Consider the following 144179-nt stretch of genomic DNA (forward strand, 5'->3'; position numbering starts at 1 on the left):
TCGAAACATCCATGTGTAATGTAACACTGTCCACATCATGGAAAGTAGCGTAATATGCATTAGACGGTAAAATAATTCAATATCTTAATTTAGGATGATAGTAAAAGAAGCAAAGTTCCTTTTTTTCAAGTATCACACATCTCACTAGTTTGCCCATTTGGACAAAATGCTCGTAAACACAATTTAACCAGGCGCTCTAGACTAGAGCGTCCATGTGCAAATATGCTGTTTGCTTACCATGATATTGAATTAGCTGTGTCCTTTTTTTGTAGGGTCGTTTCACGTTTGCAGCTACAGTAGTTATGTTATTAGTAGGTGCGAAATGCTAGGCAAATTAAAGTTTGGAACCTTTTTGACTAGGCCACGAAATTAATAGCATTCTCCGCATGCTCCGAAACGATGTTTCTTTGTGGATAATCATGTCGGTTGGCATGGCTTGTGATGTATTACCGCCACCACCTGGACTGGAGTTTCTTTTGTTTTGACTAACTGACTTCATGTAGGCTTCATTTGTTTCTTGTTGACATATTAAATCAAAAGGTGCTTAGGTATAGAGCCCAAAATATCTCGACTTCACGGTCCAATATTTACAAGAGAGAGAGATGGCCCAGCAGTGTTGTATACATAACCACACAAAGATGAACCAAAACACACCCCAACATCGCAAACACGTTTCATACAACAAACTTTATTGGAATTCTTGCATAACTACAACTCAACATCTACAGACATTCAGACAGAGCTAGCCATAGAGTTAAAGTGCTCAATCTTTTATTTTATTTTTTAGGAAAGCTGTGATGTGTACAGAGAGAACAGAGATAGACTTACAGCAAGAGGAGTAGGTAGAACAAATTGTCCCTCATCCCGGGTAGCAAATCCTGGTCTTGGACTCAGGGTTGGGGTCAAAACCTGTCAATTCAGGAAGAACACGGAAATTCCAATTCTCTGTCATGATTTTCAATTAGGAGAATTTGGAATTGGAATTTTGTTTACTTTCTGAATTTACTGGAATTGAAAAGGAATTGATTATTTGCATTGGACATGTAGGTTAAATGTAGCCAATCATTGATATTGATCTATTAATCCCTCAACATTCCATGAGGTGACCAGACCAGTAGTCAGATAATTGAGGTGCCTAGTTGGAATTAAATCATGCAATATCTGGACACTCGAGGACCAGGGTTTAGGTTATGATTGTGGGTAAGGGCAACTTCTACCATGACAGTAGGCAGGAGAGCTTTAGAGACTGAAAGGGAATGAGTGAGAGTGAGGAGGCAACTGGGAGAAGCACAGTCAATCACACAAGCGGGCACAGAACAAGGATATTTGGGTGTTTGACATGCAAAAATATGCTACTTTGCTCAGGAACACACTACAGACAGACAGGCAGACACAGAGAGGAACGTGTTGCATCTTGAGGTGCCCAGTGGACACGTCCTTGATGTGTGGTGAAGCATCATGGGTAAAGTATTAGGCATCAGGTGGAAAAACACCAAAGAAGAACTCCAGAGATTGACAGTGTCCTGACACACACACACACACACACACACACACACACACACACACACACACACACACACACACACACACACACACACACACACACACACACACACGAGCAGCAGTGTATTACAAAGACACACAATAGCAGCAGTCTGAGGTGACTGAGGAGTGGCAGGTGTGGTTTAAGGTACCTCTGGACTGATGAGGTAGGCTGGGTTAGAGGCAAGGGAGGGTTTAGTGTACATTGGAGTGCGTGTGTGTATGTAGGTTTGCGTGTGTGTTTGTTCACAGGTAAGGCTGAGGGTAGGGGTGAGCTAGGCTGAGAGATTTTGAGGGGTTGTGAGAAAATCACCTGATGACCATAATGGAAAAGACTACTGCAGTTTTATGTGTGTGAGTGAGAGACGGATACAGAAAGACAGGAGAAACACCAGTAAACACAAGCACAATCTTTCCCATATTATCAATTTTCCTTTTTTCCTCCTCCTCCTCCCCAGTGTATTCCTCCTCCTCCCCAGTGTATTCCTCCTCCTCCCCAGTGTATTCCTCCTCCTCCCCAGTGTATTCCTCCTCCTCCCCAGTGTATTCCTCCTCCTCCCCAGTGTATTCCTCCTCCTCCCCAGTGTATTCCTCCTCCTCCCCAGTATATTCCTCCTCCTCCCCAGTGTATTCCTCCTCCTCCCCAGTATATTCCTCCTCCTCCCCAGTGTATTCCTCCTCCTCCCCAGTATATTCCTCCTCCTCCCCAGTGTATTCCTCCTCCTCCCCAGTGTATTCCTCCTCCTCCCCAGTGTATTCCTCCTCCTCTCCAGTGTAATCCTCCTCCTCCCCAGTGTATTCCTCCTCCTCCCCAGTATATTCCTCCTCTTCCCCAGTATATTCCTCCTCCTCCCCAGTGTATTCCTCCTCCTCCCCAGTGTATTCCTCCTCCTCCCCAGTATATTCCTCCTCCTCCCCAGTGTATTCCTCCTCCTCCCCAGTGTATTCTTCCAGTAGTCCTTTCTTCCAGTGTTAGGGGTACAGATCCTCTGTTGTTTCACACAGCGCTTGTCAATAGCAAAGACTTCGGATACAACCCCCCTCCCATCCCCTTTAAAAAGTCCCCCACATTCCTCTCTGCTTAGCTCTGAAGCAGCAGCAAAATAAGCACTACTCCAACCTCCATCTGTCCTTCCCTATTTTTTCCCTAACTTTCTGAATCCCAAATCGATCCCTAGCAACTATTCTCTACGCACTTCTGAAGCAATCGGCCTCAAATGTTTTTCACCTATCATATCATAAGACAAGTTGAAGAAATGACCTTATTATTGAACCCTATTCATCCTTACTGACCTACAGGAGTGCCTAGGAAGTCGGGCCTAGGCATTGATCTCTCCTAGCTTCTATAGTTTCTCTCCACCAGGTGGGAGTATAGTACTGCACTACAAGTACACGCACGCTCATATTTTCAGCAGTACTCACAGCCAATCTTCACAGTATAAAAAAATATAATAGTCTTGTTTCACAACCACAGCAAAAGAGCACTGTAACACACACACAGAGTAGACCTTATCAGCTCATCTCTGGGTCTCTTGGTGTGTATCAGAGTACACACACAATCCCCCTCATTCATAGTAGGCTGGCTTTCTGGCCATGAAGCCATTCCCTCTATAGAGAGTGCAATCCAAGTCCAACTGACTGATTGAGGGTTAGCATCTCGCTACTTAGCAACCTCTGTGAAAAGCTGTCCAGGAGTGATCCATCTGTCAGTCAAACTGAAGGCCCCACTTCCTCTCTCACACATTCCTCCTGAATGGGATGGACCTGTGTGTATGTCGAAGGTGGGGAGCGGGACAACTGACAACTTCCTGTTCAGCAGTGATGACATAATTTCCTGTTTCCGGTCAGGCGCTGGCTCCATTGTCACCATTATTAGTGACGCGGCCGAAGCTCGTCCCGTGGGTGATAAGGGTGGGTGTGGCCACGGAGAGATCACACTGGCTGCTGTGCTGTGATTGGGCATCCAGACCGTGGAGGCTGCTGTGAGTGGACAGCATGTGGTCGTGGCGGGGAGTGCTGCCGTGGGGGGGTAGACTGCGCTCCTCACCGCCTCGGTAACTACAGGGGGTGTAGCTGGGCGTAGGGGAAAGAGAAGGGGAGGAGACGTTAGTTCAGTAGTTCACAACTTTATGTACAACACACACATCCACACCAACATGTATGCCAGCTGTGCTCTCTAATCTACAGCCAGGTGATTTTATCTCAGGTATAGAACTGTTAATAACAGATAGATTAGCAGCTGTCTACAGAAAAGGATCTCTTGAAGTGCCATAACTACAATAGGCTTTGGAAAGCCTGAATCCAGTTTCATCGTGTATTCATCTTTGATTATAAAAACGGCTCATATATAGTGGCATCCGTAGCCAACCCTCTCTCCCTCCTTTCCACCTTCTCTCTCACTCTCCTACCGTCCGTCTCGGGAGCGATGTAGACTGCCATGGTAACTGGTCTTGCTGTGCACGCTGCCAGCCTTGCTGCGGGTGGAGGAGGTGTGGCCCAGTGAGTGGATTGGTCTGCGGTCATCAGGGGCGTGTCTAGGGTCGTCAGGCTCGTCCAGGATGGCCAGGTGAGTGGAGGAGGCATGGGTGGAGTTGCCCTGGGGGAGGAGGATTAGGAATGAAAAACAATTAGTGATATCATATTATATTACATTATGAATTATGAATTATGGTTAGGGCCATGTTTTATGACAAGGTCATGGTGCCAGTAATACCTGGGTGGAGGTTCCCCGTGATTTCCTGATGATGGGGGTGTGGGGGTCCCTCAGTAGAGACTGGGAAAAGTCTGGCTCCTGGAGCACCTGTCTGCTCTCATTCACCCCACTACTGTGGAGGGAGGAGTGCAGGGAGAGAGGAGGAAGTGGGTGAGAGGGGTAAAGGGGTGAAGGGGGAGGGAGTGAGAGGGGGAGGGATGGAGAGAGAGGGGAAGGGAGAGAGAGGGGGAGGGACGGAGAGGGGCAGGGAGGGGAAGAGAGAGGCATGGGAGGGTAGGAAATTAGTGGAAGGGTGGAGGGAGGGGATGATGAAGTGAGAGGGGGAAGGTGGGAGGGAGGGAGGGGAGGAGAGGGGAGAGGAGAAGGGAGGGCGGGCAGAGGAGAAGGGAGGGCGGGGAGAGGAGAAGGGAGGGAGGAAGGGGAGAGGAGGAGGAGAGAGGGAGGGAGAAGGGCAAGCCGAAAGAAAAGGGATGGTGGAGAGAAGGGAAGAAAGGGAGTGATACACAGAAGAGGGCAGGGAGAGAGGGAAGGTAGAAGGGTGAGAGAATTGCAGAGAGGAGATGGAGATATGGAGGAGTGGGAGGGAGGAGAGATTGATGGGGTGAGTGGAGGAGGAGGGTGTTGTTGAGGGTGGGAGAACAGGCACAGAAAATAGCCTAATCACCATGGAGACCGGGTTATGGGAAGTGTGTGTGTGAGGAGAGAGGGAATGACAAGGCTTTTAATGACATTCCACATTCAAATGTTGGTCAAATTGCTCATTTGAATATTTTCTGCAATTTATCAAGCTAGCGAGTGGTTCTACATTACTACATATTGAAATTACCGGCTTGAAATGAGAAATACACAAACATTAAAATACACGCGCAGACATGAGCACACACTCTCTCGCTTTCTCTCTCCCGGCTTACTCTTTGTTTCTGCGTCTGTGTAGGAAGCTGGCCCATTCGAAGCAGGTCTTCTTGCTGCCCACCCAGAAAACTGAGGGAATCCCCACCACCAGCATCATCAGGTACTTAATGAGGAACAGGGCCAGGTCTGGACGACTGGTCTGCTCAACCTACACAGAGAAAGAGGGGGTTGAGGGAGTGAGTCCAGAATCATCTGCTATTTCATCAGAAACATCTGCTATTTCATCAAAACAACTATTCAACCTAACACACAGCGAAAGAGGCAGGACAGAGAGGAGAGTGAGATGGTGTGTGTCCTCTTCCTCATACTGCACAGCTCACTGCGCACAGACAATCCTCCCTTCTGCTCTACTCCACATGCCAGCGCAGTGACTGTGTGTGTGTGTCTGTGTGTATGTGTGCACACAGAGACAGCGAGAAAGGCTAGCTACCTGTAGTCTAAAACAGGGCTCTCCAACCCTGTTCCTGGAGACTACTGTCCTGTACGTTTCCAGTCCAACCCTAATGTAGCACACCTTGTAATAATTAGCTGGTTGATAAGCTGAACCAGGTTAGTTACAACTGGGGTTGGAGACAAAACCTACACGAGGGTAACTCTCCAGGAACAGGGTTGGAGACCCCTGGTCTAAAACCACAACTTTCTCTTGTGGCCACAAATAACATCACTAAAATGTGCCACTCACACACACACACAAACAACAAACACACACATATCGACCTCCGGGAGAGCGATCAGATAACATGGAGTAAAATGTGAATTCCAGTGTGACTACAGGATGCAGATAGGGTCACTGCACAGGGAGGACACACAAGTCAGAGCACCTGCTCGTACCACATATTCCACATACACACCAACACATTCACACACTCATCACTGCTCATATTACTTTCATTCAATCAACTTTATACTATGAGAGAGAGAAAGAGAGAGACAGATGTAGAGAGAGACAGAGAGAGAGATAGACATGTGTGTACTATTGCAGCTGTAATGTCTACAAGTGGAGGCAGCTGAGGGGAGGATGTTCATAATAATGGCTGGAACAGAGTGAATGGAATGGCATCGGACATATTGAAACCAAGTGTTTGAAATATTTGATACCATTCCAAATATTCCGCTCCAGCCATTACCATGAGCCCATCCTCCCAAATGAAGGTGCCACCAACCTCCTGTGATGTCCATCCTTCTCAACTGTTCTACTAACGTACATTCTCTCTATTGCAGTGGCAGATACACATCCACTTTTAACTGATACATGGCCGGGAAGATGAAAGGCTTTCGCCACCTGGTAATCTGTGTGCGGTGTGTGGTTGGTGTGTGTATAACAGAGACGGTGTAAGCACAGCTGTTATAATTAAGCAATAAGGCCTGAGGGAAAAACCCTTGAATGAGCAGGTGAGCAGGTGTGTCCAAACTTTTGTCTGGTACTGTATATCATTGTTTACCATCAGAAAACTTTAGGGGCCAAATAAAACCACCAGTTGGGCAGCCAGTTGGGCCATTAGTTGGGCAGCCAGTTGGGCCACTAGTTGGGCAGCCAGTTGGGCCGCCAGTTGGGCAGCCAGTTGGGCCGCCAATTGGGCCGCCAGTTGGTCAGCCAGTTGGGCCGCCTGTTGGGCCTGCCAGGTGGGCAGCCAGTTGGGCAGCCAGTTGGGCCGCCAGTTGGGCAGCCAGTTGGGCCGCCAGTTGGGCCGCTAGTTGGGCCGCCAGTTGGGCCACTAGTTGGGCAGCCAGTTGGGCAGCCAGTTGGGCAGCCAGTTGGGCCACTAGTTGGGCAGCCAGTTGGGCCGCCAGTTGGGCCGCCAGTTGGGCCGCCAGTTGGGCCGCCAGTTGGGCAGCCAGTTGGGCCGCCAGTTGGGCCGCCAGTTGGGCAGCCAGTTGGGCAGCCAGTTGGGCCGCTAGTTGGGCAGCCAGTTGGGCCACTAGTTGGGCAGCCAGTTGGGCCACTAGTTGGGCAGCCAGTTGGGCCGCCAGTTGGGCCGCCAGTTGGGCAGCCAGTTGGGCCGCCAGTTGGGCAGCCAGTTGGGCCGCCAGTTGGGCCGCTAGTTGGGGAACCCTGCCAGAACTCTTTGTGCCACTATTTAACAAGGGACCAGCTTCTGCATTCAGAATGACTGGGAGTGAATGGTAGCAGTACAGAAAGTTTGGCATCAAAGTGAAAAGTAAACACAATCGTATTGAATTTCAGCTAACTACTCAGCGAACACATATTGTAACTGTCATTCTGTTCATAAAAAATAGAAGAATCTACAGCCACATTACTACTGGATTTTCTGACCGCTGGTCACGTTTTCAAGGCTAATCCTGTAGAATCCAGCAACAGCGCTGGTCCCATAATTTTTTTTATTTTCTAATGCTTCAGCATGGAATTATTACGTTGTCTTTACCTTCCCATTTTCAACCTAGGAGCAAAGCAGGAAGTCAAATCAGGAAGTATATGCTGTGGTTTGTTGATTCCAATCATTTGAATGAACATTCTACATTACCATGGAAATTATTGCATCACAATACCAGGCAGCCATTGCAAGTGTACCCATGAGTTTACCAGCCAAATTGCCAGGGTTAGAGGTTCCAAACCTGTTCTATTCATTCCTGTTCAATGTGTGCTAGTGCTGCACCTTGCTTTCAGCATTTTATGTGTCCTCGTTTGCTACAACACCTTGCTTCCCACTTGGCAAAACTGGTGGAATCAACGTTGTTTCCACCTCATTTCAACCACCAAAAACATTTAGGTGATGACGTTGAATCGCCGTGAAAAACTGATTGGTTGGATCAAACGAGATGGTAACATTTTTTGTTGATTTTACATTCAATTCATGTTAGTTGAAAAATCTACCAAATGTAAATCAAAACTAGATATTGAACTGACATCTGTGCCCAGTGAGTTGTTTCAGCTAGAAGCAACAAAGTTTCGCCACGTTGAATGCCCGACCGTCCTGTATTCAGTCAGCAGTTCGTGTTTTACATTACCGTGTAATGTTTTACGGTTACACGGTAATTATGCCAGCTCTAACACACACACACACACACACACACACACACACACACACACACACACACACACACACACACACACACACACACACACACACACACACACACACACACACACACACACACACACACACACACACACACACACACACACACACCAGGTGCTTAATAATTAAGAGGGAGCACTACAAAGCCTCCACAGAGTGGAGGAAACTTGATGCCGTGGAGTTGGGTTGGGCAGAGTAACGTTACAATGTGTGGGTTACAGAAAACTAACTAGAGAGGGACTGGTAATAGGATCAGTAAACTAGCAGACAGAGAAAGAGAAAGAGAGAGACAGAGAGAGACAGAAACGGATAGAGAGAGACAAAGAGAGACAGAGACAGATAGAGAAACAGAGAGAGACAGAGAGCGAGAAAGAGAGACAAAGAGACAGAGACAGATAGAGAAACAGAGAGCGAGAGAGAAAAATACCTCTAAACTTACATTGACTTCAGTATGAATTCACACCCATTTCCTTTTTCCACATTTTGTTGTTTTACTGCCTGATTTTAAAATGTATTAAATTGAGATTTTTCATCACTGGCCTATGCACAATACCCCATCATGTCAAAGTAGAATTATGTTTTTAGAAATTGTTAAATATAAATGAAAACGTCAAATGTCTTGAGTCAATACAATGCATTCGGGAAAGAATTCAGACCCCTTGACTTTTTCCACATTTTGTTAAATTGTATTCTAAAATGGATTAAATACATAAAAATCATCATCAATCGACACACAATACCCCATAATGACAAAGCAGGCAAGTATAAACACCATGGGACCACGCAGCCATCATACCGCTCAGGAAGGAGACACGTTCTGTCTCCTGGAGATAAAAGTACTTTGGTGCGAAAAGTGCAAATCAATCCCAGTACAACAGCAAAGGACCTTGTGAAGATGCTGGAGGAAACAGGTACAAAATGATCTATATCCACAGTAAACGAGTCCTATCTCGACATAACCTGAAAGGCCGCTCAGCAAGGAAGAAGCCACTGCTCCAGAACCACCATAAAAAAGCCAGACTACGGTTTGCAACTGCACATGGGGACAACGATTGTACTTTTTGGAAAAATGTCCTCTGGTCTGATGAAACCAAAATATAACTGTTTGGCCATAATGACCATCGTTATGTTTGGAGGAAAAAGGGGGAGGCTTGCAAGCCGAAGAACACCAACCCAACCGTGAAGCACAGGGGTGGCTGCAGCATGTTGTGGGGGTGCTTTGCTGCAGGAGGGACTGGTGCACATCACAAAATAGATGGCGTCATGAGGTGGGAAAATTATGTGGATATATTGAAGCAACATCTCCAAGGCATCAGTCAGGAAGTTAAAGCCTCGTAGCAAATGGGTCTTCCAAATGGACAATGACCCCAAGCATACTTCCAAAGTTGTGGCAAAATGGCTTAAGGACAACAAAGTCAAGGTATTGGAGTGGCCATCACAAAGCCCTGATCTCAATCCCATAGAAAATGTGTGGGCAGAACTGAAAAAGTGTTTGCGAGCAAGGAGGCCTACAAACCTGACTCAGTTACTCCAGCTCTGTCAGGAAGAATGAGCCAAAATTCACCAAACGTATTGTGGGAAGCTTGTGGAAGGCTACCTGAAACGTTTGACCCAAGTTAAACAATTGAAAGGCAATGCAACCAAATACTAATTGAGTGTATGTAAACTTCTGACCCACTGGGAATGTGATGAAAGAAATAAAAGCTTAAATAAATCACTCTCTCTACTATTATTCTGACATTTCACATTCTTAAAATAAAGTGATGATCCTAACGGACCTAAAACAGGGATTTTTTACTAGGATTAAATGTCAGGAATTGTGAAAAACTGAGTTTAAATGTATTTGGCTAAGGTGGATGTAAACTTCCGACTTCAACTGCAAGTATTCAGACCCTTTTCTATGAGACTCGAAATTGAGCTCAGGTGCAACCCGTTTCCGTTGATCATCCTTGAGATGTTTTTACAACTTGATTGGAGTCCACATGTGGTAAATTCAATTGATTGGATATGGTTGGAAAGGCACACACCTGTCTTTATAACGTCCCACAGTTAGAGCAAAAACCAAGCCATGAGGTGATGGAACTGTCCGTAGAGCCCTGAGACAGGATTGTGTCGAGGCACAGATCTGGGGAAAGGTACCAAAACATCTATGCAGCAATGAAGGTCCACACGAACACATTGGCCTCCATCATTGTTAAATGGAATAATTTTGGAACCACCAAGACTCTTCCTAGAGCTGGCTGCCCGGCCAAACTGAGCAATAGTGGGTGAAGGGCCTTGGTCAGGGAGGTGACCAACAACCCAGAGTTCCTCTGTGGAGATGGGAGAAGCTTACAGAAGGACAACCATCTCTGCAGCACTCCACCAATCAGGCCTTTATGGTTGAGTGACCAGACAGAAGCCACTCCTCAGTAAAAGGCACATGACAGCCCGCTTGGAGTTTGCCAAAAGGCACCTAAAGGACTCTCAGACCATGAGAAACAAAATGATCTGGTCTGATTCACTTTTTGGCCTGAATGCCAAGCGTCACATCTGGAGGAAACCAGGCACCGCTCATCACCTGTCACCATACCTACGGTGAAGCATGGTGATGGCAGCATCATGCTGTGAGGATGTTTTTCAGCAGCAGGGACTGGGAGATTAGTCAGGATTGAGGGAAAGATGAATGGATCAAAGTACAGAGAGACCCTTGATGAAAACCTGCTCCAGAGCGCTCAGGACATCAGCCTGGGGGCGAAGGTTCCCCTTCCAACAGGACAACGACCCTAAGCACACAGCCAGTGGTTTTGGGACAAGTCTCTGAATATTCTTGAGTGGCCCATTCAGAGCCCGGACTTGAACCCGATCGGACATCTCTGGAGAGAACTGAAAATAGCTGCGCAGCGACGCTCCCCATCCAACCTGACAGATCTTGAGAGAATCTGCAGAGAAGAATGGGAGAAACTCCCGAAATACAGGTGTGCCAAGCTTATAGTGTCATACCCAAGAAGACTTGAGGTTGTAATCGCTGCCAAAGGTGCTTCAACAAAGTACTGAGTTAAGGGTCTGAATACTTATGTAAATTTGTTAATTTGATAATTAAGTTATGTATATATTTTTTGCTTGGTCATTATGAGGTATTGTGTGTAGATTGATGAGTGGAAAAAACTATTTAATCCATTTTAGAATAAGGCTGTAACATAAACAATTGTGGAAAAGGTGAATGGGTCTGAATACTTTCTGAGCTCCTTTGTTATGACAAGCCTAAATAACTTAAGGAGTAAAAAGGCACATAATAAATTGCATGGACTCACTCTGTGAGCAATAATAGTGTTTAACATGATTTTTGATGACTACCTCATCACTGTACCCCAAGCATACAATTATCTGTAAGGTTCCTCAGTCAAGCAGTGAATTTCAAACACAGACTCAACTACAAAGACCAGGGAGGTTTCCAGTGTCTCGCAAAGAAGGGCAAAGAAGGGCACCTATGTAAAATGTGGCAAGGCAATTCACTTTTTGTCCTGAAGAAAAAGTGTTATGTTTGGGGCAAATCCAATACAACACGTTATGGAAGACCACTCTCCATAGTGTTATGGGTATGCTTGTAATCATTAAGTACTGGGGAGTTTTTCAGGATAAAAAAGAAACCGAATGGAACACCTGACGCTGAAAGATTAATTCACTTTTCAGCAGGACAATAACCTAAAACACAAGGCCAAATCTACACAAATCTACTTCCGGCGCCGACAGAGATGGCCGCCTCGCTTCGCGTTCCTAGGAAACTATGCAGTTTTTTGTTTTTTTACGTGTTATTTCTTACATTAATACCCCAGGTCATCTTAGGTTTCATTACATACAGTCGAGAAGAACTACTGAATATAAGATCAGCGTCAACTCACCATCAGTACGACCAAGAATATGTTTTTTGCGACGCGGATCCTGTGTTCTGCCTTACAAACAGTACAACGGAGCGGATCCTATGCAGCGACCCAAAAAAACTACTCCGAAAGAGAGGGAAACGAGGCGGTCTTCTGGTCAGACGCCGGAGACGGGCACACCGTGCACCACTCCCTAGCATTCTTCTTGCCAATGTCCAGTCTCTTGACAACAAGGTTGATGAAATCCGAGCAAGGGTAGCATTCCAGAGGGACATCAGAGACTGTAATGTTCTTTGCTTCACGGAAACGTGGCTCACCGGAGAGACGCTATCCGAAGTGGTGCAGCCAACGGGTTTCTCCACGCATCGCGCCGACAGAAACAAACATCTTTCTGGTAAGAAGAGGGGTGGGGGCGTATGCCTTATGGCCAACGTGACATGGTGTGATGAAAGAAACATACAGGAACTCAAATACTTCTGTTCACCTGATTTAGAATTCCTCACAATCAAATGTAGACCGCATTATCTGCCAAGAGAATTCTCTTCGATTATAATCACAGCCGTATATATCCCCCCCCAAGCAGACACATCGATGGCTCTGAACGAACTTTATTTAACTCTCTGCAAACTGGAAACAATTTATCCGGAGGCTGCATTCATTGTAGCGGGGGATTTTAACAAGGCTAATCTGAAAACAAGACTCCCTAAATTTTATCAGCATATCGATTGCACAACCAGGGGTGGAAAGACCTTGGATCATTGTTACTCTAACTTCCGCGACGCATATAAGGCCCTGCCCCACCCCCCTTTCGGAAAAGCTGACCACGACTCCATTTTGTTGATCCCTGCCTACAGACAGAAACTAAAACAAGAGGCTCCCACGCTGAGGTCTGTCCAACGCTGGTCCGACCAAGCTGACTCCACACTCCAAGACTGCTTCCATCACGTGGACTGGGAGATGTTTCGTATTGCGTCAGATAACAACATTGACGAATACGCTGATTCGGTGTGCGAGTTCATTAGAACGTGCGTTGAAGATGTCGTTCCCATAGCAACGATTAAAACATTCCCCAACCAGAAACCGTGGATTGATGGCAGCATTCGTGTGAAACTGAAAGCGCGAACCACTGCTTTTAATCAGGGCAAGGTGTCTGGTAACATGACCGAATACAAACAGTGCAGCTATTCCCTCCGCAAGGCTATCAAACAAGCTAAGCGCCAGTACAGAATCTCAATTCAACGGCTCAGACACAAGAGGCATGTGGCAGGGTCTACAGTCAATCACGGACTACAGGAAGAAATCCAGCCCAGTCACGGACCAGGATGTCTTGCTCCCAGGCAGACATCCTGGGATGTCTGCCTGGGAGACATCCCAGCACTCACATCCGTCATCATGAAGTGCTTTGAGAGACTAGTCAAGGACCATATCACCTCCACCCTACCTGACACCCTAGACCCACTCCAATTTGCTTACCGCCCAAATAGGTCCACAGACGATGCAATCTCAACCACACTGCACACTGCCCTAACCCATCTGGACAAGAGGAATACCTATGTGAGAATGCTGTTCATCGACTACAGCTCGGCATTCAACACCATAGTACCCTCCAAGCTCGTCATCAAGCTCGAGACCCTGGGTCTCGACCCCGCCCTGTGCAACTGGGTACTGGACTTCCTGACGGGCCGCCCCCAGGTGGTGAGGGTAGGCAACAACATCTCCACCCCTCTGATCCTCAACACTGGGGCCCCACAAGGGTGCGTTCTGAGCCCTCTCCTGTACTCCCTGTTTACCCACGACTGCGTGGCCACGCACGCCTCCAACTCAATCATCAAGTTTGCGGACGACACAACAGTGGTAGGCTTGATTACCAACAACGACGAAACGGCCTACAGGGAGGAGGTGAGGGCCCTCGGAGTGTGGTGTCAGGAAAATAACCTCACACTCAACGTCAACAAAACTAAGGAGATGATTGTGGACTTCAGGAAACAGCAGAGGGAACACCCCCCTATCCACATCGATGGAACAGTAGTGGAGAGGGTAGCAAGTTTTAAGTTCCTTGGCATACACATCACAGACAAACTGAATTGGTCCACTCACACAGACAGCATCGTGAAGAAGGCGCAGCAGCGCCTCTTCAACCTCAGGAGGCTGAAGAAATTCGGCTTGTCACCAAAAGCACTCACAAACTTCTACAGATGCACAATCGAGAGCATCCTGGCGGGGTGTATCACCGCCTGGTATGGCAACTGCACCGCCCTCAACCGTAAGGCTATCCAGAGGGTAGTGAGGTCTGCACAACGCATCACCGGGGGCAAACTACCTGCCCTCCAGGACACCTACACCACCCGATGCTACAGGAAGGCCATAAAGATCATCAAGGACATCAACCACCCGAGCCACTGCCTGTTCACCCCGCTGTCATCCAGAAGGCGAGGTCAGTACAGGTGCATCAAAGCTGGGACCGAGAGACTGAAAAACAGCTTCTATCTCAAGGCCATCAGACTGTTAAACAGCCACCACTAACATTGAGTGGCTGCTGCCAACACACTGTCAATGACACTGACTCAACTCCAGCCACTTTAATAATGGGAATTGATGGGAAATTATGTAAATATATCACTAGCCACTTTAAACAATGCTACCTTATATAATGTTACTTACCCTACATTATTCATCTCATATGCATATGTATATACTGTACTCTATATCATCGACTGCATCCTTATGTAATACATGTATCACTAGCCACTTTAACTATGCCACTTTGTTTACATACTCATCTCATATGTTATACTGTACTCGATATCATCTACTGTATCTTGCCTATGCTGCTTTGTACCATCACTCATTCATATATCCTTATGTACATATTCCTTATCCCCTTACACTGTGTATAAGACAGTAGTTTTTTTGGAATTGTTAGTTAGATTACTTGTTCGTTATTACTGCATTGTCGGAACTAGAAGCACAAGCATTTCGCTACACTCGCATTAACATCTGCTAACCATGTGTATGTGACAAATAAAATTTGATTTGATTTGATTTGACACTGGATTTACTTACCAAGAAGACAATGAATGTTCCTGAGTGTCCGAGTTACAGTTTTAACTTAAATCTACTTGAAAATATATGGCAAGACCTGAAAAGGGCTGTCTGCACCTGAACAAGGCAGTTAACCCACCGTTCCTTGGGTAGACCGTTAATGTAAATAAGAATTTGTTCTTAACTAACTTGCCTAGTTTATTTTTATTTAACCAGGTAGGCCAGTTGAGAACAAGTTCTCATTTACAACTGCGACCTGGCCAAGATAAAGCAAAGCAGTGCGACAAAAACAACACAGAGTTACATGTGGGATAAACAAAAGTACAATCAATAAAACAATAGAAAAATCTATATACAATGTGTGCAAATTGAGTGAGGAGGTAGGCAATAAATAGGCCATAGTAGCGAAGTAATTACAATTCAGCAAATTAACACTGGAGTGATAGATATGCAGATGAGGATGTGCAAGTAGAAATACTGGTGTGCAAAATAGCAACAAAAAACAGTAAATAAAAACATTATGGGGATGAGGTAGGTAGTTGGATGGGCTATTTACAGATGGGCTGTGTACAGCTGCAGCGATCGGTTAGCTGCTCAGATAGCTGATGCTTAAAGTTAGTGAGGGAGATATAAGTCTCCAACTTTAGCGATTTTTGCAATTCGTTCCAATCATTGGCAGCAGAGAACTGGAAGGAAAGGCGGCCAAATTAGGTGTTGGCTTTGGGGATGACCAGTGAGATATACCTGCGCGAGCTAGCGGTGGGTGTTGTTATGGTGACCAGTGAGCTGAAATAAGGCGGAGCTTTACCGAGCAAAGACTTATAGATGACCTGGAGCCAGTGGGTCTGGAGACAAATATGTAGCGAGGGCCAACCGACGAGAGCATACAGGTCACAGTGGTGGGTAATATATGGGGCTTTGGTGACAAAATGGATGGCACTATGATAGACTGCATCCAGTTTGCTGAGTAGAGTGTTGGAGGCTATTTTTAAATGACATCTCCGAAGTCAAGGATCGGTAGGATAGTCAGTTTTACGAGGGTATGTTTGGCAGCGTGAGTGAAGGAGGCTTTGTTGAAAAATAGGAAGCCGATTCTAGATTTAATTTTGGATTGGAGATGCTTAATATGAGTCTGGAAGGAGAGTTACAGTCTAGCCAGACACCTAGGTATTTGTAGTTGTCCACAGTCAGAACCATCCAGAGTAGTGATGCTAGTCAGCAGGGCAGGTGCGGGCAGCGATCGGTTGAAGAGCATGCATTTAGTTTTTCTAGCGTTTAAGAGCAGTTGGAGGCCACGGAAGGAGTGTTGTATGGCATTGAAGCTCATTTGGAGGTTTGTTAACCTCTTGATCCTACCAATACCGGATCCGGGAGCGTGACTACAGGCTCAGCTCATTACCATAACGCAAAATGCGAAAAAATATTCTTAGAAATATTTAACCTCCACACCTATACAAGTCCAATAGCTCAAATGAAAGATAAACACCTTGTTCATCTACCCAGCAAGTCAGATTTCTAAAATGTTTTACGGCGAAAACACACCACACATTTATATTAGACCACCACCGAAACAAAAGACCTGCGGCGGCCATTTTGTCCCAGAAAATATAAAATTATAAAAGCAGGATTAAAAAATAAATAATTCACTAACCTTTTGAAAATCTTCATCAGATGACAGTAATAGGACATGTTATACAATACATTTTTTTTTTTTTCAATAATATGCTATTTATATCCATAAATCTCTGTTTACAATGACAAGATTTTTGAAAAATGCTACTCAAATGTCCAGAGAAATTATGATAGCTCCGACAGATGACGTCAGATAACAAGCAATACACATGACTAAATATACATGTTCTACATATAGTTACAAAGATACACTTCTTCTTAATGCAACCGCTGTGTTACATTTATTTTTAACGTTACAGAATTCGTTCACTAGGCTACAATATGAGGCGGCGCTCAGATATTAGCTGTATGTCTCCTCTACGTTTGGAGAGCACAGAAACCCAAAATGAACCACATAAATATTCCCTTACCTTTGATGTTCTTCGATCAGAAGACGAGGAAGGAGTTATACTTACCCAATACATCGTTTGGTTTCAAGTTGTGTGTCTCTGTATTAGCATATGCTAACAGCTTCAGCTGAAATGCACCCAAAATGACTTCTGGTCCCGCACTCTTGCGCATCAAAACTTCAAAATTACATATTATATGTCGACTAAACTGGTCAAACTAAGTGCAGAATGGAGCATTAGGATGCTTTAATCGTGTAAAACAAAGATCAGCGCTAACAGATAAACCGAAGTCAATTGGTGCTTCATGGAAAAAGTGTCCGGCGCGCGCAATAGAGTGCCTGTATTTACGCGTGACCCGAATGATTTCGCCCGCCAAAGGACGGGGGGCGCTAGATTCTAACAAAGGACGCGTCATTTGAAAGCAGACATCACGCTGAACACACAGAAACTATCCGTAGCTGGTTGGGAAGGGTAGGAGCGATGACGTCAAAGTTGACCCAACTTTGATGTTGAGAGGAGGGTGTTTGGAAGAAAGGCTGCCCTGGGAGTTCTGCTTTACATACAGACATAATTTAAACGGTTTTAGAAACTTTAGAGTGTTTTCTATTCAATTATTATTATTATATGCATATATTAGCAATTTTGGAAAAAAATATTTTCAGTTTACTATGGGCACGCACTTCCTCCAAAGGGGGCAGTATTCAGCCATAGGATCAAGAGGTTAACACAGTGTCCAAAGAAGGCCCAGATGTATACAGAATGGTGTCGTCTGAGTAGAGGTGGATCAAGGAATCACCCGCAGCAAAAGCGACATCATTGATATATACAGAGAAAAGAGTCGGCCCGAGAATTGAACCCTGTGGTACCCCCATAGAGCCTGCCAGAGGTCCGGACAACAGGCCCTCCGATTTAACACACTAAAGGTAAATAAAAAATATATAATAATCGCTGCCAAAGGTGCAAAGTATTGACTCAAGGATCTGAATACCTATGTAAATTAGATATTTCATTTTCAAAACATTTGCAAACATTTCTAAAAACATGTTTTCACTTTGTCATTGTGGGGTATTGCGTATAGATGGCTGAAAAAAAAATATTTTATCAATTTTGAATTGACACAACAAAATGTGGAATACATCCAGGGGTATGAATACTTTCTGAAGGAACTGTACACCTACCTGGAAGGGACAGGGTATGTGGTAGTCTCTGCAGCGCTCCTGGACCCAGGTGGTCTCCCAGACAGACCTGTAACTGTGTTCATACAGGTAGCAGGAGATGACCGTAAGCAGGGGCACCAGGTAAAGCACAGAGAACACCCCGATACGGATCATAAACTTCACCAGCTTGTCCTGGTTCTCCTTCTCCAGAGGGATCTCCATACGCACACGGTTAAGTGCCACGATCCCCGTCAGAAGCAGAGCCACACCCACCTAGAGGCAGATATATAGGTATTAGACTAGGTTAGAGAACAATCTTCAGATATCGATTATGTATTGATTCAAGGGAAACATATTCAGATATTGATTATGTATTGATTCAAGAGGACCATCTTCAGATATTGATAATGTATTGATTCAAGGGGACCATCTTCAGATATTGATAATGTGTTGATTCAAGGGGCCATCTTCAAATATTGATAATGTATTGATTCAAGGGGCCATCACATGCATGTTAGGGATGCATAGGTCAGACTCTAAAGGCTTCTACACATCTATCCAACAGCCAACCCAACCGTCTATGGACGGTTGTTGAAATAATCTCAGTTGTTCGCCGCAAGACATTCTCCATCGTAGTTGGTCCAGATTTAACACGTAGAATCAGCCACAGACAGTTGGTCTGAGTTGGGGAAAAACTACCCAATGCAAGATGGATAATTAATTTGCTGTAGTTAGACAGAGGTGTAAAAGCCTTTAGAACAACTCTCCTTTCTAGAGCATAAAACACCCACCGCCACGTTGAGGCAGAGTGGCGCCAGCAGGAACCAGCGCAGCGCCGTGACGTCGTAGAGGCCCACGAAGCACACGCCACTCACGCTATCGCCCTCGATCTTGTTGAGGGCCAGCAGGGCCACGGTGAGGCAGCCGGGCAGGCCCCAGGCACAGGTGTGAAAGAGAAGGGCCTTCTTCTCGATGGCCTCGCTGCCCCACTTGGGCACGGCCGCCAGGAACCAGGTAATGGTGAGGATGACCCACCACACGCTTCCCGCCATTGTGAAGAAGTAGAGCACCATGAACAGCAGCGTGCACGCCTGGGAGGGGGAGATTGAAAATATCTCACACTTACATCCTATCATTGCTACCTTCTTTAATATACAGTAGTGGCCCTGAATGTCATAGAGTAAAGCAGCTAATCAATAAATCACTAAGACAACAGACGGGGATGGCTCACCTTGTTGTGGGAGCCCTGTGTGATGGTGGCCGCCCGGTACTGGGTGGGGCTCGCCGCGTTGCAAGCCACCCTGTCCTCCAATAGGAAGCCCAGGAAGAACACAAGCGACACCATCATGTAGCAAGCGGCGTAGAAGATGATTGGCCGCTCCGGGTAACGGAACCTCGTGACGTCGATGAGGAAAGTGAGGAAGCTGAAGAGTGTTGCCGAGAGACAGACGATGGAAACCACGCCGATGAAGTAGCGGGCAAAGGTGAGTTCCGGGCGCTGGAAGTACATGTTGGGGCAGGGGGGCGAGCACTCCCTCACGCCCAGGAATGAGTAGCCCAGGTCGGGTTCCATTTTGAGCTTGCGGGGGCACCAGAAGCCGAAATCCCTCTGGACAGACATGGGAGAGATATCGGTGGGATTTGCACTGGTCTGGAGGTCCACCGCACGGGGGTAGGGCTCGTCACAGTCTGGGAACCTGGGGGCAGGAGCGGGAGCGGGAGAGAGAGAGATTATAAAAATAGTTAAGGTTGAGTTTAGGTTGAAAGAGGGATTGTGATGTTTGAGTTGAGAACCAGTTCAAGGTTCAGGCTCTACATGGAAATCAGATTAGGGTTGTGATGATGGTGATACTGGGCTATGGACAGTTTAAGATTTCTCCAACAATTTAAGAGTACGTTCATGTTAAAGTAATCTCAGGCTAAATTCAGGTTAAAGTAGGCTCAGGCTAAGTTCAGGTAAAGTAGGCTCAGGGTAAGTTCAGGTTAAAGTAGGCTCATGGTAAGTTCAGGTTAAAGTAGGCTCAGGGTAAGTTCAGGTTAAAGTAGGCTCATGGTAAATTCAGGTTAAAGTAGGCTCAGGCGTAAGTTCAGGTTAAAGTAGGCTCAGGGTAAGTTCAGGTTAAAGTAGGCTCAGGGTAAGTTCAGGACACAGTGTTGTGTAAAGCCAACACAGAAACAGTCCCATACATACCTGCTACACTCTGTCTCGTCTGGCCAGGACACCCCAAACATCTCCATGAGTTTGTGGCAGTCTCTCTTGGCGCGGTGGCACAGGGCTCGGCAGGGCATGGACACGCGGCCATACTCCATACAGACTGGAGCGTAGAGGGCACACAGAAACATCCTCAGGTCCTCCGAACACTGCAGGTTCACCATGGGGTGGAAGGGCTGAAGGAGGAAAGGAGAGAGGGAGGGAAACAATGTGGGAAAGGTGGGAGGGACAGAGAAAGAGAAGGAGATATAGAGGGGGATAGAGATAGCGGGAGATAGAGAGAGAGGGAAATAGAGCGGGATAGAGAGAGGGAGAGATAGAGAGTGGGGGGATAGAGAGAGGTAGAGAGGAGGATAGAGAGAGGGATAGAGAGAGGGCGATAGAGAGATGGGGATAGGGAGGTGGATAGGGAGGGGAGAGGGGGATAGGGAGGGGGATATAGAGAGGGGGATAGAGGGGATAGAGGGAGGGGGATATAGAGAGGGGGATAGAGAGAGGGAGAGGGGGGATAGAGAGAAGGGGATAGCAAGGGGGATATAGAGAGGGGAATAGAGAGAGGGGGATAGAGAGGGGAGGGGGGGGATAGGGAGGGGGATATGGAGGGGGATAGAGAGAGGGGGATAGAGAGGGGAGAGGGGGGATAGGGAGGGGGATATGGAGGGGGATAGAGAGAGGGGGATAGAGAGACCGAGAGGGAGATAGGGAGAGGACGGATAGAGAAAAGGGGATAGGGAGGGGGATAGAGAGAAGGAGATAGAGAGAGGGTGAGAGAATGATATAGAGAGGGAGAGAGGGCGATAGAGAGAGGGGGATATAGAGAGGTGGGAGGAGGAGAGTGATAGAGAGAGGTGGGATATAGAGAGGGAGAGGGGATAGAGAGAGGGGGATATAGAGAGGGAGATAGGTGGGATAGAGAGAGGTGGGAGGAGGAGAGTGATAGAGAGAGGTGGGATATAGAGAGGGAGAGGGGATAGAGAGAGGGGGATATAGAGAGAGGGAGAGGGGATAGAGAGAGGGGGATATAGAGAGAGGGAGAGGGGATAGAGAGAGGGGGATATAGAGAGGGAGATAGAGGTGGAATATAGAGAGGTGGGAGGAGGATAGAGAGAGGGAGAGAGGGGGATAGAGAGAGGGGGATATAGAGAGAGGGAGAGGGGATAGAGAGAGGGGGATATAGAGAGGGAGATAGAGGTGGAATATAGAGAGGTGGGAGGAGGATAGAGAGAGGGAGAGAGGGGGATAGAGAGAGGGGTGGGATAGAGAGAGGGGGATATAGAGAGGGAGATAGAGGTGGGATATATAGAGAGGTGGGAGGAGGATAGAGAGAGGGAGAGAGGGGGATAGAGAGAGGGGTGGGATAGAGAGAGGGGGATATAGAGAGGGAGATAGAGGTGGGATATAGAGAGGTGGGAGGAGGATAGAGAGAGGGAGAGAGGGGGATAGAGAGAGGGAGAGAGGGGGATAGAGAGAGGGGGATATAGAGAGGGAGATAGAGGTGGGATATAGAGAGGTGGGAGGAGGATAGAGAGAGGGAGAGAGGGGGATAGAGAGAGGGAGAGAGGGGGGATAGAGAGAGGGGGATAGAGGGAGATAGAGGTGGGATATAGAGAGGTGGGAGGAGGATAGAGAGAGGGAGAGAGGGGGATAGAGAGAGGGGGATAGAGAGAGGGAGAGGGGGGATAGCAAGAGGGGGATAGAGGGAGGAAGAGAGGGGGATAGAGAGAGGGAAAGATGGGGATAGAGAGAGGGGGAGGAAGAGAGTGATAGAGAGAGGTGGGTTATAGAGAGGGAGAGAGGGGGATATAGAGAGGTGGGAGGAGGATAGAGAGAGGGGGATATAGTTGTCGTCAGATGCACCATAAATATTTACTCCAGGCTATAAAATATTCACAGGCAGCCCTCACATCAGAGAACAGTCAGGACACACACAGTGAATATCACGCCTTTGGTCAGCCACAACCAGCCACAGCATCACATCACCCACAGAGAGCAACAAGATAAACATTTATGCTATTGAGCAGGGACGGAAACTCTGGTCCTTTGGGGCCCGAGTGTCTGCTCTACTGGAAAAAACACCTGGTTTCCCAGATCTAAATCAGATGCTGGTTTGAAGAAGAAGAAACAGCAGATTCTTCAGGGTTAGAAAGATGGAGAGAACCCATCCCTGCTCTAGCAGCTGGGTAGCTAGCTGCTGGCTACATCAGTGCTTTTGTCTGAATGCATTTTCTCTACAAGCCCTAGCAATCTGTGTACTGAGCCCTTGTGTCAAAACACACACACTCTGTATGCACACACACACACAATCCCACTTATTTGCCCTGTCTATCACTTTAATGCTGTGAAAAATGATTAGTGCTCTTTCTTAGGCATGTAAGGGCTCACAGAAAACAGAAATCTCTCTCTCTCACACACACACACGATATAATCCCCAGCAGAGAAATATAATCGTGAGAGACAGAGGCAGACAGAGATGGGATTTCCCTGTGTTTGACTAGCAGACAGGCAACCAGTGTAAGGGCTTTACACTGTCTAAATGTCACCTCATATGAACAGCTCATACATCTAACACCAACATAGATACACAGAGGGCCAGTCAAATCAACCTGTGTGTACGTCCATGTGTAATTCGTACAATAGTAGCAGGCGTGTGTATACTGTGGTTGTGTGCTGGCAAGTGTCTTCACTGACATTTTCAACCTCTCCCTAACCCAGTCTATAATACCTACATGATTCAAACAGACCAACATTGTCTCTGTGCCTAAGAACGCCAAGGTAACCTGTCTAAATGACTTTCGCCCCGTAGCACTCACATCTGTAGCCATGAAATGCTTGGAAAGGCTGGTCATGGCTCACATCAACACCATCATCCCAGACACCCTGGACACACTCCAATTCACATACTACCCCAACAGATCCACGCAATCTCTATTGCACTTCACACTGCCCTTTTCCACTTGAACAAAAAGGAACACCTATGTGAGAATGCTATTCATTGACTACAGCTCAGTGTTCAACACCATAGTGCCCACGGAGCTCATCAATAAGCTAAGGACGCTGGGACTGAACACCTCCCTCTGCAAATGGATCCTGGACTCCCTGACGGGTTGCCCCCAGGTGGTAAGGGTAGGTAACAACACATCCGCCGTACTGGTCCTGAACACGGGGACCCCTCAGTGGTGTGTGCTTAGTCCCCTCCTGTACTCCCTGTTCACCCACGACTGAGCACAACTCCAACACCATCATTAAGTTTGCTGACAACACAACAGTGGTAGGCCTGATCACCGACAACGATGAGACAGCCTATAGGGAGGAGGTCAGAGACCTGGCAGTGTCGTTCCAGGACAACAACCAGTCCCTCAACGTTAGCAAGATAAAGTAGCTGATCGTAGACTACAGGAAACGGAGAGCCGAGCACACCCCCATTTGTGCACACCCCTATTCACATCAACGGGACTATAGTGGCGAGGGTATGGACCGTATACCTGGGTATTTGGAAAACTGAACCATTTCTTTGAAGTTTTTAAATACATTTGAATATTCGTAGCTACTTTTAAGTAAATACCTGCAGTCAACTTGTGCAATACGTTAGGATATAATGAACATTGTGTTCTTCATTTCACCTGTCACATTATTATGAACAATGATAGGCACTCACTGTTGTGCAGCATGGGCCAGGTGATTTAATTACAGTATGCAATTTACAACTAAATGTTTGCCAGCTAGATATCTTATAACTGATAAGTTAACTGTATAAAATACTTGAATACTTTAGGTCAGAAACTGTACAAAATCTTTGCAATGTGCTCGTTAGCATTCAATTAATTAGCATTCTCTATGGGATTTTACATGTACTTGTTAGCATTGCTAACCTTTGGATTACAGAGTATCAGTGAGGTTTGAAAACAGCACCCCTTGTGTTCAGTGCCGGTATTACAGAATATACCGGTAAGGCACATGGTCGGTATGAAGATCTGACAATCTGAATACCAACCAAGCCTATCACTAAGGACCTATCATGACCCTCAGATCCTCAAAAGGTTTTACAGCTGCACCATAGAGAGCATCTGGACTGGCCGCATCACCGCTTGGTAGGGCAACTGCTTGGCATCCGACTGTAAGGCGCTACAGAGGGTAGTGTGTACGGCCCAGTCCATCACTGGGGCTGAGCTCCCTGCCATCCAGGACCTCTATACCAGGCGGTATCAGAGGAAAGCCCTAAATATTGTCAAAGACTCCAGCCACCCTAGTCATAGACTGTTCTCTCTGCAACCGCATGGCAAGCGGTACCGGAGCGCAAAGTCTGGAACCAACAGCACCCTGAACACCTTCTACCCCCAACCCATAAGACCTGTAAATAGTTATCCAAATATACTGAACACAAATATAACCGCAACATGCAACAATTTCTAAGATTCTACTGAGTTACAGTTCATATAAGGAAATCAGTCAATTGAAATAAATGATTTAGGCCCTAATCTATGGATTTTACGACTGGGTAGGGGTGCAGCCATGGGTGGACCCGGGAGGGCATAGGCCTACCCACTTGGCAGGCAGCCAGCCCCCCCCCCCCCCCCCCCCCCCCCCCACGGACAAACGATCCCGCAGGTAAAGAAAATGGATGTGGAAGCCCTGGGCTGGCGTGGTTACATGTGGTCTATAGTTGTGACGTCGTTTGGACGAACTGCCAAATTTTCTAAAACGATGTTGGAAGAGGCTTATGGTAGGGAAATGAACATTCAATAATCTGGAAACAGCTCCGGTGGACATTCCTGCAGTCAGCATGTCAATTACATGCTCCTTCAAAACTTGAGACATCTGTGGCATTGTGTTTTGTGCAAAACTGCACATTTTAGAGTGTCCTTTTATTGTTGCCTAAAGGAAGATGGTTATTCAGGCGAGTGAGCGATGAGTAGCGCTCAGACATAATTTGACGGTAATGAATCAAGACAAATGCAGAGGAATAAAAAGCTGCACTTAGAGCACGGCCCACCCCACTCTCTCTCTGTGTGTGTGTTGGCCTACCTGCCTTGTTAGGAATCTGTTTTGATCATTCTCGATTGATGCTTTCCAGATCTGTGCACGAGAAAATAAGTTCTACCCGCAAATGGGTGCAGCAATGCATAAGATCCCATGTTTTTTAGACAGTAATAGCACACCCCCACACACCATCACAACAGCCTCAAATGACTGAGCACACACACACAGTCAATATTAGGCCAACAGCATACCACCCTGCATCCCACTGCTGGCTTGGGTTTGTCCTGGATGGGAGACCAGATGCTGCTGGAAGTGTGTTGGTCAGTGTTTTGGGACATGGCCCTGTGCAGGGGGACGTTAAACCCACCATTGCGACCTGTACGCTCTCGTTGGCTGGCCCTCGCTTCATACACGTCGCCAAACCCACTGGCTCCATGTCATCTACAAGACCCTTCTAGGTAAAGTCCCCCCTTATCTCAGCTCACTGGTCACCATAGCATCACCCACCTGTAGCACGTGCTCCAGCAGGTATATCTCTCTGGTCACCCCCAAAACCAATTATTTCTTTGGCCGCCTCTCCTTCCAGTTCTCTGCTGCCAATGACTGGAACGAACTACAAAACATCTCTGAAACTGGAAACACTTATCTCCCTCACTAGCTTTAAACACCAGCTGTCAGAGCAGCTCACAGATTACTGCACCTGTACATAGCCCATCTATAATTTAGCCCAAACAACTACCTCTCCCTACTGTATTTATTTTATTTATTTATTTTGCTCATTTGCACCCCATTATTTTTATTTCTACTTTGCACATTCTTCTACTGCAAATCTACCATTCCAATGTTTTCCTTGCCATATTGTATTTACTTCGCCACCATGGCTTTTTTCTTTAACTTTACCTCCCTTATCTCACCTCATTTGCTCACATCGTATATAGACTTGTTAATACTGTATCATTGACTGTATGTTTGTTTTACTCCATGTGTAACTCTGTGTTGTTGTATGTGTCGAACTGCTTTGCTTTATCTTGGCCAGGTCGCAATTGTAAATGAGAACTTGTTCTCAACTTGCCTACCTGGTTAAATAAAGGTGAAAAAAAAAAAAAACGCCCTCATACCATCAAGGCCACCTAATCATCCCCAGCTGCCAATTGGCTCATTCATCCTCCTTCCCTTCCCCAGGTCGCTGCTATAAATGAGATTGTGTTCTCAGTCAAGTTACCTGGTAAAATACAATATAATGTAATCTGGTGAGATCTTGGTCATGCATAAAATGAGAAAGAGTGGTAGAGCGTGTGAGCTTGGGTTTACGGGCCAAAGCTCACAGGTGAACATGTTGGCACCACAAATGGACACCTCTAGATAGTGTGTGTATGTGTGTGTGTGAGTAGCAAGAGCATGAGCGTGTGTTTGTGCATGAGTGTGTGTATGACCATTTCTGTCTCAGTGTTCATCTGGTCCTGTCCTGCTCTACCTATCAGAATGGCTGAATGGGAACACCTCACTTTAAATCTACCAATCAGAGGCCTTCTTTTGATATCCCCCACAATGCACGCACACTCCCTCTACATTCCTATTGAGTGCCATGTCCTTACAGAAGCATGGGGAAACCCTTAACACAGCTTGTTTCTGCATGACTGTTACAGGCCAGCCGAATGGAGTGTACTTTCATACCATTTCCTGCTGTGTGACTCTCTCCACCACTGTGTGTGGGTACTGTGCTGGTCTCTCTACCACTGTGTGTGTGTACTGTGCTGGTCTCTCTACCCCTGTGTGTACTGTGCTGGTCTCTCTCTACCACTGTGTGTACTGTGCTGGTCTCTCTACCACTGTGTGTACAGTGCTGGTCTCTCTCTACCACCGTGTGTACTGTACTGGTCTCTCTACCACTGTGTGTACTGTGCTGGTCTCTCTCTACCACTGTGTGTACTGTGCTGGTCTCTCTCTACCACTTTGTGTGTGTACTGTGCTGGTCTCTCTACCACCGTGTGTGTGTACTGTGCTGGTCTCTCTATCACTGTGTGTACTGTGCTGGTCTCTCTCTCTGCCACTGTGTGTGTGTACTGTGCTGGTCTCTCTACCACTGTGTGTGTGTACTGTGCTGGTCTCTCTCTCTACCACTGTGTGTGTGTACTGTGCTGGTCTCTCTCTCTACCACTGTGTGTGTGTACTGTGCTGGTCTCTACCACTGTGTGTGTGCACTGAGAATATCGACATTAAGTGGTTTGATTGTGGTGTCAAAGGAGGGGGATAAGAATGGTGATCAAATCTGTATTCATGACGACCTGGTTTTATTTGGGAGCAAATGTTTTGTTCTGCTGTCGCTGGTCAAAAACAAGACAAAAGCCTTCGCCCCTAAAACAAGCCTTGGGGTGATTGCACAACCCTTTGGCTTAAGGATGGGGAGGAGGCAGGGGTGGTCATCCCCTTGGTTCAGTTTTTCAAAATTGATCTTGATTTCACCTATCGCATAGGATTTCATGCATAAAAATAGAATGAATAGAACAGACAAATCTTTGAATGGAATGGGGACTCCCAATCTATGCATTTTAGTTCTATGTATTTAATCCTATCCGATAGGCGAAATCCAGATAGATAACTTTTGAAAAACTGGTCTCAGGAGAATAGCCATACGATGTGCATGCTTTAGTTTCAGCCCAGCTCTAAATTGAGGATTATGGTGAGTTGAGTATTCTGAACACCTTTAATTAATGGAAGAGTTTTGTATCATACTGTGTGCTACATAGACATGATGTTTCCAGAAGACACAAGTTCATGTTAGATTCTCCATAGGAGAGGAGTGTGTGCTGGCAGCAGCGTTGGGGGTGTTTATGGGGTGCTGAGCAGAAGGCTGTGTGGGTTGTGTGTGTAGGAGGAGATGTATGTGAAACAGGGAGGGTATTTTGGTAGGGGCGAAAAAGACCCCGTCTGTTCCTCCTCTACTTCAATAGCCGGATTAAGTTCCCCTCCTTTCCTCTCTCTCTCCGGTAGAAGCCACAGTTTGTATAAAGAAAGACTGAATGGAAGTTACCTTAGTGAACCCCACGAGAGAGAGTGAGAGAGAGAGAGAGAGAGAGAGAGAGGCAGGCACCAGAGAGGGGTAGTTGTCTGGCGCAGACACCTAGCAGATTCTGCCTGTCCTGGGCTGTCAACTGGGAGTTTGAGGGGGACAGTGATGGATGGGTCTGGAGGATAGTTCCAGACAGGGAAATAAATCTCACTCTCTGTTTCATCTCTTTATCTGTCTCACAGCCTCCCTGTATCGCTATAACCTTTCATTCACCCTCTCTCTCTGTCCCTCCTTCCTCTCATCCCCAGATAGTTGTAAGGTACAGGGTGGGGCTGTTGGTAGCAGACACAGAGAAAAACAAGTTGCACAGTGTGTGCGTGTGTGTGTGTGGTGAAGATTAGGGTGGCGGGAGGAAAGCCAGTTTGCCAACTCTTGAAGAATAATGTCTTCGGCTTAAAGAAGAGAGAGGGAGAGAGAAAAAGGGAAAAGAAGGAGAGAAAGGGAAGAGAAAAAGGGAAAAGAATGGGTTTCCCTGAGGATCAGAGAGTCAATGGGATTGGTGTTTGGAATGTCAGAACCTGCTACCTCTGTCTGACCGAGCCCTGTGGTTACCAAACACACACACACAGCTTTATTTGTGTGAAATTTCAGGACTTTTGAGGGAGTCAAATGTTTTGACCATTTTGACACTACTCCTTAACCTAACCTTAACCCTAACCCAAAAACCCTAAACCTAACCCTTAAACTTAAAATAGAATTTTAACAAATTCAGGACATGAAAAGATTCCTGACTTTTCCAAAAATGTCTTGTTTTCCTTACTTGTCAGGACAGTCAGTGAATTGTTGGGGTCCTAATAAGGTAGGAAAACAAGTACACACACACACACACAACACACACACACACACACACACACACACACACACACACACACACACACACACACACACACACACACACACACACACACACACACACACACACACACACACACACACACACGGCAGCTCACTTCCTAAAGCTGTCATTAGTAGTGAGATTACTATGGCCCAGTGGTCAGGTCAGCTGACTGGTCTCTATAATATGGCCCAGTGGTCAGGTCAGGTGACTGGTCTCTGTAATATGGCCCAGTGGTCAGGTCAGGTGACTGGTCTTACTGTGCCCTAATGCCACTCTGGTGATGGTGACACTTGACACCTCACATACTACTAAACTAGCTGAGCACTAACATGCAGACTGCAATCACATGGTGCTGGGGCTTACACACACTACATATGCTTACACACACACATGCAATTTGGCGCCACACACTCACACTCTCCACATCCGCTGCTGCTACTCTATTTATTATCTCTCCTGATTGCCGAGTCACTTTTACCCCTACCTACATGTACATGCCTCAACAAGCTCAACTACCTCGTAGCCCGGCACAGTGACTTCGTACAGGTAGTACTCCTTCTATATAGCCTCGTTATTTTATTGTCTTACTATTTCCTTTTTTTAGAATTGGCTCATTTTGTATTACTTTTTAACGCTGCATTGTTGGGAAAGGGCTCGTAAGTAAGCATTTCACATTCAAGTTTAAACCTGTTGTATTCAGCGCATTTGACAAATACCATTTTATTTTATTTGACACACGCCTGTAAAACCAAAGAAGAGGTGAAGCCAATCAGGGAAGGGGAAGTCATTGGCATAATTAGAAACCACCTTGTTTTTGTAGTGTGTTGCTTTTGGCTCAACTGTGTTTGTAGTCTATTCTTGTTGCCACCGGGGTCAGAGCACTTAGGGACAGCATCTTAAGACCAGTTCATTCATCTTTTAAAAATAATGCTGACTCATCTCTTCTCTTACTCTATTCAACACCGTCAGCCCTCTCTCCATCACCCATCTTTATCTCCTTTCTCTCTCTCTTTATCGCATAACATCCTTGTATTTCTCTCCATCACCCATCTTTACCTCCTTTCTCTCTTTATCACATAACATCCTTGTATTTCTCTCCATCACCCATCTTTACCTCCTTTCTCTCTCTCTTTATCGCATAACATCCTTGTATTTCTCTTCATCACCCATCTTTACCTCCTTTCTCTCTCTCTTTATCACATAACATCCTTGTATTCCTCTTCATCACCCATAAAGCTGTATCACTCTGTCCAAATCAAATCAAATCATCAAATCAAATTGTATTTGTCACAAACACATGGTTAGCAGATGTTAATGCGAGTGTAGCGAAATGCTTGTGCTTCTAGTTCCGACAATGCAGTAATAACCAACAAGTAATCTAACTAACAATTCCAAAAAAACTACTGTCTTATACACAGTGTAAGGGGATAAAGAATATGTACATAAAGATATATGAATGAGTGATGGTACAGAGCAGCATAGGCAAGATACAGTAGATGGTATCGAGTACAGTATATACATATGAGATGAGTATGTAAACAAAGTGGCATAGTTAAAGTGGCTAGTGATACATGTATTACATAAGGATGCAGTAGATGATATAGAGTACAGTATATACGTATACATATGAGATGAATAATGTAGGGTATGTAAACATTATATTAGGTAGCATTGTTTAAAGTGGCTAGTGATATATTTTACATCATTTCCCATCAATTCCCATTATTAAAGTGGCTGGAGTTGAGTCAGTGTGTTGGCAGCAGCCACTCAATGTTAGTGGTGGCTGTTTAACAGTCTGATGGCCTTGAGATAGAAGCTGTTTTTCAGTCTCTCGGTCCCAGCTTTGATGCACCTGTACTGACCTCGCCTTCTGGATGATAGCGGGGTGAACAGGCAGTGGCTCGGGTGGTTGTTGTCCTTGATGATCTTTATGGCCTTCCTGTAACATCGGGTGGTGTAGGTGTCCTGGAGGGAAGGTAGTTGCCCCCGGTGATGCGTTGTGCAGACCTCACTACCCTCTGGAGAGCCTTACGGTTGTGGGCGGAGCAGTTGCCGTACCAGGCGGTGATACAGCCCGCCAGGATGCTCTCGATTGTGCATCTGTAGAAGTTTGTGAGTGCTTTTGGTGACAAGCCGAATTTCTTCAGCCTCCTGAGGTTGAAGAGGCGCTGCTGCGCCTTCTTCACGATGCTGTCTGTGTGAGTGGACCAATTCAGTTTGTCTGTGATGTGTATGCCGAGGAACTTAAAACTTTACTACCCTCTCCACTACTGTTCCATCGATGTGGATAGGGGGGTGTTCCCTATGCTGTTTCCTGAAGTCCACAATCATCTCCTTAGTTTTGTTGACGTTGAGTGTGAGGTTATTTTCCTGACACCACACTCCGAGGGCCCTCACCTCCTCCCTGTAGGCCGTCTCGTCGTTGTTGGTAATCAAGCCTACCACTGTTGTGTCGTCCGCAAACTTGATGATTGAGTTGGAGGCGTGCGTGGCCACGCAGTCGTGGGTGAACAGGGAGTACAGGAGAGGGCTCAGAACGCACCCTTGTGGGGCCCCAGTGTTGAGGATCAGCGGGGTGGAGATGTTGTTGCCTACCCTCACCACCTGGGGGCGGCCCGTCAGGAAGTCCAGTACCCAGTTGCACAGGGCGGGGTCGAGACCCAGGGTCTCGAGCTTGATGACGAGCTTGGAGGGTACTATGGTGTTGAATGACGAGCTGTAGTCGATGAACAGCATTCTCACATAGGTATTCCTCTTGTCCAGATGGGTTAGGGCAGTGTGCAGTATGGTTGAGATTGCATCATCTGTGGACCTATTTGGGCGGTAAGCAAATTGGAGTGGGTCTAGGGTGTCAGGTAGGGTGGAGGTGATATGGTCCTTGACTAGTCTCTCAAAGCACTTCATGATGACGGATGTGAGTGCTACGGGGCGGTAGTCGTTTAGCTCACTTACCTTAGCTTTCTTTGGAACAGGAACAATGGTGGCCCTCTTGAAGCATGTGGGAACAGCAGACTGGTATAGGGATTGATTGAATATGTCCGTGAACACACCGGCCAGCTGGTCTGCGCATGCTCTGAGGGCGCGGCTGGGGATGCCGTCTGGGCCTGCAGCCTTGCGAGGGTTAACACGTTTAAATGTTTTACTCACCTCGGCTGCAGTGAAGGAGAGTCCGCATGTTTTCGTTGCAGGCCATGTCAGTGGCACTGAATTGTCCTCAAAGCGGGCAAAAAAGTTATTTAGTCTGCCTGGGAGCAAGACATCCTGGTCCGTGATTGGGCTGGTTTTCTTCTTGTAGTCCGTGATTGACTGTAGACCCTGCCACATACCTCTTGTGTCTGAGCCGTTGAATTGAGATTCTACTTTGTCTCTATACTGACGCTTAGCTTGTTTGATAGCCTTGTGGAGGGAATAGCTGCACTGTTTGTATTCGGTCATGTTACCAGTCACCTTGCCCTGATTAAAAGCAGTGGTTCACGCTTTCAGTTTCACGCGAATGCTGCCATCAATCCACGGTTTCTGGTTAGGGAATGTTTTAATCGTTGCTATGGGAACGACATCTTCAACGCACGTTCTAATGAACTCGCACACCGAATCAGCGTATTCGTCAATGTTGTTATCTGACGCAATACGAAACATATCTCAGTCCACGTGATGGAAGCAGTCTTGGAGTGTGGAATCAGCTTCGTCGGACCAGCGTTGGACAGACCTCAGCGTGGGAGCTTCTTGTTTTAGTTTCTGTCTGTAGGCAGGGATCAGCAAAATGGAGTCGTGGTCAGCTTTTCCGAAAGGAGGGCGGGGCAGGGCCTTATATTTATTTTATTTTATTTTACCTTTATTTAACCAGGCAAGTCAGTTAAGAACAAATTCTTATTTTCAATGACGGCCTGGGAACAGTGGGTTAACTGCCTGTTCAGGGGCAGAACGACAGATTTGTACCTTGTCAGCTCAGGGGTTTGAACTCACAACCTTCCGGTTACTAGTCCAACGCTCTAACCACTAGGCTACCCTGCCGCCCCAATATGCATCGCGGAAGTTAGAGTAACAATGATCCAAGGTTTTTTCAGCCCTGGTTGCGCAATCGATATGCTGATACAATTTAGGGAGTCTTGTTTTCAGATTAGCCTTGTTAAAATCCCCAGCTACAATGAATGCAGCCTCAGGATGTATGGATTCCAGTTTGCAAAGAGTCAAATAAAGTTCGTTCAGAGCCATCGATGTGTCTGCTTGGGGGGGAATATATACGGCTGTGATTATAATCGAAGAGAATTCTGTCATTCATAATATCCTTCCTCTATTAGCCACATCCTTGCACAATGTGCAACTACTCTTATTACTACTCTTATTGCATCAACCATTTCCATTTTCCAATCCTTCTCTCTCTTGTTCCGTAACCTTATTGTCCATGCTGGGCTGCCTCTCTCCCTCCTCTCTCAGGTATTCTAGAGAGAGAGGGGGCTGGTCATGATAAGAGCAGGAGGACAAACAGTTTAATCTGCACTCCTCTTCTCTGAAAAGAGAGGGACTAAAAGACAGCCCTCTCCCACACTCTCCAAGTCATTCGTTCATTCATTTTATTTATTAATTCCTCCATCATTCAATCCGGATCAGACAAGAGCTGTTCCTGCATTCCAGCACATGCCCACTTCCCCTCCTCCCTCTCTCAACTCGTTTTGCCATTCCTATATACATCCACTTTCTACCCTTCCTATCCATCCTTGCAATACACCCACCTCCTTAATTTACTCTTCACCTCCCTCCATAACTAGCTCTCTCTCTCTCATCAGGTCTCTCCTGCTCCCCTCCTCTCTTCTCTTCCTGGTATTCATCTTTTTGCATTTCCGCTCTGGGTACCATAGTAACCGGTGATGAGGAGAAACGGACCAATCTGACATTAAGGCTTCTGATGGTCCTCATCCTGCAGGAGGTCAGGGGGTATGTACATGTGTGTGCGCACCCACACACACTAGGAGTATTTATGCACAGACCCCTGTGAAGAGGAAATCAAAACATGTTCCCATGTTTTGTCTATTTGAATGTGTATGCACCACAGCCGTCACAGCATACAATGAGTACCATCCCTACATACAGTCACACCCACTATCACTACCACCCACACAGCTCCTGTCACACAACATTGCCCTCTGGGCTGCATCACACCCCATTCAGTTACATCAGACTCATATCAAATACTCTCCTATGTCACAACGGCACAGATTTAGGACCAGCTTAAAGATCCTGACTTAATCATTGAGGATTTAAAACCAACAACACTCCCTTAATCCTACACCAAAATGCATCATCTACACAAGGGTTCCCAGGTACACTTGCGGCCCTGGTGTAGATGGTGAGCCCGAGTTCCTCTGGCCAGTGTCTATGTTCTTTTGTCCATCTTAATCTTTCATTTTTATTGGCCAGTCTGAGATATGGCTTTTTCTTTGCAACTCTGCCTAGAAGGCCAGCATCCCGGAGTCGCCACTTCACTGTTGACGTTGAGACTGATGTTTTGTGGGTACTATTTAATGAAGCTGCTAGTTGTGGACTTGTGAGGAGTCTGTTTCTCAAACTAGACACTCTAATGTACTTGTCCTCTTGCTCAGTTGTGCACCGGGGCCTCCCACTCCTCTTTCTATTCTGGTTATAGCCAGTTTGAGCTGTTCCGTGAAGGGAGAAGTACACAGCGTTGTACAAGATCTTCAGTTTCTTGGCCATTTCTCCCATGGAATAGCCTTCATTTCTCAGAACAAGAATAGACTGACGAGTTATTTGTTTCTGGCCATTTTGAGCCCGTAATTGGAGTAATCGAGCTCCCAACCTCACCAGACCGTGAGGCTGGCTGAGAGACCGGCCCATTCAACATCACCAGCTGTCATCATAGACAGCTCTATGGTGAGAAACATCTCGGTCCCATCTCGGTCCAAAAACCCTGTGCTACCCAGGAGCACGAGTACAGGACATAACAAGGCTGCTTCAGACTGCTCTACACAGGAGCACGAGTACAGGACATAACAAGGCTGCTTCAGACTGTTCTACACAGGAGCACGAGTACAGGACATAACAAGGCTGCTTCAGACTGCTCTACACAGGAGCACGAGTACAGGACATAACAAGGCTGCTTCAGACTGTTCTACCACAGGAGCACCAGTACAGGACATAACAAGGCTGCTTCAGACTGTTCTACCACAGGAGCACGAGTACAGGACATAACAAGGCTGCTTCAGACTGTTCTACCACAGGAGCACCGGTACAGGACATAACAAGGCTGCTTCAGACTGCTCTACACAGGAGCACGAGTACAGGACATAACAAGGCTGCTTCAGACTGCTCTACACAGGAGCACGAGTACAGGACATAACAAGGCTGCTTCAGACTGTTCTACCACAGGAGCACCAGTACAGGACATAACAAGGCTGCTTCAGACTGCTCTACACAGGAGCACGAGTACAGGACATAACAAGGCTGCTTCAGACTGTTCTACCACAGGAGCACCAGTACAGGACATAACAAGGCTGCTTCAGACTGCTCTACACAGGAGCACGAGTACAGGACATAACAAGGCTGCTTCAGACTGCTCTACACAGGAGCACGAGTACAGGACATAACAAGGCTGCTTCAGACTGCTCTACACAGGAGCACGAGTACAGGACATAACAAGGCTGCTTCAGACTGTTCTACCACAGGAGCACCAGTACAGGACATAACAAGGCTGCTTCAGACTGTTCTACCACAGGAGCACCAGTACAGGACATAACAAGGCTGCTTCAGACTGTTCTATCACAGGAGCACCAGTACAGGACATAACAAGGCTGCTTCAGACTGCTCTACACAGGAGCACGAGTACAGGACATAACAAGGCTGCTTCAGACTGCTCTACACAGGAGCACGAGTACAGGACATAACAAGGCTGCTTCAGACTGCTCTACACAGGAGCACGAGTACAGGACATAACAAGGCTGCTTCAGACTGTTCTACACAGGAGCACGAGTACAGGACATAACAAGGCTGCTTCAGACTGCTCTACACAGGAGCACGAGTACAGGACATAACAAGGCTGCTTCAGACTGTTCTACCACAGGAGCACCAGTACAGGACATAACAAGGCTGCTTCAGACTGCTCTACACAGGAGCACGAGTACAGGACATAACAAGGCTGCTTCAGACTGCTCTACACAGGAGCACGAGTACAGGACATAACAAGGCTGCTTCAGACTGTTCTACCACAGGAGCACCAGTACAGGACATAACAAGGCTGCTTCAGACTGCTCTACACAGGAGCACGAGTACAGGACATAACAAGGCTGCTTCAGACTGTTCTACCACAGGAGCACCAGTACAGGACATAACAAGGCTGCTTCAGACTGCTCTACACAGGAGCACGAGTACAGGACATAACAAGGCTGCTTCAGACTGCTCTACACAGGAGCACGAGTACAGGACATAACAAGGCTGCTTCAGACTGCTCTACACAGGAGCACGAGTACAGGACATAACAAGGCTGCTTCAGACTGCTCTACACAGGAGCACGAGTACAGGACATAACAAGGCTGCTTCAGACTGTTCTACCACAGGAGCACGAGTACAGGACATAACAAGGCTGCTTCAGACTGCTCTACACAGGAGCACGAGTACAGGACATAACAAGGCTGCTTCAGACTGCTCTACACAGGAGCACGAGTACAGGACATAACAAGGCTGCTTCAGACTGTTCTACCACAGGAGCACCAGTACAGGACATAACAAGGCTGCTTCAGACTGCTCTACACAGGAGCACGAGTACAGGACATAACAAGGCTGCTTCAGACTGCTCTACACAGGAGCACGAGTACAGGACATAACAAGGCTGCTTCAGACTGCTCTACACAGGAGCACGAGTACAGGACATAACAAGGCTGCTTCAGACTGTTCTACCACAGGAGCACCAGTACAGGACATAAAAAGGCTGCTTCAGACTGTTCTACCACAGGAGCACCAGTACAGGACATAACAAGGCTGCTTCAGACTGTTCTATCACAGGAGCACCAGTACAGGACATAACAAGGCTGCTTCAGACTGCTCTACACAGGAGCACGAGTACAGGACATAACAAGGCTGCTTCAGACTGCTCTACACAGGAGCACGAGTACAGGACATAACAAGGCTGCTTCAGACTGCTCTACCACAGGAGCACCAGTACAGGACATAACAAGGCTGCTTCAGACTGCTCTACACAGGAGCACGAGTACAGGACATAACAAGGCTGCTTCAGACTGCTCTACACAGGAGCACGAGTACAGGACATAACAAGGCTGCTTCAGACTGTTCTACCACAGGAGCACCAGTACAGGACATAACAAGGCTGCTTCAGACTGCTCTACACAGGAGCACGAGTACAGGACATAACAAGGCTGCTTCAGACTGTTCTACCACAGGAGCACCAGTACAGGACATAACAAGGCTGTACAGGACATAACAAGGCTGCTTCAGACTGTTCTACCACAGGAGCACGAGTACAGGACATAACAAGGCTGTACAGGACATAACAAGGCTGCTTCTGACTGTTCTACCACAGGAGCACGAGTACAGGACATAACAAGGCTGCTTCAGACTGTTCTACCACAGGAGCACGAGTACAGGACATAACAAGGCTGTACAGGACATAACAAGGCTGCTTCTGACTGTTCTACCACAGGAGCACGAGTACAGGACATAACAAGGCTGCTTCAGACTGTTCTACCACAGATGCCGGGAGCTGACACTGTCGTAGTCCATGTGGGGTCAAACGACATCAGGAGGGCTTGCCGGAACATTTGAAAATGGATTTTAAAGAACTGATTTTAGCAGCCAATAATTTCAGGTCCAGTACCATCGTTGGGCCACGGGTATGAAAGATTCAGCAGACTGCTGGCATTACACATCTGGCTAAAAGACTAGTGTTGCTCTGATGGAGTCACTTTTATTGATAACTTTGACACCTTCTGGAAACAGAAGATACTCTACAGGAATGACGGAGTCCATCCAAATCATCTTGGCTCCTGGACTCTGTCCACGCATTTCAAGGCGTTGAAACAATGACTGGTAAATGATCCAAGACCAGCTCAGTTAATCCCTACCATTGTGACAATGATTCGTCATAATGCTGCATCAAATGTACATGATATTAGGGGTATTGGCAAACACAATGTAAGTAATTTAATTGCACCAAATACATCTGTTTATCTTACAGCTATTGTAAGCAGTAATCATGAGCCGATATACCCGAGTTACACTGTTAGCACTGAGGCGGTGTGCAATAGTAGGAAGACCACTTTATGCAGCTCACCCTGCACTATCAGCTCTAATGTAAATAACATGAGTAAGTCTACCTCTGATAAGCTTCCCAGTAAAGCATTAAAAACAATCAAGCAACCCTGAAAAATGCTAAAAAAATAGCCCATATTAACATATGTAGCCTAAGAAACAAGGTCCATGAAGTCAATAACTTGCTTGAAACAGAAGACATTCATATTCTGACTGTCTCTGAAACTCACTTAGATGATACCTTTGATGATACAGTGGTAGCAATACATGGTTACAACATTTACCAAAAATACAGAAATGCCAACGGAGGTGTTGTTGCAGTCTATATTCATAACCACATTCCTGTAAAGCTTAGAGACAATCTAATGTTAAATACTGTTGAAGTAATATGGCTACAGGTTCATCTGTCTCACCTAAAGCCCATTCTTGTGGGAAGCTGCTAACAGTCAGTATCTGGATAATATGTGTGAAATGCTTGATAAAACTTCAAACTGTAACCAGTGGCTGTGATTTAAATATTGTGGAAGGACCACCAGAGGGCAGGCTGGGCTCATGGATAGTAGCCCAACAAGGCATGGGAGACAAGGTAACCAGAGGCAATTAAGCACAGCTGACGGTACTAATGACATACTCTCCTTCCCCTATAAGAGAGAGAATGGAACCAGCAGAGAGGGGGGAAAACTATCTCTGGAAGATGGCCACCGAGAGAGAGGAGCTATCCATGAAGAACCACTAAGACGGTGACAATCCCGTGACTTTTTGTTGTAGTTTAAAGATAATCCTATTGTGTTCCTGTTTCATCTGGAGAAGAAGATGTATGTTTTTTCCTTAGAAGATTTTCATTGATTATGTTGGAGTGTTTGTGTTGACCAAATGCCCTCAATAGAGAACTGTGTTCAATCAAGAAAACCTACTCCTGACTCGTTTATTCCACCTTCCCGCTTTAGAGTGACACCCAATTACTTGGTCCGCTCACATTGGTGGAGGATGCGGGCATTAGGTGGACGAGTGACACAAGGATAAGTGAGTAAATCAAGATTCTTCCAGTAGACCCGGAGGAACCATTCAAGAACGATGGATAACGCCCTACTACAACAGTTGATCACGGCACAGCAGACAACCATAGAACTCCTGCAACAACAGCTGAGCCGACGAGAAGAACCTAGAGTTAAGCCAAGAGCGGCTGCTCACGCCATCTTACCTCGTCTCTCCAAGGAGGATGATATTGAGGCCTTCCTCATGACCTTCGAAAGGACGGCCACCTTGGAAGAGTGGTCGCCCACAGAATGGGCGAGCGCATTAGCCCCTCTTTTGACCGGGGTGGCTCAGGAAGCCTATTTTGAACTGGATTCCCGCGAAGCTGAGGACTATGGGCGACTAAAAACCGAGATCCTGTCCCGGTACCAGCTGACTGCCAGAGATAGGGCTGTAAAGTTCCATCAATGGACCTATACAGCTGATCAACCCGTCCGTGCCCAGATCTTCGCATTAATACGACTGACGAAACAGTGGCTAGAACCTGGAAAGGGAGTAGGACATGTGATAGACTCTCGTAGTGGACAAGATATTGAGAGAATTGCCCAGTGACTTAAAAAGGGTTGTGGGGCAAGCCAACCCGTTGTCAGCCGACGACATAGCCCAGGCGGTGGAAACATGTCGGTCTACAGGGGAGTTGTTAATGTCAATGTCAACGTACAGCCCCACGGCCACACCTGCGTAACCCTTTGATTCCTCTCCCCATCATAGAGACTCCCTTTGAACGCATAGCTATGGACCTCGTAGGACCCCACCCAAAATCCGCCAGAGGACACGAGTACATCCTAGTGGTTATAGATTACGCTACCAAGTTCCCGGAGGCCATACCCCTGCGTAACATGTCGTCAAAGGGAATTGCCAAGGAGCTATTCCTGATGTTCTCTCGTGTGGGCCTCCCCAAGACTATCTTAACCGATCAAGGAACCCCGTTCATGTCCCGGTTGATGAAGGACTTGTGTCGGTTATATCAGGTTCAACAGATACGTACAAGCATATTCCACCCTCAAACAGACGGGTTGTGTGAACGCTTGAACAAAACGATTAAAAGCATGTTGAGAAGAGTGGTGTCCCGAGACGGGAAAAACTGGGACATGCTTCTCCCACACTTAATGTTTGCCCTGCGAGAAGTACCCCAGGCATCCACTGGATTCTCTCCGTTTGAATTGCTCTATGGCAGACCCTGTCGAGGAATCCTCGACTTAGCCAAGGAGACCTGGGAGACCCAACCATGTCCCTTTCGATCCACAATAGAACACGTTACCCTGATGAGAGACCGCCTGTCAGCAGTGTGGCCCATAGTCAAGGAGCATATGGAGAAGGCCCAAAGGACCCAAGGCCAGGCCTATGATAAGTCCGCGACCCCCCGTGAGTTCACCGTGGGAGAGAAAGTGATGGTGCTTGTGCCCACGGCCGAACATCGCTTGCTGGCGCAGTGGAGGGGGCCCTACGAGGTAATGAAAAGGGTCTCACCGGTCAATTACCTCATCAAGCAACCTGACAGGAGGAAGAAGGTCCAACTCTATCACATAAACCTGCTGAAGACGTACCATGGACGAGAGGAGGAGGTGGCTTTGATGGCCCTGGAGGGCAAAGGAAAAGAGGAGACTCTACCACAGGTGCGCCGTGGCCAAACTCTCCTACCGGAGCAGTCAAGACAGCTAGACAAGCTGATTATGAACTTCGGTCGAATATTCTCTCCATTCCCAGGACAAACAGATGTCCTGTTCCACCATATCCACACGGAACCCGGCAAGAAGGTGCATATCCGCCCTTACAGGATTCCTGAGGCTCGCCGAGTCATCGCTAAGAAAGAGGTGAGGGAGATGTTGAGGATGGGCGTGATCGAGCCCTCGACGAGTGAGTGGTCCAGTCCCATAGTCCTGGTCCCAAAGTCCGATGGTAGTATGAGACTCTGCAACGACTTTAGGGGCGTGAATGCCATCTCTACATTCGATGCGTATCCCATGCCCCGTGTGGATGAACTCTTGGACCGCTTAGGAAAGGCCAAGTTCATCACTACCCTGGATTTGACAAAGGGATATTGGCAAGTGCCGGTGGCTCCGGAGGATCGCCCAAAGACTGCCTTCGCCACCCCAGAGGGGCTTTTCCAGTATGTGAGGATGCCCTTCGGACTGCACGGTGCCGCTGCAACTTTCCAACGCCTCATGGATGCCATTCTACGGCCCCATCAAGAGTATGCAGCGGCGTACATAGACGATGTGGTCATCCACAGCGAGGACTGGGATAGTCACCTCCTGCGATTACGGGCGGTGCTCGTGAGTTTGGAAGCCACCGGGTTGACAGCCAATCCAAATAAATGCTGCCTGGGCCTGTCCGAAGCGGAATACCTGGGGTACACCGTGGGGAATGGGAAAATACGCCCACAGGCAGAGAAGACCAGGGCAATTCGTGACTGGCCTCGACCCCGGACCAAGCCAGACGTTCGGGCCTTCTTAGGGATAACAGGATATTATCGCCGTTTTATCCCGGGATATGCAACCATTGCCAACCCCCTCACAAACCTCATCAGGAAAAACCTGCCAAACCAGGTAGAGTGGAAAGACGAGACGGAAGAGGCCTTTCAATTGCTAAAAGATGGCCTGTGTTCTGATCCCGTTCTACAGGCTCCGGACTTCTCACAAGAGTTCATTGTGCAGGTCGACGCCTCGGATACAGGGCTCGGGGCCGTACTAGCTCAGGGTAAAGGTGAAGCAGAGAAGCCGATTCTCTTCATTAGTAGGAAGCTCAGCGATCGGGAACAGAGGTATGCGACCGTAGAGAAAGAGGCCTTAGCCATCAAGTGGGCCCTCGATTATCTCCGGTACTACCTACTGGGTCGGAGGTTTGCATTAGTTACTGACCATGCGCCCCTCACGTGGATGGCTGGTAAGAGAAACAATAACAACAGAATAGCCAGATGGCTTTTGTCTTTACAACCGTTCTCTTTCCATGTCATCCACAGGGCCGGCTCGAGGAACGGGAGTGCAGACGCGCTGTCCCGACGCGACCAAGACGGTGCGTCTGGCGCCCGACCCTCCGGTTCGGTCCTGGGGGGGAAGGTATGTGGAAGGACCACCAGAGGGCAGGCTGGGCTCATGGATAGTAGCCCAACAAGGCATGGGAGACAAGGTAACCAGAGGCAATTAAGCACAGCTGACGGTACTAATGACATACTCTCCTTCCCCTATAAGAGAGAGAATGGAACCAGCAGAGAGGGGGGAAAACTATCTCTGGAAGATGGCCACCAAGAGAGAGGAGCTATCCATGAAGAACCACTAAGACGGTGACAATCGCGTGACTTTTTGTTGTAGTTTAAAGATAATCCTATTGTGTTCCTGTTTCATCTGGAGAAGAAGATGTATGTTTTTTCCTTAGAAGATTTTCATTGATTATGTTGGAGTGTTTGTGTTGACCAAATGCCCTCAATAGAGAACTGTGTTCAATCAAGAAAACCTACTCCTGACTCGTTTATTCCACCTTCCCGCTTTAGACTGACACCCAATTACTTGGTCCGCTCACAATATTTACTGGCTATCATCAAGCTGCCCACTCAGGAAACAACTTTAAACTGTAACCAGTGCCTGTAATCTGGATCAAGTTGACAATCAACCTACCAGGGTAGTTACAAACAGCACAGTAATTTGCTTTGGTAGCAACAAATACAAATGCACAAATTCTGATGCTCCAGATACTCAACTAGTCTAAAGAAGGCCACTTTTATTGCTTCTTTCATCAGCACCAGTTTTCAGCTGTGCTAACATAATTGCAAAAGGGTTTTCTAATGATTAATTAGCCTTTTAAAATGATAAACTTAGCTAACACAACATGCCATTGGAACACAGGAGTGATGATGGCTGTTAATGGGCCTCTGTACACCTTTGTAGATATTCCATTAAAAGATCAGCTACAATATTCATTTACAACATTAACAATGTATACACTGTACTTCTGATCAATTTGATGTTATTTTAATGGACAAAAAATTTGGTTTTCTTTAAAAAACAAGGACATTTCTAAGTGACCCCAAACTTTTGAAAGGTAGTGTGTATATAAATATTTTGGGGGGACTCGCCTGTTTTGCATGTTATTTTGGCATTAATACATGTTACATATCAGTTTGCAAACAATGTAAAATATATATATATCTAATGTGTCAGTATCACCTATGTTTTTTATTTTTATTACCTATGTTGTTTTTAAAGGCAGTAAACGAGGCTGAATGAACCGTTTCACTGTCAGACAAGGTGTAGCGGTGGTAAGGTGTTGCTGCTGTTGGGACAGCCCTATGTAGGCCCTAACAGTGTGTGGGCACCGTTTGTCACCAGTATAGTGCAATTAATGTATTGTTTAGTGTGGTGTTGTGTAGTGGCTTTGCTGACATGCATCCCACATTATATTGTTTTGCCCCATGCTAAAATCGCTGTACAGCTATTTTCAGGTTTCTCCTGAGAGATGTTTGATTGGATTCAAGTCCGGGGTCTGGCTGGGCCACTCAAGGACATTGAGAGATTTGTCCCAAAGCCACTCCTGTTTAGTCTTGGCTGTGTGCTTAGGGTCGTTGTCCTGTTGGAAGGTGAACCTTCGGACCCAGTCTGATGTCCTGAGCGCTCTGGAGCAGGTTTTCATCAAGGATCTCTGTGTACTTTGCTCCGTTCACCTTTCCCTCGATCCTTACTAGACTCCAACCACCATGCTTCACCGTAGGGATGGTGCCAGGTTTCCTACAGATGTGACTCTTGGCATTCAGGCCAGAGTTAAATCTTGGTTTCATGATACCAGAGAATCTTGTATCTCATGGTCTGAGAGTCCTTTAGGTGCCTTTTGGCAAACTCCAAGTGGACTGTCATGTGCATTTTACCGAGGAGTGGCTTCTGTCTGGCCACTCTACCATAAAGGCCTGATTGGTGGAGTACTGCAAAGACGGTTGTCCTTCTGGAAGGTTCTCCCATCTCCACAGAGGAACTCTGGAGCTCTGTCAGAGTGACTATTCGGTTCTTGGTCACCTCCCTGACCAAGGCCCTTCTCCCCCGATTGCTCAGTTTGGCCGGGCGGCCAGGTCTCGGCCAGGTTTCTTCCATTTAAGAATTATGGGGCCACTGTGTTCTTGGGGACCTTCAAAGTTAGTTGCAGATTTTTTTTGTACCCTTCCCCAGATGTGTGCCTCAACACAATCCTATCTTGGAGTTCTATGGCCAATTCCTTCGACCTAGTGGCTTGGTCTTTGCTCTGACATGCACCGTCAACTGTGGGTCCTTATATATCCAATCATGTCCAATCAATTGAATTTACCGCAAGTAGACTACCATCAAAAATAATGTTCATTATTTGTAATACATTAGCAAACATTTCTAAAAAAACTATTTTTGCTTTGTCATTATGGGGTATTCTGTAAATATTGCTCAGGACATTTTTAAATATTTAATCCATTTTAGAATAAGGCTGTAACGTTCCAAAATGTGATATAAGTAAAGGGGTCTGAATACTTTTCAAATTCACTGTATATGTGCTTGTATACCAAATGTAAGCAAGGTTTGAAATGATTATGTTTTAGTCAAATATTATATCTGTTTGTGCTTCTGTCGAAAAACATAATTCCACTTTCACATTATGGGCTATTGTATGTAGACCAGTTAGAAAAAAATCTCAATTTAACTAAATGTTGTGAATACTTTCTGAAGGCACTGTAGGTATGCTTTTCATCACGGGACTGTTCTGCTCTTCTCTGCTGCACCAAGCAGAACTTGGCTCTCTCTCTTGGCTCTCTACGTCATCACCATATAGGATATAGCTACTACTAGCCTACACAGTATAGATCGATGAATGGGTTTGATTTGTCTCACCGAGGTGTAGGCTAACTGGTGTTATCCCAGCCAACTGTCTGTCTCTGGTGAAGGCTATGTGTGGAAATGCATTGACGTTCTGATTGTTTCTGTGTATTTTAACTAAGCTCTATAGAAATGGCAAGATAATTAAGGCTTTTAAGACTAACTACTAAAGACTTCCCTTCATTTCTCTGACAGACTTTGAATGGAGTAATCACCCAATTCAGGGTAGCAGTGTGTGTGTGTGTGTGTGTTTTTTAAGGAAACGGTGGTCAAGTGGTGTTCCCAGGGTTTAGTGTAGTTGATTAGAGCAGTAGAGTATGTGGGCTGCCAGGACCCCATGCTGGGAGAGACAGACAGAGAAGAGAACCACCATGGTGGAGACAGACCTCCCACACACCCTGACTATCCCTCTCTTCCAGTCTGAGACATTTTCTCTTTCTTTCCCACTCACCCACTTTCCCTCACCCTCCCCGTATCAAATTGACACACACCACATACTCTCTCCCTCTTCTATCCAACCTCCTTTACTCTCTCTCTCTCTCTCATGTAGTTGTCCCTTAGCTCAGGTCTATCTGGTCTCTCTCTTGTACAGGGTTATTATTAGAGGGTAGAGGGGATAAATCCAATCAGTTATTATTAATTAAATATCCTTATTATTCTCCTGTCAGACCAGGCCAACTCCAGAGTGATGTTATCATGCCCAATTTCCCCTGGGAACCGTAAGACCCTGGGAACCACCTGGCTGTCACCACGGCGTCAAATCAAATCTCATTTTATTTGTCACATGCGCCCGAAAACAACAGGTGTAGACCTTACCGTCAAATGCTTACTTAGAAGCTCTTAACCAATAATGCAGTTCAATAAATTGGTTTAAGAAAATATTTACTTAATAAACAAAAGTAAAAAATAAAAAAATAACAACGAGGATATATATATATAGGTGTATGTGTTGGGGGGGTTGCTTAGTGGGTGCAACATTGTGACATTGTGATTATCTGTTGTGACTCAAGAGCTCATTTGGCCGTTCACACACACTTTCTCTCTCTTTTAATCTCAACCCTCTCGCCACATCCCTTTCTCCCCCCTCTCCTCCCCCTAGGCTTAATTGACTGCAGTGTCGGGTGAGAGAGAATCGTTCCACGCTGAGAATCAAACCCTCGATTGTGGAGCGTTGGGGCAGATTAGTGGCTTGTTAGCAATGGTGAATAATGTCATCTGGCACCAATAGACCTGCTGTCAATCACTCAGGATACACAGCACAGTACCAAACTGGGCTACAGGCCTCAGACAAACATACAACATTAAACCCAGGGCCCAGCTACACCACCAACCAGGGCTACAGGCCTCAGACAAACATACAACATTAAACCCAGGGCCCAACTACAGCTCAACAGTCAGGGCTACAGGCCTCAGACAAACATACAGCATTAAACCCAGGGCCCAGCTACACCACCAACCAGGGCTACAGGCCTCAGACAAACATACAACATTAAACCCAGGGCCCAACTACACCACCAACCAGGGCTACAGGCCTCAGACAAACATACAGCATTAAACCCAGGGCCCAGCTACACCACCAACCAGGGCTACAGGCCTCAGACAAACATACAGCATTAAACCCAGGGCCCAACTACACCACCAACCAGGGCTACAGGCCTCAGACAAACATACAGCATTAAACCCAGGGCCCAACTACAGCTCAACAGTCAGGGCTACAGGCCTCAGACAAACATACAGCATTAAACCCAGGGCCCAACTACACCACCAACCAGGGCTACAGGCCTCAGACAAACATACAGCATTAAACCCAGGGCCCAACTACACCACCAACCAGGGCTACAGGCCTCAGACAAACATACAGCATTAAACCCAGGGCCCAGCTACAGCTCAACAGTCAGGGCTACAACTCTACTCGATACATGTTTTCTGTTGCTGTAATTGAATGTGGTTCACTAAAGGCAGGGTTTACACAGCGTTCTGGTGAGACAGATGTAAGCCGCGTTCGCGTGCACACACAAAGACACTATGAATCAGAGCGGGTATAGCCAGTGTCCCGTGAGGGATATTATTACATTTCCTCTGCGGGTTCCCACATCCAGAGCCCTCCACTGATGCTGCCAGGGAGACTGGGAGAGACAACTAGAACACTCGCACATTGCAACTCCCATCCTCGGATGGGGCCACAGTGTCTCCTGACCCCTCCTGTCTCAGCCTCCAGTATTTATGCTGCAGTAGTTTATGTGTCGGGGGGCTGGGGTCAGTTTGTTATATCTGGAGTACTTCTCCTGTCCTATTCGGTGTCCTGTGTGAATCTAAGTGTGCGTTCTCTAATTCTCTCCTTCTCTCTTTCTTTCTCTCTCTCGGAGGACCTGAGCCCTAGGACCATGCCCCAGGACTACCTGACATGATGACTCCTTGCTGTCCCCAGTCCACCTGGCCATGCTGCTGTTCCAGTTTCAACTGACCTGAGCCCTAGGACCATGCCCCAGGACTACCTGACATGATGACTCCTTGCTGTCCCCAGTCCACCTGGCCATGCTGCTGCTCCAGTTTCAACTTCCACCTGACTGTGCTGCTGCTCCAGTTTCAACTGTTCTGCCTTATTATTATTCGACCATGCTGGTCATTTATGAACATTTGAACATCTTGGCCATGTTCTGTTATAATCTCCACCCGGCACAGCCAGAAGAGGACTGGCCACCCCACATAGCCTGGTTCCTCTCTAGGTTTCTTCCTAGGTATTGGCCTTTCTAGGGAGTTTTTCCTAGCCACCGTGCTTCTACACCTGCATTGCTTGCTGTTTGGGGTTTTAGGCTGGGTTTCTGTACAGCACTTTGAGATATCAGCTGATGTACGAAGGGCTATATAAATAAATTTGATTTGATTTGAATTTGATTTTGTTGCAACAATTTTGTAAAGCTGACTTCTGGGGCTGCAGGGTAGGGTTTAGGTTAGGCAACTTCTCTACTGGATTAAATCAAGTTCAACAACAGACGTTAGTTTAAAATCTTAACATTAATATATGTTGATACGATTCAACAACAACAAAAAATGCTCAATGATTGAATACACAGAAAATAAATCACCACCTGGTTGGTTTTCCCCATGTGATGTTTTCGGGTGATTCAGACGGGGTCAAGATCATCTGAAAATGAGGAACAGCTGTGCTGGGAATTTCTGGACCAGATTGGATTTTTACACTTCATTCATAATATATTTACATAACTGGTCCACTGCAGCAAAACATAAGTTATGTCATCATCATCATGCTACAACTAGATTTAGACAGAGGAGAGAAAGCGAGGTAAAAGATGAAAGTACAGCCAAATGGTTTTTGGAAGCTATATACACTGAGTGTACATGTGTAGTAAGGTGATGGGTAACAAAACAGATGAGGGCATTTTTAAAGGTTGGAGATAACATTATGCCATCATAGTCATTAATGCCTTTAACTGGAGATGCAGATGACACACACACACAAGTCAGACCTTTCATCATCCAATCAGAAAATACTGTCTGACACGTCGCCTCCAAGCCACAGGCATACGGACAGAGAAAGACATGTATTTACAAGGTTTTACCCCCAGCTCTACCCCTTTACAAGGTTTTACCCCTAACTCTACCCCTTTACAAGGTTTTACCCCTAACTCTACCCCTTTACAAGGTTTTACCCCTAACTCTACCCCTTTACAAGGTTTTACCCCTAACTCTACCCCTTTACAAGGTTTTACCCCTAACTCTACCCCTTTACAAGGTTTTACCCCCAACTCTACCCCTTTACAAGGTTTTACCCCTAACTCTACCCCTTTACAAGGTTTTACCCCTAACTCTACCCCTTTACAAGGTTTTACCCCTAACTCTACCCCTTTACAAGGTTTTACCCAAAACTCTACTACAGAAAAATATGTCAGCCTTGAAATCTGCTGAGAAATAATTGCTAGTAGGCTAAAGCCTACTGACTGTAAAAACCTATCCTTGCCCATTCATTCTGAAGAAGGACAGAACAGCCAGTAACCTGAGTCGGTTGGATTCTATGTCAGCCCAAACGCTCCAATTACAACCTCATATCAGTCTCTATTCATAAACCATTATCCCTTTGGAGCAACAGCAATGCCCATATATACAGACACAGCTATAGTCGGTACCTCCATGGCGAGTGCGGCCGTCTGCTGGTCGTAGTGGTTGAGGAGGTTGGGCATGAAGGTGGCATTGTAAGGCAGGTCCTGGCACATCCGCAGTCCTACTGGCTCACATGTAAACGTACTGTGGCTCTCTGCTGTCTCCGCATGGATGGACAGACAGGTGGAGCAGAGGGATGAGAGGAAGAGAAGCAAGAGGAAGAGTGACCTAGGCATGACCCTCTCTCTGTGTGAGTCTGCTATTGCAGGTGATGTGTAGTCCCACCTCACTCTCATCCTCAATGAGTAGGGGAGGGGGAGAGAGGGATGAAGAGAGGAAAGGAGGGATGAGATAACAGCAGGGCTATTCTTCTTCTTCTACACAATCACACCATGGAGATCTGTGGCACTCACAGGGGAATCCTGCTGCTTCCATCCCCCAGAGGAGTGCACCCTGTCTGGCTATGGGATCCACCTAGTCAGCCTCCTCTGTCTAGGTCTGTTCCCACTGGAGGGCTGTGATCATCAGGCTAGATTTTCCACCGTTTCCCCCAGCACAGCTATGGTCTTCTCTCTCCAATGAAAGAAGAGACTGCCTATTGAAAGCATTCAGTGTTTCTTCACAAAGAACGTCCAATGGCCCAGTAGCACAAGTCAAGCAAGACCTACAAGTTAAAATACAAAAGAATGTTTAGACAAGTGACAAGACAGTCCTATACAATTGTAAATAAGTGACAAGAGACTGGGAGTTGAAAAACAGCAACCCCACCCCTCATTTACACAAGTCCCCATAGATTGTCTTTATTACATTATTATTACAGTCACTGTTATTGTTTTATGTATGTATTGATGCTCAAACAGACAGATAATTGATGAGGGTGAAAACAATTGGTTGTCAGTTCAACTTCACTGGTAAACATAAGCTTACATACAGGCAGCTATATTATAAAAATGCATTTCTATCAGGATTGGCTACTGTCAACATGATACTGTCCTATAGGTCTATGACACACCTATAGGTATACAGGCCTATAGTTGTGTGTCGTCCAATACAGTATGTATCTATGTAGTAGTTACTACGCAGAGCAATTTATAGTCATTTTTGCAGGACAACCTTATTGGGCGTTGTTACTACACAGCTGCGCACACGCCCTTCCAGTCAATTCAATATATTATGCCTAGAAAATCATGCATCGTCTTGCATTTCCACTCTTTTCATTTAAATGTACACCCATGCAATCCGACCAACTAACGTATTCTCCCAATGTTTCGCATGGGTTGATTACCCTGCCACTGACGGTATCTGAAAGAAATGCCATTTAAACGGTGTATAGGAGATACAGCAACCTCTGTACGTGTGTAGTAATGTAGCTATGCCGGTTAATGGTAACTAAATGCAACGCAATAATAGTGTAACATTGTTTTTCTATCTAGCCTCATGTCATTTTAGAATGTCTGAAATCTCTGAACTACAGCTCGCGAAGGAACTTGTCTCTGTTCTAACGCTACCATTCGCGTTGCATTTTTTATAGGAAGCAAAGAAAACAAATCATGTATTGGATTGTTTTAGTCATTTAAAAAATGTATACGATAGCTAACTCGTAAACGTGACATGGTTACATTGCAATTTGTGTCGCAACCTCAAACTGATAAAGTGACTAAATATGCAAGCTATAACAAGAACAAAGTCTAGGAATGAACGTCTTGTGCATAATGCCAAAAAAAATCCATGCCCCCCCGCCCTCCTAAAAACCCCAAAGCAAATCTTCACCTTCAATTGGAATAATCGTCGATCTGCACTGCTCTTTGCCGCTGTTTCTTCCAGTGACAATACACAAGCACGTCGCTAGCTCTCTCCGTCTTCTCTCTCGCTGCTGCACGCAAATCCATGAAATAATCTGTTCCCCGGACGCGCGCTTTGAGCTAGACCACCAGTGTATGCAACATTATCATCGACCAATTCAATTGATTTGTGTGATATATCAGATAAATCCCAATATAATTCACACCGTGTCCAGTTATATATACACTGTGCATTCCTTCATGGTTGCGCAATAGTTTGCCGACTGAGTGAACTTGAAAGTCCCCATCCCACCTTAACACTGATGTAAACAGTCACGTGAAGAGAACACAGAGGATAGTAATGATAAATCAAAGAGTTAACATTTATTTGAAGAAAATGATTCCATATAAAAACGTTGAACACATTGATCGGTGCAGTCCTTAAATATAAAATCAACTAAACACATGCAACTTCATGTAAAAAATACTGCAGGCAACCAAAACACACCATGCATGAAATGTAGATTGAGGTCATGGTCAGGATCAATTCAGGAAGTTCAACTGACTTCCTGAATAAAAAATGTAAGACCCCAACCCTTACACATAAAATGTTATTGGACTACATTCCAGTGACAATCCACCAGGGTTTAAACTCAGTGAAATCCAGCTCATTCTAATGAGTAGCCTACACTAGTTTATCCCTGCAAAGTGGTCGACACTAGTTACCACAAAGTCATACACCCCACCCATTTCTACAATTAAAGTCTTAAAATTTTATTTTAAACCTAACCTTAGCCCTGAACTTAACCACACTGCTAACCTTAAATTAAAACCAAAAAGCTTGTTTTTGTAGCCAATTACAACTTTGTGACTGTGGAATATGACTTTGTGGCTATGGAAGCTAGTGGACACCCACTAAAGTAGTAGTACTACAGTACAACATATGGCAGCCCTGGAGGAACAACATTCAGCTGGCCACGCATAGAAAACAACCTTTGTTGGGACAGGGTCAGTCACCTCCTTATATCAATATTGATTCCCCCCTCAGATCAGGGGATTAGCGTTGTGTGCAAAGATTACGACCCGCTTGATTTAACCCAGCACCAGATGAACCGTTTCAGCACTGAGCTGATAACTTCTGCCTGGTGTCGGGGAATGTGAGCCCATCCCAGCTACACCTGTATGACTTACATACTGGTGTCTACCTGACCACTCATGCACCCCGGCCCCCAGGGGCTGCTCTGCTGCATTGGGTTTCAGTCAAAATTTCAGTGTGCGTCTCAGTACACTAAAGTGGTTCAGCTCTCCCTGTTCCCCTTCTTCTATATGCACCTGCAGGAGAAATAAAATTGGGAGAAAACTGCAATGTGGGAGATTTGTTTCTAGGAATTTGAGATGAACCCTCAGAGCCCCTCTCAGGCATTGTCTTCCCATATCCCCACAGTATACATTCAAGCCAGGAAATAACAGAGTAGTAAACACTATGGAGTGCATCGAGGCCTGGTAGATCAGGCAGGTAGACATAATCAGGTTACAAAAACACACATGACAATAAAACATCTTTGGCTGAGATTGGTAGTTAAATACAAGAGTAGTCATAAAACAAACATCTTTGGCTAAGCTGAGAGTTAGTCGTTAAATTTAACGAGGTATATAACAGTGTGCTGCTGTTAAAAGGAGGAAATAACATGTGCAGAAAATGAAAAAAGCATGAAGCATGATAAATGCCAAATGTGATTAAATGCAATTATTTAAAATACTATAACGAAGATATTGATCCATAAATAATCTCTACACTACAGGCATTTGTAATTTTGCATTTGTGAAATGTTGGCGGATCGAGGGGAGGACAGACATTCTGAGGCAGACACAGAGACAATGTCATCCAGCAGTCTAGCTAGCCTATCACGTTGAGGGAGAGGAGAGTCTTTGGTATGAATGGAGGTAAAGGCACCAGGGAGGTTCTCTGAAGACGAAGAGGCTCAGTCACACCTTCGTCATCAAACACTGTTGACAAGAAAGCACGAGGAGAGATATTACTTCAGCTCAGTTGAAACATATCTTTAGTTGTGTCAGATCTGAAGGAAGCAGATTACATGTAAAACGGTAGCACTTCCGTTTATCATGCAGAAATAACCTCAAATTAAATGGTAATTACACAGACATAACCTATGAAGTACTTGTGTTTTGCAGGTTCACTAAAACAAGCACCATTAGGCACCGTGGTGCCCTTTAGAGCAGTGATGAGTAACTGATGGGGTGTGGGGGCCACAAAAATCTGAACTCATCATGAGGGGCCACAGTGGCTTGTGAGTCTGTGTACCCACATCCATACCCACACATGCAGTCAACATTTCACTGAGGGGCCACCCCACCTTGCAAACAAAACATTTTAGCGACCCCCCTCTTGATAAGTTTTGAAGCTAATTTCCTGAAATTCTACACATTTTGCCTTTGGACATACAGAAATTGTTGCAGTTTTAAATATGATATCTGAGTGAGAGTAACAAACAAAATCAATGAGGGCGTTAATTTGACCACAATTAGTACAAGTTTAGATAGCTGACGAGATTACATTTTTTTAGCTGACATGGGCTAATTGAGTGACTGTCAGTGACTGACATAACTGCTGATGCACAACCACATAATACTATTCTTTTTATCCTGGGGGGATTGATCCAATTCTCAGACAACCCAAAGATTGCTAGATGTCCTTCCAGACTCCCTCCACCTACCCAAGGACGTCAGAGTACAAAAATCAGTTAACCACCTAACTGAGGAACTCAATTTAACCTTGCGCAATACCCTAGACGCAGTCGCACCCCTAAAAACAAAAACATTTGTCCTAAGAAACTAGCTCCCTGGTATACAGAAAATACCAGAGCTCTGAAGCTTCCAGAAAATTGGAACAGAAATGGCACCACACCAAACTGGAAGTCTTTCCCGACTAGCTTGGAAAGACAGTACCGTGCAGTATCGAAGAGCCCTCACTGCTGCTCGATCATCCTTATTTTCCAACTTATTTTACTCAATTAAGAACAATCCTAAATGTTTTTGATACTGTCGCAAAGCTAACTAAAAAGCAGCATTCCCCAAGAGAGCATGGCTTTCACTTCAGCTGTGATAAATTCATTAACTTCTTTGAGGAACAGATCATGATCATTAGAAAGCAAATTACGGACTCCTCTTTAAATCTGTGTATTCCTCCAAAGCTCAGTTGTCCTGAGTCTGCACAACTCTGCCAGGACCTAGGATCAAGGGAGTCACTCAAGTGTTTTAGTACTATATCTCTTGCCAAAATTATGAAAATAATCATGGCCTCTAAACCGTCAAGCTGCATACTGGACCCAATTCCAACTTAACTACTGAAATAGCTGCTTCCTGTACTTGGCCCTCCTATGTTGAACATAATAAATGTCTCTCTATCTATCGGATGTGTACCAAACTCACAAAAAAAGTGGCAGTTTTTCTCTTGAAAAAGCCAAACCTTGACCCAGAAAATATTTTTTTAAACTATCGGCCTATATCGAATGTCCCATTCCTCTCATATTTTTGGGAAAAAGCTGTTGCGAAGCAACTCACTGCCTTCCTGAAGACAAAAAATGTATACGAACCGCTTTAGTCTGGTTTTAGACCCCATCATAGCACTGAGACTGAACTTGTGAAGGTGGTAAATTACCTTTTAATGGCGTCAGACCGAGGCTCTGCATCGGTCCTCGTGCTCCTAGAACTTAGTGCTGCTTTTGATACTATCGATCACCACATTCTTTTGGAGAGATTGGAAACCCAAATTGGTCTACACGGACAAGTTCTGGCCTGGTTTAGATCTTATCTGTCGGAAAGATATCAGTTTGTCCTCTGACAAATCAACTGTAAATTTCGGTGTTCCTCAAGGTTCCGTTTTAGGACCACTATTGTTTTCACTATATATTTTACCTCTTGGTGATGTCATTCGGAAACATAATGTTAACTTTCATTGCTATGAGGATGACACACAGCTGTACATTTCAATGAAACATGGTGAAGCCCCAAAATTGCCCTCGCTGGAAGCCTGTGTTTCATACATAAGGAAGTGGATGGCTGCAAATGATCTACTTTTAAACTCGGACAAAACAGATATGCTTGTTCTTGGTCCCAAGAAACACAGAGATCTTCTGTTGAATCTGACAATTAATCTTGATGGTGGTACAGTCGTTGCAAATTAAATGAAGGACCTCGGCAGTACTCTGGACCCTGATCTCTCTTTTGACGAACATATCAAGACTGTTTCAAGGACAGCTTTTTTCCATCTACACAACATTGCAAAAATCAGAAACTTTCTGTCCAAAAATAATGCAGAAAAGTTCATCCATGCTTTCGTCACTTCTGGGTTAGACTACTGCAATGCTCTACTTTCTGCCTACCCGGATAAAGCACTGAATAAACTTCAGTTAGTGCTAAACACAGCTGCTAGAATCTTGACTAGAACCAAAAGAAGAATTGATCATATTACTCCAGTGCTAGCCTCTCTACACTGGCTTCCTGTTAAGGCAAAGGCTGATTTCAAGGTTTTACTGCTAACCTACAAAGCTTGCTCCTATCTATCCTATCTTTCCGATTTGGTCCTGCCATATATACCTACACGTATGCTACGGTCACAAGACGCAGGCCTCCTAACTCTCCCTAGAAAGCAAACAGCTGGAGGCAGGGCTTTCTCCTATAGAGCTCCATTTTTATGGAATGGTCTGCCTACCCATGTGAGAGACGCAGACTCGGTCTCAACTTTTAAGTATTTACTGAAGACTCATCTGGGTCATATGATTGTGTAGTCTGGCCCTGGAGTGTGAAGGTGAACAGAAAGGCACTGGAGCAACGAACCACCCTTGCTGTCTCTGCCTGGCCGGTTCCCCTCTCTCCACTGGGATTCTATGCCTCGAACCCTATTACCGGGGCTGAGTCACTGGCGCTCTTCCATGCCGTCCCTAGGAGGGGTGCGCCAATTGAGTGGGTTGAGTCACTGACATGATCTTCCAGTCTGGGTTGGTGCCCCCCCTTGGGTTGTGCCGTGGCGGAGATCTTTGTGGGCTATACGCGGCCTTGTCTCAGGATGGTAAGTTGGTGGTTGCTCTCTATTTCCCTTTCTCTCGGAGGACCGGAGCCATAGGACCATGCCTCAGGACTACCTGGCATGATGACTCCTTGCTGTCCCCAGTCCACCTGGCTGTGCTGCTGCTCCAGTTTCAACTGTTCTGCCTGCAGCTATGGAACCCTGACCTGTTCCCTGGACATGTTACCTGTCCCAGACTGCTGTTTTCAACTCTCTAGAGACAGCAGGAGTGGTAGAGATACTCTGAATGATCGGCTATGAAAAGCCAACTGACATTTACTCCTGAGTTGCAACCTCGACAACCACTGTGATTATTATTAGACCGTGCTGGTCATCTATGCACTTTTGAACATCTTGGCCATGTTCTTTTATAATCTCCACCCAGCATGGCCAGAAGAGGACTGGCCACCCCTCATAGCCTGGTTCCTCTCTAGGTTTCTTCCTAGGTTCTGGCCTTTTTAGGGAGTTTTTCCTAGCCACCGTGCTTCTACACCTGCATTGCTTGCTGTTTGGGGTTTTAGTCTGGGTTTATGTACAGCACTTTGAGATATCAGCTGATGTAAGAAGGGCTTTATAAATACATTTAATTTGATCCACAGGCCTACAAATAGTGGCCGTCGTTGCCCATCCCTGGCCTAGAGCAATGGGAAAGGAGAAGGGGCTAGAATCTGTTGGAAGGATCAAGCTCCAGTGGACTGAACCCTTACCTCCCAGTCTGTGGCAGTCCTCTATGCGTAGGCAGAGTGTTGACCAATCAGGCTCCGGACCTGGAGTGAGTACTCTGGATCTGCCCTATTAGTTAGAGCCTCCTCCTCCAGCTGGCACAGAGAACAGAAACAGGAGAGATGGAGAAAGAAGTAAGTGAGTGAGTGAGTGAGTGAGTGAGTGAGTGAGTGAGTATTACCTGTTCTTTGAGGTATGTGTGAGAGCAGGGTCCTAGACCCCTCAGTACCAGTCCCACTACGAAGCACCAGATAGAAAGTCCTGTTTCCAGTCCAGCCAGAAGTACACATGGGAACCACAGAGACAGGGCAGTGTCCTGGAGAGAATGAAAGAGATATATACATACACGCACAGCCATTGGAAAGTATTCAGACTCCTTGACTTTTTCCACATTGTTACATTACAGCCTTATTCTTAAATTGATTCAATTTCCCCCCCCCCTCATCAATCTACACACAATACCCCATAATGACAAAGCAAAAACAGGTTTAGAAATGTTTGCAAATGTATTAATTACAAAAATACCTCATTTACATAAGTATTTGAGACCCTTTGCTATGAGACTCAAAATTGAGCTTAGGTGCATCCTGTTTCCATCAATCATCCTTGAAATGTTTCTACAACTTGATTGGAGTCCATCTGTGGTAAATTCAATTGATGGACATGATTTGGAAAGGCACAAACGTGTCTATATAAAAGGTCCCACAGTTGACAGTGCATGTCAGAGCAAAAAGGTTGAAGGAATTGTCCATAGAGGTCAGACAGGATTGTGTCGAGGCACAGATCTGGGGAAGGGTACCAAAAAATGTTTTCAGCATTGAAGCTCCCCAAGAACACAGTGCCCTCCATCATTCTTAATTGGAAGAAGTTTTCAACCACCAAGACTCTTCCTAGAGCTGGACACCCGGCCAAACTGAGCAATCGGGGGTGAAGGGCCTTGGTCCCTCTGACAGAGGTCTAGAGTTCCTCTGTGGAGATGGGAGAACCTTCCAGAAGGACAACCAACTCTGCAGCACTCCACCAATCAGGCCTTCATGGTAGAGTGGCCAGACGGAAGCCACTCCTCAGTAAAAGGCACATGATAGCCTACCTGGAGCTCACCAAAAGGCACCTGAAGACTCTCAGACTATGAGAAACAAGATTCTCTGGTCTGACAAATCCAAGATTGAATTCTTTGGCCTGAACGCAAAGTGTCACGTCTGGAGGAAACCTGGCACCATCCCTACGGTGAAGCATGGTGGTGGCAGCATCATGCAGCGGATATGTTTTTCAACGGCAAGTACTGGGAGATTAGTCAGGATCGAGGGAAAGATGAATGGAGCAAAGTACAAAGAGATCCTTGATGAAAACCTGCTCCAGAGAACTCAGGACCTCACTGGGGTGAAGGTTTTACCTTCCAACAGGACAACGACCCCTAAGCACACAGCCAAGACAACGCAGGAGTGGCTTCGGAGAGAAGTCTCTGAACGTGCTTGAGTGGCCCAGCCAGGGCCTGAACTTGAACCCTATCGAACATCTCTGGAGAGAACTGAAAATAGCTGTGCAGCAATGCTACACATCCAACCGGACAGAGCTTGAGAGCATATGCAGAGAAGAATGGGAGAAACTTCCCAAATACAGGTGTGCCAAGCTTGTAGCATCATACCCAAGAAGACTCAAGGCTGTAATCACTGCCAATGATTCTTCAACAAAGTACTGAGTAAAGGGTCTGAATACTTATGTAAATGTGATATTTCTGTTTTTTATTAATTAGCACAAATTTCTAAAATCCTGTCATGGGGTATTGTGTGTAGATTGATGAGGAAAAAACTACTTAATTTTAGAATAAGGCTGTAACCTACCAAAATGTGGAAAAAGTCAAGGGGTCTGAATACTTTCCGAAGGCACTGTGTGTGTGGCAATAGTGAGGCTAATAGCCATACAGATTGAGAACGAGAGAGACTTTATACATATGTATATTTTTGTGTTGTCAAAGGAGCATAGAGACAGAGCGAGAGAGAGAGGGATAGAGACTTACATAAATCCGTGTGGTGTCAAAGGGGCAGTCTGCGTTGACTGGCGAGCGGGCGTTGATTGGCAAGTCAGTGAAGTTGCAGCCCAACATGAGGCCCCTCCCCTCGTTGGCAATGGTGAGGCTAATAGCCAATAGGAGCCCGATGCCACAGGCTGCAGAGAGTAGGGCATTCAGGAAGGAACTAATCAGAAGACCTATGTGCTGGAGTTGGGGAACAGAAGGACAGGGAGAAAGAGAAAGCGAGGGAGAAAAGAGGGGTGAAGTCAAGGAGGTGGGGAACATTTTGATGAGAGGAGGTGAAGAGGTGACAGTTGCAGACTTAATGGTGTTCATTGTATCTTACAAATGATATTTTCTTGTTATTGATGGTCTTACCAGCTTCCAAACTGACAGATTTCTTGACACCAATATGGCAATGATTCCTGTTGCAATGCTCTGAAAATGGAAACAGAACATTTCAGTTTCTGTCTATAACATCACGTTATTACTAATTGTTACTATCGTTATCTATAATTCTCTGACTGACCAGCAGTCCGGAGGTGACAGAGATGATGTTGGCGGCGGTGAACTCGGTGGTGATCTGGTCGTTGGGTTTAGAGATGTGGCGCAGGATGCTGCCGTGGATGATGGCTCCCAGAATGAAGTTAATGTGACCCACCAGGATCAGAGTAAACCCCTTCTTCATCAGACGCCCTGGGCCCTTCTCCTTATCTGACAGATCAGCACACGGTCATCATTGTATGGTCATTGTTGTAAAGTAGGCTACCAGGGTTGGGGTCAATACCATTGATTCAGAAAGTAAAACTAATTCCAATTCCACATTGTCCTCATTGAAAAGCACTGAAGATAATTGTTATTTCAGTGTACTACTTGAATGGAACTGGAATGTAAATAAGATTACAGTCGAGTGCACAGAAATCACCATAGAGAATGGCAGTTTAATCTCATTCTAGTTCTGTGAGTTTACCTATATAAAAGTAAGTAAGCCTCTTCAACTTTGGCCTATTAGTTGGTAGAAACATTTATAACACTAAAGGTGTGGATCAAACAAGATAGTACTAGTCATTAGTCGGATTTCGTTGCTAAACGTTTTGCAACTGTCTACTCCAAATGGAAAATGTTTTGGTTTCTATTGCAAATTCAGGTAGGACTCTCCCTGTTTCGTTCTGATTGCTATGTTTGCTTCCGTTTAGTTCTTAAACTGTCACTTGTTTCCGTTGCAAGACTTAATGAATACACCCCAGATTTAAACCCAATATTGATTTGCATTGAATTCGAGTCAGGCAGAAATTAGCATGAATCAGGGAAGTTAACTCTCACGACGTCTTCAAGCCAGAATTTTGAATAAAACTATATTTTAACATACTTTACCGGACCGTGCGGTTGGTAATTTTGGTGGTAGGAATGTGAGAATATATCCACAGGAAAGTATAATTCTATAACTTTTCAAAGCTATGGTAGAGCCGTTCAGATGAAGCCTGTGCAGAACCATGTAAACGTGCACAAGCTCGGTAAATAGGCTATTTCATGCGTGTATTTTTTATGTTGTGAGCATGATAGAAATCTGAACTCACTACCGGCGCTTTGAAAAGTTGATGTAATTACACTCGTGTGGACATAATCGTCTCACATTCCTACCGCCAACAGGACCAACCGGTAAAGTACGTTAAAATGTACTTTTATTCAAAATTCTTGCTTGTAGCGGTGGTGAGAGGAAACTTTCCCGATTCAAACGCTAATTTCTGCCTGACGTAGAATTAAATTCAATGCAACTCAACGTCGAGTTTACAGGCAAACCCCATATAAGCATCTGAAACACTGAATCAACAGTGTCCCTTATTGGACTCCCCAGTCCTCACCAAACGTTTAGCTAATTTACTGTTAAAAGCATCATTGGTGGATCATCGGTTTACTTTCGAAATACGCAAACGAACACCTGTGCAACCTAGACGTAATGGTTGCCTCGCTAAAGTTAACACAATAAGTTGCTTCCACCACTAAAATATAAGCTATTTAAAGTTAACTTACCGAAACCACACATATCGTTGCCGTATATTACGCAAGATTGTTTCTAAGAGTTAAACAAAACGGCAAATTATTTTTGTTTTCATGAAGCAGTTCCTCGCACTTTCCGAGTCGGTGACGTCACGGGCTTCACCTGTCGAGCGGAAGTTGGGCGTTCATTTTTGTTCTTCTTCATTTGGGGTTTTCAATAGTGTGCAACTGCAGCACGTAATTCGGGGCGTTCCTGCATGTGGGCGTTCCTGCGTTTGCGAAGGACAGTGCCTACAAAAAGACGCCATTACTATTGATCTATGTTAAGGGAATTACTGCTGGTGTTGTGTAGTGACCTACATGTTATGCCGAGAGAGAATAGTTATGTTGTCTTTTTGTAGGCTCGTTGGACAAAGCCTATGGGGAAATTAATGGCGTTTTTGTTGGGTTTTCGGATTAACGCAGAAAATAAGGTTTGTGGTAAACACAGGCTTAGAAGATCTCAAATGTTTTGTTCTATGAGATAATCTTAATCAGCCAATGTAATTTTTTGTACATTTTGAAGCATTTATGTCAGAAAAAAACACACAATGCCCATAAAGGGTTCATAATTCATAAAGGTCATGTTAACGAACTGACATTATCTCATAGAATAATAGGTATAAAATCTCCTAAATCTGTGTTAATCTCAGACCTTATTTCCAGTGTTTATCCCAAATCCCTATTCTTTACCCATTCATTTTCTCCATAGGAATGGCTGAACAAACCAGAAGTAACTACTTTCTTTTTTTAGGACTACAAGCTGGCGAGCTCTATTAGCTTGGTGGTAGTTGAACTAAATTCATATCTAGGAAGTGTTTCAGTAGTTAACCTTTTTTGCCATGTACTGGTGCAGTGAACTATTGGAACTACACACAACTTTTTTGCAAAAATTTTACCAAATATGGGTGAAGTAGGCAATCATTTCTTGCTTCAGCACACGGTCATCATTGTAAGGTCATTGTTGTAGAGTAGGCTTCCAGGGTTGGGGTCAATACCATTTCGATTCAGAAAGTAAACCAAATTCCATTTCCAAATGTTTCTCATTGAAAAATGCTGAAGATAATTGGAATAGAGTGCTGAGTACCATCACTCTCTTTCTTGGTCAAATAGCCATTACACAGCCTGGAGGTGTGTTGGGTCATTGTCCTGTTGAAAAACAAAGGATAGTCCCACTAAGCACAAACCAGATGGGATGGTGTATTGCTGCAGAATGCTGTGGTAGCCATGCTGCTGTAACCAATGTGAAATGGCTAGCTAGTTAGCAGTGGTGCGCGCTAATAGTGTTTCAATCGGTGATGTCACTTGCCCTGAGACCTTGAAGTAGTTGTTCCCCTTGCCGTGGCTTTTGTGGAGCGATGGGAAATGATGCTTCGTGGGTGTCAGTTGTTGTTGATGTGTGCAGAGGGTCCCTGGTTCGGGGCGAGGAGAGGGACGGAAGCTATACTGGTTAAGTGTGCCTTGAATTCTAAATAAATCAGTGACAGTTTCACCAGTAAACACCATCACACCTCCTCCTCCATGCTTCACGGTGGAGCCACACATTTAAAAAAAATATTTATTTAATTTAACCGGGCAAGAACAAATTCTTATTTACAAAGACAGCCTTCACCGGCCAAACCCGGACGACGCTGGGCCAATTGTGCGCCGCCCTATGGGACTCCCAATCACGGACGGTTGTGATACAGCCTGGATTCAAACCAGGGTGTCTGTAGAGACGCCTCTAGCACTGAGATGCAGTGCCTTAGACCGTTGTGCCATGTGGAGATCATCCTTTCACCTACTCTGCATCTCACAAAGACATGGCTGTTAGAACCAAAAATTTAACATTTGGACTCATCAGACCAAAGAACAGATTTGCACCGGTCTAATGTCCATTGCTTGTGTTTCTTGGCACAAGCAAGTCTCTTCTTATTATTGGTGTCCTTTAGTAGTGGTTTCCTTGCAGCAAGGCCTGATTCACACAGTCTCCTCTGAACAGTTGATGTTGAGATGTGTCTGTTACTTTTAAAATGTATTTGGGCTGCAATTTCTGAGGCTGGTGACTCTAATGAACTTATCCTCTGCAGCAGAGACTCTGGGTCTTCCTTTCCTGTGGCAGTCCTCATGAGAGCCAGTTTCATCATAGGGCTTGATGGTTTTTGCGACTGCACTTGAAGAAACCTTCAAAGTTCTTGAAATGTTCCGCATTGACTGACCCTCACGTCTCAAAGTAATGATGGACTGTCATTTCTCTATTTGAGCTGTTCTTGCCATAATATGGACTTGGTCTTTTACCAAATTGGGCTTTCTTCTGTATACCACCCCTACCTTGACACAACTCAAATGATTGGCTCAAACACATTAAGAAGGATAGAAATTCCACAAATTAACTTTTAACAAGGCACACCTGTTAATTCAAATGCATTCCAGGTGACTACCTCATATAGCTGGTTGAGAGAATGTCAAGAGTGTGCAAAGCTGTCATCAAGGCAAAGGGTGACTACTTTGAAGAATCTAAAATATAACATATATTTTGATTTGTTGAACACTTTTTTGGTTGCTACATGATTCCATGTGTGTTATTTCATAGTTTTGTGGTCTTCACTATTATTCTACAATGTAGAAAATAGTAAAACATTAAGAAAAACCCTTGACTGAGTAGGTGTGTCCAAACTTTTGGGGAAGATCATTTTCACCATAAAAATAAAAAGCCTTACATGCATATCGCATTTGCGTCACTTTTGAGAATGGTGTTTTCCCGCTAATGGACAATTCGCACTTATAGCCTAATACCGTGTGCACATTGCTGTGCTTATAGCCTAATACCGTGTGCACATTGCTGTGCTTATAGCCTAATACCGTGTGCACATTGCTGTGCTTATAGCCTAATACCGTGTGCACATTGCTGTGCTTATAGCCTAATACCGTGTGCACATTGCTGTGCTTATAGCCTAATACCGTGTGCACATTGCTGTGCTTATAGCCTAATACCGTGTGCACATTGCTGTGCTTATAGCCTAATACCGTGTGCACATTGCTGTGCTTATAGCCTAATACCGTGTGCACATTGCTGTGCTTATAGCCTAATACCGTGTGCACATTGCTGTGCTTATAATGTGAAGAAATAGCCTAATACCGTGTGCACATTGCTGTGCTTATAATGTGAAGAAATAGCCTAATACCGTGTGCACATTGCTGTGCTTATAGCCTAATACCGTGTGCACATTGCTGTGCTTATAGCCTAATACCGTGTGCACATTGCTGTGCTTATAGCCTAATACCGTGTGCACATTGCTGTGCTTATAGCCTAATACCGTGTGCACATTGCTGTGCTTATAGCCTAATACCGTGTGCACATTGCTGTGCTTATAGCCTAATACCGTGTGCACATTGCTGTGCTTATAGCCTAATACCGTGTGCACATTGCTGTGCTTATAGCCTAATACCGTGTGCACATTGCTGTGCTTATAGCCTAATACCGTGTGCACATTGCTGTGCTTATAGCCTAATACCGTGTGCACATTGCTGTGCTTATAATGTGAAGAAATAGCCTAATACCGTGTGCACATTGCTGTGCTTATAATGTGAAGAAATAGCCTAATACCGTGTGCACATTGCTGTGCTTATAATGTGAAGAAATAGCCTAATACCGTGTGCACATTGCTGTGCTTATAATGTGAAGAAATAGCCTAATAGTTTATCAACATTATAAAATAAGCGTTGTGATCTGATGCTTAAAAATGTTTTTTTTGATTCTAGTGGTTGTATTAATTTGGGATCTATCGCATCCCACAACTGTCCCAGACTATGTTTGTAATATTTATTTCTCGCACAGAATAGGTCAACTTTTGTACTATGTGGATAGTAGATTGACTTAGGCTAGTGTTTTTGCTGTTCGTTAGGCCTATTCATCTTGTTGGCTGATGAAAGTAAATGTGGACAGTTCTTCCAATATCTTCAATATGTTAAATTGTATTCTTCATGCTATAAAATCATATAAAATAATGCCATGGAATACTAAGCAAATCTTGTCTGGTAAATGATCTAGTGTAGCCCACATCCATATGGGATCGCCAGATCACGGCCTAACATAAGGACAACTCAGAGTATGGTATTCTATTCTTCTGAAATAGACTACATTTTCTTCATATCATGTTTCTTTAGACCGGTCTAAAATAAATAATGGATTTATTTTGATGGTGTATGCTATATTACATGGATTTATTAGACTTTTTAAAAATGTATATGTTCCAAAGATCTGCATCAGTGGCTTGTAGGCTGTGTATGGAAGCTCGGAAATGCTAAATGTGTTTATGTTCATTAACTATCATCTACTGTGGGACCGGCGGTTATTTGCTTGACAATCACCAGCTGACGAAATTTCATGACCGCAACAGCCCTAATGGAGACTATGGAAGTGTTCTGCACTCTTGTCTACATGAATGGTGGAAGGAAATTATTTTTGAGTGAATTAGTTTGTTCTGGGAGGGTTTGAATAAATTGGGGAGGGTGAAGCTTTCCCAGGGATGTGATGCCTTTGATGTTTGAGTTGGGAGTTCAAGGGAGGGCAATCTCGGTTAACCCAGAAGTAAAATCTCACATCATTTGGTCAACTGTGCAGAATCTGCCCACGGGACATTAACGGGACAAAGGTTATTGGGGTTACATATTATGTTCATAGCTGTTGTTCAGTATTTAGTATACACTAAGGATCATGGTCCAAACACACCAATACAGTTGTGAAGAGGCCACGACAACGCCTTTTCCCCCTCAGGAGGCTGAAAAGATTTCGCATGGGCCTTCCGATCCTCAAAAGAGGAAGGCCCTAAATATTGTCAAAGACTCCAGCCACCCAAGTCTCTTTGCTACCGCATGGCAAGCGGTTCCGGAGCGCCAAGTCTGCGACCCAAGGCTCCTGAACCGCTTCTACCCCCAAGCCATAAAACTGCTGAACAGTGAATCAAATGTTCACCCAGACTATTTAAATTTACCCCCAACCCCCCCTTGTTTTTACACTGCTGCTAATCGCTGTTTTTGATCTATGTAGTCACTTTACAAATGATCTCGACTAACCTGTACACATTGACTCGGTACCGGTACCCCCTGTATATTGCCTCGTTATTGTTAATAATTTTCGTGTGACTTTTTTAAATTTATTTTTTTACTTTAGTTTATTTAGGAAATCTTTTCTTAACTCTATTTCTTGAACGGCATTGTTGGTTAAGGGCTTGTAAGTAAGTATTCGGCGCATGTGACAAATAAAATGTGCTTGGATTTTTATTATCTTTCCTGATTGCATAGTCCCCTTTTTTTTTACCCCTACCGACATGTACACATTTCCTTAATTACCTCAACTACCTCACATTGTCTCAGTACCGGTACTCCCTGTATATAGACTCGCTATTGTTATTTTATTATGTCACTATTTCCTTTTTTTCTTATTTGCTATTCTTTTCTTACTTTTTAACTCTGTATTGCTGGGAAAGGGCTCATAAGTAAGCACTGTATTATGTGACAAATAAAATTGGATTTAATTTGGATCATAATCCATACACACCAACACAGTCGTTAAGAGGGCACGACAACGCCTCTTCTCCCTCAGGAGACGGAAAAGATTTGGTATGGGCCCTCAGATCCTCAAAAAGTTCTACAGCTACACTATTGAGATAATCTTGACTGCATCACTGCATGGTATGGCAACTGCTTGGCATTCTACCGCAAGGCGCTACAGAGGGTAGTGCGAACGGCCCAGTAGATGACTGCCATCCAGGACTTCTATACCGGGCAGTGTCTCCAGGCAACAAGTCACAGACTGTTCTCTCTGCTACCGCACGACAAGCAGTACCGATGCACCAATTCTGGAACCACCAGGATCCTGAACAGCTTCTACCCCCCAAATAGTACGATTGTGCAATAGTTAGTTAAACCCTCACACCCTTTGTATATAGCCAAGTTTTCATTACTCATTGTGTATCTATTATTACACGTTTTACTTTCCTATTCCTACATTTTCTTCCTCTCTGCATTGTTGGGAAGGGCCCGTAAGAAAGCATTTCACTGTTAGTCCACACCTGTTGTTTACAAGACATGTGACAAATAATATTTGATAATGGTGAGCGTGAACCACACAGAGTAGGTGGAGGTACAGTTGAAGTCGGAAGTTTACATACACCTTTGCCAAATACATTTAAACTCAGTTTTTCACCATTCCTGATATTTAATCCTAGTAAAAATTCCCTGTCTTAGGCCAGTTAGGATCACCACTTTATTTTAAGAATGTGAAATGTCAGAATAATAGTAGAGAGAATGATTTATTTCAGCTTTTATTTCTTTCATCACATTCCCAGTGGGTCACAAGTTTACATCCACTCGATTAGTATTTGGCAGCATTGCCTTTAAATTGTTTAACTTGGGTCAAACGTTTCAGGTAGCCTTCCACAAGCTTCCCACAATAATTTGGGTGAATTTTGTCTCATTCCACCTGACAGAGCTGGTGTAACTGAGTCAGGTTTGTAGGCCAACTTGCTCACACATGCTTTTTCAGTTCTGCCCACGTATTTTCTATAGGATTGAGGTCAGGGCTTTGTGATGGCCACTCCAATACTTTGACTTTGTTGTCCTTAAGCCATTTTGCCACAACTTTGGAAGTATGCTTGGGGTCATTGTCCATTTGGAAGACCCATTTGTGACCAAGCTTTAACTTCATGACTGTTGTCTTGAGATGTTGCTTCAATATATCCACATAATTTACCCACCTCATGAAGCCATCTATTTTGTGAAGTGCACCAGTCCCTCCTGCAGCAAAGCACCCACACAACATGATGCTGCCACCCCCGTGCTTCACGGTTGGGATGGTGTTCTTCGGCTTGCAAGCCTCCCCCTTTCTCCTCCAAACATAACAATGGTCATTATGACCCAACAGTTCTATTTGTTTCATCAGACCGGATGACATTTCTCCAAAAATTACAATATTTGTCCCCATGTGCAGATGCAAACCGTAGTCTGGCTTTTTTATGGCGGTTTTGGAGCAGTGGCTTCTTACTTGCTGAGCGGTCTTGTCGATATAGGACTCGTTTTACTGTGGCTATAGATATGTTTCCTCCAGCACCTTCACAAGGTCCTTTGCTGTTGTTCTGGGATTGATTTGCACTTTTCGCACCAAAGTACGTTCAACTCTAGGAGACAGAACGCATCTCCTTCCTGAGCGGTATGATTGCTGCGTGGTCCCATGGTGTTTATACTTGCGTACTATTTTTTGTACAGATCAACACGGTACCTTCAGGCGTTTAGAAATTTCTCCCAAGAATGAACCAGACATGTGGAGGTCTACAATTGTTTTGATGTTTTGGCTGATTTCTTTTTATTTTCCCATAATGTCAAGCAGACACACTGAGTTTGAAGGTAGGCCTTGAAATACATCCAGAGGTACACCTCCAAAACTATAGATTGTTAACAAGAAATTTGTGGAATGGTTGAAAAACGAGTTTTAATGACTCCAACCTAAGTGCATGTAAACTTCCAACTTCAACTGTATTCACTGAGTTACTGTTAGCACTTCCTGATTAAACATCCCAGTTGGAAGGAGATTCAGTAAATAATGAGACATTTAGGCAGAGGTGGTGCATTACATATTTATTTACAAATAGAAAATACCAAACAATTTAAAGAGGAAACAGAAAATACAAACCATTTAAAGAGGAAACAGAAAGTCATACATTGCAGAGGCTGTCATAGGATACACACTTGTCAGAAGGCACACGAGCACAAACTTACTTCTCATGCGCACGCACACACACTCTTTCTCAACCACTAACTACACTGCCCAAGTGCTCCTCAGAACATAGACTACTATAAAGAAGAAAAAGCACATTGAATATTACAGTAACCGTAAAACAGATTTTAATTTCACTACATTGTGTCCCACTGAACGTGACCCAGGTTACCTAACTGCGTTCAACAGCATTTAATTGTTGCATTTGGCAAGACAACAGCTTGGCTAAAGCAGTACCAGTCACACAGCCAGGCCACTACATTAACAATTTATCCACTTATATCTATATATTTACTCCTCATACAAACTCCTCTTTGGATGTGTACAGTAAAGTAAAACCCTTACTTGCTGTTCACAACAAAAAAACACTTTCTCAATAGCCAGAATATTCAACGGAACGTCCAAAGGAAACCATTTCTTTATCCAAGTACACTATAAGAAATAAGGTTTGCCAAACAATGTAAAGTATATATTTTTTTTACAGAACAGATAAAGTTGTGATAACAAATCAGAGGCATGAATACTGTTCACCACCCAAACACCTCTTAACTACAGCTCCAGCCATTGGACAGCTCCAGTAAATAATTCAGCTTGTTCCTCTGCTTTGACTGACAGCCTGTAAATACAGCCCCTCCCAGACTATTGGCTCCATCAGTTGAGACCACAGTAAACTATGAGTGTAAAAAACTAAAATGGGAAAGATACAATGACACATTTGTAACATAAATATAGCCAATTCAGATCTTTTTCATTGGTTAAAAGACCAATTAGTGGAAAAAAAGATCCGAATTTGGCAGGCTGTCTAAACGCAGCCTACAATGGTCACCTACAGGTAAGTTCACTGCAGACATTCATGCACAGCCGTGCGTGACCACACTGAAGCAGAGAACTTTAAGGCGGATAGCATGTGCATGTATACAGCCACCGAGAAGGCAAATGGCAAAGATATAAAACACAAACAAACAAGTAACACTGACATATGATAACTGTGTTGGCTTCCTTTCCAAAAGAAGTTGCTACTGTGTATATAGAGAGAACTAAACAGAGAGGGACTGACTCGGACAGCCCCATAATAAGGCGCTATGGTCCTCCAGACAAATAGAAGACACCACACAAGGTTTTGGGTGAAAGAGTCTGAGGCAGGGGGTGTGGCGTGTGTATGTGTGGTGGTTGGGGCCAGCAGGGGTATTGGTGTAGGCCTAAGCCTGCCAATAGGTGTATATGTACTGAAGTAGGGATCCATGGATCCTTAGGGGTAAGAAAGGGAGGGCTGTAACAAGCATGTAGGGGGTATTATAGGTAATGGAGTGGGGGTCCATGTTGATCCTGTTATGAGGACACAGTAATGGGATTGAGGGAACCGTTCCTGCTGAAGAACTTGGTGAAGGCCTCTTCTAACACAGTGGCCATCCTGCTTTGGTCCACCTGTAGGGACAATCAATCAATTAACATGTTGTTGAGCATATTGAAGATATTATGGATGCCATGCTTCAGAGATATACAGTGCCTTCAGAATGTATGCATACCCCTTGACTTATTCCAGTTTGTTGTTACAGCCCGAATTCAAAATGGAATAAAAATGTATTTTTTTCACACCCATTTACACACTATAACCCATAATGAAGTGAAAACATGTTTATAGATATTTTTGTAAATTTATCGAAAATTAAATACAGAAATATGAAATTTACACAAGTATTAACACCCCTGAGTGAATACATGTTAGAATCAATCACCTTTGGCAGCGACTACAGCCTAAGAGCTTTCTCCACCTGGATTGTGTTCAAACTCTGTCAGGTTAGTTGTTGATCATTGCTAGACAGCCATTTTCAAATCTTGCTATAGATTTTCAAGCTGATTTAAGTCAAAACTGTAACTAGGCCACTCAGGAACATTCAACGTTGTCTTGGTTAGTAACTAGTGTCTATTTGGCCTTGTGCTTTAGGTACTTGTCCTGCTGAAGGTGAATTTATCTCCCAGTGTCTGTTGAAAAGCAGGACTGAACCTTGTTTTCCTCTAGGATATTGCCTGTTCTTAGCTCCATTTTGTTAATAAATTTTAAAAACTCCCTAGTCCTCGCCGATGACAAGCACACCCATAACATGATGCAGCCACCACCGTGCTTTAAAATATGAAGAGTGGTAATCAGTGATGTGTTGGATTTGCCCCAAACATAACACTTTGTAGAACAAAAAGTTAATTGCTTTGCCACATTTTTTGCAGTACTACTTTAGTGCCTTATTGCAAACAGGATACATATTTTTGAATGTTTTTCTTCCTTTTCACTTTGTCATTTAGGATAGTATTGTGGAGTAACTACACTGTTGTTGATCCATCCTCAGTTTCCTCCTACCACATTAAAAGCTGTAACCTTTTTAAAGTCACCACTGGCCTCATGGTGAAATCCCTGAGCGATTTCCTTTCTCTGCGTCAACCGAGTTAAGAAGGCCACCTATATCCATGTAGTGACTGGGTGTATTGACACACCACCCAAAGAATAATTAATAACTTCACCATGTTAAAAGGGATATTCAATGTCAGTGTTTTTTACCGATCTACCAATAGGTGCCCTTCTTTGTGAGGCATTGGAAAAACCTCCCTGGTCTTTGTGGTTGAACCCGTGGTTGTAATTCACTGCTCGACTGAGGGACCATACAGATACTTGTATGTGCGGGGTACAGATGAGGTAGTCATTCAAAAATCATGTTAAACACTATTATTGCACACAGAGAGAATCCATGCAAGTTATTAACCTCTTGAAACTAGGCGGCACTATTTTTTATTTTTGGGAAAAAGAACGTTCCCAAAGTAAACCGCCTATTTCTCAGGACCAGATGCTAAAATATGCATATAATTGACAGCTTAGGATAGAAAACACTCTAAAGTTTCCAAAACTGTCAAAATATTGTTTGTGAGTATAACAGAACTGATATTGCAGGCAAAACCTGAGGAAAATCCAATCAGGAAGTGCCTCTTATTTTGAAACCGTTGTCTTCCTATGCACCCCTATTGGCCATTGAAAGGGATATCAACCAGATTCCTTTTTCTACCTATTCCCTAAGGTCTCTACAGCATTTTGACGTAGTTTCACACCTTTATGTTGAAGAATGAGCGTAAACGACTACATTGCGTAAGTGGCCAGCTGAGGGCTCTCAGAGTGATTCTTGTGTAAAAGACAGGTAGTCATTTTCCCTCTCGCTCCTACTGAAAAGACAATTGTCCCGGATGATATATTATCTAATAAATATTTGCAAAACACCTTGAGGATTGATTATAAAAAACGTTTGCCATGTTTCTGTCGATAATCATGTTAAAAACACTATTATTGCAAACAGAGAGAATCCATGCAAGTTATTAAGCACATTTTTACTCCTGAACTTATTTAGGCTTTCCATAACAAAAGGGGTTGAATACTTACTGACTCAAGACATTTCAGCTTTTTATTTAAAAATTAATTTGTAAAAAATCTAAATAAAAAAAAACATAATTCCACTTTGACATTATGGGGTATTGTGTGTAGGCCAGTGACAATCCATTTTAAATTCAGGCTGTAAATGTGGGAAAAGTCAAAGGATGGGAATACTTTCTGAAGGCACAAAGTAAGAGTGGGAGACTCTAAAAACAGACAGTCCTATCTATAGTAGGGTGGAGAGCAGGAGCTGCTATCTGGCATTTGGGTGTGTGTTTATAGGGGTCAGTGAAAGCTGAAGTGGGTGCAGGGTGTGACCCTCTAAATGGACACTCACTGCCTCTCCTATGCCAGCTACAACAATTACACTCTCACAAACCCTGACACACACACACCTCTACCACAGAACCCCTACAAACACACACACACACACACACACACACACACACACACACACACACACACACACACGTGTTCCTCTCTCTCACAAAAGTACACCCTTACCTCGCTGATGAAGCCCAGTTGTACCAGCTCAAGAGCCAGTTCCTGTACATTCTCATCTGAAGCAGAACAGACAGCAGGGTCAGTGGAAACACACACATTGTCTAGCAGTGAAGTTGCCCTTTAGGTGCAAAATTAACTGTGTTGGTAACACCAACATTAACCACAAGAGTTACATTGGACTTTAGACAGAAACCGTAGTGCCTAGTCTCTTCCTGTTATAATCTTACCATCACTGATAGACGCATAATGTGTGTCTACTGCAGAAAGTGTCAGTGCCCAGCCCTCCCCAGAGAGCAGCTGCCAGCAGCATACACACGCCTGCCATTCTCAACACGCAGGCCTGCAACACTAGACGCCTGCCGTGTGTGTATGGACACACCCACCTGGCCATGCAAAGACTTGTTCCATGTATATCCCTGACTTAAACCTCTATTCCTTACAGGGTTCAATAATATCCTGTTTTTACCGTCTAGGGATCCCTGATATGGCCTATGCATTCCCCCACCCTCCCCATTCCATCTTATCTGCACGTTAGACTCTCCCACTACTTTTCACACATACACGGCACACATGCATGTATTTCCACACACACAGTCTGTTGGTGGCAGCTATGCATGCGATAGGAGCAGCCCCACTGGTGTGGGTTAGGCTGGGGTTACAGTACACTAGGGCAGGCCAGTGTCTGGAGTCATAAAGACAAAAACACACAGACAGGCTTGGATGGCCAAAGTCGTGCCATTCCCAGACAACACACACAGAGTCCGAAACAAGAGCTGGGAGGGTTATAACTGTAAATCTCTCCAATTGTGAAATCTGACATGGTTTAATTGCAGGAATGGACAACTGATGGGGCCCACAATATATCTGAACTCATCATGAGGGGCAGCAGTTGCTCGCAGGTCTGGTACCCACATCCACCTTGTGTATTCTACTATTCTAACTCACAGCAAGTTGAGACTCCGAATGAGTGTACCCCCCCCAAAAAATATATACATATACAATACCAGTCAAACGTTTGGACACACCTACTCATTCAAGGGTTTTTCTTTATTTTTACTATTTTCTACATTGTAGAATAATAGTGAAGACATCAACACTATGAAATAGCACATGGAATCATGTAGTAACCAAAAAAGTGTTATATATTTTATATTTGACCATCTTCAAAGTAGCCACCCTTTGCCTTGATGACAGCTTTGCACACTCTTGGCATTCTCTCAACCAGCTTCATGAGGTACCTGGTATGCATTTCAATTAACAGGTGTGCCTTGTTAAAAGCTAATTTGTGGAATTCCTTTCCTTCTTAATGCATTTGAGCCAATCAGTTGTGTTGTGACAAGGTAGGGGTGGTATACAGATGAAAGCCAAGTCCATATTATGGCAAGAACAGCTCAAATAAGCAAAGAGAAACGACAGTGCATCATTTAAGACATGAAGGTCAGTCAATCCGGAAAATTTCAAGAACTTTTAAAGTTTCTTCGGGTGCAGTCGCAAAAACCATCAAGTGCTATGATGAAACTGGGACCCAGAGTTACCTCTGCTGCAGAGGATATGTTCATTAGAGTTACCAGCCCAAATAAATGCTTCAGAGTTCAAGTAACAAACACATCTCAAAATCAACTGTTCAGAGGAGACTGCGTGAATCAGGCCTTCATGGTCGAATTGCTGCAAAGAAACCACTACTAAAAGGACACCAATAATAAGAAGAGACTTGCTTGGGCCAAGAAACACGAGCAATGGACATGGGACCAGTGGAAATCTGTCCTTTGGTCTGATGAGTCCACATTTTACATTTTTGGTTCCAACCACTGTGTCTTTGTGAGACGCAGAGTAGGTGAACGGCATGAAGGAGGGGTGACGGTGCTTTGCTGGTGACACGGTCAGTGATTTATTTAGAATTCAAGGCACTCTTAACCAGCATGGCTACCACAGCATTCTGCAGCGATACGCCATCCCATCTGGTTTGCGCTTAGTGGAACTATCATTTGTTTTTCAACAGGACAATGACACAACACACCTCCGGGCTGTGTAATGGCTATTTGACCAAGGAGAGTGATGGAGTGCTGCATCAGATGACCTGGCCTCCACAATCACCCGACCTCAACCCAATTGAGAATGTATGGGATAAGTTGGACCGCCGAGTGAAGGAAAAGCAGCCAACAAGTGCTCAGCATGTGGGAACTCTTTCAAGACTGTTGGAAAAACATTCCCGGTGAAGCTGGTTGAGAGAATGCCAATAGTGTGCAAAGCTGTCAAGGAAAATGGTAGCTACTTTGAAGAATCTAAATTATATTTGTTTAACACTTTTTGGGTTACTACATGATTCCATGTGTTATTTCAGCATTTTGATGTCTTCACTATTATTCTACAATTGTAAAAGAAAGAAAAATCCTTGAATTGAGTGTGTCCAAACTTTTGATTGGTATTGTACATATTTTAAATTGATCTGAGGGCTGCCATTTGCCCATCCCTGGTTTAAAGGAATGCTGTGTGGTTATGTTATCTTACCCAAACACCTGTCTATAACACATAGTTTGATGGAGACTTGTGGTCTGTCTGGGCTGTTAGGAGAGGGACCATCCTGTAAGACTTAATCCTATTGGCCCCCTTGGGAGCTGTATATGGGCTGTGGATTGTCAGGCTATTATTATAGAAGACCCAAGGGTCCAAGCGTTCTAATAAAGCACACTGGGTTGCCAATAGCATAGATATAGCATCTCAGTGTGTGTGCAGTCTTCCTTTTCTTTTAGCTGTTCGTATACTTTGATCTCCAGCCCCTGCCTGCCCAGATCAATGTCTGTGTGTTTCTATCTCTTGTTCTTACTGGGTAACAAGTCACAGCTTAAGTGTCTGTTGAGTTTGTCCTCCAGCTTCAACAGTAGTGTCAGCTGTGGATAGAAAGGAGATGTAACGGTTACACATTCAGTGACTGGCCACTAGAACACACTCGTCTATGGTCATCTAACTTTTATTCACTGATCTAAAAATAATTAGATTAACGCTACTTACATGATGTTTTGCACCCTCCTCCACCGGCTCAATATTACACTGCATCTGAACAACCTGCAGAAGGTAAGAAATGTAGATAGGAATCCAACAAATAAAATGTATTACGTAGTATTACCATTATTAGTTCATTGAGTGGATTGTATACTTTCCCCACTCACCTTGCGTGTCTCTAGTTCAGCAGGTTCTGGGGTGGGGGATTTGACAGAAGGGGTGACAATGGGGGACTTAACAGGGGACTGCTGGGGCTGCTGGTGAGAGGGCAAGCCAAATGCTGTCAGGGGGTAGATGCCATTCCTGTTGGGTAGGGAGGGCAGCGGGGTTACACATTTTATTTGTTTGTGACCAATCAGGGGGGGACAAATCACAGACAGGCAATAATCTTACATACATTTAATTAAGGCCAATTGTTCAAAAGCTTGCCAAATCAAAACTCTGGGAGCAAATCTTGAGTTTGCAGGTATTCTCATTCATTTTTCAAATAGAGATTCTAACAATACTTCAACTAAAAGTAAGAGTGGTGGAAGGGCTGGATACAAACACATTTGAGATACAGGCAAAGCAGAATAACAGTCCAAGTCAAATACTGCCACCAGGTGGTTGTGTAGTGCATTACAGGATCATTGTCTAGTACTGAGTGCTGTGGGTTAACTACACCCTCTAGTGGTGAGCATGCTAGACATCTGTCCAGTCGTGGTCAATAGTTGATGGGGAGTTCCTTACCGGACATCCTCCAGGAACTTATCCAGCTCCAAGGCAGGAAACTGAGACAGTCTGATGAGGAAAGAAACAGGATCAGCACAGGTTTCTGAAGAAAATACCCTGAGATCAAAAACCAACCGTGCCTTCCTTGAAGTATAAACTGTTGTCTCTTACTTGAGCTGCACACCCTCCTTGATCTCAGCGATGATGAGGTTTGGGTCCATGTTCTTAGTGATCTCCTCTAAGGCATTCTCAGGGATCATGTCTAAAAGAGGTATGGAAAAGATTAGGGGTACTCACACTGATGGTGAGAATGCGTGTGTCTTGTGTTTGAGACTCAAACTGGAGTGTGTGATAAGACTCACACTGGTGCCTGATGATACAGAGTATGTGAGTGTATGTGTGTACAATAAAACTCACGCTGGTGGCTGACTATGCAGTGTGCAGCTAACAGCTTCAACAGGGGCACCTCAAACAGAGCCTGGTGGAAGAGCAGCTCTCTGGCTGTAGGTCTCTTAAACGGGTCAGCCTCCAGACAAGTCTGGATAAACTCCTGCAAGGTACACACACACACATGGCATCACACACACAGTTCCAGGGAAAATCTTATAATACATGCACGCATGTATATATGTACTTCTGTCCTTGAGCTGTTCTTATCTAATGTTCTGTATTATGTCATGTTTACGCACACAGACAAACACACTCCTACCCTCTGCAGTAGGTCTTCCAGTGACTGTATGGCATTGTTGATGGCCTCCTGAGAGACGTAGGAAGATTCTCCATTCCCCTGGATCTCCAATACTGCCATCTACACAACACACAATGATATCACCACCACCCACGCAACACAAGTCGCAACACCGTCACATAAAAATGATGCGGAGTAATCACATCACAAATTCTGGCAGAGATAAATCGACATGGGAAATCGGTGATGTTAAGTGTCGCATCTCACCTCCAAGGCACACATCCCAAAGGAATAGATATCCACTGCAGTAGTGACATCTGCAACAGCTACAGGTGAGAGAATGTAAGATAGGAAACAATGGATTGAGTGACTCAATAGTCCATCATTTCCTGAGAATATATGCATTCCTTATACCCTACAAATAACCAAACATATAACCTATCCATAAATGTCCTTCTTTACCACCATATTCTGGGGCGAAGAAGTGCAAGTTTTTCTGCTCCTCTCTGCAGGTCTTTACATGGTTGTTGATGGTGTCTGGAGCCACTGAAGGAGAAAAACACAGATATACTGGGTTAGACACAGTCTATAAATCTGTTATAACCGGTTATAAATATGTTATCTCTGGAAGATAAACCCATACAGGGCTGGCCTGGACATTGCTGCTGAGCCCATAATAAACCAGTGGCTATGACTAGAGTCCTACCTGATCCTATCTTGATGAGTCCGTTGTGTTGGATGAAGATGGTGTCACAGGTCAGGTTCCCGTGGATGATGGGCGGCTCACAGGAGTGGAGGTAACTACAGAGCCACATCAGAAAGCAGAGAAGTAAAGCACTGTGGTTTTTTGGCTTACCTCATAAATCAGGGTAGGTTCAGTAGCGCACGACACAGGATAATATTTTGGAATGGAAATTTTTAAAATGCTGACAACGTCGGGTATTAGTACCTCCCCATTTCACTCGGTTTTAAAACATTCAGCCCTGTTTCGTGCCTACTGAGCATGACCCTGGCTGCCCATTTGGATTGGATATGGGGTCCAGGTATTAGCGTTGCAGCTATGGCAGAGTTGGTCTGTGTGAGAGAAAGACTGACCTGAGGGCTGAGAGGATCTGGGTGCACCATCTCTTCCAGGCCTAAAGAACAAACAAACATACTTCCTGTTACATGTAGACTATTGAACGTCTTCTTATACGCTAAGCATCCTTTGATGTGCTACTGTGTTGTAGGTGACGTGGTGGGAAGGGTCAATTCTATTATGATATCTGCACCTTTTCATTCATAGTCTTGTGGTTCTTCTTGGTCTTCTTCAGAAACTGCTTCAGACTTCCCGAGGACATGTACTCAGTGATGAAAATAACCTGAGGTGTAGACAAAGGAAAAAAACTAGTTAAGAAGAATCATTCAAATTATGTTGTTACATTGTTCCATAATTTCCCTCACTCGTATTCAGTCCTGATTATATCAACCAGGCCAAACAAGGAAGATTTCTCCTCTCGTAGCAGACAGAACTTACCCTGGCACGGTTGATGTCATTGATGTCAGCCCAGTACTTGTGGAACTTGACGATGTTGAGATGTTCCAGCTGAATCAGGTTGTCAAACACAGACTTCACCTTCTCCTGTTCACAGAGGTGGATAGACATGGTAAACATTTAACTAAACAGGGTCTGTATTGGTGGGATCAACTGTTTGTATCAGTGTGCAAGGCATATAACATTAGATATTCACTCAAGTACAAAGATAACAGTTCTACTAGACAAGAGAGGAGGGGGGAAATAACAAATGCTATCTCTTCCTCCAGGCCAGATTACATCATGAGATAGAAGCCTCAAAGCAAGTGAGTGAAATGATGGAACAATGTAACAACATCATTTGAATGATTCTTCTTTTTTCCCCCTTTGTCTTCACCTCAGGTTATTTTCATCACTGAATACATGACCTCAGCAAGTCTGAAGCAGTTTCCCCCCCCCTGTAAACTACACATTGCGTTGCATTCCATGTCTGAAATGTGGTGTATAAATAAAATGATGTTATTTTATTGTAAGGCCAGAGCTGCCTGTATTCAGCTACTTAGAAAGGAAGCTTTGAGCTGTTTGAGTTTGAGTTCAGATTAAGTAATGAGTCAATAAAAGGACACTGGGGGTCTGATTTCAGACTGAGCATCCTGCTGGTGTCGCCGCCAGGCATACTGCACCTCCTGCAGCTTGAAGTTCTTCCTCTCTGAGAACATGACCTCGTTCCAGACCACCTCCACCCCTTCCTCCGTGTCCATGGCCAGGTAGGCAGCATCTATCCCTGGGACATTCCGCTGGTTCACCTAGGGGAGAGAACAGAGGCAGAGACATGGTTCAGTACCTTCACAAACACAGTTGCAAAACGTTATTGACAGTCCAATGGTCTCTCATCTCACCTCCTCTCTGCGTTTCTGCCAGCGGCCGCAGGGGCTCTCCTCCAGGATCTCCGACTCATCTTCGCTCTCCTCCTCCTCATCCTCTGTGGGGGTGGTGGCGGGGGGCCCCGTTACAGGGGGACACACAGATGCAGGTCCCTGGCCACTTGGGGTTACCGTCTCTGCCTTGGCTTCCGGAACCTGGAGGGGTTTACCGTCTCCCTCTGACATCACAGCAATACAGGTCTCTGAGAAGGACTATGCTACTCTTCTCCTCTGGGGGGGGTGTGAAGGCAGAACACCTTTCTCGCTCTTCTCAAACTGTAGCAGTCGCGCCCCCTTCCACTCCCTCCTCTCTCACACACCCTGGGAGCTATGAGACACTATAGGCAAACGGGACACTTAATATCACACACACAACTTACATAGCAATCAATACCTTACCTGTTATATGAAATAAGACCTCAACTTTTCTTTATGAACTACTAATCCAATTGGGTCAAGACTTGCTTTGTCACTCCTCAACAACAACTCTATGGTTACCAGTAAAGGCAGCAAAGAAAAGAGATTTACCAGAATTCAAATTGAAAAGTGGCTTACTTGCTATGCAGTTGTTATAGTGGACTGTAATTAATGAGGCAGCCAAGTAAATTGTTGTGTTAGTTTGCTAACGTTAGTGAGCAAGCTAATTGGCTGTCGGGCACTCAAGTTAACTTTACACGCCTCTCTATACCAAACTCAGGACACTAGATATAAACTAACAGAAGCTAGCTAATTGATCAACTTTCACTAAAACGTAAAGTTATCCCCGACCATTGGTCTCATCTACAAAATGCTACATAAACAGTTACATGCATTCAGAAAATGTCAAGCACTAACTCCGATAAACAACAAACAAGCTGAAAACACAACTTTAGCTAACGTTAGCAAAGTTAGCTAGCTATCTCGAGAACTAGCAAGATAACTTAGGCAAGCAGTTTATTAGCTATTGTCAGCTAGCTAGCGTATTAACAAGTCAGCAATAGTCCCATTGTTACCCAGCAATTATATCAACACACACGGTTAGCTACTTACTTATAAGAAAGCGACGACATGTATTTATTGTAAAACCCCTCACCGTGCGTAATTCATCTAGCTAATAACGTTAGAAGCTAGCTATCTATAAATGGCCAGGGGGAGGGACACCGATTCGCAGAATATCAGAACTACTTCCACCATTGTACGCAATGCGCATGTAAAGCGCAGCTTTGATAACCTATACCTCAGTGCTCGAGAGGTAAACATTGCTCCTCTACCACTGATCTAGGATCAGATAACTCTACCTCCAACTCAACCCTATCCCATTCATTAATTAGGGCATTTGTTGGCTAAATAGCCCCTTATTTATCAGCGCTTAGTTATCAATGTTGTATTCGCATCATGATACAAAGTAACCATGTTTGGCTAGAAAAAATCTTACAAGGATACAAAAAGTTACGTTTAACGTAGCCACTGTAAAAGTTGAAGTATAAGTTTACATACACCTTAGCCAAATACATTTAAACTCAGTTAACAATTCCTTACATTTAATCCTAGTTAAAAGTCCAGGTCTTAGGTCAGTTAGGATCACCACTTTATTTTAAGAATGTGAAATATCAGAATAATAGTAGAGAGAATAATTTATTTCAGTTTTTATTTCTTTCATCACATTCCCAGTGGGTCAGAAGTTTACATACACTCAATTAGTATTTGGTAGCATTGCCTTTAAAATGGTTTAACTCGGGTCAAACGTTTCAGGTAGCCTTCCACAAGCGTCCCACAATAAGTTGGGTGAATTTTGGCCCATTCCTCCTGATAGAGCTGGTGTAACTGAGTCAGGTTTGTAGGCCTCGTTGCTCACACACAGTTCTGCCCACATATTTTCTATAGGATTGAGGTCAGGGCTTTGTGATGGCCACTCCAATAACTTGACTTTGTTGTCCTTAAGCCATTTTGCCACAACTTTGGAAGTATGCTTGGGGTCATTGTCCATTTGGAAGGCTCATTTGCAACCAAGCTTTCACTTCCTGAATGATGTATTGAGATGTTGCTTCAATATATCCACCTCATGATGCCATCTATTTTGTGAAGTGCACCAGTACCTCCTGCAGCAAAGCACCCCCACAACATGATGCTGCCACCCCCGTGCTTCACGGTTGGGATGGTGTTCTTCAGCTTGCAAGCCTCCCCCTTTCTCCTCCAAACATAATGATGGTCATTATGGCCAAACAGTTATATTTTTGTTTCATCAGACCAGAGGACATTTCTCCAAAAAATACGATCTTTGTCCCCATGTTCAGTTGCAAACTGTAGTCTGTTTTTTTTATGCCGGTTTTTGAGCAGTGGCTTCTACCTTGCTGAGCGGCCTTTCAGGTTATGTCGATATAGGACTCATTTTACTGTGGATATAGATACTTTTGTACCGGTTTCCTCCAGCATCTTTACAAGGTCCTTTGCTGTTGTTCTGGGATTTATTTGCACTTTTCACACCAAAGTACGTTCAAATCTAGAAGATAGAACGTGTCTCTTCCTGAGCGGTATGACGGCTGCATGGTCCCGTGGTGTTTATACTTGTGTACTATTGTTTGTACAGATGAACGTGTTACCTTCAGGCATTTGGAAATTGCTCCCAAGAATGAACCAGACTTGTGGAGGTTTACAATGTTTTCGGAGGTCTTGGCTGATTTCTTTTGATTTTCCCATGATGTCAAGCAAAGAGGCACTGAGTTTGAAGGTAGGCTTGAAATACATCCACAGGTACACCTCCAATTGACTCAAATGATCGCAATTAGCCTATCAGAAGCTTCTGAAGCCATGACATCATTTACTGGAATTTTCCAAGCTGTTTAAAGGCACAGTCAACTTAGAGTATGTAAACTTCTGACCTACTGAAATTGTGATACAGTGAATTATACGTGAAAAAATCTGTCTGTTAACAATTGTTGGAAAATTACTTGTGTCATGCACAAAGCAGATATCTTAACCGACTTGCCAAAACTATAGTTTGATAATTAACAAGAAATTTGTGAAGTGGTTTAAAAACGAGTTTAAATGACTCCAACCTAAGTGTATGTAAACTTCCGACTTCAACTGTATGTATATAGGGCAGCAGCCTCTAAGGTGTAGGGTTGCGTAACCGGGTGGAAGCTGGCTAGTGAAGGCTATTTAACAGTCGAATGGCCTTAAGATAGAAGCTGTTTTTCAGTCTCTCTGTCCCAGTTTTAATGCACCTGTACTGACCTCGCCTTCTGGATAATTGGGGGGGGGAACAGGCCGTGGCTCGGGTGGTTGACGTCCTTGATGATTTCTTTGGGCCTTCCTGTGACATCGGGTGCTGAAGGTGTCCTGGAGGGCAGGTAGTTTGCCCCCTGGTGGTGCGTTTGAGCCCTGCGGTTGCGGGCGGTGCAGTTGCAGTATCAGGCGGTGATACAGCCTGACAGGATGCTCTCAATTGTGCATCTGTAAAAGTTTGTGAGGGTTTTAGGGACAAGCCACATTTCCACAACCTCCTGAGGTTGAATATGTAACTACTATGATAAGGCATTTTGGCTGATCCAAATGTGGTATCAGGTTGGGTGGAAAAGGTGTTGGGTACTGTTAAATCGGTGAAGGTAAACTGAAGTGACTTGTGAAGTTTGTGTTTCTTCCGCCCAGAGGGAGTGGGCGCTCTGTGCGTTTTGAGTTTTGAATCAGAGTCTTTACCCGACAAAGTCATGTTAGGATATTTCAGTTATCCTGTTAGATCTTTAGTGGAAAATCCACTGCTGTGTTTCAGGTACTACGTTTATGGTCATGTTGCACCAGTGTTTAGGAGGGAGATTACAAGATGTGGGAAGTGTGCAGGAGGGCATGAGACAAAGGACTGTGTAGTTTCAGTGGTAAAAGTTGTGTGTCAATTGTAGGGGTGCCGATGTTGCTGGAGATCGGAAGTGCATGTGTTGTATGCTGAGGCAGGTTTTGTATGCCGAGGCAGTGAAGAAAGTAGAGGAAGATGGGTCAAGGGTGAGTTATGCTGAGAGGATCCTTCTGAGTAGTAGATTTGTGCCAGCACAGAGGGACGGGCCTATGAGTTATATATGCCTCAGTAAGGTTAGCTTCTTAGCGTTCATTCTGTAGCAATGGTTATCAACTGTACTGCAGAAATGGAAAGTAAATCACAGAAAATAGATGTTGTTTTGGCAGCAGCTGAGAAGTACTTGGGTGTACGAGATTTGACTTCAGAAGAGTTACAGGGTGTGTTGACTGGTGGTGTCCCTTCCTTCCAGGTCGTTGGCCTGGGGTAGGATCAGATTCAATTAGTGGAATAAGGTGGTGGGTTTTAATGAGTGTAGGGTTATTTGGTATGGTAATTAAAAATATATGTTTTATGACATTTTTCCCGTTTCCCACGATGTATTACAACGTGTAATGGATTTATACTATAGTTCAGTTGGGGGCGGTAATGCAACATATTGGATGCCAACCGCCATTATACCTCATCTAAGAAGGTCACAGCATCGAGTCACCGCACGACACAGAAAACGGACCAGACCCTAAAATACACGCCACTAAAATCACACATGGATCTATAGGAACCAGTATATCGGTGAATACAGCTAAGTTAGACGCGCCTGTCCATTACCACAAGGTTACACATAGCTGTAGTTTATGCTAGGTTATGTATGCAGGGAGAATTGCAGTTGCTGCTTGGAAGTGAAATATTTTATGGAGGCTTGGAAGGACGCGGGGGAGCGAGGAGCCGAAGTGGGGAAACTGGAGATTGCTACAACGTACTGGGAACTACAGCTTCTGCTGGCTACGAGTAACCCACGCGCACGGGACGGGGTGGAAACATGGCCGCGAATGGCAACAATTTAACATCTGGGATGGGAGAAATTATCCAACTGAACGTTGGTGGGACACGGTATTACATCGTTTAAATTGACCAATTCAGTCTAAAAGAACTGTCAATGTGCTTGATCTCAGGGAGGGCAGGATAGTATTAACAGACTCGGACAGGCAGACAGACGGCTTGGTCGTTTCTTTTTAGGTTGATATGATGTCGCAGACAATAACATGGAATTCGGGCTAAAAATGCACGAAAAGCACGCAACACACGCGTCCGCATTGTCAAGGCGTGTTTACATTGTTGCAAAACGTATTTTAGGATATGTCTGAACAATGTGTAGTAAATTGCCCGAATTTATGACGGTGTTCAAGTCACATATGTGTTAGCAGCAGCATATGAATTACCCAAGCATGATATCCCACATTAAACACTTTCCATAATGTATGTGTGTATTGATCTGTAACATGATCCCACCTTGGCTTGGACATAGGAATACAATATGTGGTGATATCCTACACCTGGGCTTGTGTATCTCTCTGGATGAATATGAGGAAAAACGTGAAAACCTATGATAATTCATGAAAAATAGTATTGTACAATACAATCCACTGTTATTGAATCTCATTCATTTTGTGTTGTTATGATATGTCTGAGTCGGTTTGATCTTAGGTATATCCTCTCCTTCCTCAGGTTCAGCACCTCTAGACAGACTCTCATGTGGATCCCAGACTCTTTCTTTTCAAGGTGGGTCAATCCACACATCTCTATCTCTGCTAAGATGTGATCTGGCTACAGCTCTGGAAAGGTGACCCAGTTCACTTCATGTTTATCTCCCAGCGAATCAATTTGGATAATGTACAGTGTATCAAACAGCGTTAGGACTACAGGATTGCCGCACAGTTGAGATAAAGCCAGAGCGAAAACTGAGATGAGCTTTTTTATGGATAACTCGAGCAAGAGGTTAAGTGTGTGTATGTGCCTGTGTGTGTTTCAGTTTGCTGAGTGGGAGAATATCATCTCTACTGGATGAAACTGGAGCTTTGAGTTCTGAGTCTTTCTACTAAACATTCCACAGATGTACTCTCTTATGCTCTTTTATACAGTGATATTACTGTACCAATGGTATTTATCCCCCCCCCTAAAAAAACATGACTTCTAAATGTCCCTCTTGTCCTATAGATATTTATTGACAGGGACCCAACAGCCTTTGCGCCCATCTTGAATTTCCTTCGAACCAAAGAGTTAGACTTAAGGTAAGAATACCTGACCCTCCTTACATACAAGGTCAATATGTGTATATAGTCTATATTATGGGGAAGCATATAGGGCCAGGTTAGGTCTTGACTGATGTTCTCTTCTCTTCGTAGGGGGGTAAACATTAACATTCTCCGCCATGAAGCTGAGTTTTATGGGATAACGCCATTAGGTATGGCCTCCATGCACTAAATTGAACAATTACTATGCTACTATCTGGTATTACTATGGTATTACATCGTTATTTATTTGCTATATTTCTCACTTAATGTCTTTAGCTAATTTGGGGAAAAACACATAATTATCACTTTATAGTTTTCCCTTGTCCACTTACCTATTAGCTAACAGATACAGTATACCTACCTGTATAAAATATACAATATAAAACTTACTTTCCTGACACAAAGTGCTGATTTGGTGGCATAATTATGTTTGGTTCCTGAAGTATTTCTGAATATCTGTCTCTTGTGTTGCGGTGGCTGTATTCAGTGAGGACATAAAACGTTCGTCCTGTGGCAGTGTTCTGTTCCATGGATACCTTCCCCCTCCAGGTACTGTAGATAGAACGTTCGTCCTGTGGCAGTGTTCTGTTCCATGGATACCTTCCCCCTCCAGGTACTGTAGATAGAACGTTCGTCCTGTGGCAGTGTTCTGTTCCATGGATACCTTCCCCCTCCAGGTACTGTATATGGAACGTTCGTCCTGTGGCAGTGTTCTGTTCCATGGATACCTTCCCCCTCCAGGTACTGTAGATAGAACGTTCGTCCTGTGGCAGTGTTCTGTTCCATGGATACCTTCCCCCTCCAGGTACTGTAGATAGAACGTTCGTCCTGTGGCAGTGTTCTGTTCCATGGATACCTTCCCCCTCCAGGTACTGTAGATAGAACGTTCGTCCTGTGGCAGTGTTCTGTTCCATGGATACCTTCCCCCTCCAGGTACTGTAGATAGAACGTTCGTCCTGTGGCAGTGTTCTGTTCCATGGATACCTTCCCCCTCCAGGTACTGTGTTCCCACAACTCCTCTAACCTAACTACTTCTGTGTTAGTAATGTAGAATTTGATGTATTGTTTCATGAGTTAGTTGGTTGATTGGTGGATTAAAGAATGTGCTTCTCCCAGCCCGTACCTCCAGCCCCACCCCTGCAGCCTCTGGCCTTGCCGCTGAGGATCGGCCTGGTCCTAGCAGAGCAGAAGGGGGGTTCCCCCAAACCTGCGCCCCCCACACCTCCCTTCCCGGACCCCCTGGAGCCGAGGCGCCACACAGACTGGGTAAGCAGGGGGGCAGTTAAGGGTTAAAAAACATGGATGTGTGTAATGAGGCATGGAGCAGGGCTGGAGCTGGGCTGTTCTACTCCCCAGACTCATTAGAACACTGTGTGCCTGTTTAACGAGCAATCAGAATACTCAGTCCTACCATTGGTCAGGAGATGGGCTGTGTGTGTGTGTGCCAGGGTTTCCGTTAGCCTGAAATTGCCGACTTTTGTCCCCAAAAATGTTTTTAGAAAAGCCAATAAATAAAATTGGGGCGAAATAATGCATTTGAGCCAATTCACTGATGGAAATACCAGTCTATGGAAATACATTTGACTAGTCATGCTTATCGGTCTATAGGTCATTTGCATAATTGTATGAAATTAAATTGGCTTGTGTGCACAGTATATTTGTTATTTATCGTATCACACGTGTACAGCATACAAATGCAGAGCCTTTGAGTAGAAAATCTGTTCGACCACGCTGAGCTGCTGCTGCATCTTGTGGTGCTTTCAACACAACTGGGAAAATACGAGGTCAAATCATGACGTCAGTGATCTTCAGTTCGGAAAGTCAGAGCTCTAGAAAGAGGCCAGAGTTTCCGAGTTGGAATTAGTTCAGAAAGTCAGAGCTCTAGAAAGAGGCCAGAGTTTCCGAGTTGGAATTAGTTCAGAAAGTCAGAGCTCTAGAAAGAGGCCAGAGTTTCCGAGTTGGAATTAGTTCAGAAAGTCAGAGCTCTAGAAAGAGGCCAGAGTTTCCGAGTTTTCAGTTGTTTTGAACGCGGCATCAATCAGCAATGGAAGGCAGGCTTCATAAAGAGCGTCACACACCACTTTACAATGTGCTGGAGGCAGTATGCATTTTGAAAACATGCACTTAATTGTTTGAAACCTGAATGTTTTAATACAGTATTATGAGGCATGTCTTAACTTGCTTCAAAGTAGCCTATTAGATCTTCTCTTTCTAAATTTATAACAAATATTTTCATCTCTGTCACATGAAACCGCTCTCATGTGCAGTGCCATTTTGACAACTGTGTTGTCCCGCTAATTGCATTATGGAACGAACATTCACGCGGAGCCTCCTGCCTTGTGTGCATTGCTGCGATTATAATGTGAATAAATAATCGTTTATCAACATTTTAAGCTAAAAGTTCTGATCTGTTGCATCAGACTCATTGCTTTTAAAAGGTATTGTTTGTTTATGTAGCCTAGGCCTACTGGTTGTATGAATTTGGGATCTGTCTATAACTGTCCCAGAGTCTGTTTGGAATAGGCTATTTCTTTCTTAAAAAGCTGACCAATAGAATAGGTAGCCTAAACCTTTCTACTATAGTAGATTGACATAAGTTAGTTGTTTTGCTACTTGTCTTGTTGGATGAGGAAAAGCATATGTGGACAGTTATTCTAACATGTTCAAAGTGCACATCAGAATTAGGTAAGGACTGCATATCATTGTATCCTAGACTTGCGTGTTCTGTTAATATGATTTTACATATTCTAAATGTGATTTACATCATTCTTTGCACCGTGGGTGGACACCCTAACCAGGTGACGCATCCAATGCTTATGGGTCTGGTCAATGTCTCAAATGTCCAGTAAATTAAAATGGTGCCGGCAAATGTCCGGCGCCACACTTTCCCAACGGAAACCTTGGTGTTTGCATGTTTGTGTGTGTGTGGCTGCGTTACAGCTGGAGTTAACATGACACAGTCTGGATGGGGGTAAGAAGCACCAGAGTCAAAAGCTCCCAGTTAACCTAGTTCTGAGATGGTGTGTGTGTGTGTGTGTGTTAGAGCCACAGCCGGTTTAAGCTGGTCAGAGACCATGACAGGGCTCTTAGTGTAGTATGCACAGAACTGAATTATTCTATGAATTATATTGATGACACAACATTTTGTTGACACCCTCACCCAAATACATTTTACATGGTCATGTACAGACTTTTAAAAATCACATTCCATTCGTAAGCACTATTGCGCAATCATGGTAATGTACAGCGCATGTCTAGCATAAAAAGTAGGGGAAAATGGTACCAGCACCGGCCTACCCAAACCAGGCAACTGACAAAATAAAGTGACACCATTCTTCCATGAGAAATTCCATCATTTGGTGTTTTGTTGCAGGTGGTGGAAAATGCTGTCTCAGGCGCCATGACAGATGATTTACATCGTTTTCATGCTCATCAAACAATTAGTGACATTGTCATTCTGTGGGGGCATAGCCATGGCAGCCAAAATAATGGCCTGCCTAGCATTTTTAGACTTGACTCTAAGCATGATGGGATGATATTTTCACCTGTGTGAAAGCACCTGCTTTCAATATACTTTGTACTATATACAATATACTCTGTACAGTTACCTGTACATTGTACAGCACTGTGTGTGTCCAGGCAGTCAGTCAAGTACTATGGAAAGTACTATGTTATGTTTCCAGGTGCTGTGGTGGATCCTAGGAAGGTGCTGATTGTAGCTGGACATCATAACTGGATCGTAGTGGCTTATGCACACTTTGTCATCTGTTACAGGTAACTCTGGCCTTTGTAGTTGGATCCATCCACTCAGAGTTGATATTATTGATAGATTATAAATCTGGAGTGTGTGTACTAACGTGTGTGTATTCTCCACTCCAGGATAAAGGAGTCATCAGGGTGGCAGCAGGTGTTTTCTAGCTCCTATCTGGACTGGTCCATTGAGAGAATCGCTGTCAACGCCAAGGTACTGTTGTACTGCTATAATCACAATGGATTGTCCTGAAAGATGCGTTTTCTATCATATGTATTCTTTTTAAGGTGGTAGGCGGTCCCCATGGCGATAAGGACAAGATGGTGGCAGCCGCCTCCGATAGCAACATCATCCTCTGGAGCATCCAGGACGGAGGGAGCGGCAACGAGATAGGTAGGGGGGGGGTGTTTGAGAGATTGTGAAAGAGAGACATGTTTGTGTGTGTGTTATTGACTCACTCTATCCCCTCCTCTCTCTCGCCCCCCCTTCTCTCTGTCTCTGTTCTATCTATCCCTCGCTCTCTCTAGGTGTGTTTAGTCTGGGTGTACCAGTAGATCATCTGTTCTTCATTGGGAACCAGCTAGTGGCCACCAGTCACATGGGGAAGGTGGGGGTCTGGAACGCTGTCACACAGCATTGGCAGGTAGTAATACATAGGGTGTGTGTGGCTGTGTGTCATTGGAAGTGGGTATGTATGTATTTGACATTGTGTGTATGAGAAAGGGAGAGAGTTTAAACCCTTTCTTTTCTCTCCATCAGGTGCAAGATGTAGTTCCCATCACCAGCTGTGACACAGCTGGCTCCTTCCTGCTTCTGGGTTGCAACAACGGATCCATCTACTATATAGGTATACACACTTCCTGAAATGAAATCGAATTGACCCCAGCCCTTCTTGGTTTCATATTCTCTCTCTCTCTCTCTCGCTCGCTCGCTCGCTCACTCACTCGCTCACTCACTCACTCACTCACTCACTCACTCACTCACTCACTCACACACACACAGACATGCAGAAGTTTCCTTTGAGGATGAAGGATAATGATCTGTTGGTGACAGAACTGTACCACGACCCATCTGACAATGCCATAACTGCCCTCAGTGTCTACTTCACACCCAAGACCAGTGAGTACATACACAGATACATTCTCAAACACGCATGCGTACATGCATGCACACACACCAACGAAGACTGAAATATTTTATTTGGGCCTCCCGGGTGGCGCAGTGGTTAAGGGCGCTGTACTGCAGCACCAGCTGTGCCACCAGAGACCCTGGGTTCACGCCCAGGCTCTGTCGCAACCGGCTGCGACCGGGAGGTCCGTGGGACGATGCACAATTGGCCCAGCATCGTCCGGGTTAGGGAGGGCTTGGCCGGTAGGGATATCCTTGTCTCATCGCGCACCAGCGACTCCTGAGGTGGGCCGGCGCAGTGCACGCTAACCAAGGTTGCCAGGTGCGTTCCTCTGACACATTGGTGGTTTCCAGGTTGTGTTAAAAAGCAGTGTGGCTTGCTTGGTTGGGTTGTGTATCGGAGGACTTTCAACCTTCGTCTCTCCCAAGCCCGTACGGGAGTTGTAGCGATGAGACAAGATAGTAGCTACTACAACAATTGGATACCACGAAATTGGGGAGAAAAAGGGGTAAAATATTTTTTTTTAGCAATGATCTTTTGTGACGTATTCTCTCTCTTTCTATGCACAGTGTTGTAATAATGTGCAAATAGTGTGCAAAAATAATGTGCAAAAATAATGTGCAAAAACTGACAGGTGTAGCCTACTGACAGGTGTAGCCTACTGACAGGTGTAGCTTACTGACAGGTGTAGCCTACTGACAGGTGTAGCTTACTGACAGGTGTAGCCTACTGACAGGTGTAGCCTACTGACAGGTGTAGCTTACTGACAGGTGTAGCCTACTGACAGGTGTAGCCTACTGACAGGTGTAGCTTACTGACAGGTGTAGCCTACTGACAGGTGTAGCCTACTGACAGGTGTAGCCTACTGACAGGTGTAGCCTACTGACAGGTGTAGCTTACTGACAGGTGTAGCCTACTGACAGGTGTAGCCTACTGACAGGTGTAGCCTACTGACAGGTGTAGCCTACTGACAGTTGTAGCCTACTGACAGGTGTAGCTTACTGACAGGTGTAGCTTACTGACAGGTGTAGCCTACTGACAGGTGTAGCCTACTGACAGGTGTAGCCTACTGACAGGTGTAGCCTACTGACAGGTGTAGCTTACTGACAGGTGTAGCTTACTGACAGGTGTAGCTTACTGACAGGTGTAGCCTACTGACAGGTGTAGCCTACTGACAGGTGTAGCCTACTGACAGGTGTAGCCTACTGACAGGTGTAGCCTACTGACAGTTGTAGCCTACTGACAGGTGTAGCTTACTGACAGGTGTAGCTTACTGACAGGTGTAGCTTACTGACAGGTGTAGCTTACTGACAGGTGTAGCCTACTGATATCATTGTAGAATAGGCCTATACATAAAATCCTTTATTAATAAAAAAATGTAATACCCTCAAACTTCAAACTCTAATTTCAAAATAGGCCATCATACGTGTTATTCGTGAATGAAAGTAATTTACATTTTACCGGTGAAATGTCCGAACTTGAATTAGTATTTTGTGAGCGAATTAAAGCAGACGGTGTTAACAAACTATTAGCCTTTCTTGTATTTTGTTTCAGTCAGTGCATATATCCTGCCTAGTGACAGCATCAGATTAGAAAGGATTGAGGAGGTATTTTTGGTGTAACATATTATAAGACTACTATGCTACAGTATACAGTGTATTCGGAAAGTATTCAGACCCCTTGACTTTTTCCACATTTTCTTACGTTACAACCTTATTCTAAAATGGAATAAATCGTTTTTTCCCCTTATCTATCTAAACACAATACCTCATAATGAGAAAGGAAAACCGGTTTTTAGACATTTTTGCTAATAAAAATGGAAATATCACATTTACATAAGTATTCAGACCCTTTACCCTTTACTCAGTACTTTGTTGAAGCACCTTTGTCAGCGATTACAGCCTCAAATCTTCTTGGGTATGAGCCTACAAGCTTGGCACACCTGTATTTGGGGAGTTTCTCACATTCTTCTCTGCTGCTGTACAGCTATTTTCAGTTCTGCCCAGAGATGTTCGATTGGGTTCAAGTCTGGGCTCTGGCTGGGCCACTCAAGAACAGTCAGACTTGTCCCGACGCCGCTCCTGCGTTGCCTTGGCTGTGTGCTTAGAGTCGTTGTCCTGTTGGAAGGTGAACCTTTGCCCCAGTCTGAGGTCCTGAGCGCTCTGGAGCAGGTTTTCATCAAGGATCTCTTTGTATATTGCTCCAAATATTGTTTCTCATGGTCTGAGACATTTTTTGGTACCCTCCCTCAGATCTGTGCTATCCTGTCTCGGAGCTCTATGGATATTTCCTTCGATCTCATGGCTTGGTTTTTGCTCTGACATGCACTTTCAACCATGGGACCTTATATAGACAGGTGTGTGCCTTTCTAAATCATTTCCAATCCATTGAATTTACCACAGGTGGACTCCAATCAAGTTGTAGAAACATCTCAAGGATGATCAATGGAAACAGGATGCACCCAGAGCTCTAATTTGAGTCTCATACCAAAGGTTCAGAATACTTCTGGAAATAAGGTATTTCTGTTTTATTTTATTTTTTCAATTTGCTAAAAAATCTAAAAACTTGTTTTGTAGATTGATGAGGAACATATGTATTCCCATCCATTTTAGAATAAGACTAATGTGACAATGTGGAAAAAGTCAAGGGGTCTGAATACTTTCCGAATGCACTGTATGCTATTATATTCGGTTCTGTTATGTAAAATACTAATGAATCACAGTGATCTTGCGAGACATTGATTCAGCTCTGATTTAACTTTACTAAACAAGCACCATTGTGGGAAGTGATAATCTTCTATTTGTAATAATAATAAGTGATTTTACATTTGTCATGTAGCGGACGCTCTTATCCAGGTCGACTTACAGGGTTAAGTGCCTCGATCAGGTTTTTCACGTACTGGCCAAACGTTCTCAACCGCTAGGATGTCTGCTGCCCTAGTGATGAGTAGGACTATAAGACGTAGGCAACAGGTATTGATGAGGGTTATTTTAATTGATTCTTGGTGCAGAAAGGACAGCACAGTAACTAAGTGGTCACATATCGGTCTGGGTTCCACTGCGCAACAGGGCGACCGTGGAGTTCTCTTAAGGATCGGCCCCTTTTTTCAATTTTAGCCTAAAATGACATACCCAAATCTAACTGCCTGTAGCTCAGGCCCTATAGCAAGGATATGCATATTCTTGGTACCATTTGAAAGGAAACGCTTTGAAGTTTGTGGAAATGTGAAAGGAATGTAGGAGAATATAACACATTCGATCTGGTACAAGATAATACAATCTTTGAAATGCAAGAGAAAGGCCATAATGTATTATTCCAGCCCAGATGCAATTTAGACTTTGGCCACTATTTGGCAGCAGTGTATGTGCAACACTTTAGACTGATCCAATGAACCATTGCATTTCTGTTCAAAATTTCGGTCAAGACTGCCCAAATGTGCCTAATTTGTTTAATAATACCTTTTCATGTTCAAAACTGTGCACTCTCCTCAAACAATAGCTTGATATTCTTTCACTGTAATAGCTACTGTAAATTGGACAGTACAGTTAGATTAACAAGAATTTATGCTTTCTGCCAATATCAGATATATCTATGTCCTGGGAAATTTTCTTGTCACTTACAACCTCATGCTAATCACATTAGCCTACGTTAGCTCAACCGTCCTTCAGGGGACCCACTAATCCTGAAGAAGTTTTTAAGAACTTGGATTCTAGATCTCCTTCGTGTGATGATAAGGTTAATTCGGTGGATCAGTTTGTGTGCATATGCATTTGAGGTGGTATTTTTCTGTAAACTAAGCACTTGGACATAAAGTCTCTTAAAAGGGTGTTGTGCCACCACGAGCAGATTGTCATGTTCTGACCTTAGTTCCTTTGTTATGTCTTTGTTTTAGTATGGTCAGGGCGTGAGTTGGGTGGGTTGTCTATGTTCCGTTTTCTATGTTGTGTTTTTGCGTTTGGCCTGGTATGGTTCTCAATCAGAGGCAGGTGTTGTTAGTTGTCTCTGATTGAGAATCATACTTAGGTAGCCTTTTCCCACTTGTGTTTTGTGGGTGTTTACTTTCTGTCTTTGTGTATGTCACCAGACAGGACTGTTTTGTTTCATATCATTCTCGTTGTTATTTTTCTTTTAGTGTTCTAAGTTTAATAAATATCGTCATGAACACGTACCACGCTGCGCTTTGGTCCGATCCTTGCGACTCCTCGTCAGAAGAAGAGGACGAGTGTTACACAGATTTATAGGAAAATTAAATACAGAAATCTATGCTGAGCAAAAATATACATGTGGAGCGTGGTTCGCTCTGCGTTGTGTACTTTTAATTAGGACGCTGCCGCAACTGAAGGTCTGGTTCGCTCTGCGTTGTGTACTTTTAATTAGGACGCTGCCGCAACTGAAGGTCTGGTTCGCTCTGCGTTGTGTACTTTTAATTAGGACGCTGCCGCAACTGAAGGTCTGGTTCGCTCTGCGTTGTGTACTTTTAATTAGGACGCTGCCGCAACTGAAGGTCTGGTTCGCTCTGCGTTGTGTACTTTTAATTAGGACGCTGCCGCAACTGAAGGTCTGGTTCGCTCTGCGTTGTGTACTTTTAATTAGGACGCTGCCGCAACTGAAGGTCTGGTTCGCTCTGCGTTGTGTACTTTTAATTAGGACGCTGCCGCAACTGAAGGTCTGGTTCGCTCTGCGTTGTGTACTTTTAATTAGGACGCTGCCGCAACTGAAGGTCTGCTAGTTGAATTATTTTTATTTGCTCTGCACACGAAGAGACAACACACATTATGTTAGCCCTTGGCGCAGTCATAGCTCTCAGTCACCTTGCTATGCCGAAGGTCAGGCAAAAGAGAGCGTCAAAAGGAAATAACAGGTGCTGTGTGCACACATTCAATGCACAACAGCACACTATACAATACAAGTAAAATGATACAGAACATAATTCAGACAACATAAAAGACATACATGCACACGAAGAGACAACACACAATATGTTAGCCCTTGGCGCAGTCATAGCTCTCAAGCACCTGCGCAAGCACATGGACAATCACTCAAACACTGTCCCAAGTACTCACAAGTTACAATGGATACCCTAGTTAGCGAGCTTTGTGAAACTTGTTAACATAAACCTTTATCTTGTCCACATTGTAACAAACTTATGGTTGCATAACAGCACATTGTGTAACATTACCACGGTTTTATATTGAACAATTTGGGAGCCAAGGACAACATACCTTGCTATGCCGAAGGTCAGGGAAAAGAGAACAATAAGGGGGTAAGGAAATACAGATAACCCGCGATGGGCCAAACCAAAACATACAAAACTTTTACAATCACATGTATGTACAATATTGATATGAAAAAGTGTTTGTACACCACAAAATAACATTAGCTATGCAGCTGTAATTAAATAAGAAAACACACTGAATTATTATTATTATCAAATGATCAACATCCCTTCTTGACCTGGCCTATTTGAATTGGTCCTCGTGTGCAACTTGGTGCATAATCTAGGGGAACAACATCACACTGCTACACATGCAACATGTAAAATGTTGGTCCGTGTTTTATAAGCTGAAATAAAATGTATGAAATGTTCCATACGCACAAAAAGCTTATTTCTCTCAAATGTTGTGCACACATTTGTTTACATCCCTGTTAGTGAGCATTTCTCCTTTGCCAAGATAATCCATCCGCCTGACAGGTGTGGCATATCAAGAAGCTGATTAAACAGCATGATCATTACACATGACAATAAATGTCACGCCCTGACCTTAGAGAGCCTTTTTATTTCTCTATTTGGTTAGGTCAGGGTGTGATTTGGGTGGGCATTCTAGTTTTCTATTCCTTTGTTGGCCGGGTATGGTTCCCAATCAGAGGCAGCTGTCTATCGTTGTCTCTGATTGGGAATCATACTTAGGACACCTGTTTTCCACCTGAGTTTGTGGGATCTTGTTTTTGTTCAGTTACTGTGTAGCCTGCAGAATTTTACGTTCATTTTATCTTTTTTTTTGTGTTCATCTAAAATAAAGAAAGATGTATGCTTACCACGCTGCGCCTTGTTCTCATTCCGACGACGGACGTAACAATAAAATACTACTCTAAAATGTCTCAAGTTTTGAGGGAGTGTGCAATTGGCATGCTGACTGCAGGAATGTCCACCAGAGCTGTTGCCAGAGAAATTAATGTTAATTTCTCTACCATAAGCCGCCTCTAACATCGCTTTAGAAAATGTGTCAGTACATCCAACCGGCCTCACAACCACCGACCACGTGTAACCACACTAGCCCAGGACCTCCGGCTTCTTCACCTGTGGGATTGTCTGAGACCAGCCAGCCAGACAGCTGATGAAACTGAGGAGTATTTCAGTCTGTCATAAAGCCCTTTTGTGGAGAAAAACTCATTCTGATTGGCTGGGCTTGGCTCCCAAGTGGGTGGGCCTCTGATTTCCTTATATGAACTGTAACTCAGTGAAATTGTTGTGTTTATGTACATGTTAAAATGACCTTGGGCAGCGATTACAGCTGTGAGTTTCTGGGTAAGACTCTAAGAGCACACCTGGATTGTACAATATTTTAGCACATTTATTATTTTTTAAATTCTTCAAGCTCTGTCAAGTTGGTTGTTGATCATTGTTAGACAGCGATTTTCAAGTCTTGCCATAGATTTTAAAGCCTGTTTAGGTCAAAAGTGTAACTAGGCCACTCAGGAACATTCAATGTCGTCTTGGTAAGCAACTCCAGTGTATATTTGGCCTAATGTAATTGTCCTACTGATAGGTGAATTTGTCTCCCAATGTCTTTTGGAAAGGAGACTAAACCATGTGTCCCTCTAGGATATTACCTGTGCTTCGCTCTAATCCGTTTCTTTTTATCCTAAAAAACTCCATAGTCCTTGCCAATATCAAGCATAGCCATAACTTGATGCAGCCACCACCATGCTTAAAAATACAGTGCATTAGGAAAGTATTCACGACAAAGTGAATTTCTTTGCCACATTATTTGCAGTATTACTTTAGTTCCTTATTGCAAACAGGATGCGTGTTTTAGATTATTTTATGTACAGGCCTCCTTCTTTTCACTCTGTCATTTAGGTTAGTTTTGTGGAGTAACTCCAATGTTGTTGATCCGTCCTCAGTTTTCTCCCCTATCACAGACATTCAATTCTGTAACTGTTTTAAAGGTGCACTATGCTGAAAACTATGCTGAAATCGACATTTCCTGGTTGCTAAAATTAATAATATTTTGCCTAATTTCAGTTTGACAAAGCAAACAGTCATTGGGAAGAGAATCATTGCACCATCTAAACCACTGTGAAATATATTTTCCATAACCAAAAATATTGTAATTTCAGCTGTTTGAAGCCTGTGTACACTGAGTACACCAAACATGAGGAACATCTTCCTAATACTGAATTGCACCCCCCCCCCCCCCCCACACTTTGGTTCAATTTGTTGGGGCATGGACTCGACAAGGTGTGGAAAGCGTTCCACAGGGATGCTCGTCCATGTTGACTCCAATGCTTCCCACAGTTGTGTCAAGTTGGCTAGATGTCATTTGGTGGTGAACCGTTCTTTATTCATTTATTTATTTAAACTGTTGAGCGTGAAAAACTCAGCAGCGTTGCAGTTCCCCATTCAAAGGCATTTAAATCTTTTGTCTTACCCATTCACCCTAAGAATGGCACACATATACAATCCATGTCTCAAGCCTTAAAAATCATTATTTAACCTGTCTCCTTCCCTTCATGTACACTGATTGAAGTGGATTTAATTAACAAGTGACATCAATAAGGGATCATAACTTTCACCTGGTCAGTCTGTCATGGAAAGAGCAGGTGTTCTTAATGTTTTGTAAGGGAGTTTCTCTCGTTGTCTCTGCTCCCTCTCTCCCTAGGTGTGAGTGGTAACTGGATAGAGATGGCGTATGGGACCAGTTCTGGAGCAGTGCGGGTTATAGTCCAACACCCTGAGACAGTAGGCTCTGGACCTCAGCTCTTCCAGACCTTCACTGTCCACCGCTCCCCAGTCACCAAGATCATGCTCTCTGAGAAACACCTGGTCTCAGGTAAGAAGGGACAAGGGAAATATTGTGATATATTTGAGCCGAGTTATTAGAGCTGAGTGATTTAAAAAAAATTTAGGTCTGTTTTTGAGGTCCTCTTTTTGAGGTCTGTTTGGTTTTGGTCACGATTTTCGATTCGGTTTTGATAAAACAATTTAAAACATAATTAAATGCACTATGCATTATGTGGATTGAATGCTGTAACACAGAATAAAACAATGAATAAAAGTCCCATGATAGTAGTGACTGTCCATTACTGATTACACTTATTAACCAGCATTTATTCACATTACTTTAATAAAATATTTCAGTGGTGTATATTACATTTGTTTTATTTGATTACTTTATTATTTAATTCAAACTCCTCATCTCTATAGAGCTGCTGCCAATCAAAATCACTATTTTAGTAGCTCTTCAAAGTAAATAAAGGCATATTATTATGACTGCTGAGTACCAACTATCAATTATTATTATTTTATTTTACAAGGTAAGTTGACTGAGAACAAATGCTCATTTATAGCAACGACCTGGGGAATAGCTACAGGGGAGCGGAGGGGGGATGAATGAGCCAATTGGAAGCTGGGGATGATTAGGTGGCCATGATGGTATGAGGGCCAGATTGGGAATTTAGCCAGGACATCCGGGGTTACTTTTACGATAAGTGCCATGGGATCTTTAGTGACAACAGAGAGTCAGGACACCCGTTTATCATCCCATCCAAAAGACAGCACCCTATGTCCCCAATCACTGCCCTGGGGCATTGGGATATTTTTTTTTAGACCTGAGGAAAGAGTGTCTCCTACTGGCCCTCCAACACCACTTCCAGCAGCATCTGGTCTCCCATCCAGGACCAACCCTGCCTAGCTACAGAAGCAAGCCAGCAGTGGGATGCAGGGTGGTATGCTGTTGATAGGGTTGCATGTTGCATTAATACTTTTGTTCAGTATATTTTTAAATAAATCATTTACAGCCAATAATAAAGAGGAAAGACAGCAGTGGGATGCACTTAGATCATGTACAGTGTTTTCAGGTAGAACTGCTCTCTATTTATCCCCTTCTGATCTCACATCCTTCTCTCTTCCGTTGCAGGCGTAAAAGAAACACAGACCGGACACATAGGCGCGCAATGGATTATGGTCATTGTAGTTGATTATCACGTTTTCTACGCTAAACTATGTAGAATATTGGCCTGTTGGAAACTACAACAGTTCGGCTTGATCTGATTTATCTCTAGATAAAGTGTACAATGTGCACATTGAGCTCACATAAAAAAAATAAAAAAAATAATTGAATTCAAATAATTAAACCGACATCGGTCAAATTACCGACATTTCAGTTAATCGCTCAGCACTAGTTATTATGGAAGCGGGATAAGAAAATAACGATGATGATTATGATGATGTATCTGTATGTATCCAGGGTGGGTCTGGTTCCAGGGTGGGTCTGGCTCCAGGGTGGGTCTGGTTCCAGGGTGGGTTTAGCTCCACAGCTGTCTGTCTCCAGAGTGGGTCTGGCTCCAGAGTTGTCTGGCTCCAGGGTGGGTCTGGCTCCAGAGTTGTCTGGCTCCAGAGTTGTCTGGCTCCAGAGTGGGTCTGGCTCCAGAGTTGTCTGGCTCCAGGGTGGGTCTGGCTCCAGAGTTGTCTGTCTCCAGGGTGGGTCTGGCTCCAGAGTTGTCTGGCTCCAGAGTGAGTCTGGCTCCAGAGTTGTCTGGCTCCAGGGTGGGTCTGGCTCCAGAGTGTCTGGCTCCAGGGTGGTCTGGCTCCAGAGTTGTCTGTCTCCAGAGTGGGTCTGGCTCCAGAGTGGTCTGGCTCCAGAGTTGTCTGGCTCCAGGTGGGCCTCCATGGGGGCTCCAGAGTTGTCTGGCTCCAGGTGGTCTGGCTCCAGAGTTTGTCTGGCTTCCAGCGGTGGTTCAGCTCCAGAGTTGTCTGCTCAGGGTGGGTCTGGCTCCGGGTGGGTCTGGCTCCAGAGTGGGTCTGGACTCCAGGTTGTCTGGCTCCAGGGTGGTCTGCTCCAGATTGTCTGGCTCCAGGGTGGGTCGGCTCCAGAGTTGTCTGGCTCCAGAGTTGTCTGGCTCCAGAGTGGGTCTGGCTCCAGAGTTGTCTGGCTCCAGGGTGGGTCTGGCTCCAGAGTTGTCGTCATCCAGGGTGGGTCTGGCTCCAGAGTTGTCTGGCTCCAGAGTGAGTCTGGCTCCAGAGTTGTCTGGCTCAGGGTGGTCTGGCTCCAGAGTGGTCTGGCTCCAGAGTTGTCTGGCTCCAGGGTGGGTCTGGCTCCAGAGTTTGTCTGTCCCAGGGTGGGTCTGGCTCAGAGTTGTCTGGCTACAGAGTGAGTCTGGCTCCAGAGTTGTCTGGCTCCAGGGTGGGTCTGGCTCCAGAGTGGGTCTGGCTCCAGAGTGTCTGGCTCCATGAGTGGTCTGGCTCCAGAGTGGGTCTGGCTCCAGAGTTGTCTGGCTCCAGGGGGGGTCGGCTCCAGAGTGTCTGGCTCCAGGGTGGGTCTGGCTCCAGAGTTGTCTGGCTCCAGAGTGGGTCTGGCTCAGAGTTGTCTGGCTCCAGGGTGGGTCTGGCTCCAGGGTGGGTCTGGCTCCAGAGTGGGTCTGGCTCCAGAGTTGTCTGGCTCCAGGGTGGGTCTGGCTCCAGATTTGTCTGGCTCCAGGGGTGGGTCTGGCTCCAGAGTGTCTGGCTCCAGGGTGGGTCTGGTCCAGTGTGGGTCTGGCTCCAGATTGTCTGGCTCCAGGGTGGGTTGGCTCCAGGGTGGGTCTGGCTGCAGTGTGGGTCTGGCTCCAGAGTTGTCTGGCTCCAGGGTGGGTCTGGCTCCAGAGTTGTCTGGCTCCAGGCTGGGTCTGGCTCCAGGCTGGGTCTGGCTCCAGAGTTGTCTGGCTCCAGAGCTGTCTGGCTCAAGGGTGGGTCTGGCTCCAGAGTTGTCTGGCTCCAGAGTTGTCTGGCTCCAGAGTGGGTCTGGCTCCAGGGTGGGTCTGGCTGTGTTTCATATACATTGTGTGTCTCTCGTCTGCCTGTCCATGGGTGTGTGTTTTGTCTCCTTTCAGTGTGTGCGGACAACAACCATGTGCGTACGTGGACAGTGACGCGGTTCCGAGGCATGATCTCCACGCAGCCTGGCTCCACCCCCCTCGCCTCCTTTAAGGTCCTCTCATTGGAGGAGACTGAGAGCCACGGCAGCTACTCATCAGGCAATGACATTGGTGAGAGAGGGGGAGCGGGAGGGAAGGAGAAAGTGAATAGATATGGTAAATGGAAGGGGTGGATGGACAATTGTTAAAGTAAATATAGAGCCCAGTATCCAGGGTGGGTCTAGAGCCCAGTATCCAGGGTGGGTCTAGAGCCCAGTATCCAGGGTGGGTCTAGAGCCCAGTATCCAGGGTGGGTCTAGAGCCCAGTATCCAGGGTGGGTCTAGAGCCCAGTATCCAGGGTGGGTCTAGAGCCCAGTATCCAGGGTGGGTCTAGAGCCCAGTATCCAGGGTGGGTCTAGAGCCCAGTATCCAGGGTGGGTCTAGAGCCCAGTATCCAGGGTGGGTCTAGAGCCCAGTATCCAGGGTGGGTCTAGAGCCCAGTATCCAGGGTGGGTCTAGAGCCCAGTATCCAGGGTGGGTCTAGAGCCTAGTATCCAGGGTGGGTCTAGAGCCCAGTATCCAGGGGTGGGTCTAGAGCCCAGTATCCAGGGGTGGGTCTAGAGCCCAGTATCCAGGGGTGGGTCTAGAGCCCAGTATCCAGGGGTGGGTCTAGAGCCCAGTATCCAGGGGTGGGTCTAGAGCCCAGTATCCAGGGGTGGGTCTAGAGCCCAGTATCCAGGGGTGGGTCTAGAGAGACGACCAGCAGGTGTTTATTCAGAAGGTCATCCCCATCACCAACAAGCTGTTTGTTCGCCTCTCCTCCACTGGGAAAAGGTATTACACATCAGTTATACACACATATCATGATGTTATAGCCTTGTCTGATAAACATGGTCATTTAGCTCTTTCATCCAGCGTTTTCACAATTCCTGACATTTAATTATTGTAAAAATTCCCAGTCTTAGGTCAGTTAGGATCACTACTTTATTTTAAGAATGTGAAATGTCAGAATAATAGTAGAGAGAATTATTTATTTCAGTTTTTATTTCTTTCATCACATTCCCAGTGGGTCAGAAGTTTACATCCACTCAATTAGTATTTGGTAGCATTGCCTTTAAATTGTTTAACTTGGGTCAAACGTTTCAGGTAGCCTTCCACAAGCTTCCCACAATTTGTTGGGTGAATTTTGCCCCATTCCTCCTGACAGAGCTGGTGTAACTGAGTCAGGTTTGTAGGCCTCCTTGCTCACACACGCTTTTTCAGTTCTGCCCACAAATTTTCTGTAGAATTGAGGTCAGGGCTTTGTGATGGCCACTCCAATACCGTGACTTTGTTGTCCGTAAGCCATTTTGCCACAACTTTAGAAGAATGCTTGGGGTCATTGTCCATTGGGAAAACCCATTTGCGACCAAGCTTTCACTTTCTGACTGATGTCTTGAGATGTTGCTTCAATATATCCACATAATTTTCCTCTCTCATGATGTCATCTATTTTGTGAAGTGCACCAGTCCCTCCTGCAGCAAAGCACCCCCACAACATGAGGCTGCCACCCCATGCTACACGGTTGGGATGGTGTTCTTCGGCTTGCAAGCCTCCCCCTTTTTCCTCCAAACATAACTATGGTCATTATGGCCAAAAAGTTATATTTTTGTTTCATCAGACCAGAGGACATTTCTCCAAAAAGTATGATCAGTAGTCTGGCTGCGTGGTCCCATGGTGTTTATACTTGCGTAGTATTGTTTGTACAGATTAACGAGGTACCTTCAGGTGTGAATTATAAGTGAAATAATCTGTCTGTAAACAATTGTTGGAAAAATTACTTGTCATGCACAAAGTAGATGTCCTAACCGACTTGCCAAAACTATAGTTTGTTTAACAAGAAATTTGTGGGGTGCTTGAAAAACAAGTTTTAATGATTCCAACTTAAGTGTATGTAAACTTCCAACTTAAACTGTAAATTCACCAAATGTGGTCCAAGTAGACATTCCACCTATAACCCAGGTATTGCTAGCACTATGCTCCAGCCATAGAAATCCTATGAAATTACTATTCATTTACTATTACTGTAGTATTGTAATTAATTTACTATTACTATAGTATTGTAATTCATTTACTATTACTATGGCTCCAACACACTGAGCTACCAGAACTGTGGCTGCTCTGTTCTGGTCTGAATGCAGTCAGTTCCGGTCTGTTCCAGTCTGATGTGGTCTGTTCTGCTTGTCCCCACAAGGATCTGTGTGTGTAGTGGAAAGGTGTGTCTGTGTGAAAAGATAACAAATCATTTGTATAGGAACATTATCAAAATCAAATCAAATGTATTTATATAGCCCTTCGTACATCAGCTGATATCTCAAAGTGCTGTACAGAAACCCAGCCTAAAACCCCAAACAGCAAGCAATGCAGGTGTAGAAGCACGGTGGCTAGGAAAAACTCCCTAGAAAGGCCAAAACCTAGGGAGAAACCAGGCTATGTGGGGTGGCCAGTCCTCTTCTGGCTGTGCCGGGTAGAGATTATAACAGAACATGGCCAAGATGTTCAAATGTTCATAAATGACCAGCAAGGTCGTATAATAATAAGGCAGAATAGTTTAAACTGGAGCAGCAGCACGGTCAGATGGACTGGGGACAGCAAGGAGTCATCATGTCAGGTAGTTCTGGGGCATGGTCCTAGGGCTCAGGTCCTCCGAGAGAGAGAAAGAAAGAGAGAATTAGAGAAAGCACACTTAAATTCACACAGGACACCGAATAGGACAGGAGAAGTACTCCAGATATATCAAACTGACCCTAGCCCCCCGACACATAAACTACTGCAGCATAAATACTGGAGGCTGAGACAGGAGGGGTCAGGAGACACTGTGGCCCCATCCGAGGACACCCCCGGACAGGGCCAAACAGGAAGGATATAAGGATATTATGCATCTGAGGGCATTGTACCTATCCATGGCTTGTAGTCTGTTTATTATCTATCCTGTTGCCTAGTCACTTTACCCCTAGCTCAATTACCTCGTACCACTACACATCGACTCAGTACCTGTACCCCATGGATATAGTGAAGATATTGCTACTCATTGTGTATTTATTCCTTGTGTTATTTTATTATATTTTTCTCTCTGCATTTGACAGATAACATTTGATTTGATTAGTCATTGACACTTTGTTTTCACATGTAGTTTGACACTGATCAATTATAATGTGTTTGATTGACAGAGGTGGGCGGGCCAACAGAAGAGGAGCTGCTTCAGCTATTGGACCAGTGTGACCTCAGCACCTCCCGCTGTGCCACGCCCAACATCAGCTCCGCCCCCTCGGTGCTGCAGCCCAGCCGTCTCCGAGGGTCCTGCTCCAGGTCATTCTGACTCTTTATGTTGTGCACGTTTGTCTGTCTACTGTGTCTTTTTCATGCTGTCTATATCTATTTCTCTGACCCCCGTTGTCTTTATCTCTCCAGCCTCCAGCTGCAGGCCCAGGATCCCATTCCAGAGACGGCCACCTACGGAGCTCTGCGACCCTACAGAGAGAGCCCGCTGCTGGCCCGAGCCCGGCGCACAGAGTCCTTCCACAACTACAAAGACTTCCAGAACTTCTCCCTAGGGAAAGGCCTGCTGGAGAGCCCTGAACAGGCTCCAGGACAGGGGGCATGCCCAGGTACAGAAGCCAGAACCCGGTCGCTGTGTGAGGCTGGAGAGGAGGTTGGGAGGAGGGGCTCTGCCATGGAGCTCTGGGCTAGCCGAACCACTAACACCGCCTACGCTAATGTCTTTGCTAACGTTGCTGTGGTCACAGACGCCGATGCAGCTGAGGGTATCACAGAATCGCCACGGCAACCACCTGAGAGCCCTGGTGGAGACATTCGTCGAAGGCTCCAATCGGAGGAGGAGGAGTGGGCGGGGCTTGGATCAGGGGCAGAGGCTAGGTCTGAGGTGAGGAGGAAGGCAGGGTTTGAGGGGGGGTTGTTTCTGGGCAGGAAGAGGGCACCTCCCGTCCCCCAGCTCTCCTCGCTGTCCTCGGGGGTGTCCTCGGGGGGATGCAGTGACTCCTCCTCCACCGCCTCCCCCTCCCCCACTAAGCTGGCCTCCACTTCCCCCCGGCGCAGGAAGTGCAGCGAGCCGGCCAATCAGGACAGCAGCCTGTGAGTGAAAGACAGCTCTGATGCAGACACACCCCTTGTGTCTGTCAGTCAACAGCTTCAGGTAGAAGTTACCCCCGTAAACACTGATCTAGGACCAGCCAACCCTCCACAAGCCTAACCATTAGGAGGGACTGGCCTTAGATCAGTGTCTGAGGGCAACTTCATCTTACAGGCAACACTCATGTGCCGCAGCCTAAGGATCATGACTTTAACCCTTTATATATCTCCATCATTGCTGGTATCTGGTTGCTACACAATTAATAATAATAAATTATTTGGTGGGTGCTTATATTTGTTCTAACGTCATACAAGTGTGTATTAATACTTGTGTGTGAATTGGACATGTGTTTTTTGCATATCCCAACTCTCCAGGAGACACCCTTGGAGTGTGGGTTCACGGCCAGGGTGCACCTCCAATGTTTGTTCCAATAGTCCCTCATGACATCATTCAGACTTTTTGTGTTGGATGCATGTAGTTTACCGACTGTTAACAAAGTGCTACATATGTTTATTTCCCCCTTGTGGTCACTTTCCCAAACCAGTAGCCAGAAGCCATGTGTGTTGTGTTTTAGACATGAATGAATTCAACACTACACAGTAAATCACTTTATCTGTACTTCCTGATGGAAACAGACCGACGTCTCATGCTGAAGATCAATGTGACTTTCCATGGTATTGTTTCTTTAAATATAAGGAGGATTACATTTTGTAGTGCCTTCTTTGACATCAGCCATAATCTACGTATCCCCCTGTCCTGTGATGGAGAGAGGATCTAGAGTCTTAAGGGCAGATTCAATCAGATTGGCAGCCGCATAGCGTCGTTTTGGAGGTGTCGGAGGTGGAACTGCGTTAGAGCTGTCAAATCCACAAGAGGCTCGTTGCGTAACCTGGCATTGGATGCAACGAAACCAAACCAGACTGTAATCCCAACAAATCCCATGCGGCTGTGTTAAAGTTCAAACACTCAAATTAGACTGGTGGGCATAAATCCCCCATCAAATGAGCATGAAAACATGCATCAGCCTCACATCAATGACATCAGTCATTATTTTTAACATGATAGAAGCCTGCACTTTTCTAGTGCCGTTTTGAACCTCTAACACAAAGGGATAATAAGGAAGGCGATTGATGTGTGACAGGAGCATCCGCTCACCGATATGCCAGCTCATATCGCTTGTACACCTCCAACACATTCAGGCTGTATCACAACCGGCCGTGATTGGGAGTCCCATAGGGCGGCGCACAATTGGCCCAGCGTCGTCCGGGTTTGATCAGTGTAGGCGGTCATTGTAAATAAGAATTTGTTCTTAACTGTCTTGCCTAGTTAAATAAAGGTTAAAAACAAATGTGCTGCTATGTGGATGTCGGCAAACGCTGGTTAAAGCTCCATCTGATTGAATCCAGGCCTTAGACCAAAGGTTGTACTTCTGACTGTCCAGTTGTCAAAGGTTGGATAGCTGCTATTATTGTCACTCCTGTCACCCAACGATAGCTTTCAGATGGAGAAAGAGAATAGGGGAGAGAGAGAGAGAGAGAGAGCAAGAGTTATCAATGGAGCCCATCCTTTAGTTCCCTCCCTAAGACATCCTCTACCCCATCACTGGACCAGACCTGGGTCAAGTACATACAACTTGAGGTGCACTTGATTTAGCTTGTCCACTACAATGGAACCAATGGAATAGTCCCAAAAGTGCAAACTCTGCCCAACACTCTAAATCAAGCACACCCCTTGTATTTGAATGTACTGTATTTGACCCAGGTCTGTTTTAGACAGAGGTGTTCAATAAGAGATGGAATGTTGAACATGTACAAAGATGTACATTTCAATAATATGCAACCTGATTATACTGTATATGAAGAGTATACCTACAAAATCCATATATATATATATATGTAACCATACTGATGCATTTAATATTTATGTAACTATCTACATATTTGCTGTTGTTTGCGACAAATCTGTTTGTTCTCATATAATATATATTGATATGAATCATATTTTATCGTACCTAAATTGTATTTGCACTCGCACTATGAAGACTAAATATTGAAGTAACATTTTATTTGGTATGAGATGATATTTAGCCCTTTGAGGAATAATGCCTGTCCCTCTGTGTCTAAGGCCTGGATTTATTCCGATCCACGTTAGATCCGCCTTATAGTGCGATTTGACATTTAAAGGTAATTTCCTATTTATTCCTATTTCCTAATTGCCGACATATCCAGCGTTTACCGTGAATGTGGTTTCTACGAAAGTGGGAACATTGCCTTTAAAAGTTGTGTAGGGGCGATCAGATTGAATCTATTTGAATGTTGTATAGGGGCGATCAGATTGAATCTATTTGAATGTTGTATAGGGGCGATCAGATTGAATCTATTTGAAAGTTGTATAGGGGCGATCAGATTGAATCTATTTGAATGTTGTATAGGGGCGATCAGATTGAATCTATTTGAATGTTGTATAGGGGCGATCAGATTGAATCTATTTGAATGTTGTATAGGGGCGATCAGATTGAATCTATTTGAAAGTTGTATAGGGGCGATCAGATTGAATCTATTTGAATGTTGTATAGGGGCGATCAGATTGAATCTATTTGAATGTTGTATAGAGGCGATCAGATTGAATCTATTTGAAAGTTGTATAGGGGCGATCAGATTGAATCTATTTGAATGTTGTATAGGGGCGATCAGATTGAATCTATTTGAATGTTGTATAGGGGCGATCAGATTGAATCTATTTGAATGTTGTATAGGGGCGATCAGATTGAATCTATTTTAATGTTGTATAGGGGCGATCAGATTGAATCTATTTGAAAGTTGTATAGGGGCGATCAGATTGAATCTATTTGAATGTTGTATAGGGGCGATCAGATTTAATCTATTTGAATGTTGTATAGGGGCGATCAGATTGAATCCATCTGAAAGTTGTATAGGGGCGATCAGATTGAATCTATTTGAATGTTGTATAGAGGCGATCAGATTGAATCTATTTGAAAATTGTATAGGGGCGATCAGATTGAATCTATTTGAATGTTGTATAGGGGCGATCAGATTAAATCTATTTGAATGTTGTATAGGGGCGATCAGATTGAATCTATTTGAATGTTGTATAGGGGCGATCAGATTGAATCTATTTGAATGTTGTATTGGGGCGATCAGATTGAATCTATTTGAAAGTTGTATAGGGGCGATCAGATTGAATCTATTTGAAAGTTGTATAGGGGCGATCAGATTGAATCTATTTGAATGTTGTATAGGGGCGATCAGATTGAATCTATTTTAATGTTGTATAGGGACGATCAGATTGAATCGATTTGAATGTTGTATAGGGGCGATCAGATTGAATCTATTTGAATGTTGAATAGAGGCGATCAGATTGAATCCATCTGCAAGTTGTATAGGGGCGATCAGATTGAATCTATTTGAATGTTGTATAGAGGCGATCAGATTGAATCTATTTGAAAGTTGTATAGGGGCGATCAGATTGAATCTATTTGAATGTTGTATAGAGGCGATCAGATTGAATCTATTTGAAAGTTGTATAGGGGCGATCAGATTGAATCTATTTGAATGTTGTATAGGGGCGATCAGATTGAATCTATTTTAATGTTGTATAGGGGCGATCAGATTGAATCTATTTGAATGTTGTATAGGGGCGATCAGATTTAATCTATTTGAAAGTTGTATAGGGGCGATCAGATTAAATCTATTTGAATGTTGTATAGGGGTGATCAGATTGAATCTATTTGAATGTTGTATAGGGGCGATCAGATTGAATCTATTTGAATGTTGTATTGGGGCGATCAGATTGAATCTATTTGAAAGTTGTATAGGGGCGATCAGATTGAATCTATTTGAAAGTTGTATAGGGGCGATCAGATTGAATCTAGGCCTAAACTACATCTCTTCTCATATTTACACTTTCACTGCAGCCAGATACTAAAGAAAATAAATAGATCTATTTATGTTGCTCGTTATAACATTTTGTATAACACCTTATGTACAAACACATTATTATGTTGCTGTATATAGTATGTATCAGTGCTTACTGACCTATGGTATAGTACTAATCTGTTATTCACCTGTTGGCACTGCTGTTGTGTCTGAGCTGACTAGACAGGATGAAGTCTAAAGACTGGAGCTATTTATGACCCTATGGTTCAGCTTGGGTTTAGCTGGCTAGTAGTATTCACACTAACCTGGTAACCTTGTATTGTAAAGTCGGGTATAATAGGGGTGCAGGCTTTTGCTTCATCCCAGCAATAACAAACTTGATTGACTCATAGGGATAGATTCAATCAGTTTTGCCATTACGGCATAGCAGTTTCATTGTTTTTATCTAGGCAATGTTGGAGGTGTTGAATTAGCAAATGGCTCCCGGTGTTCTACATATCACGGACATGGCCATTAGGTGCGCCGAGTCGCATTAGTAATAATCCCATGCAGCCTTGTTACAAGTTTGAACTATTTAAAAACATTCTAGTAATTTAGCAGACGCTCTTATCCAGAGCGACTTACAGTAGTGAGTGCTTACATTTTCATACTTTATTCGTACTGGTCCCGTGGGAATCAAACCCACAATCCTGGCATTGCAAGCTCCATGCTCTACCAACTGAGCCCCATGCTCTACCACCTGAGCCCCAAGCTCTACCACCTGAGTCCCATGCTCTACCACCTGAGCCCCATGCTCTACCACCTGAGCCCCATGCTCTACCACCTGAGTCCCATGCTCTACCACCTGAGTCCCATGCTCTACCACCTGAGCCCCATGCTCTACCACCTGAGCCCCATGCTCTACCACCTGAGCTCCATGCTCTACCACCTGAGCCCCATGCTCTACCACCTGAGCCCCATGCTCTACCACCTGAGCTCCATGCTCTACCACCTGAGCTCCATGCTCTACCACCTGAGCCCCATGCTCTACCACCTGAGCCCCATGCTCTACCACCTGAGCCCCATGCTCTACCACCTGAGCCCCATGCTCTACCACCTGAGCCCCATGCTCTACCACCTGAGCCCCATGCTCTACCACCTGAGCCCCATGCTCTACCACCTGAGCTCCATGCTCAACCAACTGAGCTCCATGCTCAACCACCTGAGCCCCATGCTCTACCACCTGAGCCCCATGCTCTACCACCTGAGCCCCATGCTCTACCACCTGAGCCCCATGCTCTACCACCTGAGCTCCATGCTCTACCACCTGAGCCCCATGCTCTACCACCTGAGCCCCATGCTCTACCACCTGAGCTCCATGCTCTACCACCTGAGCCCCATGCTCTACCACCTGAGCTCCATGCTCAACCAACTGAGCTCCATGCTCAACCACCTGAGCCCCATGCTCTACCACCTGAGCCCCATGCTCTACCACCTGAGCCCCATGCTCTACCACCTGAGCCCCATGCTCTACCACCTGAGCTCCATGCTCTACCACCTGAGCCCCATGCTCTACCACCTGAGCTCCATGCTCTACCACCTGAGCCCCATGCTCTACCACCTGAGCCCCATGCTCTACCACCTGAGCCCCATGCTCTACCACCTGAGCCCCATGCTCTACCACCTGAGCCCCATGCTCTACCACCTGAGCCCCATGCTCTACCACCTGAGCCCCATGCTCTACCACCTGAGCTCCATGCTCAACCAACTGAGCTCCACGGGAATGTGTGTTGTAACATACACCTTTGTTAGTCTGATATAAATCCGTATTATTTAGTTTAATGATTTCTCAATTTGAGCGTCATTATTTCTATATAGCCAACACTTTCTCGTTCTGAACTTCTAATGCGAGTGGGATGGGTGTGACGGGCATCACGACAATCACCACACGAGCAGCTGCTCACAGATTTGACAGCTCAGAGCAGTTATACCTACGACACCACCAAAAGAGCAGCTATGCGGGTGTCCACTATTGCCATTTAATGCTTGATCTGAATGAATCTAGGGCATAGTCTTTGGACAGACTGTCATGTGATCAACATGTCTGTTATATTTCAGTGGGTAACGCAGGGAGGAAGCACCCGCTTGGTGTGGATACTCTTGTCAGTGTGTGTCCTCGACGGTGTCTTTAACACACTTGGCAGCAGCGCTGACCTCAGGAGAGTAACCTTCCCTTTAGAGACGTTAGCAACTTTGTTGTCTGAAAATGGCATTTGATAGTAGTGTGATTTATGAGTGTAATAAAGTGATGTTGCTGCATCTGAATGTGTGAGTTGCCAAGAGCCATACTTTCTGCTACAAGCACTTTTTAAAACTTTGACAATAGTTGTGAATGTGCCTGTGAACGTGCAGCTACTATTGCCCTTGTCAAAATGGCCTCCTTGAGTTGGGGAACAGTTGTAACTGCCAGTTTGGTGTGTCCCTTTTTAAGGGACATAAAAACAAAACTAACAGGTATATGGCTCGCTGAAATACCATCCCCTTAGGCCTGTGTGTGTCTGTGATGTGAATTGGTTGACATGAAGGACCTAATACTTGTTGAATGGCAGGCCTTAGTTTTGCCGCTCCAGTTCTACTGCTTGGTAGAGGGGTTTGGGTGGCCAGGGTGAGTTACTACAATGGGACTCCCCTAGAGGGATCTGTGGATGTGTGTAAACTCAAGGTTCAGACAACAGTGATAAATGTGTGCCTATCTGTCACCTACTACATATGTCTAAACTTCATACAGTTTAGTGTGGTTTTAATATTGGTTTCTCCACAAAAACTCTGTTGTTGACGAGCATTCTGTTTATCTGTTGGTAGATGATGACATTTTCATAAGGCCTTTGTCAGTGTAATGTCTCGATGTACCACCTGTCATAGGAATTGTTACACTGCGTTGAGATGAAATAGGTGTGTGTTCTGTAACTATTAACTGCTGTCCTCTCTGACGTCTCCTCTAGTCTGTACTGATGGAGTAAAACACAATAACCCAGTATATCAACCTTCTGTCCTCTCTGATGTCTCCTCTAGTCTGTACTGATGGAGTAAAACACAATAACCCAGTATATCAGCCTTCTGTCCTCTCTGACGTCTCCTCTAGTCTGTACTGATGGAGTAAAACACAATAACCCAGTATATCAGCCTTCTGTCCTCTCTGACGTCTCCTCTAGTCTGTACTGATGGAGTAAAACACAATAACCCAGTATATCAGCCTTCTGTCCTCTCTGACGTCTCCTCTAGTCTGTACTGATGGAGTAAAACACAATAACCCAGTATATCAACCTTCTGTCCTCTCTGACGTCTCCTCTAGTCTGTACTGATGGAGTAAAACACAATAACCCAGTATATCAACCTTCTGTCCTCTCTGACGTCTCCTCTAGTCTGTACTGATGGAGTAAAACACAATAACCCAGTATATCAGCCTTCTGTCCTCTCTGACGTCTCCTCTAGTCTGTACTGATGGAGTAAAACACAATAACCCAGTATATCAGCCTTCTGTCCTCTCTGACGTCTCCTCTAGTCTGTACTGATGGAGTAAAACACAATAACCCAGTATATCAGCCTTCTGTCCTCTCTGACGTCTCCTCTAGTCTGTACTGATGGAGTAAAACACAATAACCCAGTATATCAGCCTTCTGTCCTCTCTGACGTCTCCTCTAGTCTGTACTGATGGAGTAAAACACAATAACCCAGTATATCAACCTTCTGTCCTCTCTGACGTCTCCTCTAGTCTGTACTGATGGAGTAAAACACAATAACCCAGTATATCAACCTTCTGTCCTCTCTGACGTCTCCTCTAGTCTGTACTGATGGAGTAAAACACAATAACCCAGTATATCAGCCTTCTGTCCTCTCTGACGTCTCCTCTAGTCTGTACTGATGGAGTAAAACACAATAACCCAGTATATCAGCCTTCTGTCCTCTCTGATGTCTCCTCTAGTCTGTACTGATGGAGTAAAACACAATAACCCAGTATATCAGCCTTCTGTCCTCTCTGACGTCTCCTCTAGTCTGTACTGATGGAGTAAAACACAATAACACAGTATATCAGCCTTCTGTCCTCTCTGACGTCTCCTCTGGTCTGTACTGATGGAGTAAAACACAATAACCCAGTATATCAACCTTCTGTCCTCTCTGACGTCTCCTCTAGTCTGTACTGATGGAGTAAAACACAATAACCCAGTATATCAGCCTTCTGTCCTCTCTGACGTCTCCTCTAGTCTGTACTGATGGAGTAAAACACAATAACCCAGTATATCAGCCTTCTGTCCTCTCTGACGTCTCCTCTAGTCTGTACTGATGGAGTAAAACACAATAACCCAGTATATCAGCCTTCTGTCCTCTCTGACGTCTCCTCTAGTCTGTACTGATGGAGTAAAACACAATAACCCAGTATATCAGCCTTCTGTCCTCTCTAATGTCTCCTCTAGTCTGTACTGATGGAGTAAAACACAATAACCCAGTATATCAACCTTCTGTCCTCTCTGACGTCTCCTCTAGTCGGTACTGATGGAGTAAAACACAATAACCCAGTATATCAGCCTTCTGTCCTCTCTGATGTCTCCTCTAGTCTGTACTGATGGAGTAAAACACAATAACCCAGTATATCAACCTTCTGTCTTTCCTCAAACACCAACCACAACTGTGTCATACATATCACAGGTTTTCAAGCCTCACTCCAATCCTGTTGGTTTCCACACATTTAATGTTGATGTTGGGAGAGTGTCTATTGTAAAGGCCATGATTGAATTAGCTCGTGGATTTTTGGATAACGTGTCATTTAAAGGTAATGAGCCGATAGATGCAGCGTTTGCAGTGAATGTGGTCTCCGGGAACGCTGGAACGTTGCCTTTAAAACGTGCATTGCCGACAAAGCGGCATCGGATGGAATTCCGGCCAAAGTGTGTGCATCTACCACCCACTGGTTTTCAATACCACCAACAAAAGCAGCATATCACACTATTTAAGTTACATCACAATATTTATTTCTCAAATACATTATTAATCGGGAGACATTCAAAAAAACTAATTCATTACAATATGACGGGTCTTATCATGAAAAAGTAAAAAAGCATTCTAGTACCTAGAATTTTGATGAACTGTTGGTGCCCAGCTCTCTACACAAAGCTGCACAAGAAGTGTCAATTACTGTAGTTTTATTCAACTGGTCACTGTCTATGTTCTAACCAGGCCAGGTGCAGGAGAGGGGCAGAGAGATCTAAACTAGGACACTAGAGTGGCCTGTCTCTCTTCAGCTATGTCACTACACAGATCATCCAACTGTACAGCCAACCATGTGCCATCTCTCTAGCGCAGGGCTTCACAAACTAGGTCCTGGGGTTTGCCCTGGCACTGCACAGCTGATTCAAATAACCAACTCATTGTTAAGCTTTATTTGAATCTGCTGTGTAGTGCCAGGGCAAACCAAACGAGACGTGCACTCAAGGAGGGGGCCCCAGGACCTCTGGAATCCCTGCTCTGGAAGATGTCTCCTCAAACCAACTATTGTCTGGCCCAAGGATTGTCATAGTCGTCTGGGCTAAACAGCTGACTCAAGACGAAGTTGAAGATGGAGATATGTAACACAGTTATAAGACATTATGAACATAGGCCAGACCACATACAAAGAAAAAAAATCACTATATATATATATACTTTTTACATTAATAAATTAATACTGCCAGTGTAAAAATACAAAACGACAACATTATTTACTGTACCAAGAAAACTTGCTGAAAATCTCTACGATACACTATATATACAAAAGTATGCAGACAACTCTTCAAATCAGTGGATTTGGCTATTTCAGCCACACCCGTTGCTGACAGGTGTATAAAATCGAGCAGACATCCATGCAATCTCCATAGACAAACATTGGCAGTAGAATGGCCTTACTGAAGAGCGCAGTGACTTTCAACGTGGCACCATCATAGGATGCCACCTTTCCAACAAGTCAGTTCGACAAATTTCTGCCCTGCTGGAGCTGCCCGTGTCAACTATAAGTGCTGTTATTGTGAATTGGAAAAGTCTAGGAACATCGATGGCTCAACCGCGAAGTGGTAGGCCACACAAGTTTCAGAATGGGACTGCCGAGTGCTGGAGTGCGTAGATGCCACACAAAAATGCAACATTCACAACCGAGTTCCAAGCTGCCTCTGGAAGCAACGTCAGCACAATAACTGTTCGTCAGGAGCTTCATGAAATGGGTTTCCATGGTCGAGCAGCCGCACATAAGCGTAAGATCACCATGCGCAATGTCAAGAGTCGGCTGGAGTGGTGTAAAGCTCGCCACCATTGGACTCTAGAGCAGTGGACATGCGTTCTCTGGAGTGATGAATCTGGCTGTCCGACGGACGAATCTGGGTTTGGTGGATGCCAGGAGAACGCTACCTGCCCGAATACCAGTTCAAACTGTGAAGTTTGGTGGAGGAGGAATAATGGTCTGGCGCTGTATTTCATGGTTCAGGCTAGGCCCCTTAGTTCCAGTGAAGGGAAATCATAACGCTAGAGCATACAATGACATTCTAGACGATTCTGTGCTTCCAACTTTGTGGCAACAGTTTGGGGAAGGCCCTTTCCTGTTTCAGCATGACAATGCCCCCGTGCGTGCACAAAGCAAGTTCCATACAGAAATGGTTTGTCAAGATCAGTGTGGAAGAACTTGACTGGCCTGAACAGAGCCGTGACCTCAACCCCATCGAACACCTTTGGGATGAATTGGAATGCCAGGCCTCATCACCTAACATCAGTGCCCGTCCTCACTAATGCTTTTGTGAGGTCGGGCACAGCAAGTCCCCACAGCAATGTTCCAACATCTAGTGAAAAGCCTTCCCAGTAGAGTGGAGGCTGTTATTGCAGCAAAGAGGGGACCAACTCCATATTGATGCCCATGATTTTGGAATGAGATGCTCCGTGAGCAGGCGTCCACATACTTTTGGTCATGTAGTGTAGTTTGAAACACAATGTTAGGTGTGTGGAAGCACCACACAGCACTATGGTTAACCTCAAGAAAAATATTACCACATCAAAACTTCCGTCAACCACTTACCACAACATTGATCAACCAAATACTGTCAGATGATACATTTGTGGATATAGTTGATTCACATAAACAGTTGGCTTTGACACTGATTATAAAAATGGTCTTGTCACAAATACCATTAAAAATGTCATTGATGCTAGGTTTACTAGGCACAGTTACCACACACTTACAGTAGGTTCGCTGTTATGATTAAAATGAAAGAGATGAGAGGCATTGCTTTGAGTTCCACACTTGCTGAAATGTTTAGCTGTTTCTAGGTTATGACAGTTGGCATAAAGTAAAAATGACGAGTATAGGAGTTTTAGAAAGCCTGGGGTTCTTTCAGTTCTGAATCCAGGATTCCTAACTTGAGTTCAGGGTTCATGGTTTCAGTTTGAGGTCCATGTTTTGTGTTCATGTTTTGACTGCGTTTGTAAGTTGAGTTCTGGGTTTTCAGTTCAGTTGTAGTGTGTCGAGAGCCCAGGTGTTGGTGGTTGTAGTGTGTGTGTGTGTGGGGGGGGGGCATCTAGAGGTGTGTGTCTGTGAACATGGTGTGTTCCTTCCTCACAGAGCTGAAGGCTTTGATGGCTTCCACAAACTCATCATCCTCCACATACTGCAACAGAAACAACAACATGGTTAGGAGATCATATAATGGAACACAATCTGAGATCATCGGTGGGATTTAAGCATTATATTGTATGACTTTCTACTCCTCCCACCTCCTCCCCCTCTCACCAGTCCAGAGTTGTCCTCTCTCCTTTCCCTTTCCCACATCTCACCAGTCCAGAGTTGTGTCCCCTCTCCTACCCCTTTCCCACCTCTCACCAGTCCAGAGTTGTGTCCCCTCTCCTACCCCTTTCCCACCTCTCACCAGTCCAGAGTTGTGTCCCCTCTCCTACCCCTTTCCCACCTCTCACCAGTCCAGAGTTGTGTCCCCTCTCCTACCCCTTTCCCACCTCTCACCAGTCCAGAGTTGTGTCCCCTCTCCTACCCAATCCAGTCGTGTCCCTCCCCCTCTCACCAGTCCAGAGTCGTGTCCCTCCCCCTCTCACCAGTCCAGAGTCGTGTCCCTCCCCCTCTCACCAGTCCAGAGTCGTGTCCCTCCCCCTCTCACCAGTCCAGAGTCGTGTCCCTCCCCCTCTCACCAGTCCAGAGTCGTGTCCCTCCCCCTCTCACCAGTCCAGAGTCGTGTCCCTCCCCCTCTCACCAGCCCAGAGTCGTGTCCCTCCCCCTCTCACCAGTCCAGAGTCGTGTCCCTCCCCCTCTCACCAGCTCAGAGTCGTGTCCCTCCCCCTCTCACCAGTCCAGAGTCGTGTCCCTCCCCCTCTCACCAGTCCAGAGTCGTGTCCCTCCCCCTCTCACCAGCTCAGAGTCGTGTCCCTCCCCCTCTCACCAGTCCAGAGTCGTGTCCCTCCCCCTCTCACCAGTCCAGAGTCGTGTCCCTCCCCCTCTCACCAGCCCAGAGTCTTGTCCTCCCTCCCCCATCAGAGACTTCCTGTCCTGTTCAATCAGCTGACTGACGCTGCGGTGCAGGGAGTTCTGGGAGTAGGCGTGGCTGAGCTGTGATTGGCTGGGCACTCGGAGGACCGACATGGGGCTGAACCGTGAGCCTCCGCCCACAATCTTACTGTCCGTCAGGCCCTGGGGGGGTGATGGGTAACAGGAAGTAGAGGTGGATGAAATGCAATGATATACCGACCGTCATCAACACAATCATCAGTCACATACCAATACAATAGAAGTATCCCACATACTAAAACATTAACCCACCCACTAGTAGAATAGAAGTATCCCACATACTAAAACATTAACCCACCCACCAGTAGAATAGAAGTATCCCACATACTAAAACATTAACCCACCCACTAGTAGAATAGAAGTATCCCACATACTAAAACATTAACCCACCCACCAGTAGAATAGAAGTATCCCACATACTAAAACATTAACCCACCCACCAGTAGAATAGAAGTATCCCACATACTAAAACATTAACCCACCCACCAGTAGAATAGAAGTATCCCACATACTAAAACATTAACCCACCCACCAGTAGAATAGAAGTATCCCACATACTAAAACATTAACCCACCCACCAGTAGAATAGAAGTATCCCACATACTAAAACATTAACCCACCCACTAGTAGAATAGAAGTATCCCACATACTAAAACAGTATGTCACACACCAAGAGACACATGACCCACATGTCCACATGAAATGGTCATTGCTAACCATTAATGTGTACATTCTAAACAGAAGGACAAGGCCAGGCACAGCTGAATCAAGAATCACCCAAATCATCTCACCCTCCAGGAGAAATCAGTGACACCAGTTGATTGTAAACGTGTTAGTCCGAGACTCAAATCATGCATGCATCCATTTGGGGTTATAGGGTGGTACATGCACACTCTCTCATCCTGCCAAGTGTGTAAGAGTTAGTGGGATGCATGCACACTCCCTTTCCCCCTTAACCAGTCAATAAGGTTGTATACAGTAGGGTGCATGCACACTCCCTTTTATCCCTTAACCAGTCAATAAGGTTGTATACAGTAGGGTGCATGCACACTCCCTTTTATCCCTTAACCAGTCAATAAGGTTGTATACAGTAGGGTGCATGCACACTCCCTTTTATCCCTTAACCAGTCAATAAGGTTGTATACAGTAGGGTGCATGCACACTCCCTTTCCCCCTTAACCAGTCAATAAGGTTGTATACAGTAGGGTGCATGCACACTCCCTTTTATCCCTTAACCAGTCAATAAGGTTGTATACAGTAGGGTGCATGCACACACTCTCTCCCCTCCTACCTCATAGTTCATAGTGTAGCTCTTTAGAGTCACGTTGCTGTCCTCTAGACAGTCTGTTACCGTATCAAACTGCTGGGGCAGAGGCAGTGTGTGACACATCAGCTATGTGTGTGAGTTTGCAGTGCGTGTCAACTTTAGAGGAGGATACATACATACGGGTCATAACGGTGTTGAGCACACACGTGTTAACAAAATGTAGAACAGGGATCATCAGCTAGATTCAGCTGCAGGGCAATGTTTTTCTTGAGCGGAAGATCAGGGGGCCGGAACCTAATTACAATTTGCACACTGCAAATTGACCACAAGAAGCCCAAGCAGATATAATATTTGACTAAAACATAATCATTTGTATCTCTATTATGTGTGGGAATAGCTGGAAACAGATTTCCAAAATTAAAATCACTTGGAGCTGATTTGCTGGTGTTTTTAATCTTTTATGTCCAACAATAAAAAAACGAATAAATATATATATTTTGGCAACACTTTACTTGGCACCCAGCGTCATAACATGTTGTAATATGGTCATAACCATGTCACAACAGCTGACAACCTGTCATAACCTGTTATATGGTCATAACCATGTCACAACAGCTGACAAGCTGTCATAACCTGTTATATGGTCATAGCCATGTCACAACAGCTGACAACCTGTCATAACCTGTTATATGGTCATAACCATGTCACAACAGCTGACAAGCTGTCATAACCTGTTATATGGTCATAACCATGTCACAACAGCTGACAACCTGTCATAACCTGTTATATGGTCATAACCATGTCACAACAGCTGACAAGCTGTCATAACCTGTTATATGGTCATAACCATGTCACAACAGCTGACAACCTGTCATAACCTGTTATATGGTCATAACCATGTCACAACAGCTGACAAGCTGTCATAACCTGTTATATGGTCATAACCATGTCACAACAGCTGACAACCTGTCATAACCGGTTATATGGTTTATAACACTGTCACAACAGCTGAAAACCTGTCATAACCTGTTATATGGTTTATAACACTGTCATTACCCATATATTTAGACCTGCTGTGACATGTGTTATTTTATGGCTGGCTATGACACCTACATAAGAGTGTCAAAACCCACATTTATTTTCCTGAAATCTGCTCCTGCATTCATCCCAGTCATCAGAAACAGAGCATTGGAATAGGTGCATGTCTGAAATCAACGTGTGCACAATTACATGATCATTTAATATGGTCAATTTAAAAAAATGTATACATAACAAACATACTGTGTGCTATGGTGTAATGGAATGTTTTGCCTTGTGTGGTAGGTTTTGTAGGTGTCATAACCAGCCATAAAATAACACAATATATGTCACAACAGGTGTAAATATGGGCCATGACAGTGTTATGACCATATTATCCATCCAGACTCATATTAAACATCTCCAATCCAAAATTCAATCTAGAATCGGCTTCCTATTTCGCAACAAAGCCTCCTTCACTCACGCCGCCAAACATACCCTTGTAAAACGGACTATCGATCCTTGACTTCGGCGATGTCATTTACAAAAATAGCCTCCAACACTCTACTCAGCAAACTGGATGCAGTATATCACAGTGCCATCCGTTTTGTCACCAAAGCCCCATATACTACCACCACTGCGACCTGTATGCTCTAGTCGGCTGGCCCTCGCTACATATTCGTCGCCAGACTCACTGGCTCCAGGTCATCTATAAGTCTATGCTAGGTAAAGCTACGCCTTATCTCAGCTCACTGGTCACGATAACAACACCCACCCGTAGCACACGCTCCAGCAGGTATATCTCACTGGTCAACCCCAAAGCCAACACCACTTTTGGCTGCCTTTCCTTCCAGTTCTCTGCTGCCAATGACTGGAACAAAAATGGCAAAAATTGCTGAAGCTGGAGACTTATATTTCCCTCACTAACTTCAAACATCAGCTATCTGAGCAGCAGCTGTACATAGCCCATCCGTAAATAGCCCATCCAGTCTACCTAACTCATCCCCATATTGTTTTTATTTACTTTTCTGCTCTTTTGCACACCAGTATTTCTACTTGCACATCACCATCTGCTCATCTATCACCCCAGTGGTAATTTGCTATATTGTAATTACCTCGCTACTATGGCCTATTTATTGCCTACCTTCTCACGCCATTTGCACACACTGTATCTAGACTTTATTTTTTACATTTCTATTGTGTTATTGACTGTACGCTTGTTTATTCCATGTGTAACTCTATGTTGTTGTTTTCTTGGCCAGGTCGCAGTGGCAAATGAGAACGTGTTCTCAACTAGCTTACCTGGTTTAATAAAGGTGTTCTCAACTAGCTTACCTGGTTTAATAAAGGTGTTCTCAACTAGCTTACCTGGTTTAATAAAGGTGATTTTTTTATTTATTATGACATGGTTATTATGACATGGTTATTATGACATGGTTATTATGACATATTATGAAATGGTTATTATGACATGGTTATTATGACATGGTTATTATGACATATTATGAAATGGTTATTATGACATGGTTATTATGACATGGTTATTATGACATATTATGAAATGGTTATTATGACATGGTTATTATGACATGGTTATTATGACATATTATGAAATGGTTATTATGACATGGTTATTATGACATGGTTATTATGACATGGTTATTATGACATATTATGAAATGGTTATTATGACATGGTTATTATGACATGGTTATTATGACATGGTTATTATGACATATTATGAAATGGTTATTATGACATGGTTATTATGACATGGTTATTATGACATATTATGAAATGGTTATTATGACATGGTTATTATGACATGGTTATTATGACATATTATGAAATGGTTATTATGACATGGTTATTATGACATGGTTATTATGACATGGTTATTATGACATATTATGAAATGGTTATTATGACATGGTTATTATGACATGGTTATTATGACATGGTTATTATGACATATTATGAAATGGTTATTATGACATGGTTATTATGACATGGTTATTATGACATATTATGAAATGGTTATTATGACATGGTTATTATGACTGTGTCATAACATGGTTATTATGACATGGTTATTATGACATATTATGAAATGGTTATTATGACATGGTTATTATGACTGTGTCATAACATGGTTATTATGACATGGTTATTATGACATGGTTATTATGACTGTGTCATAACATGGTATGAAACTGGCTGTCAAGTAAAGTGTTACCCGTTTGTTTTTGCTCAGAAAACTTGGAGGGCTAATTCAGATCACCCGCGGGCTGCCTGTTGGGGAACACTGAGAGACTTATACAGACAGAGAGACAGAGACAGGCTTACTGCAACAGTGGAGAGGTCAGTGAGGAGGAGAGTACTGGCGTGATGTTTAGAACACATGTCAGAATACGGCCTCTGAGAGCGAGGAGACAAGAGGAGGGGTAGGAGAGGAGGAAAGAGGAGAACAGAAAGGACAAGTAGGAAAGAGAGGGGAAGGAGGAAGAACGGGAAGAAGAAGAGGAAGGCAAGAAGGAAATGGAATACAGAAAATAATGACAGAATATAAAAAGAAGGAATCTGAAATCATTTGGAGCAAATGTACAATTAGCTGTCAATGTCTTTACACACATTATTGCACATACAGAAAAACGATTCAGGCATTTCAGAACCACAAGAGGGCACCTCTGCTTGTACATAATAAATGGGATGTCATCGCCCTCTAGTGGGCATGAGGCTGAATTGAAGAGCTCATTTCATAAGACTGCCTGTTCACAAATCTTCAGTATAAGAAAAGTGTATATACTTCATTTATAACATATGGACAGGTATTAGCAATGACAAGATAGAACCATAACCACATTGCTAATAGTTATTCAATCCTTTAAGGTCTACACAAATACCTAGGGTTACGGATAGGTGGTGTTTGGAATTGGGTCTCTCTCTCTCACCATGAAAGCGTCTCCTCCCGCCTGGCTCCTCTTCTGCAGGGGGACGAGAGGGGGGCGTTCTCTAATGAAGGGTTCTTTCCTCAGGGCCCTCCTCAGCACCAGGCCCAGCAGCACAGCCAAGACCAGGAGACCCAGAAAGACTAGCAGCAGGATGAACCACATCTCAGAGTAGACTGGAGCTCCCTGGGTCCCCACACCCTGCTTCCCTCCTGGGGTGGGCTCCACTGGACCTGGAAAGAGAGAGTGTGGAGGTGTGCAGCTTAGAGTAGGAACCTGATACACCCAAACACTAGGGTTTAGCATAGAGCAGTGGTCACCAACCATTCTGAGTCAAGATCACGTTCCAAAGAGTCTAAAAGCAAACCGAGATCTACCGCTCAGAATAAAAATAACACACATGAGTTAAAAAATGTGCAACATTAACCTCATAAAAACAGTTCTGTAGGAATGAGGTTTGTGCATTAGGTTTAATACATTATCACAGTGTCACGCCCTGACCTGAGTATTCTTTGTTTTCTTTATATGTTTTGGTTAGGTCAGGGTGTGACATGGGTGATGTATGTGTTTTGTACTGTCTAGGGGTTTTGTAGGTTTATGGGGTTGTTTACCATCTAGGTATTTATGTATGTCTATGGTTGCCTAGATTGGTTCTCAATTAGAGGCAGCTGTTTATCGTTGTCTCTGATTGAGAACCATATTTAGGCAGCCATCTTCTTTGGGTATTTTGTGGGTTATTGTCTATGTGATGTTGCATGTTAGCACTCAGTTTTGATAGCGGCCACGTTTGTTTTGTTTTGTTTTGTTTTGTTTTGTTTTGTTTTGTTTTGTTTTGTTTGTTTAGTGTACTTCGTGTTTTTTCGTCATTCATTAAAAGTATGTATTCACACCACGCTGCGCTTTGGCCTCCTCACTACGACGATCGTGACACACAGCATATTCATTATATGCTTGACCTGCCAATATTGTTCTTCTCAGACCATATTATATTTCAAAACTCAAGCTTTGATAACAAAATAAATCAGTTGGTGAAGCACAGCTGAGGATACATTTAAATAATTCACTTTTTTATTTTACTGGACTGGTGGTACCTGAAACTGATGGTCAATGTCAGGAGAGAGAGAGAGAGAGAGAGAGAGAGAGAGAGAGAGAAGCCTCTCACGGTCCCTGCTCTCTCCATTCCTCCAGTGAGAGGGGACACCATCTTCCACCTGATGGCCAAACTCGAGTCGCATCACATTATTTCTGCCTTATGCACAAATTCATGTTGTTCCTATGACCAGAGAAAGTGAAATATTCCTCGATATTAAAATAGACACAGACAGTTGTTGATAATAAAAACGCAGGGCTGTCGATACACTTGGCTACTCATTCATTGCAGCTGCAGCGCTGGTTGAAGCACAAGTGGAAGAAGCACGTTTTACGTTTTTTTTAAAGTGTTGAATAGAAACAGTATTTATTGACAGTGCTGAATAAAAACTTAAATATGAACTCACTCGTAGAAACAGCAGCTCTTCGCTGTATTCTTTGACAGACTGGCTCTGGTCATGGTTTTTTAAATTATGAAATCTCATGTAGGCTCCTATCAAACTTTGCTTTGGCCAGGGTCGTGGTAGCTGTAGGCACAGTGATTTGAGCTATCCGATTGGCCAGCGCAGTAGGAGCATTTGATTTAGCTCTCCTGGTACACTGGGTAGGTGGAGTTTGTCCCTTCAAACGAATGAAATGGTTCAAAATGGCAACACTTTGCCTATCACCAACAGCGCAAGACAAAATAAAAAAATAGGAACGCAAGGCTTTATTGTTGGCGAAGATCGTCGACCAATCGATCGAGAATGACCGGTTGGTGACTCCTGGCATAGAGATTGTGTGTGTGTGTGTGTGTGTGTGCTGTCTCACTCATGCCTGTAGCAGGACTGTATCTGATGATAGGGGTGCTGGCACTGCCAATGTCTGTAGTACAAGTCACCTGGAGGGAGAGGGCTGAGGGAGGGAGGGAAGGAGGGAGGGAGGAAGAGAAGGAGGAGAGAGAGAGATCTGTAAGAGTAGTAGAGTAGTGTTACAAAAAACACTCATCTTCAGAACTAATCGAAAGATATTGCTCATAGAGGGACTGGGTATCTGTGAGGTGTGTGTGTGTGTGTGTGTGTGTGAAGTGTATGTGTGTTGTCTCACTCTTCTCTGAGGTGCGGGGTATATAGAGGTAGCTGTGGAAGCCAATGTAGACTCTCAGGTTGTTGTCTGTCAGTGAGTAGTCTCTCAGAAGACCGTTCAGAGAGAAAGAGGCACTCCAGTCCAGCCACACCAGAGTCAGGTTACTGTACACCTCAAATGGAGAGATATACTGAGGAGCTGGAGAAGAGAGGGAGAGAGGGAGAGTTAGTGTAGTAGTCCAGTTGGAGGCGGTACTACCCATGTTGTTATAACAGGGCTAGGGATAGAGGTCAGGGGTTAGATGTCAGGGCTAGATGTCTTACCATCAGTGAGTGTAGTAACAGTAGTCCAGTTGGAGGCGGTACTACCCATGTTGTTATAACAGGAAGCTCTGAGCTGGTAGCTAGAGTAGGGTTGCAGACCTGTTACGTTGTAGTTCCTGCCCCTCCCGAAGAACCGCGTTTCTATTGGTCCCTCCACACAGAGCGGCGGGACTGGCTGGGGAGGCTGGGGGCAGGAGGAACGAATGTGCAGCTCACAACTAGAGAGAGAGAGAAGGGAAAAGAGCAGAGTGAAAGTGGAAGGTGTTAATAAATATATATACTCTACCGTTCAAAAGTTTGGGGTCACTTAGAAATGTCCTTGTTTTAGAAAGAAAAGCAAATTTTTTGTCCATAAAAAATAAAATAAAATAAAAAATATAAAATTGATCAGAAATACAGTGTAGACATTGTTAATGTTGTAAATGACTATTGTAGCTGGAAACGGCTGATTTTGTATGGAATATCTACATAGGAGTACAGAGGCCCATTATCAGCAACCATTACTCCTGTGTTCCAATGGCACGTTGTGTTAGCTAATCAAAGTTGATCATTTTAAAAGGCTAATTGATCATTAGAAAAACGTTTAGCAATTATGTTAGCACAGCTGAAAACTGTTCTGATGATTAAAGAAGCAATACAACTGGCCTTCTTTTGACGAGTTGAGTATCTGGAGCATCAGCATTTGTGGGTTCGATTACAGGCTCAAAATGACCAGACACAAAAACTTTTCTTCTGAACCTCGTCAGTCTATTCATGTTCTGAGAAATGAAGGCTATTCCATGTGAGAAACTGCCAAGAAACCGAAGATCTCTTACAACGCTGTGTAATACTCCCGGTGCACAACTGAGCAAGAGGACAAGTACATTAGAGTATCTAGTTTGAGAAACAGACGCCTCACAAGTCCTCAACAGGCAGCTTCATTAAATAGTACCCGCAAAACACCAGTCTCAACCTCAACAGTGAAGAGGCGACTCCGGGATGCTGGACTTACTGGCAGAGTTCCTCTGTCCAGTGTCTGTTTAACACTTTTTTGGTTACTACATAATTCCATATGTGTTATTTTATCGTGTTGATGTCTTCACTATTATTCCACAATGTAGAAAATAGTCCAAATAAAGAAAAACCCTGGAATGAGTAGGTGTGTCCAAACTTTTGACGGGTACTGTATGTGCTTGTGTTACTCTCTCTACCTCTCTATGAGTCCATTGGGGGCGAGCGGTTCGTCCCACTCCACCTGTGCTGAGCGTGATGTCAGGGCCACTGGGCGAGGGGATGGCTGCTGTGCTGGGGGGGAGGCCTGGGTGCGTAGCTCACTCACGGGGCCCTGGCTGCAGCACTGATAGCAGGTACAGGCCTCTACTCCTACCCAGTACTGAGTGTATGGACTCAGACCATGGAGGGTCTGCTGACGAGATATCCCCTCTGAAAGCTGAGAGAGAGACAGAGAGAGAGCGACAGAGAGATTGTCACAGAAATGTTATCTCTTCGGTGTGTGCTTGTGTGTTACCCGTGTATGTGTGTGTGTTACTAGTGACTGTGTGTCTCAATAGTGCTTGTTACCAGAGAATGTGTGTGTGTTACCAGACTGTGTGTGTGTTACCAGATTGTGTGTGTGTTACCAGTCTGTTTGTGTGTGTTACCAGTGTGTGTGTGTTACCAGTGTGTGTGTAGCGTTGGGGCCCTGTGAGAACACCCTGTAAAGGCTGACGATGCCATTGGGCCTTGTGGGGGGGCGGATGTCAACAACAGCCGAGGTTGCTAAGATACGCAGGAAGATTGGCGGGCCAACACCCTCAGGAGGGGCGGGACCTGTTCTCCCATTGGCCCATTGGCTTCCTGAACGACCAACAGAATTCACGGCCCAAACCTGTCAATAAAAAAATGAATAACACAACTTTAGGATTATGTTTTGTTTATGACAAGTATGTTATTATTGTACAAAATCAAATCACCAACCCAGCAGGCTTTTGTTCCAGCACTAACACACTAAACACTTAGACACAAAAAAATGGAAAAAGCCCCCTTGCTGCTCATTTATGAGGCTGTATCAGGAGTCCTCCATCAATGTACCTGACTAGGTCTAAGAGTTAGTCCCCTGCCTGTGTGAGTCCACGCCCATCGCTGTCACGTGACTAAGAGTCCACTTCAGTCACTGTGTGTGTGTGTGTGTGTGTGAGAGCGTGCAAGTGAGAGAGAGAGAGAAAAGAAGGCAGATGTTTTACGTGCACTTATTTTGTACATAATGTTGCCGCTACCGTCTCTTATGACCGAAAATAACTTGTATACATCAGGACTGCGATTGTTCACCACGGACTAGCAGAATCCTTTTTTTCCTTTCATGACTCTGACGAGCCCGACGCAAAGGATATGCTCCTTCCTCGGAAACAGGCCCCGATCAATGTGATCTGCGTGAAGAGGAGGCGGAGGAACAGGAGCTGAAGGTCTGGCTGCCTTCTGAGAATTCGTAGGCGATTGAATAAGCCCCCACTTCCCTCCATTCTGCTAGCAAATGTGCAATCTTTGGATAATAAAATAGTTGAGTTACGTGTAAGATTAAACTACCAATGGGACATAAAAAATTGTAACAACTCATGCTTCACAGAATGTTGTTGAATGACAACAATATCAACATACAGCTGGCTGGTTATACGATGTACCAGCAGGATAGAACAGCGGCGTCTAGTAAGACAAGTGGACAAGGATCTATGTATTTTTGTAAACAACAGCTGGTGCACGATATCTAAGGAAGTCTCGAGCTATTGCTTGCCTGAAGCAGAGGATCTCATGATAAGGTGTAGACCACACTATCTACCTAGAAAGGTTTCATTTGTATTTTTCGTAGCTGTCTACATACCACCACAGACTGATGCGGGCACTAAAACCGCACTCAATGAGCTGTATTCCACCATAAGAAAATTTCTATCAGCATGTTAAATGTGCAACCAGAGGAAAAAAAACTCTGGACCACCTATACTCCACACACAGAGACGCATACAAAGCTCTTCCTCGCCCTCCATTTGGAATATCTGACCCTAATTCTATCTTCTTGATTCCTGCTTACAAGCAAAAACTAAAGCAGGAAGCACCAGTGACTAAATCAATAAAAAAAAGTGGTCAGAGGAAGCAGATGCTAAGCTACAGGAATGTTTAATAGCACAGACTGGAATATGTTCTGGGATTCCTCCGATGGCATTGAGTAGTACACCACATCAGTCATTGGCTTCATCAATACGTGCATCGATGAAGTTGTCGCGTCTTTACTATCATTAAATTGAAGACTTATCGTTTTTATCAAAGATTCTCTGTAATTACTATTACACGATCAACTGAATAATCATGTAACTGTAATTAACTAGGAAGTCGAGGCACCAAGGAAACATATTCAGATTACAAAGTTATCATTTCCTAAAATAACTTTTCAGATATTTTATCTGATCAATTAGTCTTCGAATTAATGAATGATTTACTTTAGTCTCATTCCAAACGTCGTAAATTGTTGGTTATCGGCACAAACCCAGTCTTCACTATGAGTCATCCTTACATCAATTGTCTTAAATCATTTATTTATGACTAACTAAGTAATTCACAGAAATGCATAAACAAACAGTAAATATGGTTACAAGAAATGATAGGAGAATGTGCCCTAGTGGGCTAAACCGGCATCGCGGCTTGTTAGACAAAAGGGGAAGTGAGGGTCGACTAAGAAGTCAATACAGAGTGATAATTATAACAATTGAAATGCTAATCCTTTACACATGAACGCTCACTCATTCGGGAACAATTGCATTCAATATATATATTTATGTCTTGATCGTCTTGATCGCTGGTGAAAAGTTTGTTTATTTTGTAGAATTGTCCGTCTCGCTCCCTCTCTCTCTCGGTTGTGGTTAGAGGGGATAGTTCAGAGTGACATTCATTCATTTGTTATAGAATGGATGTTTCGGCGTCTGTCGTTCTTCGCGTTCAATGATACCGAATTCCTAGCTGCAGACTAGTAACTAATATCAAAGACTTGTTCTTATTCTGTCGGTATCAATAGTCTAAGAGTTTAACCACGTGGTATGGTTAAAAGATTCAGCAATGGTCTACAACATTCGTCCTCTCCGAATGGAGAAAAACATGGTCTGGTGATAATTTCCCAAAGTTGGGTTTTATTCGGAATTGCAGAAAAGGTGCTGTCCCAGGATGTCTGACGCTAACTGGGCTCAGGGGCGGTCCTCTGATTTAGTTCAAATCAAAAGGGAATTGTATTTTCCTTAATTAAACAGTCCAAAATCATATTACACAATTTTACAAACAGTATCATACTCACTCATTCATATTATACAACAATTAGATGTAAACCTCATATCTGAGGCTATTCTATAAACAGCGTTATGGTAATGTGGCCACACCGTCTCCCATGAGCTTCCCCAAGTTGTAACAAACGGACCAGTTCGTAGCTGGATTCTTCATCGATCTTTTATACTTTCTCCGGAACATGACATTTTTTCGTACCTTAAGTTCTGTGAGATGGAAGATATTCCTTTGTGCTCAATAAAATGTACTCTGCCTCTTATACTATGTGGCCATGTGGCAGGGTCTTCTCAGGAATTTACGACCTCTCTCTGACGACAGAAGCCTAGTTGAAGGAGGCAAGGGGGAGGCAGGGAGAGGGGGATGGGGCTTGCTATACCCAAAGAGGGCAACGTCATTACAACGTCATCCCCACAGTGACCGTACGCACATACCCCAACCAGAAGCCAAGGCTTACAGGCAGCATCCGCACTGAGCTAAAGGCTAGGGCTGCTGCTTTCAAGGAGCGGGAAATCACGCTATGTCCTCCAACGAACCATCAAACAGGCAAAGCGGCAATACAGAACGAAGATCGAATCGTACTACACCGGCTCCGACGCTCGTCGGATGTGGCAGGGCTTGCAAACCATTACAGACTACAAAGGGAAGCACAGCCGAGACCTGCCCAGTGACACGAGCCAACCAGACGAGCTAAACTAATCCGATGCTCACTTCGAGGCAAATAACACTGAAACATGCATGAGAGCACCAGCTTTTCCAGAAGACTGTGTGATCACGCTCTCCACAGCCGATGTGACTAAGACCTTTAAACAGGTCAACATTCACAAGGCCACAGGGCCAGATGGATGACCAGGACGTGTACTATGAGCATGCGCTGACCAACTGGCAAGTGTCTTTTCAACCTCTCCCTGTCCGAGTCTGTAATACCAACATGTTTTAAGCAGACCACCATAGTCCCTATGCCCAAGAACACTAAGGTAACCTGCCTAAATGATTACCGACCCGTAGTACCCACGTATGTAGCCATGAAACACCATAGTGCCCTCAAAGCTCACCAATAAACTAAGGACCCTGGGACTAAACACCTCCCTCTGCAACTGCATCCTGGACTTCCTGACGGGCTGCCCCAGGTGGTAAGGGTAGGTAACAACACATCCGCCACGCTGATCCTCAACACAGGGGCCCCTCAGGGGTGCATGCTCATTCCCCTCCTGAACTCCTTCTTCACTCTTGACTGCATGACCATCCTTTGGGTTTGCCGATGACACAACAATGGTAGGCCTGATCACCAACAACAACGAGACAGCCTACAGGGAGGAGGTCAGGGACCTGGCCGTGTGGTGCCAGGACAACAACCTCTCTCTTAACTTGATCTTGACAAAGGAGATAATTGTGGGCTACAGGAAAAAGAGGACCGAGCACGCCCCCCATTCTCAAAGACGGGGCTGCAGTGGAGCAGGTTGAGAGCTTCAAGTTCCTTGGTGTCCACATCACCAACAAACTAACATGGTCCAAGCACACCAAGACAGTCGTGACGAGGGCACAACAAAACCTATTCCCCCTCAGGAGACTGAAAAGATTTGTTGGCATGGGTCCAAAGGTTCTACAGCTGCACCATCGAGAGCATCCTCCTGACTGGTTGCATCACTGCTGCACCCCACCCCCTCTTTACTCCACTGCTACTCTCTGTTGTCATCTATGCATAGTCACTTTAATAACTCTACCTACATGTACATACTACCTCAACTAACCGGTGCACCCGCACATTGACTCGGTACATTGACTCGGTATCGGTACCCCCCTGTATATAGCCTTGCTACTGTTATTTTACTGCTGCTCTTTAATTACTTGTTACTTTTATTCCCTATTCTTTTCCCTATTTTTTTGAAACTGCATTGTTGGTTAGGGGCTCGTAAGTAAGCATTTTACTGTAATGTCTACACCTGTTGTATTCGGCGCATATGACAAATAACATTTGATTTGATGTGAGTGTGTATGTGAGTGAGTGTATGTGTGAGTACATCTTTAGAATGCAGTGAGAGTGAGTGCCAGCTACAGGTGAACTGAGGAAGATGTCCACTGTCAACCCCTCACCTTCTCACAGGGGAGAACTGGAGGAGTGGGAGACAGGGAGACAGGGGGAGGACAGGGAGGGAAGAGGGGATGAAATTGAGACAACGTGCAGAGAAATACAGTAATGACGAGAGAGTGAGAGTAGGGAGGTAACGGAATGGAGAAAGAGAGTGAGAGTAGGAGGTAACAGAATGGAGAAAGAGAGAGTGAGAGTAGGAGGTAACGGAATGGAGAAAGAAAGAGTGAGAGTAGGAGGTAACGGAATGGAGAAAGAGAGAGTGAGAGTAGGAGGTAACGGAATGGAGAAAGAGAGAGTGAGAGTAGGAGGTTACAGACGGGAGAAAGAGAGAGTGAGAGTAGGAGGTAACGGAATGGAGAAAGAGAGAGTGAGAGTAGGAGGTAACGGAATGGAGAAAGAGAGAGTGAGAGTAGGAGGTAACGGAATGGAGAAAGAGGGACAAAGATGCACCATAGTCCCCCACACACTCACACGCCCCATAGTCCCCCCCACACTCACACGCCCCATAGTCCCCTCCACACTCACGCCTCATAGTCCCCCCACACTCACACGCCCCATAGTTCCACTCACACGCCCCATAGTTCCCCCCACACTCACACGCCCCACACACGCCCCATAGTCCCCCCACACTCACACGCCCCATAGTTCCACTCACATGCCCCATAGTTCCCCCACTCACGCCCCATAGTCCCCCCACACTCACACACCCCATAGCCCCCCCACACTCACGCCCCATAGTCCCCCCACACTCACACGCCCCATAGCCCCCCCACTCACACGCCCCATAGTCCCACTCACATGCCCCATAGTTACCCCTACACTCACACGCCCCATAGTCCTCCCCACACTCACACGCCCCATTTTCCCCCCCACACTCACACGCCCCATAGACCCCCCCCACACTCACACGCCCCATAGCCCCCCCACACTCACGCCCCATAGTCCCCCCACACTCACACTCACATGCCTCATAGCCCCCCCCCCCACTCACACGCCCCATAGTCCCACTCACATGCCCCATAGTTCCCCCCACACTCACATGCCCCATAGGCCCCCCCACACTCACACGCCCCATTGTCCCCCCCACACTCACACGCCCCATAGTCCCCCCCACACTCATGCCCCATAGTCCCCCCACACTCACACGCCCCGTAGTCCCCCCCACACTCACACGCCTCATAGTCCCCCCACACTCACGCCCCATAGTCCCCCCCACACTCACACCCCATAGCCCCCCCCCACTCACACGCCCCATAGTTCCACTCACATGCCCCATAGTTCCCCCACTCACGCCCCATAGTCCCCCCACACTCACTCGCCCCATAGACCCCCCCACACTCACAAGCCCCATAGTCCCCTCCACACTCACGCCTCATAGTCCCCCCACACTCACACGCCCCATAGTTCCACTCACACGCCCCATAGTTCCCCCCACACTCACACGCCCCACACGCCCCATAGTCCCCCCACACTCACGCCCCATAGTCCCCCCACACTCACTCGCCCCATAGTCCCCCCCACACTCACACGCCCCATAGCCCCCCCACACTCACACGCCCCATAGACCCCCCCCACACTCATGCCCCATAGTCCCCCCCACACTCACACACCCCATAGCCCCCCCACACTCACGCCCCATAGTCCCCCCACACTCACACTCACACGCCCCATAGTCCCCCCACACTCACATGCCTCATAGCCCCCCCCCCCACTCACACGCCCCATAGTCCCACTCACATGCCCCATAGTTCCCCCCACACTCACACGCCCCATAGGCCCCCCCACACTCACACGCCCCATTGTCCCCCCCACACTCACACGCCCCATAGTCCCCCCCACACTCATACCCCATAGTCCCCCCACACTCACACGCCCCATAGTCCACACCCACACTCACACGCCCCATAGTCCACACCCACACTCACACGCCCCATAGTCCCCCCACACTCACCACTCACACGCCCCGTAGTCCCCCCCACACTCACACGCCTCATAGTCCCCCCACACTCACGCCCCATAGTCCAACCCACACTCACACCCCATAGCCCCCCCCCACTCACACGCCCCATAGTTCCACTCACATGCCCCATAGTTCCCCCACTCACGCCCCATAGTCCCCCCACACTCACTCGCCCCATAGTCCCCCCCACACTCACACGCCCCATAGACCCCCCCACACTCACACGCCCCATAGACCCCCCCCACACTCATGCCCCATAGTCCCCCCACACTCACACACCCCATAGCCCCCCCACACTAACGCCCCATAGTCCCCCCTCACTCACACTCACACGCCCCATAGCCCCCCCCCACTCACACGCCCCATAGTCCCACTCACACGCCCCATAGTCCCCCCCACACTCACACGCCCCATTGTCCCCCCCACACTCACACGCCCCATAGTCCCCCCCACACTCATGCCCCATAGTCCCCCCACACTCACACGCCCCATAGTCCCCCCCCACACTCACACGCCCCATAGTCCCCCCACACTCACACACCCCATAGCCCCCCCACACCAACGCCCCATAGTCCCCCCACACTCACACTCACACGCCCCATAGTCCCACTCACACGCCCCATAGTCCCACTCACACGCCCCATAGTTCCCCCCCCACACTCACACGCCCCATAGTCCCCCCCACACTCACACGCCCCATTGTCCCCCCCCACACTCACACGCCCCATAGTCCCCCCCACACTCATGCCCCATAGTCCCCCCACACTCACACGCCCCATAGTCCCCCCCCCACACTCACACGCCCCATAGTCCCCCCACACTCACAAACCCCATAGTCCCCCCACACTCACAAACCCCATAGTCCCCCCACACTCACGCCCCATAGACCCCCCCCCCACACTCACACGCCTCATAGTCCCCCCACACTCACACCCCATAGTCCCCCCACACTCACACACCCCATAGCCCCCCCACACTCACGCCTCATAGTCCCCCCACACTCACACACCCCATAGTCCCCCCACACTCACGCCCCATAGTCCCCCCACACTCACACACCCCATAGCCCCCCCACACTCACACCCCATAGTCCCGCCACACTCACATGCCCCAAAGTCCCCCCCACACACACGCCCCCATTGTCCCCCCCACACACACGCCCCATAGTCCCCCCACACACTCACACGCCCAATAGTCCTCCTTCCACACACACCAGACTAATCTTGTTTCCCAGGCAGTGTTAGTGTAATTACAGGGGAACACAGCTCAGGGTCAGGCAGGTGGAGATTTGCATGGGCAAGTCATTTGTAGAATGTCGGATCAGTGGAGGAGGCAGATGGATGCGGTGGCGGAGAGGGTTAAATTAGCCTCAATAATAGCCAATTACCCTGTGATCAATCAAGATGATAGATCTGAGACGAGATGCAGGCGGACTGAGAGAGTAGAGGAGCACACGCATTCAGATTCCCACACACACTGTTCCTGAGTGTCAGAATCCAGGGGGAGAGAGGAGAGGAGGGAGGGTCAGCCAAAAGTAATCCTGTCACCCAGATGGAGAAAAGGTCAAGAGGGTGGTGGCGGGGATTTGTGTGTTTATGTGTGTGTCTGACTTGGGGATGAAGTTTCTGCGACAACTTAACATACAAAACTTGTGTTGTGGCCACTTTCTTTAGTTACAGGTAGTGTAGTCTGGCGTTGCCATACCGCCGAAGCCTGGTTCTTGACGAGGACTACAGGTAGAGTAGTCTGGCGTTGCCATACCGCCGAAGCCTGGTTCTTGACGAGACTACAGGTAGAGTAGTCTGGCGTTGCCATACCACCGAAGCCTGGTTCTTGACGAGACTACAGGTAGAGTAGTCTGGCGTTGCCATACCGCCGAAGCCTGGTTCTTGACGAGACTACAGGTAGAGTAGTCTGGCGTTGCCATACCGCCGAAGCCTGGTTCTTGATGAGAATACAGGTAGAGTAGTCTGGCGTTGCCATACCGCCGAAGCCTGGTTCTTGACGAGACTACAGGTAGAGTAGTCTGGCGTTGCCATACCGCCGAAGCCTGGTTCTTGACGAGACTACAGGTAGAGTAGTCTGGCGTTGCCATACCACCGAAGCCTGGTTCTTGATGAGACTACAGGTAGTGTAACGTGCATCCAACAGTTCTCACTGGTGTAGCATTTCGCTACACTCGCATTAACATCTGCTAACCATGTGTATGTGACAAAAAATAAAATTTGATTTGATTTGATTTTTTTTTTCATACTGTTTACATATCATACAGTATTATGCAACTAGATTTGAATGTAGCAACTTCTCTGCCACTGTATCTTCGTGAGGCTATTTCTCCCTAGGTACAGAAAGGAGATGTCTAACATTTAGAGATATATCTGTGTATCTTGTATGAGTTACAGACTTGTTATGGCTTCCACACCGTGTGCATACTGAGATATCTAGTCCAGGTTATTAGAAAGGGGGAAAAATATGGCATTTTAGGGGCCATGGCAACAAAAATCTACTCAAGCTGCGTGGACTCGCTCTGAGCCCTCTGATTGGTCAGCTGAGCCGCACTGTCGTGGTCCGAGTACTCGGATTGGCTGACTGAACAGTATCATCATCGTGGAGACAAGGGTCGGAAGGTAAGTTGGGTGAAAGTGGGCAGTAATTAAAGGCTGGCATAAACCTGTCAATAAAACATGATGACCTGGGCCAATTAAACTAATTTGATCCCCCTCTGTACTGTGGTGGGACTTTGTCCTTCCTTGAGTTGCTGGGGAGAAATGACCCCTCCTACTCTGTCTCCTCTCTCATGTGATGAATGGGGATAACCCACAAACAGTGTTCGTACATAAACACTATAGGCTAGTAGTCAATCACACAACATAAACTTCAGAAGCACCCCCAATCTCTCCCACCTCCGGTTAGTGTATCTCCTCACGTATATTGCCCCCACCCCCAACTCCCTTGGGGATCCACACCCGACATTTAAAAGGTCTTTCCAATACATGTCCGTGTCTGGGAGGGCGGGGTAAACAGCTAATTCGATTGGCCGGATGGTAATGACGGGTGCTCTTGCCTGCCAATGATTAATGGCTCTGTCACCTTCCTGTCATCTCTCAGCCCCAACTCCCCCTGTCATAAATTACGGCTGGTAAATAAGACGGAACAATCAGGCAAACTCAATCAATTAGAACGTGGCTCTGCCCTCGGCTAACGTGGCTGACAGGCATGATGCTAATGTTATTGTGCTCTAAAGGGTAGCCTGTCAATTAGCGACAACACGCAAACTACCACATTAATATGGACTAGCATTACAACACTTGTCTGAGTGGGGCTGGGTAGGGTTAGGTAAGGGGGAGGGGTGTGAGTGTGATAGTGGTGGGCTGGAACAAAAATGTACACACAATGCAGACTGTGGTTCCTCACCTCTGTGTTAGCCAGAATATGTACCTACCTGGTACTGGTAGTCAGTGTAGGGCAGGAGACCGGCATCACGGCACGTTGCGGAATCATTCCTATACACCAGCGCTGCTGCACCCCCGCTAACCTCAGTGTTCTGACCCAGTCTCCTATAGACCTCATAGTGTAGGACTCTACCATTGGGCTGGGCCGGGGGGGGCCAAGAGAGCAAAAAGATGGTCTGTAGGCCCCTGGTGTCTCTCTGTAGCTCCAGCAGCGGTATGGACTGGCCAGTAGGAGGAGACTCTAGTGTCAGCACTGAGACCCAGTCACTGGAGGCACAGCCCAGCTCTGTACACGCCTCCACTCTCACCTCGTACCTGATAGACACACAGAAATACACACAGGTCTGTCAACACACACTTAATATCATGTACAGTATGTATTATATCTCAATGTTGTCATTACTAAATGTCATTCTGTCTATTCGTGCTTTAGAAGAGAGAGAAAGGGGGAAAGAACACATGGAGAGAAAGAGAAGCAGATGGAGGGAGAGATAGAAGTACAACAGAGAGAGAGGAGTAGAATAAAGAGGTCATCTGAGAGGAGGAGTGGTGATTTGGAGATGATAAAGATAATGAGATTTTATTATCTGTCTCTTATCAGTACCCTTTACACACACACACCCCACACACACACAGGAACATAACCCCCCCCCCCCCCACACACACACACCCTTACAGAAACACACACACACACACACACACACACACACACACACACACACACACACACACACATACACAGGAACACACACACCCTCACAACACAGTCTGACTGACTGCCTGTCTGGGACAGGGACAGAGAGATGGAGACGTGACCACTGCCTCAAGGTTGACTCCCTCTCTCCATCTCCCTCCCTCCCTCCTTTCCTCCTTCCTTCCCTCCCTCCCTCCCTCCCTCCTTCCCTCTTCCCTCTTTTACTTCTTTCATTTACTCATTCACTTCTCTCTCTCTCTCTCTCTCTCTCTCTCTGTGTCTCTCTCTCTCTCTCTGTGTGTCTCTCTCTCTCCCTCCCTCTCTCTCTCTCTCTCTCTCCAATTTAATAAGGGCTTTATTGGCATAGGAAACATATGTTTACATTAACAAAGCAAGTGAAGTAGATAATAAGCAAAGGTGAAATCAACAATAAAAATGAACAGTAAACATTACACTCCCAGAAGTTCCAAAAGAATAAAGACATTTCGAATGTCGTATTATGTCTATACACAGTATTGTAACGATGTGCAAATAGTTAAAGTACACCCATTAGGTGGTTGTAGAATTAAATGTCTCTTTTCTGAATTTTGATAATTAGTGTTTTACATTTACAAAGATTATATTTTATGCCGAATTTTGCATGCAGAATTGTATCTCTCTGTATCTGTATTTCTCTCTCTCTCTCTGTATGTTTCTGTGTCTCTATCTTTCTCTATATCTCTTTCTCTCTGTATCTCTTTCTCTCTGTATCTCTTTCTCTCTGTGTCTCTCTCTTTCTCTGTATCTCTTTCTCTGTATCTCTCTCTCTCTGTATCTCTTTCTCTCTGTATCTCTTTCTCTCTGTATCTCTTTCTCTCTGTATCTCTTTCTCTCTGTATCTCTTTCTCTCTGTGTCTCTCTCTCTCTGTGTCTCTATCTTTCTCTATATCTCTTTCTCTCTGTATCTCTATCTTTCTCTGTATCTCTTTCTCTCTGTATCTCTTTCTCTCTGTATCTCTTTCTCTCTGTATCTCTTTCTCTCTGTGTCTCTCTCTCTCTGTGTCTCTATCTTTCTCTATATCTCTTTCTCTCTGTATCTCTTTCTCTCTGTGTCTCTCTCTCTCTGTGTCTCTATCTTTCTCTATATCTCTTTCTCTCTGTGTCTCTATCTTTCTCTGTATCTCTTTCTCTCTGTATCTCTTTCTCTCTGTATCTCTTTCTCTCTGTATCTCTTTCTCTCTGTGTCTCTCGCTCTCTGTGTCTCTATCTTTCTCTATATCTCTTTCTCTCTGTATCTCTTTCTCTCTGTATCTCTCTCTCTCTGTGTCTCTCTCTCTCTCTGTATCTCTCTCTCTCTGTGTCTCTATCTTTCTCTGTATCTCTTTCTCTCTGTATCTCTTTCTCTCTGTATCTCTCTCTCTCTGTGTCTCTCTCTCTCTCTGTATCTCTCTCTCTCTGTGTCTCTATCTTTCTCTATATCTCTTTCTCTCTGTATCTCTTTCTCTCTGTATCTCTCTCTCTCTGTGTCTCTATCTTTCTCTGTATCTCTCTCTCTCTGTGTCTCTATCTTTCTCTGTATCTCTTTCTCTCTGTATCTCTCTCTCTCTGTGTCTCTCTCTCTCTGTGTCTCTCTCTCTCTGTGTCTCTATCTTTCTCTGTATCTCTCTCTCTCTATCTTTCTCTGTATCTCTCTCTCTGTATCTCTCTCTCTGTGTCTCTATCTTTCTCCATATCTCTCTCTCTCTCTGTGTCTCTATCTTTCTCTGTATCTCTCTCTCTCTCTGTGTCTCTCTCTCTCTGTGTCTCTATCTTTCTCTGTATCTCTCTCTCTCTGTGTCTCTATCTTTCTCTGTATCTCTCTCTCTCTCTCTGTATCTATCTTGCTCTCTCTGTATCTCTCTCTCTCTTGTGATTGTGTTTTGTCTGCACAGTCGCTAAATTCTGCATGCAGAATTGTATCTCTCTGTATCTCTCTCTCTGTATTTCTCTCTCTGTATCTCTCTCTCTCTGTCTCTCTGTGTCTCTCTCTCTGTGTCTCTATCTTTCTCTCTCTCTTTCTCTCTGTATCTCTCTCTCTCTGTGTCTCTATCTTTCTCTATATCTCTCTCTCTCTGTCTATATCTTTCTCTGTAATATCTCTCTCTCTGTATCTCTCTCTCTGTATCTCTATCTTTCTCTGTATCTCTCTCTCTGTATCTCTCTCTCTCGTGATTGTGTTTTGTCTGCACAGTCACTAACTTCTGCATGCAGAATTGTATCTCTCTGTATCTCTCTCTCTGTATTTCACTCTCTCTGTATCTCTCTGTATCTCTATCTTCCTCTGTATCTCTTTCTCTCTGTGTCTATATCTTTCTCTGTATCTCTCTCTCTCTCTCTGTATTTCTCTCTCTCTGTATCTCTCCTCTCTCTCTGTATCTCTCTCTCTCTCTGTATCTCTCTCTCTCTCTGTATCTCTCTCTCTGTATCTCTCTCTCTCTCTGTATCTCTCTTTCTCTGTATCTCTCTCTCTGTATCTCTCTCTCTGTGTGTCTCTGTCTTTCTCTGTATCTCTTTATCTCTGTATCTCTCTCTCTGTGTGTCTCTGTCTTTCTCTGTATCTCTCTCTCTGTATCTCTCTCTCTCTGTGTCTCTATCTTTCTCTGTATCTCTCTCTCTCCGTATCTCGCTCTCTCTGTATCTCTATCTTTCTCTGTATCTCTCTCTTTCTCTGTATCTCTCTCGCTGTATCTCTCCCTCTCTCTGTATTTCTCTTGCTCTGTATCTCTCTGTATCTCTCTCTCTCTCGTGATTGTCAATAAAGTTTTTTTTTTTTAAACATCTCTGTTGCTCTCTACCCCCCCCCTCACACACACACACTCTCTGTACCTGTGGCTAGAGGTTAGAGGTCGGGGGTTCGTTAGTGACTGACCTGTGGTAGGGTGTGAGCTGCTTCAATATGATGGAGCGTCCGGAGAAGGCGCTGTGTTCTGGGTCATACAGGAAGCTGTGTGTTGAGGGCATGGTCGGGTCTCTCTGGTACACCGTGTAGCTGACGATCACCCCGTTAGGTCTCGCTGGGGGCTCCCAGTCCACCCTCAGCTTCACAGCAAGCACAACATTACACATCTCATATACCATTAACAATAGTATTAACAATGTGAGTAGAAGTGTCAGAATTGAAACTACAGTAGGATCTCAGACACATGAACATGTATTAGGAATGGAGGGCGTTCTGAACACTGAAATATTTGTCACTTTGAAATGTGCTGAAAAAAATATGATTAGTGTATTTACATGTATTGTACTACTCCCACTCCCCTTACTGACCTGCCGTGGCCCCAGAGGCTGCAGTGTGGGAGGTCCAACACCAGAGGGAGCTGACGGGTGAGTCCTGGCCTTGGCCACAGAGCTGGTCACCGCTCCTTGACTGTTGTTGGCCGTTATGCTGTAGCCGTACTCCACGCTCGGCAACAGCGTGAAGTCATGGTAACGCGTTTCCATCCCGACGTATATGACCTGGCCATCCCGGCGGAGCTCGTAACCTGTGACGATACCGTTGGGGAGCTTCGGTGCGCCCCATGTGATTTCGAGAGACTCTGGGCCGGTGACTTTGAGGGAGGGGGGATTTAGACCATGAGGGGGGGCCTCAAGGGTTTGGGCCTTGATAGGGGTGCTGGGGGTACAACCCCCGTTGGTACAAGCCAATAGGATGAGGCGGTAGTGTGTGTGCGGCCGCAGCTCTGACATCACCACAGACAAGCCACTCCCACGATAAACCTCCTTTCCGTTGGCCTCCAGCATGTACTGCGTCACCTCCCCATTCTGTATTAATGGAATGGTCCAGGACACGTTGATACTATCGGCTGTGATGCTGGTTATGGTGGGAAAGTCCACTGCAGCGGGGGGAGCCTCCAGTGTCTTTACTTGTGTTTCAGGACTAGTAACACAGCCCTCAGCAGTACAGGCTGTAATAGCATATCTATAGGAGGTGAAGGCAGACAGGTCCTCGTCTGTGTAGTTGAAAACACTGGGGTCAAAACTAAACGAGAAACTGACGTTATCTCTCTGGATCCTATAAGACAAAAGCACCCCGTTACTCTCCAGTGGGGGGGTCCATGACACCAGGAGCTCATAGGGGTTCCCCTCCACGTGGACAACCGAGGGCGGTGTTAGGCCACGTGGGGGGGCCTGTCTGGTTGTCACGGTAACCCAGGGGCTGTCTGCGTGTCCGGCGGGGTTGTGGACACGGATGCTGAACTGATATTGGGTCCAGGGCCGCAGCCCCGTCACAGCGTGGGAGAAACTAGAAGCCTGGGTGGAACTCTCACGGAACAGTACCTAACAGAAAAATATACACAGCTAATGATGATCATATAACTGAAATAGACAGGTTAAGATTATGACAAAGGATGAAATTAACACTGATGAGTAGGACCAAGACTTTACCAGTATCCCAATATGTTTTCCATGGCAAAAATGAAAACACGAAGCAGACCAAACTCTTTGGTCCTTTAAAAACCTGCTCTGTTGAATATTGTGTACTATAGCTTAGACATTTTTATTTATTTTATTTTACCTTTATTTAACTAGGCAGGTCAGTTAAGAACAAATTCTTATTTTCAATGACGGCCTAGGAACAGTGGGTTAACTTTTCGGTTACTAGTCCAGCACTCTAACCACTAGGCTACCCTGCCGCCCCAATGAAATAAATACATGTGACTCTGGATGACAACATAATGATGTTTGTTTCCAACATTAGGCCTGTTTTCAAAAAGAAGTTCAATATGCTTTGTGTTTTTTTCCCTGCCACGATACTAATGAGTATTTTGATACTGGCATTGTCCCAGCCCTACTGTTGACTAATCATTAGAACGTTTAAAAGTCGACCAAATATCTGCTGCTGTGAAACTTTTACTGTCAATTCTCGGGGCCACCCATACGTAAAATACGCTTTGGATAAAAGTGTCTGCTAAATGGCATATATTATTGTATTATATTAAATCCCTTTTGGTTATATTTAGTATGCCGTCTTTTTCTGTATAAGGTAGAAGTATTACCAAAGAGAAGCAAAGATAATCAAGATACACACCTTGGCCTGCGCTATTTCCTCGTTGTTCCCCCTCCTCTCATCATCCAGACTCCGCCCCAGCAGAATGTACTCTCCTATTGGTCCGTTGGGATGAGTGGGCAGACTCCAGGTGAGTTCTACGCTGTGTGGGCCAATAGCGCTGGGTATGGGGGCGGGTTGGGCGCCCGGGGGGGCTGCTGCCGTGGTAACAGACTGAGGGGGGGTACGGGTGCAACCTGCGGAGGTACAGGCCTCTAGAACCAGAGAGTAGAGGGAGAAGGGTTCTAATCGTCGGAACAGGAACTGGCGAGACAGACCACTGAACTCCAGGTTTTCCTCACTGTAGATGTTATAACTCTGGAGGAGAGAGAGAGAGAGGGAGAGGGAGAGGGAGAGGGAGAGAGAGAGAGAGGGAGAGGGAGAGGGAGAGGGAGAGAGAGAGAGAGAGAGAGAGAGAGAGAGAGAGAGAGAGAGAGAGAGAGAGATGGGGAGTTCAGTGTGCGAGTTTGTTTACTGTGATGACCCCTTTGATACTT

At 45.1% G+C, this 144179-nt stretch overlaps 5 protein-coding genes and 1 long non-coding RNA gene across 9 annotated transcripts in view; 2 read left to right on the plus strand and 4 right to left on the minus strand.

Moving 5' to 3' along the window:
* Nucleotides 1-674: 674 nt before the first annotated feature.
* LOC109894624 (frizzled-3) lies at nucleotides 675-51721 on the minus strand. The gene is made up of 10 exons (XM_020488240.2): nucleotides 51405-51721; nucleotides 49661-50298; nucleotides 20477-20673; nucleotides 19517-19982; nucleotides 19077-19376; nucleotides 18307-18558; nucleotides 5167-5315; nucleotides 4256-4367; nucleotides 3951-4138; nucleotides 675-3615 (listed from the first exon to the last, which is right to left on the minus strand). Exons 2-10 carry the CDS (start codon nucleotides 49928-49930, stop codon nucleotides 3387-3389), a joined length of 2163 nt encoding a protein of 720 aa, XP_020343829.1. The 5' UTR covers nucleotides 49931-50298; nucleotides 51405-51721; the 3' UTR covers nucleotides 675-3386.
* A 56-nt stretch (nucleotides 51722-51777) lies between these two features.
* LOC109894625 (keratinocyte-associated protein 3) lies at nucleotides 51778-61440 on the minus strand. Of its 2 annotated transcripts, XM_020488242.2 has the most exons (7): nucleotides 61267-61422; nucleotides 59765-59949; nucleotides 59614-59673; nucleotides 59242-59439; nucleotides 57406-57540; nucleotides 57209-57319; nucleotides 51778-53422 (listed from the first exon to the last, which is right to left on the minus strand). In XM_020488242.2, the coding sequence occupies exons 1-6, from the start codon at nucleotides 61277-61279 to the stop codon at nucleotides 57230-57232; spliced, it is 681 nt and encodes a 226-aa protein (XP_020343831.1). In that variant the 5' UTR covers nucleotides 61280-61422; the 3' UTR covers nucleotides 51778-53422; nucleotides 57209-57229. The 2 variants fall into 2 exon arrangements, 1 of the variants encoding a protein (XP_020343831.1); XR_004210660.1 differs by having other exon boundaries at nucleotides 51780-53422; nucleotides 57209-57540; nucleotides 61267-61440.
* A 7431-nt stretch (nucleotides 61441-68871) lies between these two features.
* On the minus strand, nucleotides 68872-80959 carry LOC109894626 (nuclear receptor-binding protein). Its single transcript, XM_020488243.2, has 18 exons — nucleotides 80803-80959; nucleotides 79750-80111; nucleotides 79534-79656; nucleotides 78854-78958; nucleotides 78609-78698; nucleotides 78433-78473; nucleotides 78044-78138; nucleotides 77800-77883; nucleotides 77605-77663; nucleotides 77359-77457; nucleotides 77067-77199; nucleotides 76821-76911; nucleotides 76668-76718; nucleotides 76106-76241; nucleotides 75948-76001; nucleotides 75763-75826; nucleotides 72939-72994; nucleotides 68872-70450 (listed from the first exon to the last, which is right to left on the minus strand). The coding sequence occupies exons 2-18, from the start codon at nucleotides 79957-79959 to the stop codon at nucleotides 70355-70357; spliced, it is 1587 nt and encodes a 528-aa protein (XP_020343832.1). The 5' UTR covers nucleotides 79960-80111; nucleotides 80803-80959; the 3' UTR covers nucleotides 68872-70354.
* Nucleotides 80960-84188: 3229 nt separating this feature from the next.
* Nucleotides 84189-86445, plus strand: LOC109893972 (uncharacterized). 3 transcript variants are annotated; one of them, XR_004210661.1, is made up of 6 exons: nucleotides 84189-84649; nucleotides 85265-85318; nucleotides 85569-85651; nucleotides 85754-85827; nucleotides 85942-86000; nucleotides 86318-86445. It is a non-coding gene; the product is annotated as an uncharacterized LOC109893972 (long non-coding RNA). The 3 variants fall into 3 exon arrangements; XR_002255818.2 differs by having other exon boundaries at nucleotides 85569-85618; XR_004210662.1 differs by lacking the exon at nucleotides 85569-85651.
* A 71-nt stretch (nucleotides 86446-86516) lies between these two features.
* On the plus strand, nucleotides 86517-105994 carry LOC109893792 (BTB/POZ domain-containing protein KCTD3-like). The gene is made up of 12 exons (XM_031828078.1): nucleotides 86517-86571; nucleotides 86905-87096; nucleotides 89514-89604; nucleotides 89710-89794; nucleotides 89869-89974; nucleotides 90109-90224; nucleotides 90341-90428; nucleotides 90584-90700; nucleotides 98594-98764; nucleotides 101802-101957; nucleotides 105036-105174; nucleotides 105277-105994. Exons 1-12 carry the CDS (start codon nucleotides 86517-86519, stop codon nucleotides 105959-105961), a joined length of 2001 nt encoding a protein of 666 aa, XP_031683938.1. The 3' UTR covers nucleotides 105962-105994.
* Nucleotides 105995-116723: 10729 nt separating this feature from the next.
* Nucleotides 116724-144179, minus strand: part of LOC109894627 (usherin-like) — a 378093-nt gene continuing 350637 nt past the window's right edge. Inside the window, 13 exon segments of the mRNA XM_031828079.1 lie at nucleotides 116724-117509; nucleotides 118352-118537; nucleotides 123045-123116; nucleotides 123650-123879; nucleotides 125546-125629; nucleotides 125822-125998; nucleotides 126124-126341; nucleotides 127314-127552; nucleotides 127781-127990; nucleotides 137914-138238; nucleotides 141505-141674; nucleotides 141903-142913; nucleotides 143665-144000. Of these exon segments, the coding sequence (XP_031683939.1) occupies nucleotides 117420-117509; nucleotides 118352-118537; nucleotides 123045-123116; nucleotides 123650-123879; nucleotides 125546-125629; nucleotides 125822-125998; nucleotides 126124-126341; nucleotides 127314-127552; nucleotides 127781-127990; nucleotides 137914-138238; nucleotides 141505-141674; nucleotides 141903-142913; nucleotides 143665-144000 (3348 nt within the window). The 3' untranslated portion in view covers nucleotides 116724-117419.

The sequence above is a fragment of the Oncorhynchus kisutch genome, linkage group LG7 (assembly GCF_002021735.2).
Source record: "Oncorhynchus kisutch isolate 150728-3 linkage group LG7, Okis_V2, whole genome shotgun sequence".
Taxonomy (NCBI): Eukaryota; Metazoa; Chordata; class Actinopteri; order Salmoniformes; family Salmonidae; genus Oncorhynchus; species Oncorhynchus kisutch.

Coding starts and splice junctions, on each gene's coding strand:
- LOC109894624 (XM_020488240.2), bottom strand. CDS start 49,930: ATGAGAGTGAGGTGGGACTACACATCACCTGCAATAGCAGACTCACAC. Junction 19,983..20,476: donor GACGAGACAGAGTGTAGCAG/GTATGTATGGGA, acceptor TCCTGCCCCCAG/GTTCCCAGACTGTGACGAGC. Junction 4,139..4,255: donor CACGGGGAACCTCCACCCAG/GTATTACTGGCA, acceptor CTCCTCCCCCAG/GGCAACTCCACCCATGCCTC.
- LOC109893792 (XM_031828078.1), top strand. CDS start 86,517: ATGGAACGTTCGTCCTGTGGCAGTGTTCTGTTCCATGGATACCTTCCC. Junction 89,975..90,108: donor AGGGAGCGGCAACGAGATAG/GTAGGGGGGGGG, acceptor CGCTCTCTCTAG/GTGTGTTTAGTCTGGGTGTA. Junction 90,429..90,583: donor CGGATCCATCTACTATATAG/GTATACACACTT, acceptor ACACACACACAG/ACATGCAGAAGTTTCCTTTG.
- LOC109894626 (XM_020488243.2), bottom strand. CDS start 79,959: ATGTCAGAGGGAGACGGTAAACCCCTCCAGGTTCCGGAAGCCAAGGCA. Junction 76,242..76,667: donor AAGTTCCTGGAGGATGTCCG/GTAAGGAACTCC, acceptor CCTACCCAACAG/GAATGGCATCTACCCCCTGA. Junction 75,827..75,947: donor AGGAGGGTGCAAAACATCAT/GTAAGTAGCGTT, acceptor TTCTATCCACAG/CTGACACTACTGTTGAAGCT.
- LOC109894625 (XM_020488242.2), bottom strand. Junction 59,674..59,764: donor CTGTCACCTCCGGACTGCTG/GTCAGTCAGAGA, acceptor TTCCATTTTCAG/AGCATTGCAACAGGAATCAT. Junction 57,541..59,241: donor TTGACACCACACGGATTTAT/GTAAGTCTCTAT, acceptor CATTCTCTCCAG/GACACTGCCCTGTCTCTGTG.